The following is a 144,179-nucleotide window of genomic DNA, read 5'->3' on the forward strand; positions in this document are numbered from 1 at the left end:
GCCCTCCAGCAACAAGGTCTGATCACAAGATGCTTTGCCGTGGGGCGTGGTCACCAGGTGTTTTGAAGGGTCTACTCTTGGTTGTATGCTGTGCTTTGATCTTGAAAGGGGGAGGTCTTTTGCCTCTCCCCTTGCTGGTATATAAAAGGCCCATTAGACCTAAACTCGAGGCTGCTGGGTCTTGACCCAGGGTCCTCCCAAAGCTATCCTGGGTTTTCGTCTTTTCTCTCTGTCTATGTCTATATTTCTTCCTATTACTTCTCAATTCCCCACTCTCTGCTTCAAGGGACCCTTTGCTAGATTGGGGCTGAACCCCAACACTGGACTCTGACAAAACTCATGGAAAGTCTGAATAATTTCTCAAGGTCACCAGGTGGAGGCAGAACTGTGTCTCGAACCCTTCTCTGTATCCCAGTTTCTTGGCTGTGACTCAGCTGCACGATGTCTCTGCTTTGGCCTGTCACAAACCTCTTTCTCCTAGCCACTAGAATTCTTTCTTCACTAAAGGCAAGGACTTTAACTTGCCTGTTCCTGGTAGAGGAGTCAGCAACGCATCCTCGTAGGCCAGCTCAACACCAAAGAGACAGAAGGAACCCTTGGTACCCCCGAAAGGACTTCTGATCCTCCCATAGAATGATGGCATTCAGAGACACAGGGGCCCAGAGGACCGGAGAGAGGCTTTGTACTGTATTTCATTTCACAAACACAGTGAAAACAAATCCTGCTAATAGGATTGCAGACTCTGCAGGCCTAGGCAAGTCATTCTAAGGAAATAGGAAGCATCTTGACACACCTGGGGATTGATCGCACGTCTGAGACAATGACAGGCACCCAGAAATTAATCAGGAGAGCTGCCTGTCACTAAAGAGAAGGGTGGAGGCAGAGTATGAGGCTTCTGGTTTGGGGACTAATTCTCTTGCTCTCCCATGGCTCCCAAGAATGAAGAAATTTCTAGGATGCTCTTCATAGTTTTTCAACCACACCAGACCTTCCCCAAGGACAGGGAATTCAGCTGACAGCAAAGGAGGACTTCCCCTGGTCCACATGTGACACACCTGTGGCCCTATGGCTTTCCCTGTGCGACTCCCTGAGGAGGCGCTGTGTCTTCCGGACCCGAAGAGCTCATTCTTCCAATCTTGGCCTGGTCTGTCACCTGCAGCTCTAACAGGGCCAGCTTTGGCGTTTCTCTCTGGATGCTCCGGCAGATTTGTCACCCTGGACTTCTTATCTTTCACTTTTGCCACAGCCTACTGTGGTAGGGAAGCTGGGAATGAGCAAGCCGGGGACCCATGGAGCTTGCTAGATGCGCTGAGGAAATTGGGGGGGAGGGTGTAGGCCACCTATGCCAAAGCACTTGTGTGGCTCACAAGCTCTGGATCTTTCAAGTCCCCACATTTCTATGTAAAGAGATCTATTACAAGAAGCCCACCAGAGATGACCACTCAGGCACAGTTTATGCCCAATTGGAAGTCTTTATTCCACCCAGCTGGGACTATACTCAGGTATTTGGGACCAAGTGTTGTGTTTAGCGTAAGGGGTTTTTAAAGACAAAAACCTCATCCTGGTATCTTGCTTGGCAGTTGCAGGGGGAGGTCTTAGGCAAGCAAGCTGTTTAACAGAAGCTAAGTTAGCTGTGGCGTCTTGACCTTGGGTTCCTAGAATAGAGTTGGGTAATTTTTCATGGCATTCTCCATCAAGGAAATTGAATTCTAGTTAAACCTAAAATGGCCTCAGCAAGAATATAAAGATGGAAGACTCTCTTCCATCTTTCCCTGTCCAAGATCCACGAATATGCCGGGCGATGGTGGCGCACGCCTTTAATCCCAGCACTCGGGAGGCAGAGGCAGGCGGATCTCTGTGAGTTCGAGGCCAGCCTGGGCTACCAAGTGAGCTCCAGGAAAGGCGCAAAGCTACACAGAGAAACCCTGTCTCGAAAAAAAAAAAAAAACAAAAACAAAAAAAAAAAAAAAAAAAGATCCACGAATATAAAATCCTCAGGAGACATCTAGAACATCATGAGCTTACCTTTGACTTTCTAGCCTATGTTAAGATCAAGTGTTCCAGAATATTCCATGCTCATACAAAAATTTCCCTTTCCTGTCCTTTCTTTGGGTAATGGCTACAAGTCTTAGCTCTCTCATTCTCTCCCTGCCCTAGCTCTGGGGAGACCTTCTCTGCCTTGTCTGCCCTATGGAATCCAGATAAATGTCGCTCATCTGTTGGCATCTACTTTAAAACTGTTTTATTTATTTTCGTGTGTGTGGATGTTTTGTTTGCATGCATGTTCATACACCACTTGAGTGCCTAGTATCTAAAGAGCCCAGAAGAGGGTGTTGGATCTCCTGGAACTGGAGTTACAGATAGTTGTTAGCTGCCATGTGGGTGCTAGGATTCAAACCTAGGTCCTCCAAAAGAACAGCCCCATCTCTCCAGGCCCGGTCATCTACTTTTTAGCCCATCTCAGTGCTATGAACTAAAAAAAGCAAGGCCCAATGTGAGGTGCTTGGGATGTAGGCAGTTCTTAGGAGTGGTGAGTTCTGGGTCCATTTCTGAGGTCAGCAAGGTCTCCCTGGGCCTCAATACAGTCAAGGATAAGGATTGGTTTCATTTGTTTTCAGTTTAAGACCCAACAGTAACTTCTCTGTGCTGCCCCCTATTGGTGGGAAGCATCTACTGCTTCCTTAGTATCGTCTGTGTCTCTGTTCCCCAGAGCCAAAGGCAGAAATAAAGATGGAGCTCAAACCTTTCACAAGGTCCATCCCAAACCAATGAAAATGCTGTGTGTGGAGGAGAATTGGGTTCCTCCAGGAGAGGTGGATAGTGGTGCCTCTGCAGGAGAGATGGGCTTTGCACATGCAAGTCTCCTTCCAGTACAGAGAGGCCCCAGACTCTGGACTCACCAGGGGACAGCCTGGTGGCATGGGAGTTCAGAGGCTTGAGCTTTGCTCAGGGTGTGTCTGTAGTCCTGATGTTTCCTCCTGCAGACCATTATGCAACCCACCTGCCAAGTTTGTTCTCTGGGCCAACTGTCTGTGTGCAAGGAGAGCAGAGATAAGCTCATCTCTAGGTCAACACTGGGACTGTAGAGAGGCAATCACCTGGAAACAGGAGATAAGTAGGAGTTAGCAGGAACTTGAGAGGTTGGTTGGTCCTTTTCTGCTTTATCACATAATGCTGACAGCTCAGAGTTCTTTGTTTGTTTTCATTTATGAAGAGAACCTCTTAGCATTATGAAAGTAATTGAAGAGGCAACATGGCAATCAAGACGAGCAGACACTGAACTGCAGGGATTCTGATGTCTGGAGGTCTAGATTACAACACCTGCCCTTTTCTTTGGGGGGACTCAGACACCCAGGAGCAGCACCCAGGCTCTGTATGTGACCACATATAGTCATGACACACTAATGTTGCTGACTGGGTCACAGGTGGGCACCTGACCAGAGTGGAACCAGCCAGAGTTCTTCCCTATTGAGTTTTCATGTTGGAACCATCTGGAGGTAAGAGGAGCAGAGATGTGAGTTAGGAGCTGTGACCTGGCATGTTCTCAACCGCGTGGGAGAAAGTGAAATCTTCAGGAAGAGCCGATGGAGTCCTTAGTCTCATTTGCTTCTATGGCCCAGCTCTCATTATCTTTTCGTGTTTGGGTGAGACACCTTTTGTCTGAATTGAACTTCTGCTACTTCAGACCAAAGTATGCTGTGTTAGTCATCTTCCCACCATTGTGACAAAATACTACAGAAAGTCAACCTAAAGGAGAAAATGCCTATTTTGGCTCAGAGTTGTAGAGGTTTTAGTCTATGGTTCCTTAACCCCATTGTTTTGGGTCTGGATGAGGCAGAATCATAGTGAAGAGTGCATAGTAGAGCAAATCTGTTCGTCTTGTTGTAACTGGGAAGAAGGGAGAGGGAGAGAGAGAGAGAGAGAAGAAGGAGGAGGAGGAGAAGGAGGAGGAGGAGGAGGAGAATGATGATGATGAAGACTAGGTTCCCAGTCTCCTGGGGCATACCCCAGTGATTCATCCTACCCCACCTCCAGTTCCCACCACGTCCAGTAGCACCACCAGATGGGAACCAAGCTTTCAATACATGAACTTTTGGGATGGGGATTTAAGATCCAACCACAGGAGCTGGAGACATGACTCAGTGTTTAAGAGCTGTTGGCTGCTCTTCCAGAGGACCCAGGTTATATTCCTGCACCCACATGGTGGCTCACAACCGTCTGTGACTCCAGTTCCAGGGGATCCAATGTCTTCTTCTTGCTTTTTCCAGAGGCACCAGGCATGCATGCAGGCGAAACACCCATGCACATTAAACAGTGATAACCAAACCACACGGTGCTGACTCACAGAAAGAAACCTTCCTAAGCACTCGAGAGATAAGGAGCTATTGTGCTCCAACCTCATTACCTCCACCTGTACCTTAGAAGGACCTTTGCTCCGGGAGGAAATTGCTGCAGCCACTGTGAAGTGTACATATTTAGGTTCCACGGAGCTCACAGGAAGCAAATGAACCAAGTACAACCTGGGGAGTATTCCTGGTGTTCTGAAAACCTCCTTGTTGCAGCCTTTGCTCTGCTGTCCCTCCATCTGACTTGGACATGCCTACTCTGTCTTGGGGAACACTAGGCTGGGGTAGAGGAGTACTAGGCTTAATTGGGGAGCACAGGGTGGGATGGGGAACACTGAGTTGAGATTGAGGAGCACTGGGCTGAGATGTCCCTTCATGGTCACATGATGTTGGGTAAACCTCTGAGCCTCTCTGAGGGTTCATTTTCTCATGTATAAAGTGGGGAGAATGCTAATACATGACTCATGAATTTATTGGGAACAAAGTTCTAAATTTAAGTGCTATGACTACTGCAGAGTGGAAGCAGGCCACGTGGTTTGACAGCTTTTCAATCGCTGGGTCTGTTCAATATCATTTAATGAGTATTGCTGAGTGGTCACCCCATCCAGTTCTGTTTGGGGGTCCTGCAATGAGCAGGGCAGAGAAGAGCTGTCCTAAGCAATCAACGTGTCTACGGGGACAGCAGAGCACCAACAAGTACATCGAGAAGTAAACAATTTAGAAAACCTTGTATGGAGAGAGTCTCAACAACAACAGGCCGAGACAGTGAGTGGTGTGTGTACTCGAAATGGGGACATTCTTACAAAATGTGAGGCTCTTGGTGTCCATAAATATAAGCACAGAAACTGGACTGTTGTTTGTCTTCTTGCTAAACCCCAAGAGTCACAATACTTCTGAGCACCTCTTTCTCAGTTCCATTTTGTCCTGGGCTACCAATCAGCACTCTTACCCCAGCAGGCCCTGCTGTGGAGCACTTCACGGTTTACAATACACTTTTTGTGCATCCTCATTTGGCATTCCCGCAGCCCTGAGACCAGTGGGGCAGGGGTCCTGTCTCAGAAGGAAGAGTGAAGTGATTGGATTGGTGTAGCTCTTGCCCCAGATCCTGATCAAGGTTTCTAACTCAAAGTTGAGTGTGTCTCCTACAACACCACTTGTGTTTTGTTCTTTATGAGCTTGTTAGCACAGACCCGAGTGTCCCTATGAATCTAAGGTCAGCTTCCATAACCATCGATATCTTGCAAACTGTCGGGACAGAAGCCTGAGCTCGTTGGCCTCGGGCCACAGGCATGCAAGATCTCAAAAAGAACAGCACTCTCACCCACCACTCTTTCCTTATCTGAACACCCACACATCCTGGAAGAGAGATGCAATCTGTGACCACTGGATGTCAGCACTGATCTGTGCTGGATAACAGAACCACTTGATGGGGTGGGCAGAGCCCGCTTCACCAGGGTTTCAAGTGGATCCCAGACGAGCCTTGACCAGAGGCAAAGTGCATATGAGCTACATATTCTAAATAAACAGTTGGGTTTCTCTGGCCCCATCTCTGCAGGCTGCTGTTCTTTTCTCTATCTCTCTGGAACTTTAAGAGAATATGTTATGTGTTACCCACAGGCTCGTGTGTCGAATGCTTGGTCCTCAGATTATGGTACTGTTTTAGGAGTTTGTAGAAACTTCAGGAGGTTGAACCTGACTGTCAGAAGTAGGTCACCGGGATTTTGAAAGTTATTCCAGACTTGGCTATTTCCTCTTTCTCTATCTGCTGTCTTCTAGGAGATACACCCATCAACATGGTGTTCTTCCCAAGCACATGGAACTAAGCAACCAGGACCAAACTCTCTGGAACTGTGCATCAAGATGGTTTCCCAGGACCCTCCTGCCTTTCATCATGTAGTCTGAGATTCCACACTTACTCAGATATCCCCAGACTGGCACTTGAGCCTTGCCTCCCCTTGCCTCATCTCCTGGGAGATGTTTTGACTTAGGGCAGACTTCCAGGCCAGCAGTGTGGTGTGCACATCACCAGGGCTCTATCCTCATCGGCTGACTGAGACTAAGCAGTGTGGTGTACACACTGGCCGTGGGCTGTTGCTCACTTGGTGAATTCTGGTTTAGCCATTCCAGGACCTGGAAAGGTCTCCAGAGTGGATCTGGATGGCTTCATCAAACTGCTAGTGGACCACGTGGTGGGCTCCCAGGTAGGAGACAACCCTCCATTCCAGCTTGTCATAGGCAGAAAGAGCCATTTTCTCTGCTGTCAAATGCTAAGATGGGTCCTGGGGGCTTCATGACCACCTTTCTTCAATGCACTTTGTTTCTCTGGTAAGTTGGGCTTAGGGTATGACCTGAGCAGCCCTATTATCGACTTTGCTCATGATGGGAGAGGTGGCAGAGCCTTGGCTTCCCTGGACAGTGAGTCAGAGAGGTTAAGTCTTAGGGTATAGACATGGACAGATTGATAGAGAGGTTAGGCAATCTTCTAAATTCACAGCCATCTTCAGGTAAATCCTTGGGTCCTGGCAGAAGGATTTCATAGGAACAGAAATATGGTGACAATTATGTGGATGACTGGTAGATCAGAGGGAGACCTAGGAATGAGGCCAACAAGTCGAGAAAGACAAGTAACACCATAATTCCTCCCTCCCTCCCTCCCTCCGTGTGTGTGTGTGTGTGTGTGTGTGTGTGTGTGTGTGTGTGTGTGTGTGTGTGTGGTGTATTACATGGTTACTGCTGTAATAAGAACATCATCTTAGCCTTCTGGCTTCTTTCTGTTCCCTAACTGTCCTTGCCATCCTTTCCACTCAGACCTATCAGCTTAAAGTCCCATTTTCATCTCTTCCACACCTTCTAAGTCAGTCTCCCTCGCCTAGCTGCAGCCTTCTGGCCCCAGCCCTCTTATTGCTTTGTTTCTCACACAGACTCACACTTATTTAGAACTCACACTGACACATTTTTACCCACCTGCAACTCTGCTCATATCCTCTCCTATCACAGAAGTATTATTTGCTACAACTTTGACAAAATGGCTTTGTTGAGATAGAGGTCACATATGGTACAATGTATCTATTCAAAGTGTAGTATTTGATAGATTTTAGTGTAGCCACAGGGTCAACCTTTCCTATAGTCTATTTAATTTAATTATTTTTAAGACAAGATTTTTTATGTAGTCTGTGCTGGCCTCTAATCTGTGGTCCTCCTGACACAGCTTCCCAAGTGCTGGAATTACAGGTGTGTACCACCACACCCTGATAAGAGGAATGGAAGCAATATAAACTAGGGGACAAATGAACCTGATGTCAACATTGGGATGTTAATATTAGAAAATTATTTTCTAAATTAGTACTTCCAGTCATACAGAAAGGCCTAAAGAGACTCCTACCATTCAAGTTGACCTAAAAGTACAGGGATCTTTGAAGCCTGTTGGAAATGTCCCCATAGCTGTTATTTTTCTTATTGCTGTGACTGTTATTTTGTCACTGGTTCAGCATTTGAGAAGGTACGGTCCATAGAGGTTGGGAAGGCAGACTCATGGTGGTGAAGCATGGGGCTGGAATGCCCCACATCTCCAGGGACCAGGAAGCAGAAAGCAGACAGGAAATAGAGCCCAGTGAACCCTAAGACCTGCCTACCCGCCTCTCCAAGGCCCCACCTCCTCAAGTTCCATATCATTTTAAGCAGCACCATGAGGAGGGGACCAAGTGAACAAGCACAGGAGCCCGCAGGGGACAGTTCACGTTCAGATCACAGCACATTCACCTACTTGCAAGGGGAATCATGGCGGTGTTGCTCCTCCTTTCCAGGGTGTCTTGGTGCTGTCTCTATCTATACAAGTGAGAGCCTCTTGGTAAAACCACCTGTGTGTAAAAGTTCACGTAATGAGTCTGTAATCCCAGCACAGGGGAGGTGGGGGCATGAGGGTTGCCTCAAGTCTGAGGCCAATCTAGGCTATATAGTGATGAGTTCTAGGCCAGTTTGGGCTACCGAGTGAGACAATCTTAAAAAGCAAAAGGAAAGGAAGGAAGGAACATTCCGTAGTGACATCATAATGGCTCTTTTCCCCTTCATTCAGCACAGTGCTGTTAGAGTCGAGCTTCACAGCTATGCTTCATTATTTCAGTGCAGCATGAGGCTGCAAACCGTGCTTGCAACGTTTAAGAAGCACAGGGAGAAAGACCCCTTTTTAGCTGTCTGCATTTTTAGAGGTGTAGGATAGCCTGGTAGTTGAGGCAATGGGAGCCAGGTTCTGTGGCTTTGGGTCTTGGGTTTGCTTCTATTAGCCGAGAAGCTTTAGATCTCTTACTTCATCTCATACCTGTGTTCCCTTGTAGGCAACACAAAATGGTACGGCCTCATGCTTCCTTTGTAGAACTGTTGCAAAACCCTCAGTGTGGGGACTGAAGAGGTGGCTCAGTGTTTCAGAGTGCTTGTGGCACAGTGGGGAAGATCCCAGCACTCAGGTAACAGGCAGGGCATCCCACAGATACATGTGGGAACTGCATCCCTAGCTCCTAGGACTCTCATTCCCTTTTTTGGACTCTGTGTACCCCTCCAACACACACATGCATATACTCACACAGACACGGACAGACTGACTGCATATACACATACACAAATAAATAAAATCTTTTTTTAAAAAAAATACTCTGAGTGTGGTGGATTACAGTGCAGTCTTACTGAGGTTTGCCAAGCCAATGGCACGGACTCCAGTTATGGCCACCAGGACCTGGGCACTGCCATACAGAGAAGACAGCTGCTGTATAGTTCACTCACACTGGAGCAAGCTGGGAGGCTGACATTTGGAAAGCTAATTGTCCTCTTCTTCTGTATCACATTCTGCTGCTATCTCATGGCATACAGTGACGAGGGATCCCCCAGTTTCTCAGGCATCACTGCATTTGACCTGATTATGTCCTCAATATCACCCTTGCTATTGCTTCCACGACATACACCAACACGCTCAGAGATGTGCAGTGACCTCCGAGAGACTGCAGGTAGCACCCCTAAGATGGCTGTAACCCTGCACATTCCAAATCCCGAGGCTGTTAGCCATCTCTAGCCTCCTCAACTCCTTCTAGTCTTTTCCAGTCTAATTTTTTTTTCTTTCTTGAAGGCAGGGATGGAGTTTGGGGCCTGGAAAGGACTAGAAGCAGTACCTGGGATCACTCACCTGTTCAGCATGGTTGGTGCTGGCCCAGAGTCAGATGCAGAAAGTCACAGTGTGTGTTTCTATCTTCCCTCCTCCCCTGTCCTCCTCCCCCTCCTCCTCCCCCTCCTCCTCCTCCTCCTCTTCCTCCTCCTCCTTCTGACTTCTGTTAAGCTGTATTTACCAGGGGTGAGGAGATGGCTTAGTGAGTAAAGTCCCTTCAATTTGAGCATGAAGATTTGAGTTCGAATCCCTCAGCACTGATGTAAAAGCTGGGTGTGGTTTGTAACTCTAGTGCTGAGGAACCAGATAAGCCTCATTCAGTGGCCATCAAGTGTAGCCAATCTGTGAGCTCTGGGTTCAGTGAGAGACTCTTCCTCCAAAAAGAATAAGATGAAGAACAATAGCAGGAAGCATCCAGTATCAACCTCTGCCTACCTCTGCATGTGCACACACGTGAATGGTATCCGTATACATACATGCACATTTATGCACTATAACACACAGACATACATAGACACACAGCTACACACACACACACATACACACACACACACACACACACACACACACACGCACGCACGCATGCATGGGCACATGCACAGATCCATTCCCCAGATTCTCTTAACAGTCGGATGGCAAGCAAACTGGGTGGTAGGGAGGCTTGGGAGCGGGTGACAGGCGTCACGGCAGCCCACTCGCAGCTGCACAAGTTTCAGCTCGTCTCACCATGAAATTGGGGTTTTCATGAGGAAACCACCTCAAGGTAGGCAGGGTCTCTATTTGTGAGACGCTGCACGACTGCTTTTGCATGCAGCTGCTTTCTTTTCAGATAATCCGCAACAGCAGAACTCCCCGACACAGTCAGTTTCTGTTTAAGTTATAAATCTGATTTTGAAGGATAGTATCTGACACTTCATCTTTTTTAGAGCCTCAACTTTATTTTCCCTAATAGATAAGAAAGAAAGAAAGAAAGAAAGAAAGAAAGAAAGAAAGAAAGAAAGAAGGAAAGAAAAAGAGAAGGAAGGAAGAAAAGGAAGGAAGGAAGGAAGGAAGGGAGGAAAGAAGGAAGGAAGGAAAGGAGGAAGGAAGGAAGGAAAGAAGGAAGGAAGGAAGGAAGGAAGGAAGGAAGGAAGGAAGGAAAAACAAGCAGCCTGTGTACATGTTAAAGAAACCAAACCTGGGTTAGGAGGATGATTTAACAGTAGGAATGTAGGCAAATATTAGATACTTTCCTCACAGCTGTGACGAAATGCCTGACAGAACAATGTAGAGAGAGGAAGGTTTGTTTTAGCTCACAGTTTCAGAACTTCTGGTCAGGGAAGGCATGGCAACCGTCACGACATTGGGAGCAGTGGCTGGGCCTCCGCACGTCTTGGTGGCCGGCAAGGAGCAGAGAGAGGTGTAACCCTCAATGCTCTGCCAACTAGTGAGCTATTTCTGCCAGCACATCCCGCGTCCCAAAGGTCCTACAACCTCCCCAAACAGCGATACCATCTGAGGATGGAGTATTCAAACAGCCTGTGCAGCCATCTCAAACACCCAGTGGGTGTCTCAAGTCTCTTGCCAGCTTTCATCAGTTAGTAGTAGAAGACTAGACTGTTGTGTTGAGAAGGATTCTGAGAGCAAGTACAGCATCAGAGGGAAAGGACTGCGATTGATTAGTGATGTCTATCAGAGCCCTCGGTGTGGAAGAGTGTCAAAGGAACCATTCCTGTATGAATCAGAGTAAGTTTCCTCCTAACAGAGACCCCATTTCTTCACAGGATCTGCTAATTGTGGAAGCTGTTTTAATGAGACTATTTTGATTTAACTATTCTGTCAACTGGGTGAAAACAGTAGGGCTAATCTATTTTCCTGTTAACGAGTTTGTCTGTTTTGTGTTTACTGAACAGTTACCATGCCAGGCTGTGAGGCTTCCTAAGGATATGACTGCCAGTTTCCTTCTTTTCTGTTTTACATGCTGCCCCTCGTGTGGGAAGTGTGGTCTAGTTCCTATTTCCTTCAGTGTGGTCATTCTTAGCGACTTGCTTGGCCCACAGGATGCAGCTCATGTGATACCCAGTGACTTCCGAAAGTCTTAAGCAGGCTCTCACTTTCTGCCTGTCCCCTTGAAACCTTTGCCTTCTGAGCTCTGCTCTGCCACTGAGGAGTCAACTGCTCAGGAGAGACCATTTGGAGAAGAGTTGAAGCTGGAGAAAGGGTAAAGCTGGTTCCAGTCTTGTAGTTATTCCACTGAGGGGCCAGCTATGTGAGACACCACCCTGGACCCTCCAGCTCAGCTTCTTCGCCAGTTGAATACCACCAAGCCACTGATACAAGATGGTGTAGGACATTCTGACTCCTCATACAGTCATCAAGGGTAAAGCCTGGTGTTGGAAATGACTAAGTTTTGGGGGTGTTTGTCATGTAGCAATATTCTGTTGTGGAACCAGAACATTGACCTGGGTTTTTGTAGGGCTACGTAAGACCCACTTTTGATCCACATAGGGTATAGTCTTTGGGGAGAGATAGACATCTGAACCAATAAGCAAAAATGTGGTGAAACCAAACATGCCAGATTTAATGGTGACCCAAAGGACAGGAGATGTCTCTACCTAACAGGGTAGGGAAGCAGACTAGCAGGGACTAGTCTCTTTGTTCTTTGACCCCAGTGATTTGGGGCCCATTGCATGGAACACAAGAAGTCATTTTTTAAAGGAACATTCAAAATAGGAGAGAAGGGACCCCCATCTCAAGTCTACATTAGATGACTGGTCCCTTCTGGCTATACCCGATAGGTCTGGCTGTGGCTAAGTACTCAAGTTGAGTCAATCAAGTTTTCCTCCTATTGAACCAAGTTTCAGAGACTGGGTGTCATTGGAACCAAGTCATGATGACAGGAGCCCTTCCAATGCTGGGCTTCTCAACTTCGGACTTCGGCACTTGGGCTGGGCCATTCCTTGCTGGGATGGAAGAAGTGATCCTGGGTGCTTTGCAGAATGTTCATAGTATCTGTAGGGCTCCACCCAGTGAACATTGCAGCATCCAACCACTAATCATGACAGAGTGACAGTGTTCCCTGCATGGGGGTGGGGAAATCACCTCTCATTGAGAACTGTTCTTCTAGAGTGACAACCCCCAAATTCATGAGTGATCCTCTCTTGTCCTTATTGAAAGGAAGTAACCTTTGCTATCTAAGCTGTCCCAGAACCTCCAGGAATCTGAGCCAGTGTCCATATCCTAGACCATATGGTACTGCAGGTGGGGATGGAGCTGATTACTCAGCTAGGGATAGGAAGGGTTTGAGGAGCAAGAACCATTGGCGCAGGAAACAGCACCTCAGAAGCAACCCTGCCGCTGCAGCTTCCTGCAGAAGTCAGGAGTGGGCTTCAGGCTGCAGGGACCAGCCATACCCTCTTTTATCTTCTAAGGATGGAAGAAACATGTCTTTCTGGCTACCCTTAGGAACTCTAAAGAATGAAATTCTAGAGAAGACTGATCCCTCTTGAGGAAGTGTTGTTTCTAGAGTTTAACCCTTTTGTTTCATAGACAAAAGAAAACAAAGGCTTGAAGATGCATTTTGAATTATGTTGGATCTCACATGACGACGAAGGGGAGCTCTCTGTCTGGAATGAGCTAGATGGCAACTCACTGTCACCCACTGTGCAGATGTGAAGATGTGTGTGGGTTCCTTCAGGTCAGACTGTTTCAAGTCACAGGAATGTGGTGAGGGGGCTTTGTATGTTTGCAAGTGGCCGAGTGCAGACCTTTTTCTCTTTCTTTCAGAGTTGGTGTCTCTCAGCTCCTGGCTCCACATTTCTTGCTACTTCCCGGGAACAGATTTTTCTCTTTGTCTCAAATTGAAGTTCTGCAAGAGATGGTCAGGTTGGCTCAGATTCTGGTATAGGGCAGTTTTGGGTTGTGGGCGGTTATAAACACTACCTTGAGGACTGTATTCATTCTCAGGTGAGTGGGGGACAAAGCATGGTAAATCTTTGAGGAGAGAGGATCTCAGAAAAGGCTTCCTAGCTCCCTCAGAAAGGGATGCCTGTTCCCAATAGAAATGTTGGAGATAGAACTGTATACAATTACAAGCTGGTGTTGGACCTAGAAGTCTAGCTTCCAAACAGCTGGCCAAATCCAGTAGCTTTGGACTAGGTGCACCCAGCGGAGGCCACTTCTGAGGAACTGGCTTCCAGGAACAAGTTCCCTTGGGAAACTCTGCAGGCAGCTTAAACCTCAAGAAAACTACTCATTAGGATCTCGGGGAGCTGTTAATTGCCCTGTCCAGTCGAGACACAGTGTGGCCGCGCCAGCCTGCTGCACAATAATGAAGTCTCTGGAAGCTCCAGACCCGGACTGGCTGCCTGGGCTCCCTCCTGCCTTCTCTTCATTCTCTCACCAAAGACACTGTGCTCCCCCCCCCCCCCCGCCCCGACTGTCGCTGCCCAGAGACCCTCACTGCAAATTTCAAACAGAAGTCCCTTGGGACGTGTCTCTGTGGCAATCATATTCTCCAAAAGAACACGCAGGGAGGTCAAGCCCAGCAAAGGCTTGTTTAGCTGTGTTATCCGTGTTTTCATCTCGAAGTTATGTTTACAAAGGGATAAAGATTAACTGAGAGTGATTACACACCCCTCCTCAGAGAAGTATCAAAATCCAAGGAGTTCATCCTGTCTTGGATAAAGCTGTGCTTCTTGGTTGTCACGGCAACAGTCCGGTCTCTTGGCCTCCTAGTCCTACACTGGAACAGGGCAGCTGCAATCTTCGAGACAGTGCAGAGTGGGTAGAATGACCGTGTGAGGGGGAATTGGGAGGTCTATGTTCTAGTCTTGGTTCCAGGGCTTACTAACCAGCCCTTTGGGTATGGAAGTGACAAACTAAGAGATCCAAACATCTAGTAAAAAACTAGTAGAACTTTGCAAGTAAGAACATCCCAGGGAAAAGTGAAAGGAACCTTCAACCTTTTAAAGAGGATTTGGCATGTGAAACCCCTTGGCACTTGCCACATCCTGTGGGTGAAAGTGTGGGGGGAACCTCCTCCCCAGATCACTGAGGAAGCTGGATCAGAAGAAAGGCTGCCTGCTTACATTCAGCCAGCAGGGGGCAGCACGTAACCTGGGATTTCCAGTCTGGTAGAGGTTATTCAGGGTGGCAGCGGCTGAGTTATCAGAGCAATTGCCAGGTTGGGGAGTGCCTGCATTTCCAACAGCGATGTCTTAACTGAGATTTACTGTGGTATAAACATGACTGTGTTACCGCTTTTAACTTCAGCGGCCTTGCCTTGTCTCTCTAGCTGTTGAATTCCATGAGCATTCCAGTATTTTCTTTATGGTTTTGATGTTTTTTTTTTTTTTTTTTTTTATTCAGTTGGCCAGACCTGGTTTCTAGCAACTGAAATCAGGACCCTTGACCAGAACCTTGATGAACTAGTTAACCCACAGTCTGCTGTTTGTAACTAACACCATTTTGAGGTCTCACCTTTTGCAAAGGTCTTTAAGGAGTGCAGTATTAGTTTGGTCAGCCCTAGAGTTGCCATAGAGTTTCTCCTTCACCTTGAATTCTGCTCCATAGGTCAATGCTGAGGAGGACTGAAATCAAACTTGTTAGGAATGTCTCAGCCACTAAAAGCTTCCATGGCTGAGGACATGAGTTTGGTCCCTAGGACACACATGGTAGGAGAGAAGTGACTTCCTCAAGGTGTCTTCTGACCTCCAGTTACATAATGAGGGATGTGCACGTCTACACACACCTAAACAGTCGGACTCTGTTGATTTTTTTCATTTTATTTTTATGAGTATGAGTTTTGTCTGTGCCCCCTGTGCATGCAGTACTCATGGAGGCCAGAAGAGGGTCTCCAATCCCCTGGGACTGGAGTTACACCTGTGGTTTTGACACAGTTGCTGGGAATACTGACTCAGTGCCTCACACTTAGGTAGCAAGCACCTGGCTTCAGAGTGAGACTGTTTAAACATGTCCTGTGGTCATGGCAAGATCGGTGCATCTCGCATCCCCTCGAGGCTCCACCTCTGCAGAAGGCAGCTGGCTTCCCTTGGTTATCATCTCCCCACAGCATGGCCTCTCTGACAAACCAGATAAAACCCAGCGCTTGTAGGATTTGCCTGACACTGTCTAATAGCCCAAGTTCAAAAGCCAGAGAGTTGGACCTGTGGTCAGTGGCAGAGCTGGCAGGCCGCCAGAGGTCACCCACACCAACACTTCCTCTCCACAGTGAATCCATGGCTGGAAGGGGGGTTAAGGGACTTCCTGCAGCCTCAAAGTGACTTAGCAGCAGTGTGGAGATTCACCAAACACGATGGCTGCTGTGCCACTGTCCTCCCAGGTCATCTTCTCATCCCTGTACTTGGAATATCTCACTCATTAGACTTCCCAGGGCTGTTGCAGCAAATGATCAAACATTTGGTGTCTTGTAGTAATGCAAATTTGTCTTCCTGCTCTGGGGGTCTACAGCTTGACATGAATTCCACAGGGCTAAACTCAGGAGTGGAGAACTGTGGTCCTCTCTGAGGCTCTGGGACTCCCCTGAGATGATAGAATTAGGCACGTGAGTCTATTAGTATTATTTACATTATTCCCTGTATAGGGTAGCCATAATTAAACTTGTTCACATGCATATAAGTATATGTGAAGCTTGCGGAATGGTAGATTTCCGTATGGGTTTTCCAAACATTCTTGCTGTTGCTTATTCCTCCCCTCATGGCTTCCCCTGCCTTTGTCCCAATCATCCCACTTTTCTCCCTCACATCACCTATGTTCTGCTATTTCCTCGTCCTTCGGGAGTTTTTTTGGCCTTCCCCACCAATGGGCCCTTTCAGGTTTCCCGAAAGGCAAGCCAGTCAGTGTTCAGCATGGAGGAGAAGGGACTTATGAGCTTCCCACTCCTAACTGAGGACCTGTTAATTGCTGATGGCTTCTGAGGGAAGGAGAGTTAAGGTTTTATAAGGGTGTGTCTGGCCCTCCACTGATGAGTATATGGGTAGCACAAATTTGACTCAGTGGATTATTTAAAAAAACAAAAAGGATACAAAGTTGGGAGCAAGATAGAAGGATGGGAAGAAAGCCTGTTTCCAGAAGGAGTTAAGTAGAAGAATCCATAGAAAGCACTTGACTCATGTCCTGAACCTGATTTAAGTTAGCACTCTAAATCAGACTACAGGTCTTGGCTATCCCTGGAAGCTGGTGGGTGGGTGTGCAGCCTCCTCCTGGGCTGCCCCCTGGGCTGCTGGCAGCAGTCCTGTCACATGCTCAGTTGTGTGTACTTGCTCCTCCTACTCCCCCAAGTGCAGAGACCTTGCCTAGCAGCTGAATAGGTGCTTAGTTGGTATTGCTGGGTGCAAGGATGAATAGACTGGATAGATAGATGGGCTGGAATAGACTAGATAGACAGATGCAATGGATGAACAAAATGGAGGAATGGATGGGTGGATGGGATGGAGTGGGTTGAATGGATAGAAATGATAGAGAAACTGATATGATAGACGGGTAGGACAGAATAGACGGGTGAAATGTATCGGTAGGTCAATGCAATTGATGGGACAATAGAATGGGTAGATTATGAAACAGATGGAGAAAAGCCAGTCATAGTGGTGGACGACTTTAAGCCCAGCACTCAGGAGGCAGAGGCAGGTGGATCTCTGAATTCGAGGCCAGCCTGGTCTACAGAGTGAGCTTCCAGACAGTCAGAGCTGCATAGAGAGACCCTGTCTCTAAAAACCAAAACAACAACAATAATGGATAGCGAACCAGACAGATGGACAGATAGGCTGGACAGATGGAATGGCATGGAAGGATGATGAAGAGTGTCTAGCTGAAGTCCTGGAATTAGATATTCTCAGTGCCCATAGCACCTGGTGATTACACTCACAGCCATTTATTTTTTACCCATTTGACCAACTGTGCCCTAGCAGGGCAGATCTACAGGACAGGGCCTCTTGACAGTTACTGAAGACTGTATGATAAAAGCCCCCAGCATTTCCCCTCCCCTTCATAAACCACTCTGTTGCTCTCTAATTGACCTTGAATGAGGTGGTGTTTACAGCTGTGACTTAGCCGCCATTGATCTTGCATTGATGAAGCGACCAGCTGAGCCAGCCCCTGCAAAGGAGAAAGACAAGCTCTGGGACAAAGAACCCCATGTCTCCAGGCACTCGCCTCCCCACCCCCTTTGCTCCACACATCCACAGTGTGTGCTTTTAAATAAACAAACAAGCAATTAATGAATTGCTGCAGGGCCAGAAGAGGAAGTGGGTCCAACTCTGGCCCAGCAGTAGGGCAGGCTGGCACAGAAGGCCCTGAAGGGGCATGCCTAGCCTCATTAATCTCACTGGAGAGGCCTGCCCTCCCGCAGCCAGCATCTCAGAGCTGCCGGCTTGGGAAGTTGGGCAGCAATGGGGAGCTCTTTGCATCTGCTTTTTTTGTGGTTGTTCCAGTACTTTACCATGGCCAGGGGAAGATCAGCAGCCCTGGCTCCGGTTGGCTGGGCCTGGCTGAGTGGACTAGGCAAGCTACTTTTGGGGCTTCAGATCACTCATCTGGAAAATGAGGAGGCTGGACGAGAATGGCTCTTTTCCTAAACTTGTATTTATTTATTTGCTTAGAATCTGTTCTTGAAACAAAACCTAACTAGGTCACCTCTCTTCCCTACAGCACATTAAAGCAAACTGAGTGGAAAGGTGGGGGTAGGAGAGACAGCAAGCTTTTTACCCCTGCCCCATTGATCCCCAGTCTGAGTGTGGCTCCCTGGAACCTCTCTGCTCTTCAAAGCGCTTCCCTATCATGTTACTCATCCAGAAGACGCTAGCAATAGGAACCTGAGAAAAGAAGAGTTAAGGGGTTTAGTTATTCATTTATTTGCCAACAAGAATTCTAGAGGCAGGTGGTCCAGGTTTGGTAGGGCAGCCCCACAGTGCAGCCTGGGAGAAGAGATCCAGGCTCCCTCACTGTCCCTCCTGTCCCTGAGCCCATGGCTGACGCTCGATCTCAAATTGGACTTGTGGTGTGGTATGGCTGCTGAAGCTCCAGACATCACATACCCATTCTAGACCAGGAAAGGGAGGAAAAGAGATGTGGATTGGCTACAGCAATCTAATCTGTGCCCTTTTGAAAGCTTTTCAGTCTCCAGCTGACATCTCCTTGGCAAGAACCATGTTGCATGATGACTTCTGGCTAGAAGAGAAGACAGAAAAAGTTTTCATTATTATTTTTTCAACCGGGTGTATTGGCATCCAGAATAAAAAATCAAAACAAAACAAAGAACAAGAACCCAGGTTTTGCAAATAAGGATAATGAAAAGAGTGGATGAAGTGGATGAACCATAGGAAAAGCCAATCAAACAAGCTAATAACTGTTGAACATTTGCAAAGTACTAGTCACTGTGCTGAGAGTTATATTAATGTACAAACAAATTATCTCATCTAATGCTCAAAGAAACAAGCATCCACTCCCATCTTTTAGATGTTGAAGCACAGAGAATTTAAGGAACTTGGCCAAAATCCTCAGCAAGTACAAGATGCGGGTTTTAGCTCAGAGGCTGATGCTGGAGCCAGAGCCATCAGGTGACACTTTTATAGGAGAGCTGTGACGTCAATAACCTCCAAGATCATCCAGTGCAGTTTCAACAGCTCTCAAAGAGAGGAGCTGGAAGTGCTGTAGCCTGTGCCAGAGCCTGCTCTGGCCGTCTCCTTATCGACGGTCCTGGTAAGAGGCAGCTCCGGCAGGCCGGGCAGGCCTTGATGCACTGGCCAGAAGGGAAGTATTTTAGATATGCTTTGGCAGCACTGCAGGGACTTGACATGCAGCAATGATTTATGAAACAAGATTAAAAGAGCTAAATATATATGGGGCTGGCACAGTACGAAGAGGGCACTGAAGGGAGAGGAGGAGGTAGCGTGAAAGTAAAACAGAGAGCCTGGACTCTTCCAGAAGTCTTAGAGAGGGCTGCAGCCTGGAATGTTCCAGAAGTCTTAGCGAGGGCTGCCACAGCAGGATCACTGCCCAGATCCAAGGGAAAAAGAAGTCGGAGTCAGCGTTGGGCTCTGTGGATCCAGTGTTTAGAGCTTGACGGGCAATCAGCTCTGATATAGTAGGGGATGCTTCTGTCCCAAAGAATAGAAGTCAGGCCTGTCACAGTGGCACACTCCTCTGATCTCTTCATTCTGGAGGTGGAGGCAGGAGCATTTTGGAAAGTTCAAGGCCAGTCTCGGTAGCATAGCAAGACCCTATTGAAAGCTCAGTGGTGCACATCTGTGATTCCAGATCTCTGGAGGCAGAGGCAGGAGGGTGGCAAGCTGGATACTAACCTGGTATACACATGGGGATGGCTGGTGCCTAACAGTGTAGAGATCTGTCTCCAAGGGGAGAAAGTGGCGTCTGTAAGTGGAGCTTCACAGTTGTAGGTTGCAACTTTTCTTGGAGTCATCTCAATGCTATTCCATTTTTCAGATGAGAAACCTAAGGCAGGACAGCTGAAAGTGAGACAGAATAAGAAAAGCCCAATTTCCACCGGTGTTTGCATTGTTAACAGGCAGCAGGGTCTTGTGGAACAAGCATCGTTTATATCTTGCTCCCACCAGCAGCTTCCTTCAAAGCAAGAGAAATGGGAGAGTACAGAACGCCAGGCCCCAGTGGCTTCTGGAGGTGGTGGCAGCAAACACCTTGGACTACCTAAGCTCTCCTCTTTATTTCCCCAGAGGGCTCCCAGCAAACTCTGTCCTCTTAGCTCAAGCTTCAGGGCAATGGCATTTCTTGCCTCTTCATGATTTCTTTCTTGAACTGAGCAAAATATTTATCTTTCTTCTCCCTCCTCTTCCTTCTGCATCCCTGCCCTCCCCCACACCTTTCCCCCTCCCTTCTCCCCCACCACCCATCTCTTTCTTTCCCTCTTGTACTGGGGATTCTGTCCAGGGCCTCATACAGATGCCGCAAGAACCGTATCACCAAGCTAGTCCAGCTATTACCTGTGCAAAAGTTTAAGCACACAGCTAAAGGAGAGCTGGTCTGATTGGTAGTAAAATGACCTCAAATTCAAGAGACTTACACAGTCCCAGCCAGAATCAGATCCAGAAACACAGGGACACCAGGTCACAGGGATATAGCAGAGAAATCATGCCTCCTGTTTAAAAAGCCAACATCCTTCTCTTGGGACTGTCTCCTCATAGATGTCCAGGAAGTGACATCCATGTCACATAGTCACAACTAATTCCATGGAGATGGCCTCCTGGGTCAGGTGTTCTCCAAGGGTGTTTGATGTTATGGTCAGTTTATTCACTGGGAGACAAGGTCCCCAGAGAGAACCTGGGCTGCAGCACCCAGTGTCTCTAGGGCCAAAGACTGATGCTTCTCAGTTCTCATTTATCAACCGGAGATAGGAAGGTTAGAGACCTGGCATTTCATTTTGTAACTAAGCTTCTTGTTTGGGCATGAGGGAGGCTTTCTGGGGTCTTGGTAAAATACTGCGTCTTGATCACTTTTGAGAATTAATTATTGTGTACTTCTTATTGAAGTCTATTCCGTATATGGAAAAATACTCTTTTAAAAGGAGCATCCCAAAACATTTAGTCTTCAGTTTTGGTTGTGGCAGACTACAATATCTCCAATGACATTCTTTCCTTTTCCTTAGATGGTAACTTGTGATGTTTTTTGAGACAAAATTTCTCTGTGTAGCCCTTAGTTATTCTGGAACTCACTCTGTAAACCAGGCTGGCCTGGAATTCACAGAGATCCACCTGCCTCTGACCCCTGAGTGCTGAGATTAAAGACTTGTGCCACCACCACCTGGCCTGTTTGGTTTTTTTTGTTTTTTTACAGTTGCAGTCCCTTTTAATTTTGCAATCTTTTATTCTCTCTCTGTCTCTGTCTCTGTCTCTGTCTCTCTGTCTCTGTCTCTCTCTGTGATAGGACTTTTAGTGTGTGTGTGTGTGTGTGTGTGTGTGTGTGTGTGATAGGACTTTTATTCTCTCTCTCTCTCTCTCTCTCTCTCTCTCTCTCTCTCTCTCTGTGTGATAGGACTTTTATTCTCTCTCTCTCTCTCTCTCTCTCTCTCTCTCTCTGTGTGATAGGACTTTTATTCTCTCTCTCTCTCTCTCTCTCTCTCTCTCTCTCTCTCTCTCTCTCTCCAAATAAGTCTCTTTACACCTGCTTTTCACTATTACTCATCTATTTAGTGGGCTTACTCTGAATGGATGGCTGAGCCCTGTTTGGGCTGTCCAGGCTCTGACTCTAGCCATTCTAGGAGCAATAGCTCAAACAAGAATAATAGAACAGCTATTGAACCATGCTTAATGCCAAAATACATATCTTAAACCCTTCAGTTCTAATCTTGCCAGCTTTCCTTTCTCAATCATAAGCCTGAAAAATGCATCTGAAAAGTGATTTTATAGTTTCATTTGCAAAAGAAAATTCTTTAAGAGAAACAAGCAAACTAGTTTGTTTCTACTTAAATTTAAAGCGTTTTTTTTTTTTTTTATTTAAACTTTAAACCTTTGAACAGTGTAGCTAAAACCAATGAATTACAGAGACACTTTGGTGTACTGAGACATTTAAGTGCATCTATTAATGCCCACACTGGAATCTGTCCAGTGTGTACTCTCCTTTACCTAATAAATTCCAACTTTGCTTCACACTGACTGGTCCTGAATTTCTTATCCGTGCATAAGTCCAGATCCCAGCTGCACCTGAGTAGCTATATCTAAGGGGAGCTTCTCAGGTTCCACAATCCACAAGGTTGAATTGTGTTTCCTGTGGCCAAGGACATTTCCACACTCACTTCACCCATAAGCTTCTAACTCTAGCAGGTAGTAAGTACCGTGCCATTCTCTGCCTAAGAATCAGGAGCAGTCTCCAGAGCAACAGCATGCTGTAGGTAGGGCTGAAGGTCCCATCTTCCTTGAAGGTTTGGAAGCTACTATTTAAGGAAGGGAGGGGGAATGCAGGGAATGGAATGGGAGGGGCAGGGGCAGAGCAGCTGGTAAGGGCTTCCTCATGCAGCTGAAAGACAGTTTCTGGGAGAGCTCTGGGTTCCCAGAGTAGGTTTTGCCTGCATGTATGTCTGTGTGAGGTGTCCTGTCTCCCGGAACTGAGTTACAGACAGTTGTGAGCTGCCATGTGTGTGCTGGGAATTGAATCCAGGTCCTCTGCAAGAGCAGCCAGTGCTCTTAACCATTGAGCCACCTCTTCAGCCCGTTACTTCATTTTCTAAACCAGTGGAAGACTATGCTGAGGATACCTTGCCTGCTACACTTGTGGGTGCCAGATGGAAGCTAAAGCTGTCTCTCTGTGCCCTTGGATACAGGTCTCCCTTAGCAGTATAGGTGGCAGCTCCAGGGCCACAGTCACTCAGGCAGGTCAGGTACCCAATTCTCCTCCCCCCCCCCCATCCTTGCTTGAAGCTCAGACCAGCCTCCAGCCTCTGCAGTAATGGGTGGACCAGGGCAGGATAAAATTTGGTGGTGACTGATTTATGTACTCATTGTATGCAGATGATCTGGCAAGAACCATGGACCTCTCCTGGAGCCCTGATCCTGAGCTGGGTGGGAAAGTGCCACAGATGTCTCTACCTTTCATCCATCTCTGGCTTTGAATGCTTTTGTTTCAGGCTCACCCATGAGAAGGAAGGAGAAGTGAGAGGTTATGGGTGAAGAAACATGAAATGCAATCTATTCTTCTAGTCTAGGATTGGTATGATTTTGTTAAGCAAACTATGCCCCAGCTTCCTTCTTGAAGCTTTGTGGTTAAGGCCAAGCAGGTCACATGGAGATTGCCAAATGCATACCCCTAGAGCCTGCCTCAGGTTTCCCGACAGTTCCCTTGCCTGGCCTGGGAATGTGGATTTTGACCAAACACTTTGGGCACTCCTGAACCAAACGTCGCTCTGGCAGGTTGAGGATTCCAGGCCAGTTCCTCCTTCCTGGCCTCCCTCTTCTACCAGAGGGTCTTATGCCTGGGTCCTGGCTGGAACTCAAGGCAGCTTTAGCCTCAGAGGGAAGGGTCACAGGAGCAGGGCCACTAGAGCGAGGACAGTGCTTGTATACAGGGGAGCTGTGCCTGTTTTTGTCACCAGTAGCTAGACCAGAGCGAGCCCTCTCAGCCACCTGGGTCACCACTCTTTCTCCTGGGGACAGGATGGTCCGGCTCGACACAGCAGAGGCAGGCTTGGACCTCTCTCCGGACCCAAGTGTTTGCAAAGAAGAGAGCAGGGGTGAGAGGGTGGAGGAAGAAAGGGGAGGTTTGAAACAGAGAGGGTGGATTGAGGGAGGGGGGACAGTGGAAGAGGGAAGGAAAGGGGAGGAGGAGGGAGGAGAGGGAGAAGGGCAACAAGCTGAGAAAAGAATCTGCCCACAGAGAAAGACCTCTCCCATTCCCAGCTCTTGCTTGTGCTCTGCTCATCCAACAGACCTCCACCTGGATCCACCCTCATCCTCAGGACCTCAGGAAATGCTCACACTGTCCTTTTGTCCTAAAGTACCACTGTCCTTACCTTTCGGGCTGGTAAGCTGAGGTGTAGTCGAGGCGCCCAAGGCCATGTTGACTAGTAGCAGTGGAGACTGGCTTGGAACCCTGCCTGGCTCATGTTCATACATTGATCCCTGCCGTCAGCTCTCTCTGCCCACTGTGACTAAAGGACAGATTCGATGAACAGAATGGCTCTCCTTCGACCTGAAGCAGCTGCAGCTGCATGGGAAGACCCTGGGATGTACCTGGCTCCCAGTGCATGGCGGGGGGGCTGCTTGGGTATTGGGAAGAGTGGGACCTGGGGGTTCTGCCCTGCTGAGGAAGACACCCAGGGTCAGTATCCTGGCTCAGCCCACAGCCTCACTGACAGGTTTATGACCAAGCTTTACAGCTTCCAGGCTTAGTCACTGGCTGAAGTCAGGCTGCTCAGAAACAAACACATAGCAAAGCTGTGACCCAGCCACCCAATCTGGGAGAGGCGACCCACCCTGGGCAGAACTGGCACTGGGGAGGCAGCAGGCTGAGGTCTGGTGCATTTGTGGTGAGCCACACACTTGTCCTTAATTTTCCTTGTCTTTCCTTTGAAGCACTGAGGGGGTAAGCAGCAGATGCTACCTGAGACAACCTGACACTTACTAAGAGTGTGGGATGTTCTGTCCCCTAGGCCTCCCTTGGGAGCTCAGCCTGAAGCAGGGAGGGGAGAAAGAAAGAAAGAAAGAAAAAGGAAGAATTTAAGGTCCTTCTGGCTTTCAATTCATGAGCAGAGAAGAGGCCAGGCCAGGATCCAAAACAGTTCAACCCAAATTCCTCTTCCCCTGACTGCTCTTTCCCCATACATGGCCTCTATGAAAACCCAGCCTTCCCAAATCTCCCTATTTGTGACCCATTGCTAAATGTGACCCAGCACTGCAGCCCTCCATCTATCTGGGTTTGCAGCAAGCAGAGATAAAGGAGCCATCAGTGGCTTCTCTGCCCAACTGAGCACAATCGGGATAAATAATACCACTTGGGAGCAGCCCTTCCTGCTGTCCGGGGCTTCAAGGACAAAGAACTTCCCTTGCTGCTGGCTGTCCCTGTGGTCAGTCACCTTATATCCCTGTCCCAGGCTGGAGAAAGGATCAGGAGCCCGGGTAGCAGGAAATGTTTGGGGGGAAAAACCTCCAGGGAGCCTTGAACTTGCCTGATTCCTTTGGGTTATGGCTTAGTGCACATGGGTCAGGCCCTGAGCACTCAGTCTCCAGTCCCCTACCTGAGTCATCCAAGATCACATCACTGCTCATTTGCCCAGGGGACTGAGTTGTCCATCCCTGACCCCCCACCCTCCCCAGATCTCTTGCCGGGGTGAGGACACCACACCAGCCCCTTGCAGCAAATAACAATCATATCTTGCTCTCTTTGGGACTTTCGCCTCTAAATTACAGTCCACTTCTTTCACTTCCTTTTTCCCCCTTTCCCAGCATGCACTTGTGTTTTTATGATAAAATTACTCTTGACTTTCATCTCATTGTAATGTAGTAAAAACTGCTGTGATGCTGCTAAATGGGTACTGGATGTTCCCAGACATGAAGCAAAGGGCATCATTGGGAAGTTTGTGACAGGGTTGGTTGAGTCTGTACATCTGGGAAGCTCTGAGATCTAGGGGACAGTTGTCACTGCGTCACATCCAAATTTACATGACACATGTGTGTGCCTAATTGCGGGGTTTTCCTGAAGCAGCAATAAAACCCGTACTTGGGATATTAGTTCCAGAGTGTGCTAGATCTAAATCCCAACTATGCCACTTACTAATTTTATGATGCGGGCCAATATGTAAGCCTCCAAGTCTGCAGCTGTCAGATGTGAGAGAAGAATGCCTGCTTCTCAGAGTGGCAGTGTTTCAAAGTATATTGGTCAGGAATGGCTGTGTAACCACCAACCATCCTATCTCAGGAGCACACAGCAATGAATGAGCATTTGGGAAGTTTCTGAATCTTGGCCAGACTACTCACCACTTCAGGCTGAAGGTCTGGGGGACTCAAGCCCACTTGTTGAGTCTCACATAGCCCAGGACTCTTCTGACAGCAATGACGAGACACGGAAGAGAGTCAATGCCAGCGACGGCTCAAGCACATTTCAAGCCCTTAGGGCACCTTATTTACTTACATTCCATTGGCTAGACCAAGTCCCAAGGCTGAGCCCAGGGGCAGAAGCAGGGACATGTACTCAGTCCACCAGCAAGACGCGGTAAGGGTGAGGATGTAGAGTGAAGAATCAGGGATGATGCTCAACTACAGAAGGCTCAGCTGGCTCAGAACCATGGTTCGGTTTCTGGCACGTGTCTGGCACTTAGGAAAGGGGACCCCCACCACTGCTGGGCTCCTTGTAGTTCCTGCAGAGTATTTGCCTCAGGCTCATTCTGGGTGATAGGCTCTAGGTCTCACTCTGCATTGATGAAACGTCACCAACTTACCGCTGCTCTCTTGCTGTTCTCCTTCCTTCTGCTTTCAAGTCACGACTCTCGTTCTCTGCACCCTACCTTTAAACTTCATCCTCCCCTCCCACATAATTTTTTCAATGTTCATGTTTTACATTTGTGTGTGTATATACATACATATATATAAATTTAAATCTATATTCTGCATATGAGAGAAAACTTGATGTCTTTCTGATCTTTTATTTCTCTAGCATAATGATCTCCATTTTCCTACAAATGTTTTGATCTAATTCTTTGTTGCAGATAAGCAAAGTCACATCATGCAAATGTACTGCATTTTCTTTCTCCTTTCATCTGTTAATGGACCTCTGGGCTAGTTCCATACCTCAACTATTATGCATAGTGCAGCAGTAAATATAGAAGACCATCATTAGCTTTTTTTGGGTGACATCACAACTCCGTCTGACAAACCAGCGAGGGAGTTTCAGCAGCAGAACCCTGAATGTTGATGGCTTGAGATAGGAGTAACACATGTGTAGTACTGGACCATGAAGGGGATATTGGTGAGCCTCGTATCCCAGCTTACTTAGTAATGAGATGTTGGTCCCATGTCACAGTCTCCACGGGTTATTTTTTACTGCCCATGTGTTTTAAGGCATAATATGTTGAGAAGATTTCTTTAATGCCAGCCTTGCTGGGTCTCATGAAAGCAAGACCTTTGTCTTTGTGAGTCAGCCAATACCTGTGTTTGGTACAGCCTCTACACTCCATCTGGGGGGTGAATGGGGAGACAAAGACATACCCGTTGAATGCCACTGGTCTCAAGTGAAATGTGAGATAATTAATGCCTTAAATAAGTTTTTGGGAAATATGAAAAATTGGAAGGAAGTATGGAATGCCTTCCAGATGGCCTGGCTTGGGTACATGCAGCTATCTATCTGTCTATCTATCTATCTATCTATCTATCTATCTATCTATCTATCTATCTATCAATAATCTATCTTCAGTGATCTACCCTTAATTTCTGCCAGTGGGTCCTTGAGAATATAGAGTCCAGATGTTTAAAGCACATCTGTACTTCCAGATTCTCTTCTCTTCCCAGTTCATCCTGGAGTTCCTCACTGGGCACTTAAGGTTGTATAAAGAAAGCCTTTACTTTGAATTTCTCTTTCCTGACCCCTTCTGTGCCCCTTGGTCCCTGTGACTCAGGCAGGCTTGTCAGCCACTGGGAACATATTGCCAATGTCTCATTAAAATACTGAAATCTCTCACCAGATGGCAAAAAGTGTGAGTCAACCAGACTACAAACCAGCCAAGAGCGCTGTCCCCAGCAGCTCAGAAGAGTCGGTCATGGCAAAGAAGCCACAGCAGATGAGGGCTTAGAGGGGACAGGCAGTGGGAATGATGACAGACCTGCCAGCCACTCCAGAACAGCCAATGGAAGGAGGCGACAGCACCGTGGAGGGCAGGCAGCCGCTGTGACCACGTTCCCAGGAATGATGTGTGACCAGAGTTCCAAGCAACCAGTGTGATAGGAATGACCCTGTACGTGTTTGTGACAGTCCTCACACAGAGGGCCTCTCAAGCAGTGGAAGCCAGAAAAAAAAATGGAAACTACCTATGAATGAATTGCTAAGACTTCCAAGGATTGCGTGAATGGAGCGTCTGTAATGTTTGTCTCAAAGAAGTACCAGTGTAAGTAATGTATTCATTGCTTTTAATAATTGTTCTGACAAACTACCTGGCAAAGAACTTAAGGCAGGGAAGATTTATTTGGGACAAAGTTTGAGCCCATTATGGAGGGGAAAGTATAGTGGAATTCATGGCAGCAGGAACACATGGCTTCTTACATCACGGTGGTAATGAGCCTGTGGGGAGGTAGTTGTGACAAAACCATGACAAGTAGCTTCACCAGCATAGAAAACAGAAGATTATAGTCTCTACAAAGCCCTGATGGGTGTATTAATCAATGACTCACAGCCTGGGCTGTCTGTCCTTTGTGCATGCCCTCACCCTGGCCTCTGCCCACAGGTCTTCCCAGTGGCTCCTCACTGCTCTACCTGCCCCTGCACCTGCATGAACCTCAGGCTATCATGGGGGGCTCCTGTGATATAGAACTGAAGTGTTTTCATGCTGTATCCCTCTTTTCCCACCTTGGGTCCTGTGATGGCTGACTTGGTGTATCAACTTGGCTGGGCCACTAAATGCCCAGATATGTGATCAAACACCATTCCGGGCTTTTTCTTTGCATATGTTTTGCCTAAAATTAATACTTAAACCAGAGTAAAGCGGATGGCTTCCTTCATGCAGTTTGGCCTCTTCCAGTACCTTCCAGGACCGAGTGGGTCTCAAAGGTTGGCAGTCTTGGAAACAATAGGCAAGCCTACTGTTTGGACTTTACTGTGACTGGATCTGACCCACCTCTTGTTGAGTCTTGGGATTTGGGAACAGTGTTCTGGATTTTGTTCTGTGGCTCTCCTGGTACGCAGTTGTTGCTATGGTTGAGTTTTTTGTTAGCTTAGCACAAGATAGAGTCATGTGAGAAGAAGGAACCTCTGTTGAGAAAATACCCCTATAACATTGGCCTATGGGGACATTTTCGTGATTAATAACTGAGGTGGGAGGGTCCAGGTTACCGTGGGTGGTACCATACCTTGGCAGGTGGTTCTGGTGGTATAAGAAAGCAGGCTGAGCAAGAAAGCAGGCTGAGCAACCCACGGGGAGCAAGCCAAGGGGAGCATGGCTTCTGCTTCAGTTCCTGCCTCCAGGCTCCTGCCAGGTTCCTTGTGTTCCTGGGCTTCCCTCACTGATCTCGTGATCAGGATGTGTAAGCCAAATAAATCCTCTCCTTCCCAAGTTGCTTTTGGTCGTGATCTTTATCACAGCAATTGAAAGCAAACTAAGAGAGTAGGCCTCTAGTATCTGACTGGGGTAGTGTTGATCTCCCTGGGCTCCAGCCAGCTGGCTATGCACTCTATTCAGCTTCCTTAACTGTGTGAGGTAAAGAGATAACTCTCTCTCCTTCCCTCTCTTCCCCTTTCTTCATCTCCTCCCTCCCTCTCCCCCACTTTCCCCCACTCCCATGCACACATTAATCCTGTCCCTCTGGGGTGCTATGGCTCACACAGCTCTGCTTGCACAGTCTGCCCATTGTGCCAGCAGCACTCATTGGTGTTCAGCAAGGGCCCCCAGACCTCCTGTCCCAGGAAGCCATGCTTCAATCCTCATCTTTCTGCTGCGTTCTCCTCTGCTTTTGTTCCCTCCTCATGATGTTGCCAGGCTCAAAGAAGTATCCCTAAATGGAGGGTGAGGTGGTCACTGCCTGCAAGCCCCACCTGAGTCACAGGGAGAAACCCACTGGGGCTGAGTGGCTGGGTTTGGTGGGTAATAATTTATGTTGCTTTTCCCAAAGACTAGAAGCTGAATGTCAGGGCTGCTAATCCATCTCCTTGTGGCTCCCAGATCAACCCACAGAATTAAATTCAGAATTGAAATGCATCAGTCATTCTGGACAGGAGGGCTCAGCAGGCTTAATCTTTCTTCAGGAAAAGGCCTGCTTGAGAAGGCGGTTGGGATGGATACTGTCAGGGTGCTGGTATCTGCGGCAAAGTGAGAGACAGGGTCCCTGTTACTCCAGGGCTTATTAAGGCATGGCAGCCTGTAGCGTGTGGAAGGCCAGAGGACCCTTCAGACAGCGTCTCCTCTGGCCTCCATCATCACAGAAGCCTTCTTTGAAGTCAGGGGCCCTGACTCCTGCCCATACAGCTTCCGCCTCCCTTAAGCCCCACGTTGGTGGCTGTTTTCTGTCCTTTTATCCTAGGAAGTTCTATGTTCCCAATAAATAGAACATGAGATTTCCAGAGGGATCCAGGAGGGAAGGCTGTTATGCAATTTCTCAGGCCAAAGCAGGTGCCCAGTATATAACTCTAAACCCAGGGCACCCCACAGGAAGGATTCCCTCATATTAGGATGTAGTGGTATAGAGTGGTTAATTCCAAAAGGCTGTTTAGGTCCAAATCCTAGTTCTGACTCTTGTGACTGTGGGGCCCAGGCAAGACACTACTTTGGAAAGTCTTGTGGTTGTCTATGAGATGAGAAGGATAGTGGTTCCTGTCTTTGAGGGAGGTTCCAATTAAACCAGTAACACTTCAAGTGATTAAAACCACAAGGCAGAGGGGCAGTTATTTAGACTGTGGTTCCTATTATGAATAATTGTGACCAGTGATAGGCAGGCCCTGGCACTTCTGCTAAATGAGATAATATGTGTGTAGTGTTATCTGGAATGGGATATAGGGAAGTTCTCTGAATTCACCTTCCCCCTTCTTCCCTTACAGTTGACTTATAGATTCCAGACTCAACCTTAAGCAAGAAAGCTGTGAGAGTGAAATCAGCAGGGGAGATGGTCAGAAAAAACATGGCCTCGTCTCAAGGGGCCTCACAGATGGGGGTAGCCCCATTCCATCTCAGTATTGGAAGTGAGACCATTGCCCAATGTCAGGCCTGCTAATGGTTCTGGGCACTGCTGGCCCCACAGAACTGGCTGCCCTTCACATCATGGCTCCTAGGAAGAACTCATACAGTAGAGCTCTCTCGCCCCCCGATACACAAGCCCAAGGTTACCTCTGTTTTCATCTTCTCCAGCTCAGAGTGAGCACCAATCTCCCTCCTGACCTGGAGGCCACCTTTTCTTCCCTTCTTTTTTGAGGCCTGGGGTACTTGATTGGGCCATGGGGTGCCTGGATTATCCTAGGTGTGTTTATGGAGAGATAATTATTTAAATTGGTAGGCAGAGAAGAGCAGATGATCTTCCTTGCCGTGGGTGGACCTCACCCATCAATTGCACAGAACAAAAGGCTGCTATTTTCTGGAGTGAACGAGTGTTTCCTATGCTCATCACTGTCACTTTTCTTTTGCTGTGATTAAACACCGTGGTCAAGGAAATTTATAGGAGGAAGAGTTTATTTGGACTCAGGGTTTCAGAGGGATGAGTCAATCATGGCAGGAAGCATGACAGCAAGAAGCAGGCATGGTAACAGGAACTGGATGCTGAGAGCTCACGTCTTCAAATGCAATTGTGAAGCATACAGAGGGAATGGGAAGTCGTGTCAGGCTTTGAATCTCAAAGCCTGTGTCCAGGGATGCACTTCCTCCAGCAAGGCTGCACCACCGAAACATCCCCAAACAGTGCCACCAACTGGGGACCAAACACACAAATGCCCAAGTCTGCGGAGACATTTCTTATTCAAACTACCACACTGCCTTATGGCCTTTGAACTTGCCGCTCAACCTGAAGACTGTGGGACTTCACCTACACAACCATGTGAACTAATTCCTTATAATCAATCTTGTCTTTCTCTACAGACAGCCTTTTGACTGTTTCTCCCCCCTTCTGGAGAATTCTGCTGATCTAGTTCCTTGCTGAGGGACTCTGGGTTTCTCCTTATAGGCCCATAGCATCCCTATCATTTATCCCCCTGGCAAAAGAGCCCTTACAGAAGAGGTTTCTCCAAGGTGGCTTCAGAGGGGCCCATTTTTAACATCCCTGTGCCAGTGATCTGGATACCCAGGCGTCCCGGGAGATCTGTGGGCATGCGTGGGGCACACTGCGCATCCTTCCCCACTGGCTTCACTTACCAAGAGGACCCACAAACACAGTAAGGAAAATCCAGCAGCATACTTTGACCTGCTACCTTGTACAATCCCCTGCAGGACCAGCAATGGGGCCATTAAAAGAATGATGACCTCAATTCGGAAACTGTTTGTTGAGTTGAATCTTCAGCCAGCTCACTTTCCTCCTACGAGTGGGAATTATATCTGGATTACATTTTCACAGCACTGAATGCGTTAGTGGGTTTTTCTGCTTTTTGTCTCCAGACAGGGGACATAACCTTCACTGAGGCGGTCTGTGGGGACCTGGACAGCGGGTGTAGCGCAGAATGCTGGCTGACCGCAGGGGATTAGGGCCAAACACAACCCATTTCGCACTGAAAATAAGCTGATTTGTTTTTTGTTTTTAAATAAGCCTTATTAAAAACTGGCTGTCACTCATGTAGGATCTGTGGAGAGCGTCACCGGGCGTGGATATGACTTTCCGGGCTTGGCAGCCAGCAAAGCTGCTTTTAATCATCACCCCTTCTTGCTGCAAGCTCAGGAATCTTCCAGAAAGTTTAACTACCCAGGGCCAGGAACTATAATCCTGTTGGTGGTTGGGTATGGGCAGCTGCGGGCCCAGTTGTCAGGTTGCAGGGGCAGTGTGTGCCTGCTGGTCAACGGCCCTTCTCTCTGTAGCCTTCAGCCTTTTTGTGATCTCTTATGGCCATGGCCTTTTCCATCACACACAACTTCCCAGTGCAATGACCTCACCCCATTCCTTCATTCCCATCCTCTCCACCAGAGACTCCACCTGCATTTTAAAACAGACCAGCTGTAACCACAGGGTATTGGTTGTGTCTGAGAGACCCACAAAGTCAGAGCTGTTCCTTCCCTGTCAGTCTCTCAGAGGTGTCAATGGTTCTCCTTGGTGAGTGACACGCGATGATATGTATAATGATGGATGACAGTGTCTTCCCTCTGGGCTGATCGCATGCATGTTTGAGCATTTCTGTACTAGACAGTCCCTAAATTTCAGAAACATTGGGGGCATTCTTTTAATTCTTTGAAAATTTCACACAATGCATTTGAACATATGTGTGCCCCTAATTCCCCTTCTTATAACCCTCTCAATCTTCCTGTTGCTTCCTACCCAACTTTGAGATTATTTGCTGTGGAATATTTGTTTAACTATGCAAAGATATTCTGCATTTGTTTAACTATGTAAAGATGTGTTGCATTTTCTTATGTTGCAGAATATTTGTTTAATTATGTAAAGATGTGTTGCATTTGTTTTTGTTGTAGAATAATTGTTTAACTATGTGTTGCATCTGTTTAGTTACATAAAGATGTGTGTGTTTTTTTGTTTTTTTAAACCCTTTGCCCTTGGGGGGCCCACCATCCAACTCCAAAATAAATACATGGAGTCTTAAGTCTAACTTATGAATGTCCAGCCTTAGCTTAGCTTGTTTCTAGCCAGCTTTGCTAACTTAATTATCTCATCCACCTTTTGCTTCTAGGCTTTTACCTTTCTTTATTCTACATCTCTTTCTTTCTTACTCCTCTGCTGGTTGTGTGACTGGGTGGCTGGCCCCTAGCATCCTCTTCCTCTTCTCCTTTTTATTCTCTCTGCCTGCCAGCCCTGCCTATCTCTCTCTCCTGCAAAGCTATTGGCTATTCAGCTCTTTATTAGGTCAATCAGGTGTTTAGACAGGCAAAGTAACACAGCTTTACAGAGTTAAACAAATGCAACATAAAAGAATACAACACATCTTTAAACTAATATTCCACAACAAATGTGTTGGTTTTACCTTGCCTACCTAAGGAACCTGGTTGATCTTATAAAAAGCTGAATGGCCAGTGGTGAGGGAGGAGGTATAGGCAGGACTTCGCACAGGGCAAGTTAAGTACAAGGAGTAATTTAGGTTGGGGGGGGGGGAGAAAAAGAGACACCAGGCACACAGACAGACACAGAGGAAGCAGGAAAGTAGAACATACAGAATGAAAGGTAAAAGCCCCAAGGCAAGACATAGATGAATAGAAACAGGTTAAAATAAGTTAAAAGAGCTGGTGGGTCAAGCCTAAGCAAAGGCCAAGCATTTATAATTAATAATAAGTCTCTGTGTCTTTATTTGGGAACTGGTTGGCAGCCCAAAGAAAATTCCAACTACAATTATTTCGTCTCCTCCTCCTCCTCCTCCTCCTCCTCCTCCTCCTCCTCCTCCTTCTTCCTCTGTTGTTCCAGTTTGTGTTGCATATGAGCCAGTGCAGTGGCCAGGATGTATTATCAGATTTTTGAAAAGCGAAGTTTCAGGATATGTACTATTGTTTTATCTGGTAGGGTGGGCTGGGAAGCTGGTAGGTGAATGTCTATTTATAAGCAATCCCAAAAAAACCCCACAAAAAAAACCCAGGAAAATAAAACCCACCAATGATGTGCAGTGAAACAGTAATCCTCAGACGGGAAGGACTAAGAGAGGGAAAGCCACAGACGCATTATGGATATGTTTACCAATATAATACTTCATATGCTATGACTTTTTTGTATCTATGTGTGGAGAAAACTCTAACTTGTTCTGGGGAGAAGCTACTGTTCTAAGCAATGGGGATTATGTTCTGGGGCTCTGTGGATGCGTGTGGATTCCTAGGGGTCAAAACAGGACACTCCACCACCCAACTCTCTGACCCCCTAATGCCCAAGAAGTGCCTGCTGCTCCACACAGGTGTAATGTTGGAGGTGGGGTAAGTGTGAAAGAGGGCACACTCACACAGGTGTATTGTTGGAGGTGGGGTAAGTGTGAAAGAGGGCACACTCACACAGGTGTAATGTTGGAGGTGGGGTAAGTGTGATAGGGGCACACTTGCACAGGTGTAATATTGGAGGCAGGCTAAGTGTGATAGGAGCACACTTGCACAGGTGTAACATGGGAGGTGGGGTAAGTGTGATGGGGGCACAGGTCCAGCCAGTCCCTAAAATCCTTGTATCTCACGCCCCCATCCACATTAGATGCATGATGTACATGAATAAACAGGTTTGCAGAAGACTCGGCTGCTACAATCCAGGCACTGCGGACTGCAGCCCTTTCCCCACTGGCGAGACATAATCTCTCAGATCACGTGAAGCTGATCTTTAGGAATTTTCCCTGGTCCACAGTCCCTATTCTCTCAGAGTGCTCCCTGCCTGAGCTTTCCAGACTGAGCTCAAAAATGCAAAGTGACTTAGGAGCCCTAAAGGGCTCTGGCTAACCCTTTCTCTGAACCTAAACAGCTTTCCAGGCTCCTTAAGATGGGCCTCCCTCTCTCCAAGACACAAAAGCTTGCTATGGTGATATTTTAATTGTACTGAAATGTGATTTTATTTGTATGTTAATAAAGTTGCCTGGGGGGTCAGAGTTAATAGCAAGCCATAGCAGAAACTGGGCAGTGGTGGTGCATGCCTTTAATCCCAGCTCTTGGGAGGCAGAGCTAGGCGGATCTCTGTGTGTTCAAGGATACAGCCAGCATGGAGACACACGTCTTTAATCTCAATACAAACCATAGAAGACCTGGAGGTCTGTACAGACAGGAAGTGACGAGGTGGTCATGTGGTTGGGTTTACAACTAATGAGAAGGCAGAACAGAAAGTCTATCAAAAAGACAGACAGGAAGTAGGTCTCTTGCTGAGGAAGATAGCAATGGCAGTGAAGGGTAAGGTTTTTAGCTCTTAGCTATCGCTCTGACCTCTTGGGCTTTCATCTTTGCATTGGCTCTGTGTTTCTTATTTAATAAGATGGTTACATCTACAGCTTGCCTCTCTTTGCTCTGGAGTGGATTCTTCCTCAGGGATCATAGCATCTGGGTCAGAGTCTTCCTGGGGATGAGTCCTGCCTGGTGGGAATGAAGCTAAGCCCTGTCTTGGCAGGTGCCTCCATGGGGCTCCAGACACCATTATCAGAATGGCTTCCATAAATGTGCCCCTTAACATGAAGTGGGCCCACCCTAGGAGCTGGTAGTTAGGTGAGTGCTTGACCTGTGGCCCCTGCTTGGAGCATTGAAGATGGACTAAGTTTACATTCCCTAAATGTTCTAAAATATATACTAGTGTCTGGACAGGAATGGTGTGGGCTGGGGTGAAGGGAAGCCTGACTATCATGGAGTGAGGGAGGCTCCTGAATACGTTAGGAAATTTCCATGCTCACAGAAGAGCATAGAGCCCTTGGCTTCTTCATTCCAAACAGACAGGAAGCCCATGTGGGGCTCTGTCAGGGGATCAGTGTTAGGGTTCAGCCTTGACATATTGAAGGGTCCCTTGAAGGGGGAAGTGAGAAATTTGGAAATAACAGGAAGAAATATAGATGTAGATGAAGAGAAAGACAGAGACACAGGATAGCTTTGAGAGGGCCCTAGGTCAATACCCTGCAGCCTCAAGTTTATTCATGATGGGCTTTTTATACACTAGGAAGAGGAGAGGCAAAAGACCTCCCCCTTTTAAGATCAAAGCACAGCATACAACCAAGAGTAGACCCTTCAAAACACCTGGTAACCACATCCCACAGCAAAGCATCTTGTGATTAGACCTTGAACTAGAAGACACCTGGTAATCATGCCTCTGTACCCTATTATGCAGCCTTGGAGAGCAACATAAACTCTGAATCTCATCTTACGTCAAACTACAAGTTGGGATCTTTGTGGTCTCCCACAGGGCTCCCTAGTGGGGTGATAGCCTAAGGACTCATGGGGTGGAAGCCTGCTTCCTCAGCGTCATGGACAGGGCTGAGGATCCCACTGTTCTTCCTCTGCAGTAGTGTCCAAGGGTGAGCTACAAAGGGCACTGTCCCAAGACCTCCGTTCTAGAGGAGTGTGAGGTCTATGACCTTATGTAGGTAGAAACAGGGCAGGGTTCAGAACGGGGAGTCCACTCTCTTCATTGCTTGTGAAGGTGAGGGATAATGAAAGGGGTGAGCAAAGAAATCTGGGAACTGGAGATGACTGAAGGCCAAGGCATCTAGCCTAAATGCTGTGTCAAGTCCAGTGAGAGGAATGGCAGACACAGGGTGGCATGTGGGCAAAGCGTGACATGGTGTGCCTGCCGCTTGGTCCAGCTTCTCTCCCCAAACCAATCACAGAGCTGACTTCCTTGGGTGGTTAGGTACAAGATATTTCCCAAAATTCCACCTTCTTCCTCCCTTTCTTGAAACAGGGTCTCTCATAGCCCAGGCTGACCTGGAGCTTATTATATAGCCAAAGATGACCTTGAACTTCTCTAGTCTTCTTACCTCCACCTCCTAGGTGCTGGGATTATAGGTGTGCCACCTGTCTGTGTGGTGCTGGGGCTTGAACCCAGGTCTTCCTATATACCGGGCAAACACTCTACTACATGAGCTACAGCCCAAGCCCATCACATTTTCATATTTTAGACAGATGCATTTTACAGAGAAAAAAAATCAGGGATGTAAGCTCCTTTGTGTATGATAGCATTGTGTCACTTGTGGGTCTACTGGCAGTCAGCACTGGGTAGGCATGGCCCCCGGCCAAGCAAGCAGGCTATACATTGTGACCTCTAGTATTTAAAAAACCAAGGGGCATGAGCTGTCTGGATTCTGGGGAATGAAGGAAGCTAAGGAATGGAATGGGAGGTGTAAGAGTAGTTACAACCAGATAAAACCAGGATTGGAAGACTCCAGTGTGGGCAGGCATAGTTTTCTTGTACATAGTTCTCTTGTACAAGTGTGCAACCTGGCAAGACCCTCTGCCCCAAACATACCGAATTTGTTCTCTGGGTAGAGTTTCTAGCAGTAGTTACAAGACCACACCTCATGCAAAGGGCTACCCAAAAGGCACAGCTTGGTTCATGCTCTTGTCCTGCCCAAGGGCTTTGCTCCTCCTAAGATTTATGTTGTGGATGAAGAGTTTTACAACCTGTCCCTGCTGATGTGGAAAAGGTGCTCATAGCAACCAGGAAGCAAATGGTTCCAACAAAAGCACATGGTTTAAACAATACAAGACAGAATTTAGTTTTCTCTTTTAGATGAAGCAAATCTGGAGACAAATCTAGACTCCAGAGTAACTCAAGGTCATCCCTAAGAGCAATCCTTCTGTGGTCCAATACAGCTGCCTAAAGACCTGTATACAGTTCAAGTCATGTATAAAGTTTGCACAAAATCATGTATACAGTTCAAGCAGAGGCATATATGGGGCAGAGTAGGATATTCCTCTCTGTGATCCTCTCTGGAAGTCATTTGTGATTTGTTTTACTTGCATTTCACTGTTTAGAATTTATCACAAGGCTGCACCTAGCTGCAGGGAAAGCTGGAGAGTGTGTAGTCTTCTGGTTTTTATTTTGTGTATTAGGGACTAGATTCAAGGCTGTGCACATGCCGGTCAAGGGCTCTACCACCGAGCTATACCCCTAGCTCTCTGTTTGCTTTTTATTTTGAGACATGGTCTTACCAAGTTGCCCAGTCTGGCAAAGAAATCACAAGTGCTGAACTGAATCCTGACTAGGAGGATGTGATGCTGCCTACAGAACCCGGTGGTGATGGAGGGAGGGCTCTTGACAAAAAGGGGCAGGAGCATGGGCTAAAGTAATAGCGCTAGGGGACAACGTGCCTTGGGGGGTGAGAAGCAAGCTTAGTACGGGATGAGGGTGGGACCCGAGCGCAGCTGACCTGTAAAACTCCCTGAACGCTGGGGAAAAGAGTGGCTTTTCTACAAGGCATAACAAGGCTAAGGCCCTGGAGCTGACTGAAAGCCTCCCCTGACTACTAGCTTATGGCCCCTTCCTAGAGCACTGTGAGCCGCGGAGTTGAAAATGACAGCATTGTGTTTTCATCCCACTCTGGAGATAGACGCCCGAAAGGTGTTGGCAAGGCCAGGCTCCTGCTGAGGACATGGGGACGGTGTCTTCATCACCTCCACCTTTGATGGTGCTGAGCAAGTTCTGGCACTCCTGGCTTGCAAGAACATCACTCTGGTCCCTGGCCCTCTTGGGCATATGCTTTTTCTTCTCCATTTTGTGCGTTCCTGTACACGCCTCCCTTGTGTCATGAGGACCCTGGATATTGGGTTAAGGCTTCTGAATCTGGAGTGCCTGGTATACTTGATTTTACCTGCCCAAACTTCCCTAGGAATGAGGCCAAGTCCCAGAACTGGGAACTTCAACTCAGAGGGACACAATTCAACCTAGAACTGCACTTTCCCTCATAGGCTTCAGCTAGGACTCCCCTAGGCCATGGAAAAGACCCCAAGCTCACACTAGATTCCATAGCTCTAACCACTGTGAACCAAAAAATCCCATTTCTCCCTAATTTATTAGCTTTTCATTGATCTACTGCCCTTCAGTTCAGGGCCTGACAAACACACACTGTTTTCCTGACTTTCAGCCAGGTATGCAATGGAGAGCTTAGCCAGCTGGCAAGGAGCTCACCTGGGCCATGGAGGTTGGTGGGGATGTAGCCAAGGATTCCCCTTCAATTTCTTCTTTCCCTGGCCATGGGGGCTCATCAGGCAAGAGCTGGATGATGGGCTGATTCTGCAGCTCTGGAGCCCATGGCTACCTACTTCTCTGCCTTGGACTTTGTGTCTAGTTGCCACACCCTTTTCAACACTTGTGTGTGTGTGTGTGTGTGTGTGTGTGTGTGTGTGTGTGTACCCATGTGTGTATGCAAGTGCAAGTATACATATATGGGAGCATTTGAAAGCCGGATGTCAGCCTTGGGTGTTATTCCTTAGGAACCCAGGAGCCATTTACTTTCATTTTGCTGTTGTTTGTTTTGGACACAGTGTCTCTCACTGGGACCTGGGCCTTACTAATTGAGCTAGGCTGGCTGGCCAGTGAGCCCCAAGGATCTGTCTGTCTCTACATTCCCAGTGCTGGGATTACAACTGCTTATCATTACGGCTGGATTGCTATATGGATTCTGGGGACCGAACTCAGGTCCTCATACTTGCTGACTATGGTGGGGGTGGGGAATGTTGATGCCCCAGCCAGCAGCAAGATTTCCTTCTAGGTGCCACATCAGTCCCCTGCTGTGTGTCTAAGCTGTGTCATTTGCTAGGGCTTCTGGGACAGTGTTACAGTCTAGGTATTTAAGCAACAGGCATTTGTTAGCTTGGTTTGGGGGTTTGAAGTGCAAGATCAAGGTCAATAGGACTCCTTCTTTTCAGTCTTCTGTTGGTAAGAGAGTCTAGGTCCCTTGCCCATCCCCAGCATCTGGCATTTCTTAGTTTGCAGAAGCATTGCCCAGCTCTGCCTCACCCTCATGGGATGCTCTCTTCCCGTGTGTGTACCTGTCCAAGTTCCCCTTTAGGGGCCCAATCCTATTGAGTTGGAGTCATTACTACTTCAGTATGACCTTGTCTCACCTAATTATGTCTGTTATGATCTTATTATGACCTTGCTTCTGAATAAGCTTGCTCTGAGGTACTTTGAACTTTGAACCAGCCCATAATAAGCCAACCCTTAAAGGGCTCGGAAGTCTCACCTACTCCAGGAAGCCCTCTGTGCTCTCCACTCTGCAATTCCTCTCTCTAGCACTCCTTCTCACAGAGTGTCCTCGGTTGAGCATGACTCCTCAGCTTGGGTGATGTGCATGCTAGCTCCTCAGGGGGCCTCACTCTGGAGCACAGCACAGGCTCTTGGACCTAAGCACAGCCCAGCAGAAGCTGCCCCATTTGATGTGATTAAGAATGGAGGGAATATGGCAGCGTGAACATGGAAAAGGAATGCTGGCCACCTGCAAGTCCCAGCATACATTGGGCAGCTGAGTTGTGCAGGAGTAGCAAGCCAAGGTCAAGCCTGGTGTGGGTGAGTAAGCTACATAGGGCACTTCCCGCTCATCAAACAGGCAGCCTTGGCCCTTGCATTGAGCGATGCAGACTACCCAACCTCCTGGTGGAGTATATTCTCAACCATCATCTATGCTAGGACCATCTCAAACATTTCTGTGTGTTTCAGGTGTCAAGGGAAGTGGTCCCACAGAGCCATTGACAGGAATCCTGAACCCTAGAGGGGACTCCTTTGGAGCCTGGGTTCAGGGAAATAGGGTCACCTTTAGAATTATGTAAAAGGAACATGGCAGGTCCCAAGCAGAGACTATCAGACATGCCCAGAAAACTGAGACTCTCAGAAATGTGCATGTACACGTGTGCATATGTGAATGTGAGTGTATAGACAGGGAGTCCCAAGAAAGAGGAGACACTGCCTTTTCTTAACAAGACAAAGCCAAGTCAAGCTTGACCTTCCCCAAGGTGAGAGATTAGGCTGGCCTGTGCTGTAGGGGTGTCTGGTCAGGCCATCTTATGTAGGGTGATTGATGCTTACTTTTACTGGGGAGGGCTGAGGTAAGAGGTGGAGATGATGCTCCCTAAGCGGCCACATGGGCACAATGTCAAGGCATGGGTCATTATCACCAAGACACTGAATTAGATCACTCACTTCTGCTGTGGTTTTGTGTTAAGTTGGAGGTATACAGAAGTAGGCCCAAACGGAGCTGGTATCCTCTGATGTCTTGCTACTTATCCAAGTGTGTCCCACGGGTCTGCAATATCAACCCTGACCAGGGGTGGCCTCTTCTAAATGCAGAGTCTCAGGCCAGGCTTAGGGAGTCATTACGTACTGTTCCATAAGACCTGGAACAGGCGTGTATGCTAGCAAGTACACTGAGAAGCTCCAGCTGGGTCTTAGGAGTTGCAGAACTTGTATCCAGTAGCTGACCAATGGGGCAAGGCTTTAAGGCCTGTCCCATTCTGCCTCTTCTTGCCTTCTTATGTTTCTCCTCTGCCACTCATCACCAACCTGTTTTTTCTTATGAGACACCTCTCTGCTATGTGGGGAATGGATAGAAACAATGTTCATTTTCTTGTTTTCATTTTCATGAGAGCTATTGTCAAGGCAAGTTCCACTGCAGGGAGTTTATCAACCCTCCTCTTCTGCCTGGTGAGTACTAGCCCAGGCCCCAGCATGTATCCTCAGCCTTCTAAAGCATCTGGGCCCCTCCTCCGTGCCTTGTCTCATCCTCCAGATGCACAGGGCTGGCACTTGGGCATACCTGGCCTTCCTTTTTCCTGTCTTTCCTACTCTGGAGAGAACTTAGCATGTCACCAGTGGCAGTAAAATCCGATGACAGCCCAGGAACTCCTAAATCTTCCAAATTAACACCTGAGCTTCCTCTAACTCTGCTTCTTGGCATGCCCAAACCCAACCTCCCTGGGATCCAGACCCAGTATGCACCCCATTGTCTGCACCTCCAGATGCTTCTGGGAACTCTAGGTCTCCTGGGTCCACCTCCTCCTGGGGCACCTTCCCAGAGTAGGTGGAACTAAGGAGTGGGCTCAGGGTGGAAAGTGAGCACTGGCCTGGAACTCTCCCAAGCCCAGCTCCTGGCATCTCCACTGTCCACTTTGAAAACGAGCCAATCGATGGAGAATTGCGGTGAATATTCTACAGGACTCCCCAAGGGGACTGCCAGGTGGCATCTAGGTGCTGACTCCTTTTCCAAGCACCTTTGATCTCTGCGTGGAATTGCAAAGGAAAGGCCAGATTGTCCCTGAGCCATAGAAATTAGTCCTCAAGTTCAAGTTGAGCACAAGCAGTTGGAATCCTGTTGTCAACTATGGCAGAGAAGGAAGCATCAGGGGAACTTCTCAGCTTGAGGATGACCTGAAATCCTGACTGGTTTGTGTCTCCAGGATTTATCAAGAGCTGTGTTAGACCCAGGCCCTAATGATGGTCCCTTACTCGTCCTGGGTGGAAAAGCCACCACCTGTTCCCTGTGCTTTTGTATTTTAAGAGAAGAACCTTTCAATTCACGTGGGGAGACACTCAACCCTGTAAGCGCTCATTTCTTGCGTAAGAATCAACCCTTCTTCACATCTCCTCCCCCATTACCAGATGCACATTTAATTACACAGCAAAGCAAAGTCGAGAAAAGTGAATCAGGCAGGGTATAGATGGATGGGAGGCTGCCAGGCTCATCTCAGCCCTTCCCACACTGTCTTTAAAAGGAAAATTATTACATTTAGTGTGTGTGTGCACGGGAGTGTGTGCGAGTGTGTGTGTGTGAGAAGGGAAACAGAAGGCCACTCAAATGAGTACCCTATAGAATGTACTATTATAAGAACCATTTACAAGTGCTCAGATATGGTATGGGGACTCCTAAGGTGTTAGGAGTGTCTAGAGCTGGTAACTCATTATGGGCCTTGTGGGACAAGGGGGGAGAGAATTACCTGAATCTGGAAGGAAAGTGTTATGAGGAGAGGTGATCTTGAGAGAAGCTGCGACCTTCAGTGGGAGTGGTGAGTGCAGTCAATCTGAGACAACTGGAGAAACGAGACAGAGGAAGAATAACCCATTCTCCCCCTTCTGCCCTGTGCCATCTGCCCAGACCTCCACTGGCCAGACTAACCAGGAACCTGTGTGTGGTCCACAGGGAGAAGGAGTCTTTGATATGGTATTCAGGAAGAGGAAGGAGCCTCTAATGTGGTCTACAAGGAGAGGATGGAGCCCACATTGTGGTGTACAGAGGGCAGTTTCACAGGGTAGAGAGCCAATTAAAAGGGTCAAGACTGGATGGGGCTGGTAGGATGGGCCAGTGGGTAAAGGTGTCTGCTGCCAGTACTGAAGACCTGAGTTTGATCCCTGTGTCCCACGTGGTAGAACTGGCTCTGGCAAGTTGTCCTTAGATTTCCATGTATCTGATGTAGCATGTGGGCGTACACACACACACACACACATACACACACACACACACACACACAAAAGCATGCGCACACACATTGTATAATTTTCTTTTAAAGATTGGGTCAGGAGAGCTTGTGAGAAGCTTGGTGGCATCTGAGCTGAACTTCCATCCATCCTGTCTAGTTTCCTTATTCCTTTTTCTTGACACTAGCTGCTGGGGGGTGGGGCCAAGTGGCAGAACTGTAGGCTGTGCTCTAGAGGTGGAGCATGGGGCCTTTCTCTTCTCTTCCCTCCCTCTCCTTTGATTCCATCAGCTGAGCAGGTTTAGTCTGCCACGAGCCCTGACGTAATATGCTGCCTCATCATAGGCTCCCAAAACAATGGGGTCAACATAGACTAGAAACTACAAAGCTGTGAGCCGGAATAAGCCTGTTCTCATTATCAGCTGATTATATTAGTTATTTTGCTACAATAATGACAGGCTGACTAGCACAATCATCGTGTGTTGTGATCATTATTATACAATGCTTAGAAATTCATCTGCCAACTCAGCTGGTAAGATTTTGGGGACAGAGATTGTATTTATCATGAGATTCCCTCCATGGTCCTGGGTCCCTTCTTTGCAAAACATGTTGCGTGTGTGTGTGTGTGTGTGTGTGTGTGTGTGTGTGTGTGTGTGTGTGTGTGTGTGTGTATCTGTACATGTACCCCTGAGGTAATGTTACAGTAGTGGGTATGAACTGTCAGATCTCAGTGATTTTTATGTGATGGATGTTTTTTCTCCTGTTCACATTACCCAGCTATCTTGATCCATTTTCTGCCTGGATCCTGGGGAGGTAGAGGGACAGAGGAGATCATATGGCAGAAAGGGAGAAAGCAAGGCAGTGGAATGCACTTTTAGAACCAGCTAGTTAACTGGCCCCCCTCAGTACGGTCAGCCTGCCCCTGACTAGCAGAATGGCACAAGCCCTTCTGAAGGACTTGATTGCCTCCCAGAATCTCTACAATGGCCACCAAATTTCACATGTGGCTTTGTGGCTGGTTGACTGCAAAGACTTAAAAAGATATCCTGAGTGAACACTAACTCTCAGGATGTCTAGGGACTTTGTAGACATCCTGAGAGTCACAGTGAGAACAGGGAGATGAGATGGCCTGCCAATTAGATGGACATGCATGACCTCTGTGGGGCAGCAACCATGGCAAGAACTGCACATGGCAATAATTTGGGAGGCTAGCAGGCTCCTTACCTGAGCAAGAATGTGGAGTAGTTTAGCTCTAGGATCTCCTTGGGGTCGTTGTATGGCCTCCCTGTTAGCTCTCTCAGCGATTCAAATTCTGATCAGCCTGCCAGGAGAGGGTGAAAGCAGCCATTAGCCTGGCTGTGAAAGCTATGTCTGCTAGGACAGGGAGTGTAGAGCCCAGAAGGAAGAAAGCGCGAAGCAGTTGTATTTCCTTACCCAGGACAGTCACCGTCAGCATCCTGCCATCTTCCTTACCTCTTCAGCCTGCGGCTCTCTCTTCATTGATTTTTAAGTTAACGTGCCAATCATTCATTTATTTTTATTCATCAAACACATATATCTTAGGCTCTGCATTGTGACGTCGCGATTGAATACATGGACCACATGCCATACAATGCCCTAGATTGTTGTTAAAATTCAGCAGGCAGAAATAACAGGAAAACTTCCAAACACTTAGACATCACAGAGCACAACCCTGAATCATTCATGGGGCCAAAAAAGGAATTTCAAAAGAAACGAAAACTGCACAAAACTGTGGGGCAGTGACCACAGTGCCAAAGGGAGTGCTCATAGCAGGGAAGGCCAAGATTAGAAAGGAGGAACACTTGAAGCCGGTGATCAGGGTTTCTCCCCATAGGAAACCAGGAAACAGTGGGCAAAAGCACCCCCGAAGGAAGCATAGTAAAGAAACCAAAACAGGAGCAGAGATCAGGAAAACAGAAAACAGGAAAACCAATGAAACAAAAAGAGTTTTTTTTTTTTTTTTTAAAAGATACATCTCTAGCAAGACTGACACAAAGTGAAAGAAAAGAGAGGGCTGGACATATGCCTGGGGTTTGAGATGCTCACCGCTCTAACAGAGGGCCAGGGTTCAATTCCCAGCACACATGTCAGACAGCTGACAACCATCTGTAACTCCAGGGGACCCCTGCCCTGTTCAGGCCTCACTGGGTACTCATATATGGGGCTCTTTTTTCTTCAATTTCATGCCCCCCTTGGGGCATGTCACAGTTGTATAATTACACACCCTAGGCAAAGCAGATCGAGGATCTTAGGAGTGCCTCTCAACCAACAATACTGGTTCCAAGGTAACTTCAAGTGCCGCAGAACAGGGTGGAGTTCTCAGAACAAAGACACAACCTTTCTCACCTTTCTGCTGAAATGAAAGCTGCCAGAAAAATTTCAAGGTCTACTCTGAACCCCCAGGTCATTATTTAAATATTTAACACAACAGCAAAAGATCACTTAAAAAAATCATCTGTATGTGTAGTGTCTGTGTGTGTGTGTGTGTGTGTGTGTGTGTGTGTGTGTGTGTGTGCTCATTTGTGAATGACTGTGGTCATGTGTGTAGTGGATAGCTATCTTTTTTTTTAATCATTTTCCACCTTATTTTATAGCGTTTAATTCTTTGAGAATATCATACAATGTAATGTGATCATATCTATCCCCTCCCCTCCACCTTATTTTTTAAGACAAGGTCTCCCACTGAACCAGGAGCTCATCAATTGTCAAACCTTCCGACTAGTCTCCACCCTTTTATGCTAGGGTGATAGATGTGTACAACCATGCAGGGCTTTTTTACATGGATGCTGGGGATCTGAACTCAGGTCCCCATGCTTGCATAGCAACAAGTTACTGACTGAGCCGTCTCCCAGGCCCAGAAAATTCACTTCTTATTACAGCGAGTGATTGACCTCTCATGGTGGTTTTATTCTCATATGTTCAGCCCCAGGGCCCCTGGGTCATTTTCCCAATGGCCATGCTCACTTCCAGACTTGGAAACTTCCATGTCCTTCTATATACTTCTTTCACTGGTGGTAGCAAGATACAGAAGCATCTTGGGCCAATGTCAGGAACATACAATCTATTCTCAAAAAGCAAAGTAAATGCAGCCATGATTGCTGTGGGATGTTCTGTATGTCCTGTGGGAGCCCGTTCTCGGGTTCCTTGTGGCTTTACCCAGCAGGTCCGCATAGAGGATGACTAGGACCACGGGCCTGAGTGCAGGTGTCTTGGCTGTGCTGGGGGATGGACTGTATGTCAAGTTGCTCTGATTGGTCAATAAATAAAACCTGATTGGCCGTGGCTAGGCAGGAAGTATAGACGGAACTAACAGAGAGGAGAAATAAAAGAACAGGAAGGCAGAAGGACTCACAGCCAGCCCCCACCCCAACAAGCAGCATGAAAAGATACCGGTAAGCCACGAGCCGCATGGCAAGGTATAGATTTATGGAAATGGATTAATTTAAGATATAAGAACAGTTAGCAAGAAGCCTGCCATGGCCATACAGTTTGTAAGCAATATAAGTCTCTGTGTTTACTTGGTTGGGTCTGAGCGGCTGTGGGACTGGTGGGTGACAAAGATTTGTCCTGACTGTGGGCAAGGCAGGAAAACTGTAGTTACACATGATGGCTTCTGCCACCTGTAACCCAAGACCTAGATGGATACCCCCACCCAAAATCAAACCATATGATATAATCCTTTTGTTGTTGTTTTGCTTTTTGCTTTTTTTGTTTTTGTTTTTGTTTTTGTTTTTTTGAGACAGGGTTTCTCTGAGTAGTTTTTGGTGCCTGTCTTGGATCTCACTCTGTAGACCAGGCTGGCTTCGAACTCACAGAGATTCGTCTGGCTCTGCTTCCCAAGTGCTGGGATTAAAGGCATGCGCCACCACCACCCAACCCCATACTATATAATCTCAAAGAAAAACAGTCAGTGGCATATCCCTCATTTTGCAATGGCACCAATAGACTAGTGGACTGAAAGCTCCTTTGCCTATGTGTGTGTGTGTGTGTGTGTGTGTGTGTGTGTTTATGTGCCTGCAGAGTTCCGAAGAGGTCACTGAATCCCCTGGAGTTACAAGTGATTGTGAGTTACTTGATATGGGTGCTAGGAACTGAACTCTGGTCCTCCGGAAGAGTAGTTAGTACTCTTAACCCCGGAGCAATCTCTCCAGGCCCTCACTTGAAGTTGATTACATCTAGAAAGAGAATTGTACCCGTTCCTTAAATAAATGGATAGATGGATAGATTGTAATAGACAGATAGATAGATGATAGAAGATGATAGATGACAGATGATAGCTAGATAGATGTTAGATAGAAGATAGATGACAGAATATAGATTGATAGATGACAGATGATAGATGACATGATAGATATATAGAAGATAGATAGATGATAGATAGACAGACAGATAGATGATTCTAAGGCTGACTTCCATCCCCAGTCTTGTTCCTGAACTTGGGCCTCTCCCAACTTGGACAATAGCTCAGTTGCTACAAAAGCAGTTTATCTCCATATCTGAGAAAAACCATTGCTCGCTCTATTGTGTGACCTGCGCTTATTCTGTGGTGAAGACAGGCTGACAGGCCAGGCATTAACCTCAAGGAGCTGTTTATCAAATGCCCTGCTAGAGACTTCAGGCTCCTCCCAGCCCCGCATTGTTACAGATGACATTAAGGAAAACAAACAATAGCACAATTGCTCTCCTTTTTAAAACGATGGCCCTGGATCTAAAGAGGCAGAGACTTCAAATCTAGAATAAACTCTCAGATCAGGGACTGGAGGGTCATGCAGGACTGGAAGCAAGGACTTCCTGCGCACAGAGGCATTCATGAGTTTCCCAGGAGGGACTATATGGAATGGGAGACCTGGGGGTTCTAGAAGCACATAGTCCTTCAACCACTGGGGTCTGGAGGGGAGGGGGGAAGAAGGTACCGAGCATCCCGGTGTGCAGGGAAAGGAGGGGAAGAGGAAGGAAGGGACACAGGCATGGATGTCATGGGCCAAGGCAACCCATCCCCAGGAGATCTGAAATTTTGACACTGACACAATGTTTGACATTGAAACAGAATACCTCCAGCACACATGCCAGAGCCTGTCACATAGAACGTGCTCAGTAAATAGCAGAGACCCCCCCCCCACACACACACACAACTCCTCCATGAGATGGAGACACTTTTCCCAATGGAGCAAGAGCTGTGACTTGGACAAAGGGCATTGTCGGCTCCTCCCGTTCCTGAGCTGCTTCCCTGTTGCACTGCAGCCCCCAGCAGCCAGGTCTCTGGGGTGCCAGCAGACGGGACCTTCCCAGCTGTCACATCTGCAGAGCATCGGCAAAGGGCTGGGTATTACAGATAAGTGTGGAGACAACGTCCACATTTCACATAGACACACATCCACAGCCCACTCACACAGACACATTCACACCCTCTATAGGCACACCTATCCACACTTATATTCACACAAATACACTCACACTCCCATACTCGATACACCAAAGAAACATACTCATACCTTCACACACACAGACACACGCTCACACTTCTACACCTACATTCATACCCCCACACTCACTGCCCCCCTCACAGTGAGTCACATCATTTTCCCCTCACATAATGCCTTTTAACATTAGCAATCTTCAATTTGGGGCCCATTTTATTTACATCATCACTGAGTGAATGAAGTGACTCACGAAGAGAGTATCTCTGGGTCTCCATTTTCCTGTTGTCTTGGTGTCATGGTCCTCTGCCCCCCAAAGCACCTCTGAAGCAAAATCCAGTGGGCGGAAGGCTCATGTTCTCCCCTACATTCTTATGTAGAATGCTGCAGGTAGCAATGAAAGACCCCAGTGAGGAAACAGCCAGGGGCAGCAGCCTGAAAGCCAGGAAGGGAGTCCTTGAAGAAACAGAATTGGCTGGCACATTGACTTGGAATTTTCACCCTCTAAAAACGCAAGGGAATATATGTGTGTTGTTTAAGCCACTCAGCGTGTGGTATTTGCCATCAGTCAGAGTACAGTAACAGAGGCGGGTCTCTAAAGCTGGCCCAAGAGGCCCTGACATTTGGCTTTCTTCCTCTCTGCTCACCCATCTGGCTCCCCCCCCCAACTCCCTCCCTCCAGCCACACTGTATCCCACATACACTCCCAAGCCAGGGCCTTTGCATCCACTTCCTCTGCCAATCACACTCTTTCCGTATATGTACATGTGTGTGAGTGTGCATGTGTGGTGTGAACAGTTTGGCCAGAAGATTAACCTTGGGCATTCTTTTTTGGGAACCACTCACCTTGTTTTTTGAGATGGGGTCTCTCATTGGAACCTGAGGTACCTTGATTCAGCTAGGCTGACTGGCCATGGAACCCCAGATATCTGCCTGCCTCTGCCTTCCCTGCCCTGGAATTCTAAGCATGGACCACCCTGCCTGGCTTTTTTAAAATATAAGCTCAGTGTTCTGGGGAATCAAGCCCAGGTCCCCACGCTTACACAGCGAGTTGGGTAGCTTTATGTTAACTCGACACAGGCTAGAGTCGTTTAAGATGAGAAAACCTCAAATGAGAAAATGCCTCCTTAAGATGAGGCTTCAGGCAAGCCTGTAAGGCATTTTCTTATTAGTGATTAATGGAGGAGGGCCCACCCCATTGTGTGTGGTGCCTGCCATCTCTGGGCTTGTGGTTCTGGCTTCTATAAGAAAGCAATCTGAGCCATCAAGAGCCATGATGAGCACACCAGTAAGCAACACCCCTCATGGTCTCTGCATCAGCTTCTGCCTCCAGGTTCCTGACAAATTTGAGTTCCCGCCTCAGCTTCCCTCAGTGGACTGTGATTCAGGATTTGTAAGACAAACAACCCTTTCCTCCCTGACGTGCTTTTGGTCATGATGTTTCATCGCAGCAATAGTAACCTGACTAGACACACAGCAAGCGTTTCGCTGACTGAGCTATCTCCCTGCCACTCTCACTTCCAAAGCAATGCTTCTCGCTTTCTTCAAGTCTCTGGCCAGAAGTCCCCTTCTCCGTGAAGCTGACTCTGGAAACTAAACTGCGACTCGCTTTGTGTGTCAGCCGCTGTTTCCAGCTGCCCTGCCATGTACTACATTTTGTTTATTTTTTTCACTCCCTGGCCATTTCGCACAACCACGATTCAGGGGAGCAGGATATGTGTCTGTTTTGTTCAGTGATAAATCCCAAGTGCCCAGCACTATGACGCATGCGCGTTTTCTTTTCAATAAATATTTTTTGTCTGAGTACCGGGGCCTCATCCCTTGTGAATTAGCTTGACTGCCAGGAGACCACGTCATACCAGGACTTCCCAGAAGAGGGCAGCCGAGGAACGCCAGAGACCGCTGAGCGGCGGCGCTTTGATCTCAAGATTCTTGGAAACAAGATAACAACCCTGGGGAGGAGTGAACTCCAGTCCCACTTACTTCTAAGGCAGGCTTTTCCCCTTAACAAAAGGGTTTGGTGTAGGAGGCCGCTGCGGAGCCGATAAGTCCCCTATCCATGGCACAGGAGGTTGTTTACCAAAATTCAGGTGTAAAAATTTGAAAGAGCGTTGAATAGAAACAAGGTCAGCCAGTCTCCCAGGGCGGGAGGAGGGTGGAGAAGGCCAGCGGAGAGGAACTGTGTCACTCCTCCAAAGGACAGAAGATGTCGTTTACCCTCTACTATCTAGGGAAAGAACTTAGCCCCTAACCCACCCCGAGCTGTAAAGCCTCTAGTCTTATTCTTGACACCCCAGCAGATCCACACCCCACCCCCACCCCAGGCCAGTCAACCCTCTTCCCGGGCGATTCTGTTACCCATTCAATCAGGGAATTGAATTGCCTTGGTAACAAAACCTTCAAAAGCCAAGTTCAAGGTGAAGCTGCCTCAGATCAAATCACCATTTGAGTGTGTCAGGTTGGAAGCTGGGGTGGGGCTTCAAGATCGGCATTGCCAGAGCGTCTGAGTCTGTTGACCCAGAACTGGCCAATCAGCTGGTCAGACTATTACTGTTTGGATGACCACATGAACCAGCGTTTATTGAGCGCTTCTGTATGCCAGACACATGCAAGATATGTCAGTGGCATTTTCCCATGAATTCTCAGAGCAACCAACTCTTAAAGTCTGGGCTCTTTGTTCTCATTTACAGGTGACACCAGAGAGGTTATCCCTCACCAAAAGACCCAGTTAGCCCTGAGGTCACTCTCAATCATGTGGAAGGAGGCATCTCCATGGATCCCTCAGAATTGAGATAGCATGTAATCCAGCTTGGTCTCCGACAGATGAAGAAACTGAGGCCTAGGGAGTGGACAGAAACTTCCCAAATTCACACAGAGAAACTAATCCCTGCAGCTTGCCTGACCAGTGTGTACAAGGATAGATCCTATAACTTCACATCCCTGGCTAGTGTCTGGTCCCCTCAAAGGCTTTTATTTTTCCTTCCTTGATTCCATATTCTGGGTATGATGGTGGATATTTGTAACCCCAACACTCACAGGCAGGGGGATCTGAATTCAAGGTCATCCTCTGCTGCATTACATGAGACCCTGCCTACAAAACCAAACCAAAGCTTGATTCCTAGTCTGCATCTGTTAATGGAGCAACTCTTCCCTACACCATGTCACAAAGGAAACAACTTGTCTCTTGGAGTTTTATTGACTTGTAGGCTGCCTCTGTGGGCAGTGCTGGCCCCTTGTGATGAGACTTCTGCCTTCTCCCATTGTTAGTTGTATCTGTGTTCAGACAGCATTATTCACATAAAGACACAGCCAGGCTATAGAGTGAGGCCCTGTCTCTAGATAAATAAATAATAAACAAACACTTGGGGCAGGTGATCAAAGCATTTGATGTGAATCATTATTGGTTTTTATAAGTTATCTCATGTAACATCTTCAAACTCACATGCTGGTGTCTGGTGAATAACTAGGTCTCCAGGTCACTTACAGTTTGATTTCACACAGTGTCTTCAGAGTCTGGTGCAGTCTACCCTGACTGACCTCAGTTTTCTCAAATGCTCTATAGCCTCGAGTGACCAGTGTTCACTGTCCAGGTGGACAGTCTTGTTCTTGGCTTTTCCTTGCTCTCAGCAGGTCACCAGCAGCCTTTGATAATCTTTCTTTCAAGTACTCCACACTCTCCGTAAATATTCCTGTGCCATCTGTCCTGCAGTGATTTTTCACAAGCACAGTGAACTGAGATGGGATGGGTGGTGATGGAAGAGTTACTGGAACTTTCCCTAGAGGACCCTGGAGCCAGGATCCTGGCCACCTGAGACAATGATGCTGTTTCTGCACCAGACAACTCCATGGCTGGAGTGAACATGCCCTCTGTGGCTATAGCTACTACTTGATCGTTATTAGGGAGACAGACCGTAATTGCGAATGAGCTATGTTTTGGAAACATATAGAGGCTCAAGCCTGGCTTTACCTACCTGGATGGAAGAAGTGGGACCTTGAGTTCTCCCGGCAGCAGCCATCCCTGAGGCTCCAGAGGGGGCCAAGGTCAGGCCCACAGAGCTGAAGCAAAGTGTCATCAGTGAGGACAAGGGAGGGGCCCTAGACGCCCGGGATGAAACCAGGTGAGATTCGTAGGCCGTCTGGCACAGATTCAGGGCTTGTAAGCATGGCAGTGCGTCTGAGGGCATCAGAGACTCATCTGCTTTTTCTTTGTCCCTAGCTTCTTGAAGGTCCTTCCCTTGTTCAGAATCCCACTGTCAGGCTGCCTGGGTTTGTGTTCTGGCTCTGTTGTGAAGCATGTGGATCTAGACAGCATCTCTCTTTGTCTCGGTGTCTTCGTCTGTGAATGGGGACACGATTCCTTAGGTTTTTCTGCACATTGAATGAAGCATGAGGCTCAGCATCATGCCAGGCTACCATGGTTATACTTCACCGGGCAGAACTGGTTCTCCAGCACCCTGCCTGTCCAGAAAAGAGGCACTTTGTTATTTCTCTCTCTCTCTCTCTCTCTCTCTCTCTCTCTCTCTCTCTCTCTCTCTCTCTCTCTCTTCTTTTTTTGGATTTGTTGTTGTTTTGAGACAGGGTTTCTCTGTGTAGCCCTGGCTGTCCTGGAACTCACTCTATAGACCAGGCTGGCCTCGATCTCAGAGATCCACCTGCCTCTGCCTCCTCAGTGGGCCACTAGCCACCACTGCCCTGCTTGTTATTTATCTCAATTAACTCATTTTATATGTTAAAATCGGAGCAAAGCATGAGTGTAGGTCTGTGTTTAGGGAGAACAATCTCTGAGGTGTATGGTAAGTAAAAAACCAAGTTCAGGGTAGTCTGGAATAAACACCAACATGCAGCACCCGCACTTAGAAGATACAGGTAAGAGGCACTAGGAAGGAGACCTGGGGACAGGGAAGATGTCCAGGTGACAAGGAGGGTGTCTTCTGTGATTCAGCCCCTCTTAGCAGTGACATTTTACTGGAAGAGTATTTCTGCCTTTTTTATTTTTTTATTTTGAGCACATATTACCTTTTCAATTAAAAACAAAAACAAAAACAAACAAAAAATTCAAATATCCAACTTTGCCCCAAACAGTGATAATTTGTCGTTTGGGAAGAAGTCTGAATTTTGAAGGGGCAACATGAAAATGTGGTGCTATTCCACTGCTGGGTAGCGAAGGCCAGGGTTCCCACCCGTGAAAAGGATTTGCTCCTTAGCTCAGTGTTCCTGTGTCAACATTTAGGCACCTGTCAGAATATAACTCAAGCAGGGGGAAACAAAAAAGGGGCCACGCATTAGGTCATACACAATACCCTGTGAAGAAAATGTCACACACACACACACACACACACACACACACACACACACACACACCACCCCAATAAAACAAAGGGATCCACACTTATATATCCAATAATCAGAATACTTCTAATGCCCACATCAATAACCAAAGGGTGTCAACACATACACACACACACACACACACACACACACACACACACACACACACACTGCCTAATAATGCAAAGTCTTCATACATACACCCAATAATCAGAGCATTTCATTATACCCACAGCACTAACCAAAGAGCTGCACACACACACACACACACACACACACACACACACACACACACACACACACCATATGAAGGGCTTCTTCTAGATACCCAATTATCAGCACTTTATACTCCCATACCAACAACCAATCATAACACTCCCAACAACCACAGCATTTCATAAATATACATGCATACTTTCCCAACACAAGTGATTCCACAGCCCCCACAAACCAACTGTTTCATTCATGCACCCCAACCACCAACAGCTCTCTGTGAGACATCCCTCACCCCCATCCCCAAGCTCCTGGATTTGCTTGCTGCTGCAGCAGATACTTGAACACTGAGACATTAGCCGTGACTTTCTTTTCAGATTAATGAGCAGAAAAAGATTGGAAGAGGGAGGGGGCGAGAATGGCGAGAGAGAGCAATTACACCCAAATCTTTTCTCTGTTGATTAGGGATTCCTTCTCCAGGCTGCTTTGGCTCTGGCTAAATCTTTTTCTAATGAGATGTGGCTTATCCAGATCAGGGCGCTGAGAAAAAAGTTGCAATTAACTTTAAGAAGAAAAGGAGTGAGTGAGAAAGAGAAGGAAATGTGGAGGGGGAGGCAGGGCCAGGGAGTGGGGGCAGGGACTGGTACAGTGGGCATGGCCAGGCATAGCCACCACAGAGCACCCTCGGGCAGGTGGCGGGCCCTGCCTATCCTCACTGAGAGTCTACAGTTTTCATCTTGGATTCTAGTGCTTAGGAAGGGTCTTATGGAGGCCCTTCAGCCTGGATTGGGTCTCTTGGCTACTTCCAGTTCAAGTCAAGGAGGGGAAGTGGTCACCTCTAGTCTAGGGCTTTTCGCTTCCTTGTGTCACTTTTTCATTTGTTTCTCTCCCTTTTGTGCGCTCAGCCTTGCTTGAAAAGACATAGGTCTTTGACTACTCATGGGTATAACAGGTCGAAGCCAGTTCTTATCTCAGGGGCTTCTGGGAGACAGCTGCCCATTAGCAGCCAGAAGCTACCGTACTTAAGTGTGCTTCAGACAAGAGAACTGTACTTCAGGGTCTCCCTGGACTGCCTCACTCTACCTACATGGGAATAGGGTCCAGAGCCACTTAGAAGGTCAAGGAAGAGGAGCTAGAAAGATGGTTCAGTGGTTAAGATCACATACTGCTCTTGCAGAGGACCTGAGTTCAGTTCCCAGCACCTATACTGGGAGGCTCACTACCCCCTGTAATCCTAGCTCCAGAGAGATCTGAGCCATCCATCCTCACAGGCACCTGCTCTCATATGAACACACCTATACACATATACACATGATTAAAAAATAAATCTTAAAATCTTAAAAGGAAAGCAGAGAAGAGCTAAGATGGAAAAGGACACTTTACACTGATGTGAAGAGAAGCATGTCCTTCACACACACGGCTCTGTGTTGCTAGGTTAAGCTTGGCTAAACCAAAGCTATAGACTAGTAGTTTCTTCTCTCTGGGGCTCAATTTTCTCTGTTAAGGAAAATAAAGGAAGAGATGGTAGACTCCAGGGCTTTTGCCCTCCCTGGGTCCAATGAAAAGCACAGACATCGAGTTACTGTGCCTCTGTCCCCTGAGACTCTCACGCTGTGCCGTGGGCATCCACAGGACATTGTACCTTCCTGTAAGACTTTATCCACAGGAAGATTGTTTTCCCCCTGCCAGAGTGATGACTATCCAGCAGGGCCTGAGGGCATCTGACTTGGCACTTGTGGTGGGGTCTCAGATTAACAACTTGTTATCTATGTGCCAGCCAGGCTGAAAACATCAAGTATGGGTCAGCTGGAATTAGGCTGGGGTTGGGGGGCGTGGATGGGAGGGCACAAAGGGGTGTAGTTCCATTTTCTTTGTCCCAGACAGACACACATACCCACATATGCTAAGGGACCCAGGCAGTTCATGCAAAGCCTTTATTCTATCCATTTCAAACTGCCTCACTAAACCTGAGGGACTCCCTGAGTAACTCAAGGGATTTCAGGCGCAGAGCTGTTGTCTCCAGGGGAAGAGTGACGCTGGACCTCTCTAACTCTTGCCTTATTTGAGTAGCTTGTTTGCTGCCCAAAGAAGAGGGGCTTCTGAATGTGAGAGGCTACCCCTGTGCTTCTTCCTGGAGGGGATTGTTCAGGTGATCCCTCACCAAAGAAGCCAAGGAGATGAGCCCATACTGGGAGACAGATCAACTAATCTTTCCTGTCCCTAAGTTCCAGAGAGGTCACCTTCAGGCCTCAGGAATCTTTTCAGAGCCTGCTATGAGGGTCCCAAGCCACTTCCTCGCTCTGTCCCCTCCCTCTACCATGTTAGCCTCTGGATACAGTCTGGATCTTCTCATGTCTTTCTCTGCCTGTTGCCAACAGAGTAAGCAGATGTGCCAGAAATCCTAGCTACAGTGCTAAGTTAGACATTCTTCTTAAACATATAGTAAGGTCAGATGAAGGGAAAAAATAGAAAACAAAACACAAAACCCCCGAAACCAAAATTGGACACAGAAGGGCAGATGTAGACTGAACAGGAAGTGCTGGCCCTGGGCTAAATGAAACAGCTGTCACCATTGTTCTGGACCGAGAACCGCCTTTGCAAACTCCATGCGAGCTGGGCTCAGAAAGCAGATGTTAGTAATTACAGCACATGAAACCAAGGGCACAGGATTAGGAAAGTGACGAAAAAGAAATGGTACCGGTAGATTTATAGCTGGCCCAGGCAGATCTTCTCAGGTCAGTAGGGAGGGGGTGGGAGGCAAGTCAGCCTGGCTACAGAGGCCCCCACCCACTTCCTATCAAATATAGCCTCTCAGCCTCTCTGATCGTCCTAAACTTGAGAACTTGTTAGATTATTTAATGGTGGTCGGCTAGAGAGGTTGTTTCTAGCTGCCTTTCCAGGAATCCCACACTTATCATATCCAAAAGCCTCTGACCTACAGGATCCTAGCAGATAAAATCCCCAATACTGGAGATATTGTGGTAGGCACTAGGACTTGAGTTCAAATTCCCACCACTCACATTAGAAATGAAGCATAGTGGCATGTGTCCATAACCTAGGTGTTAGGGATGCGACAGGCAGATCCTGGGGCTCATGGGACAGCCAGTTTAGCCCAAACAATGAGTTCTAGGTTCAGTGAAAGATCCTATTTTGAAAATAAGGTAGAGAGTGCCGGGGGGGAAGACATCTGACATTGACCTCTGGCTTACACACACACACACACACACACACACACACACACACACACACACACACAACACACAGAAAACCCCAAGTGCCACACCTGGTCTCTGGACAGACGAATGGCTAGGGGAGTGGTTGATCTGCAGAAACTTTTGAGGACACAAAGCTAAGCAGTCGTTCTCAGAGGTCGTTACTGCCAAGTTCACGTTTAAAATCCAGGAGCTCTGTGCAGCTGAACTGGATTCACACTGTCAAGTTAGCTATGGAGAGGATGGGGAATCTGGGAGAATGTAAGGACCTCTGCGGAAAGCCAGCTAGGCAACTTTCTTGGGCTAACTACGTAAGTAGGAAAAGCAGTTTCCACACGCTTGCTGAATGTCCCTCCGTGCTTTTCCATGTGAGCTTGAGTTGTAAAACCAGACAAAACAACACACTCACATCCAAAACAAAACAAAAAACAAACAAACAAAAACTTCCCATCCCACTACCCATCAGAAAGAACGCCTCTCAGGAAGGTTCGAAGGAAGGTAGAAAGCATGTGTTTGCCATCTTTCTGCCTGATATGGAAACCATATGCTGAAATACACTAGCAAACACACTTAATATAACACTCTCTTTTATTAAATGTGGTTTTATAAACGCTCTCCCCAGCCAGGGCACCTTTGCCGTGCTGGAGGCTGGAACTTGGCAAAATACTCTTCCCACTGTTACATCTATTGATACACATTTTTTGAAAATGAGTCTCGGACCCTTGGAAAATAGGCTGGTTCTGATTATTACTGTGAGAGGGAAGGGGCACGGGAGGGCATCTTTTTTCCTCTGATAAATTAAAAGGACTGTAACGGGTGCTTTCTGTAACCTGTAAAAGGGCAGAGCCATCTGTGATTCATTTAGCAGCTCCTTACAGAAGATTTATTTGATTAATTCAGGCAGAAGAGAGAGAATATGGATTTTCCCCTTCTCAAAAGGCACATACACCCTCGCACATGCACACACGCACCCACCCATGGGCAGATATCTCAGGAATGAAAAATGACTAATTGTGTTATTGGAACTGGTGAGCGTGGGGCCTCTGTGGCGAACAGCAGGCTGCTGCCCTGCTGGAGGGACGGCCCGTTTCAGAACAGTTCACAGGCCCCAGGCCTGGTACCACTGAGGACTGCGTGGAGAACAGCACCAGGATGCTGGGTTGTTTTGATGAAGAAGGATCACTTAGTGCCAGGTACTCCCCCAGTCCCCTAGTGTGGGTTTCTCATTGCAGGGTCTCAGAGACCCCTCAGGGAGGAACTTACCCTCACTTTACAGACAGAGGCACTGCACATGTCCAGTCTGCCTTTGCTTCAAACTCTCTTTGCTTTTTCTATTCTTGCTACCACTGAGCTACATCCCAGGCCTCTCTTGCCATTTTGTTATTTAGCGTGCTCGTGTGTGTTTGTGCGCACAAGTATGTTCACTTGTATGCGTGCTTGTACATGTAGAGGCTGTGTACATCTGGTGTCCTCCTTCAGGTGCTATCCATCTTGTTTTTGAAACAGTCTCTTACCTTGCCTGGAATTCACCAATTTGGCCAGCAAGTCCCAGAGACCCCTTTGTCTTTGTCTCCCCTGCACTGGGATCTAAGTGCATGCCACCACACCTGACAGACATGCCACCACACCTGACAGACATGCCACCACACCTGACAGACATGCCACCACACATGACAGACATGCCACCACACCTGACAGACATGCCACCACACCTGACAGACATGCCACCACACCTGACAGACATGCCACCACACCTGACAGACATGCCACCACACCTGACAGACATGCCACCACACCTGACAGACATGCCACCACACCTGACAGACATGCCACCACACCTGACAGACATGCCACCACACCTGACAGACATGCCACCACACATGACAGACATGCCACCACACCTGACAGACATGCCACCACACCTGACAGACATGCCACCACACCTGACAGACATGCCACCACACCTGACAGACATGCCACCACACCTGACAGACATGCCACCACACCTGACAGACATGCCACCACACCTGACAGACATGCCACCACACATGACAGACATGCCACCACACCTGACAGACATGCCACCACACCTGACAGACATGCCACCACACCTGACAGACATGCCACCACACATGACAGACATGCCACCACACCTGACAGACATGCCACCACACATGACAGACATGCCACCACACCTGACAGACATGCCACCACACATGACAGACATGCCACCACACCTGACAAGCCACCACACCTGACAGACATGCCACCACACATGACAGACATGCCACCACACCTGACAGACATGCCACCACACATGACAGACGTGCCACCACACATGACAGACATGCCACCACACCTGACAGACATGCCACCACACCTGACAGACATGCCACCACACTTGACAGACATGCCACCACACATGACAGACATGCCACCACACATGACAAGCCACCACACATGACAGACATGCCACCACACCTGACAAACATGCCACCACACATGACAGACATGCCACCACACATGACAGACATGCTACCACACCTAACAGACATGCCACCACACCTGACATGCCACCACACCTGACAGACATGCCACCACACATGAAAGACATGCCACCACACATGACAGACATGCCACCACACATGACATGCCACCACACCTGACAGACATGCCACCACACATGACAGACATGCCACCACACCTGACAGACATGCCACCACACCTGACATGCCACCACACCTAACAGACATGCCACCACACCTGACATGCCACCACACCTGACAGACATGCCACCACACCTGACAGACATTGGGTTTTAAGGATCTAATGAGGTCCTCATGATTATGCAAGGACCTTATTGGCTTAAGAAGCTCCCAGCCTTCATTTTTGATTTTTAAAGGTGGAGTTTACTTTCTCAGTCCTCCATGATCTGTCTAGGTGGATGGAGGCAATAGCATGCATTTGTCTCATAGTGAACAACCTGATGACTGGCTCATCCATGTTAGCTGCTTCATGACCTGTGAGATTTAGCTCTGTGTTGACTGGCTTTTCATGCTAATTTCTGATATCTAGGGTACCTCGCCTCCTCTATCCTGGCAGTCTGTGACTTACATGGCACAGTCCTACTCTTAATTATCTGTAGACCACTGTCACTCCAAGAAGGCAAATAAAAGAGCAAAGGCACGAGGAATCATAAAATCACACGAGGGCTAAGACCAAGAGGACTTCGGACAGCAAGGCCAAGAGTGGCAGTATGCGGGAGGTTAGGGTACCTGCCCTTTCGTCTTTGCTAACTGATCCCACATCAGAATCGACTCAACACAGCCCTCTAGACAGCCTCTGCTAAGGGATTGTAGTCCCCATATGAGTCGAAAGGAGTTCACAGTGCCTTCAACTGAATGTTTCACTTTGGAGAGGGACAAACAGGAACCCAGAAGTAAGAAACCAGATATGGACTAGCTAGGAAGCCAGACCCATGCCAAGGCTCTCTGGCTTTTCCACCCAGTGCCTTTTATATTCACATCACCAGGTATGAGGGTCATAAACCCCTGTATTTCAATGATTCTCTGCATCTGCAGTCGAATCTCACTGACTCTGCTTACAGATGGATAGAAGGGGCCTTCTGAGAGACTGCAGAGGATCAAACTGGGGTGGAGTGGGGTGGCCTGAACCTGCAACATTGCAACTCAGAGCCCAAGATACTAGAAAGAAGTGTAAGTTCTCTGTCTGGACACTTAGATCATGAGTAGACTCTTCCCACTCCCACTTGCAGGACCAGAGAAAATTCCTGGGTCAAAGACAACCAGGACTCCATCAGTTTAAGGTATGAGGATTTGTCTCCCCCTGCTCAGCCTTAGACATTTCTGTTTGGTGGGATTTCCCTGGGGAAAGAACAACAGGGTTTTGTGAATGGGGGACATTTTTTCAAGCTTTAAGGTCAAAAATTCCCTTTACAATCCCTTCCTTCCTGCTGGTTCCTAGACTGCTTCTCACCCTAAGGCGGTTCCAGGGGTACAGGGGACCTCATTTGCCAGCTCTGTTTGTTTGACTGACTGGGAACAACCTTTCTGTAAAAGGAAACTGTGGTCCTGGGCTCTGGCCCCAAGAACCAAGGGTGGATCTGCAACATGCATGCTTTGAAGGAAGGTCATTATGGCTTGATACCAAGGGCATTTTCAGTGCTCTGCTTAGCAAGTCTGTTGAGTCTGAGATGGCAGTTTAGAGTTTAGCACTTCCTCTCAGCTCTTGAGTTGCCCCTGCTGCTTCTTGTGTATAGATGTGTGCATATGTGCATGTGTGTGCAGGTACCTCAGACTCCATCTGAATTCCTTCCTTCCTTCCTTCCTTCCTTCCTTCCTTCCTTCCTTCCTTCCTTCCTTCCTTCCTTCCTTCCTTCCTTCCTTCTTTCTTTCTTTCTTTCTTTCTTTCTTTCTTTCTTTCTTTCTTTCTTTCTGACAGGGTCTCTTACTGGCCTGGAACTTAGGAGCTCACCACTGAGTGAGCCCAGGGATCAGCCTACCTCTGCCTCACCAGAGCTGGAATGACAAGTGTGTGTGAGATTGGTTGCAAGGCATATCCTTACTGAGATCTCTCCCCAGCTCTTATTTCTGTGATTTCTAAGGAGGCCTGAGACCATTTTCTTCAGTTCTGTTTATACCCTTGATTTTCACTTCATATCAAGAAAAGATTACTAACAAAATCCTACTGTAGTGTAGCCTAGCTTCTTGGTAAAAGTGAGATGGCTCAGAGGTTAAGAACACTGGCTACTCTTCCAGAGGTCCTGAGTTCAATTCACAGCAAACACATGGTGGCTCACAACCATCTGCAATGAGATCTGGTGCCCTCTTCAGGCCTGCAGGGATACATGCAGAGAGAACACCGTATATATAATCAATCAATCAATCAATCAATCAATCAATAAACAAATAAATAAATAAATCTTTTTTTAAGCATAAAAACAGCTCTGTTGGGACCTAAGGAATGAGGCCTTTATAAGCTTCAAACTATATCCCTTCACCCATTTTATTAATCACACATCCTTTGCTGAATAAAGACATTAATCTGCATTTCAGGAGGATGGTTTTCTGGAATGTCATTCCTGGTGTGCCATATCCATACAGTGACATGCTGTTCACTCAGTGGTGTATGGACACATTTGCAGTGTCTATGAGCTTGGAAGATAGATTAGATTAAAGAAGACAGACACAAAAGGCCACATGTGTGCTTTTGTTTATATGAAATGTATAGAATCAGTAACTCCATAGAGATAAAAAGTAAATTAGTGGTTGCTTCAGGTTGATGGAGGGAGGGCAGGAGAGGGATGGTTGCTGTTGGGCACTGGCCTTCTCTTTCAGGTGATGGGAATGTTCAAGGGCTGGCTGTGGTGAGGGCTTCATACACACGTGTGTGTAAAATCCCCAGCACAGTTTGTGTTTCTTTTTTCATCGCTGTCACAAAATGCTTGACAATAGCAACTTAAGGAAAAAAGAGAGGGAGGGATGGTTTGCTTAGGCTCGTAGTCTGAGAGGGTGGCAGGCGGACATAGTGGAGAAGAGTGAGGCGGTGGGTCGCATCATGGCCACAGTCAGAAAACACAGAGACAAATGACGAGCTTAACTGACTTTTTCCTGTTTCTTTTTCATTCAGTTTAGGACACCAGTCCATGGAATGGTGCCACCCTTGTTCAGAGCATGTCTTCCATTCTCAGTTAAACATCTCTGAAACACCCACACAGATACACCCAGAGGTGTGTTTCCTAGAGGACTCCAAATCCAGTCAAGCTGACAATGATGGTTTTCAAACAAACTTTAAATGAATAACTAATGCAAGATGCGGGTATCTCAATGATGCTATTTTTAGAAGTAATTCCTTACTTTTTGCAATGAGTGTGGCTATAGTGACAAGAGATAATGACACTGTGGCCACTGAAGAGTGCTTGTCCCACCCAGAGGTATTCTGGTGAGAAAAAAACACCTAAGACCAGTGGACCAAACTTAGATTCCTCCTTGGCAGAGGGGAAAGAACGTCCTCTCCTAGAGGGCTGTTGGGAGGAGAAATGAGATAAGGTGTGCCCAGCATTTAGAGCCTCGAATGTCACAGGCTCTCAAGAGGTGGTAGTGGACATTGTCATTATTTTGCTAGAATAATGGAATGGCCCTGGGGCAATCTGCTTGGAAAGGGAAAGAGTCACTGGAGGTTACTCCTGAGGCTGTAACATTTGCAGATCACCTTCATTGCATCACTTAGGTTCTGTGTGACAATGAAATTGTATTTGCACTTCTCCAAAGATGCTTTTATTCACACCTCTCACAAGGCTGTGAACATATTTATGTCAAATAATAACAGCATTATTGTTTTTGAACAATCCGAAGTGTCTTCAACGAGTGGTGGCAGAGGAATTAAAGTTTCCCTGATTCTTGTAAACCACCCATAGGTGCTTTTAGAAATTGGAATGTCCGTGTCTGAGGGAAACTGGGCAGAGTCAAGGGCTGACCCTGGTTTTGACTCTGCCATTTATCAATGGTACAACGTAAGGAAATGATTTCTCAGGACTTCAGTATTTTCTCTTATAAAGCAAGATGGTGATGGCTATGGTGGGAGGTGTCTCTGAACAGCCTCCAAGCAAAGGACTTCAGCCTCTGACAACGATGCAAGCTCACAGCCCAGTGAGCAGGACTGGACATCCTGAAGAGTCTCCTGCACACCGGACCTGCTTCTGTTCCAAGGATGTGGAAGGAAGCTGGCAGCAAACGGGCTGGAGAAACAGCTTGCTATTTGTTCCATCTAATTATTGATTCTCCACGTGGTTCTGGGTCTCCAGCATCTCTCTTACCCCAAATTCACTTGCATGTGCCCTGGCTTGGAATCAGAGTCTATGGAGATGTATTCCAGTTTGCATGAGATCGTTAGTATGGCTCTTCCTAGGATGGGAGAATTTGGAAACAGAGACACAGAGAGGAAAACACCATGTGAAATGGGGGCAGAGGTTGGGTCCATGTTGCTATAAGTCAAGGGACACCAGCAAGTGCCAGAAGCTATGAGAGAGGTTTGCAACAGAGCCCCTTCAGGGGCTTCCAGAAGGAGCCAACCTTGGCCTTCTAGCCAAAGAGGTACCAGTCAGGTCTTCAGGGTTAGTGAAGATAGTCATGTGGCAGAGACTGTCATGTGTGTTGGAATGATGATGAATGTGGACACTCCCAAAGAGGCTGTTTGACACTCGACGCCTCCTTCATCTGCAATGCTTTGAACTGATACCAGCTGAACAGGATGGTGGTTCTCATTCCCTTGTGATGACCAGAGCTGCCCAGATGATGACCCAGCAACTGGGCTTTTGTAATAGGAAAGCAGAACATACTGAGTGTACTGTCATACTAACTGTCAAACAGTTCTTGAAATGCACAAATTGTGTGTGTGTGTGTGTGTGTGTGTGTGTGTGTGTGTGTGTGTACATGTGAGTGTGTGCACACACAAGTGCAAAATAATTGACCACATTCTCTGGGAGAGGAAAACCCTTTATTTTCAAAATACCATTGGATACAACCTCTGCTAAGACTGGTTTTACTAGACAGAGGAGGTCCACACTCACTGCTATAGACTGACAGTACATAGGAACACAATATGCATCTTCTTTCTTTAAAAATAGTAGTTATCAACTGGGAGCAATTTAAGTGTCCTACAACAGGGACTCCTGACTTATACCCAGACTGGCCAGGTAATCCCTCTGCAGGAACATAGACCAGCCAGTCTTTCTTTTGGGCCACAGGAGGATGCACTCTGTCTTGCATTTCTCAGTGTATATCACTATCAGTGTGCTTTGCGTGGAATCTTGGGCCTGAGCTCCCTGGACAGTGCTTTTACTAGGGGTATGTCTTGCTTCTTAGGACATGTCCCTGCTGACTGATTTTATTGATCTAGGGATTTAGGAATGTGTCTCCACTGAGCATGTCTGAAGACTTCTGGAAGACCTGCAGAGTGGGTGGCATTGTGCTCACAGCCACTAAGTGTGACAGGCAGCATCACGAAGGCTCCATGTATCACCCAGGATGGGAGAGCAGCAACACCTGAGCATGTGGCTGTGGACTGAGCCCCAACAAGCTTCAAAGTAGCAATGGCCTGGGTGAAGGAGGGTATGTAGTCATAAAACCCTTCCTGATCTTTATATCCTCAGCCCTGGAGTGGGGAGATCTTGGCAGGCCTGGGGACCCAGGACTCTGTCCTGCAACACAGGTTGGGGTATCCTAGGCCTTTGAAGAGGCCTGTCCATCCCCACAGCCACAGGAATGATATGGAAGCAGTCTCAGAGGACCCTACCCACTTTTGTTCCTTGTTGGAACCACCCGCCTACACCCCCTACTGCCTTTGATCTTCATCCCACTTGGCTTGGCCCAGCTTGGAGGTCTCCTGCTGCGTTGCCCCAGGATGGGTCCCCAGCTCACAAGGTTTCGCTTCCTCCCTCTATCACAGCTCAGATCTGACCTCCTACTTGCTTCACTGTGGCAGCAGGAGCCCTCTGAGCTCCCCCAGGAGGGAACAAAGGAAAAAAGGTAACTGGGCTAAACTGGGGAGGGTTTTGGAGGCTAGGAACAATCTAGGTCGATGTATTTTGATGGTCAGTGAGGACCCCCCCCCCCATCCCGGTCTTCTGAATTGTGCAATGATGGAGTGATTGTAGACAGTGGTCAGGGACTCAGGCTCTGGTCACTTTCCAGCTGAAGCTGTTTCCTGCCAAAGAGGGCAAAGCCAAATTCATTAACCTCTTGGTGCCTCAACTTGCCCATCTTTAAGATGGCAGAGGTAAGAACAGCTTTGCTGTTGGGTTGTTGGGTGGCCCAATGACATCGTGTGTGTAAGGGCTCCTGGCTCTGTGAATCTGCCCTGAGCTGTGGCTCTTTTGGAAGAAGGCCAGCACCCCTCTAGATGCGCAGCTGCAGTGAGTCTTGGAAGCTCTTTCCTGCCTTCTGCGTGACAGGCCTCTACCTCCCTTTTTTGCATTCATCTTTTCCTTCCTCCCCTGGCCCCTGGCCCAGTTCGGCTCTGATGGCCTCAGAGGGAGCACTCTAGCTGCTTCCCTAGGCTTCCTGCCCAAGCCTCTTTCTGCTCCAGCATCTCCTGCGTATGGTTGCCCTGTTCCCTTCCTTTAATTTTGAGACCCTCTGTAATCTGACCCTTGTCTGAAGTTCTCAGCATAATGAGAACTTGGGGAGTCTGAGTCCAGGTTCAAATGTGAGTCACATTACAGCTGAGCTGTGGGATTTTGATTTTCCTACTTATAAAACAACAACAACAAAAAATAAACAACAAAAAGACAGATCATACCTGCCTTGTGGGCCTGACAAGGATGCTTGAGGGAGTGATGGGCAGGTGAGGTGTGTATGGCTGTAACCCAGACAACAGCTTGCTATTCGGGGACAACACTGTGGCCTCCCTTCTTCTGGGATTGGTGCTTGAAAGCACTTCCCTGCAGGGCCTTGTCACCCGGAACCACCATTGTCCCAATCAGTTTTTCATTTAGAGCTGGGCACACACATCCCTGTTTCCTCCACTGGAAGCCATTCTCCTCCTGTATTTACTGTTTCTGATACAACCCTGCTCTCAGATGCTCCTCCCTGAGTCTGCCTTCAAACCCCTCCTCACTGGAGCTGCTCTGCACTTCCCATGTATGACAAACCCACCCAACTGGTTCTGAGGAACCCTTACTCAAAGGGTGGGAAGGTATAGATGGATGCATGGCCTGAGGCAGGATAGGTATAAAGGGATGGACAATGTCTTCTGTAATCTCTCTAAAGACCTGAGATGACAGATATCTAATAGGCAGTCTCTCTCCCTCTTTCCCTCCCTCTCTCTTTCTCAATTGCTTTTTTCTTGCTTTTTGTTGTGACAGAGTCTTTGTAGGGCAGGCTGGCTTCAAACTCAAACTTTCTATGTAACCAAGCATGATCTTGAACTCACGATCCTCTTGTCACTGTCCCAGAGTTCTGGGATTACAGCCATGTGCACCACATCAGGTTTATGCAAACACTGAGTGCTGAGGAGGAAGCCCAAGTCTTTGTGCATGCTGGGCAAAACACTCTACCAACTGAACTATATCACCAGTCCCTGGGTAGCCATTTTCAACATGTGGCCCGAATGTTGCAAACAGGATGAATCCAGAGTGCCTAGAGAAGAGAGGTCTGGTGCAGAAATGGAAAGCGCACTTAGAGAGGAGCCTTGTCTGGACCTTGCCATGTGCAGACCAACCATATGTTTTAAAAATGTATATTGAGTTCACTCCTTCTTAGGACAGGAGATTGACATGCTCCCCACGGCTAGATCAGAGACTGAGGATGTTCATGCAGCAAGGCCCTCCTGCTGGAGAGCCTCAACAGTGCCTTCCAGAGTGAGATATGGAGGTTGGGATCCCATGGGAGCAGGATGTGGAGAAGAGTGACTGACACAGACCAGGTTCCACACACGCGTATACCCAATGGGTTGTTGGCAGCTGAAGCCCAGGATGGAACAAAAGGCCTTGGGGACATTTGTGACTCATTAGTTTCTTCCCTGGACGCAGTAAGGCATTTTCCCCAGCAGTTCTTAGGTCTGTGCATCCTGGCATGAGCCCCCCCCTCACTGCCCCCAACTCCTGTTCCTCGGCCACACGTTCCTCCAGCTGTGCTGTATCTGAAGTATTTTAATGCCTGATGTCTATCTCCATATGGAATTTTGTTTTACCATGAGGCCATTGGAAAGTGGTTTCTATTTATTTATTTATTTATTTATTTATTTATTTATTTATTTATTTATTTATTTATTTATTTATTTATATCTCTTTGAAACAGACGCCAGCTAAAGCTCATGGCCCAAAGGGCAGGTTCAACACTTTGAGATGGGTCTGAATGTCCCTTTAACATCGCTCCATCTAATACCCAAATATACCTCAAGTCATTACCCTGTTTTTATAAGACATTCTGAACCATATGTTCGGGAACTAATTAGGCATACAATTCAAGCCCTGGGATCAGGTGGCACTCTGTTGAAATATCTTAACCTTTCATGATTATCTTAATTTAGAGAAAATTCAAAACACATTCAGAAGTCTTAGAAAATGAAGTAAGTAGGAATTTACTGGCTGGCTGCTTTTCTTGATGTTAGGATCCTTTCTGTACAAGCCCAGGTCTCCTGGGAAGTCCCCAGGACTTGACTCTCTCACAGCTTGCAGGGATGTGATAGGGACCAGGCCTCGGTGGCTTCTCTCAGCTGGTGCCTAGCCATGCCCAGCTCCCAGCTCCCCTGTCATCCATGAATGAACCAGAGGAAGATTAAAAGAGTGGCTGCTGCTCTTGGGAGTTTTACCTCCTTTTCTGATAAGGCATAAAATAAGTAGGTGGCAAATAGCCCTGTAGTCTGTGTTGTTTGGGAAGATTCACAGCCCGGGCACACAGATCTAGCTCCCCATTGGGTGCAGGGAATGACAGACATGAGACCTCTCCGTTTTCTGGTTCCAGGTTTATTCCGGGGCACTGGTGGGGCTGGTATTCTTTTGTCCTTTGCCTCTGAATGGCACGCCTGCAAAGTATGTCACATGGGCTCACCACAAGTTCTTTGAGCTGCTTTCTGGACCTGTCTTTCCAGAGCCTCTACTCAAAGTCAAGTCTGGTCTCTGTGGCCTATGCTTTAAAGTGCTCCTGACAGAGGCCCGGCTAGGCTGTCCGACTGGGTCAGCTCCCAAAGGTCACTCCTTCTTGATATTCTTTTGACAATTAAACTTGTAGAATAAAGTTTCCAGACAAAGTGCCTAGTCAAATTTAATTTTTTGATAAGTATACATATGTACTTTTATAACTCCAAGTGTATTCTAGGTACTGAACATGACACAATTACACTAAATAATTGCTGAGTACAATCCAAAAAAACTCAGGTTAACTGGAAACCTTGTATTTTATCTGTTAGATTTTGTAGACAAACTTCAAGATACACTATAATGGAAACAGTAATTTTGAAAGTTGCCGTCAAGGAGCAAGATTGGATCAGACCCTTCACTGGTGATATTCCCCTTAGACCTCAACACAACTCCATGAAGTAGGGTCTTTGAGTGACCTGAAGCTCAGAAATGTCAAGTGACTCCCTAAGGTTGCCCAGCTGCATGGCTGGCCCAGCTCTGCTGGACTTCAAAGCCTGGACCCCTTCGATGCTACCCCCGTGCCAGGCTGATGGTTATCTTCCCCGAGTTCTCATTTTCCCGGCTTGCTCTGGCTCCTCTCAACTTCTTCCCCATTTTTTCCACAAATGTTCAAGGAGAGATTCACTCCCGTCAGATCAATGTTACTGCTGTAATGAAAACCACCATCCAGACCCATGGAGGACGAGGTTTGTGGGACCCTAATGAGAATGGTTCCGATTATGTAGAAAGCAACCTCGTGGTTATTCTAATGTTACAAGTAAATATAAAACATTTAGAAATACTTGGCCTGGCTTTTTTTTCAAGTACAGATGTCTGACTCTCTGCCAGTTTGTTATTAAAAATGCTATGGTGGTTGGGTACAAAGATTGCTGTAGAAATAAAAGCTGATGCACTCCGAACACTTGTTTTGACTTTGCAGAGAACCTGGGGATGATAAGGTCAGATGGTGGCTAGGAGTGGTTCTCACTCGGAACCCCGATATTCACGACTCAGTCACTGCTCTGCTGAGGACTCACAGTGGCTCTCGTTGTTCTCCGAACCTCAAATTTGGTCCTGCCACCTCCAGCCTCAGCTGCTGCCATTCTTTCCCTCACTCTTCAGGGCATCTTCTGACTCACCCTGCATTTGCACTTGTCAGACCCTTGCGTAGGGGGCTTGTGCCCTGTTCTCAGTCTGGATGGTGCCTCTTCTTCCTCCTCCCTCTTCTCTGGTGCACTCTTCCCTCTCCTGACTCCAGTCACTGTTGTCCCACAGCTCCACTTGATTCTTTGATTTCCTGTGACTCTCTGACACCCTCTTCTTCACTTCATGTCTTCCCACCAGAAGGCAAACTCTATGAAGGTGGGACCCTAAGGTTGTGTCCATCTGCATCGCCTCCCAACACCAGGGCAATTGCTCAATAAACATTTGCCGAACAAACAATCCATCAGAGCACCCGGTGTTCTGCACTCCGCATCCTTTCTGAGGTTGTAAGGGAAAGTAACAACCTCCACAAACTGCACCACGCACTAAGAAACCCCCAAACAGAAGACACCTTATTTCTGGGAGTATGCGCTGAACCACATCAGGGGGCTCCTCATTGCAAAAGCACTTCCCTAGTGTAACAGGATGAGCATAAAACAGAAGTTTCAAGGTTCACATGAATCAGCGTGACCCCAATAATCTTCCCGTTGCAGGTGGGTGTGTTGATAAGCCTTGGAAGGAGACACTGCTGAGTGGCTTTGCACCATAGGACGTCTGAGGCTCTCTCCACACAGACTTTGCTCTTCCCGCACTGATTCCCACTTGTGCCTCTCTGTGCAGCTACTTGCCATTGGTCCTTAATATCTTGTTGCACACAATTTTCCTCCCTGCCTGTTATCTGGCTGCAGAGAGCACCCTGCCCTGTTAGCACGTCCTCAGACACTAGTCATCACGGGGCCTAATGCAGAGGTCACAGTCGTCACTTCCAGTCCAGGTTACTTCCCCACATCCTTTGTTCTTTGTCCTCATTACCATCCTCACAAGCCTGATTTAGAGACGCTTTGAGAGCAAGCACTGGGCTCATTCCTGTGTCCCCAACATATTGTCCTTTTTGTTGATGATGAATGGGACACACAATCTCACAACCTCAGGTCTTTAGCTCTGAGCCTAACAATGCAGTGCCAGGTGCTATGGTTGACAAAGCTTATACCTGCCCCACTCCACGGGAAGAAGCAACATGGTTCCTGGATCAGGCATTCTGTGTGTGTGTGTGTGTGTGTGTGTGTGTGTGTGTGTGTGTGTGTGTGTGAGAGAGAGAGAGAGAGAGAGAGAGAGAGAGAGAGAGAGAGAGAGAGAGAGAGAATGCCACCTTATACTACAAGTGTGGAAGACAGAGGACAACTTGCAGGAGTAAATTCTCTCCTATCACATGGGTTCTGAGGATGAATTCAGAGCACAATGCTTGGTAGCAAGCACCCTTACCATTGAGACATTTCTGTGGCCCCACCTTGTACTTTGAGACACAGTGTCTCTTTGGAACTTGAGAAGTAGGTTAAGCTGGCTGGTTCACAGGCCCCAGGCATCAGACTGTCTGGAAGCTCTGGAACTTTAGCTGTACACCAACTTGTCTACCTTTTTACATGGGTTCTGGAGATGAACCCAGGTCTTCATACTTACAGGGCAAACCCTTTACCAGGGGCTCACCCCAGCCAGTGTCTTCAAGACCCTACTGCTCTAAACTTGTTTCATTCAGATGCTTCCCTGTTGGGCGGCCAACAGCCCAGGACAACTGAATTCCTAGACTTTCTTTGCATGCATCTCCCCTTTGCAACTTGCCCGGATGTTTTATGCCAAAACTCAGTCTCCCCTCCCCCCCGAAAAAAATTCCTTCAGAAATTCAATTGCTAACACTGAACACATGAGTTGGAGAACCAGAGATTGGAGTGGAAACAACACCCCATTTTTGCCAGGTAAATGTCACAAACAGCATTTATCTCAAGTGGGTCATAATCAGAGCATGCCGCTCATACAGGGTCCAAAGCCACTTGGAAAAAATGGCAACAAGTTTTGTAGAATCACACACATCTGAAGCCAAGGATCCTCTCTTTCTGCATAATCTGGAAGACTCAGAATTATTCTTCAGGCAATGTGGCTTGACATGAAGCCTGGGGTGTGCAACATCACTGAAGCCACAGGCTAAATTTAAACACTTCTCTGTGCGCAGAATCTGGACCTGTTATTTGGAGACGCACATATCTTTTGAATTTCTACATCTATGACAGGTAAGGTGGTGAGCTAGAATCTAGATTGTTGACAATTTTTCTAATGCTGCTATCTCAAATGTGGCCTTGATTAGCTCTGGGACCATTGTCATATTTTCAACAACTGATGACTGTCAAGGAGAGCACTCATAAAAAAGTTTCCCCGAACTCCTCATGGAGGACAGCAGCAGGAGGAAACACTCCATCACTGACAAGTGACACTAATGTATTCTATTAGATTTGCTTATCATGTTAAAGAGCATATTAGAAGGAAATGTTTGGAAACGGGCTGCCATGCTGTGGGATGATGGATGGAGAATTCCTAATTTGGAAAAAATGTGCTAAGACGACATGATTGATGTGAGTGACCTACTTTATTTTATAAGAAAGTATGAGTTGCCTCGGGCCCATTGGTACACATATTTGGAAAAAGTTGGTTTTTTTCCACATTAAGTTTTTATTAACATTTTCAAAAGAGCAAAAGCACCATAGAAGGATATAAGTCTCAACTTGTCAATGCAGATGTGTTTGTAGTCACTTGCTTGCTGGAAGCAGTTCTCAAGGAGGCATGTTTCTTGCCAAGAGAACACCTGATGGGAAGAAATATGACACCCCTTCCCTGATAAAAATGACAAGGAAGGGGTATTTATTTATTTATTTATTTATTTATTTATTTATTTATTTATTTATTTATTTATTTATTTATTTTACTTGAAGCTCCAGACGGATCTTCTGGTACTTAGAAGTAGCAATCCTGGAGTGACTTACATCTCCCCGGGGCTCAGACACCTTCTGCTGCAAGCAAAGATCATGGCTGAGTTAACCATTTTAGTTTAACCTTAGATGTCAGAGTCCAGAGCTGAGGATCCATCTCTTCATGAAATAGATCTTCAGTTGGGAAGTTGGTACTCTACGGTTTCTTTCAGGCTGTAGATGGCCAGAACACAGCTGGTGGCAGACAGAAACACTGCCACTGTTGACACCAGCTGGCTTAAGAACCTAAGAGGCACCTTTGGTGTAATGGAGAAGGCAGAGTCTAAAATAAAAAAATCCATATTAAAAAGTGGAGGTGGGAGAATTAATGTTCCTCAGCTTTCTCAAGGGCTACTTGTTACCTTGTCACGAATGCCTGAGATTGTTGGATGCCTTAGGTCCTAGAAATTCCACTTCTAGAAACTTCTTGTAAGGAAATCATTTATGAAGAGACAAAAAGATGGAGCTTCTAAGATGTTCTCCATGTAACTATTTACAACGTTAAAAGATGGACCAATCTATATGTCTGACATCAGGGGATTGATGCTTAATGCGGATTATATGAAAAAAATAATGTTAAGAATAAAGCAAAGAGAGATTTATAACACACCAAATGGGAAGGTAAGCAATAAGATATTATGTGTATTATGTTGCTCTTTGAAAACTATGTATATTGCATATACTATATGTAATATAGAATATACTAAAATTCTCTCTCTCTCTCTCTCTCTCTCTCTCTCTCTCTCTCTCTCTCTTTCTCTCTCTGTTTTTTGAGACATGGTTTCTCTGTGTAGCTCTGGCTGTCCTGTAGGTCAGAACAATAAATATGGAGTCTAGAATGGTTAGATGTTGATTTCCTACACTAGAAAAAGGTTAGACGGTACCAACATGGTGTTGGAATAACTGTTTACTTGTCTGAAGGGGGAAATGTTTGTTTTTTTGCTTTGTGATCCATTCACAGAGATAGAGATCCAAGCGCATTAAAGGTGAGCCCGTTGCTTGAGGACATAAAATGTGCAGATCAGGTTCAAGGACAGAAGAGCCGGAGACTGAGAACTGAAGAAAGACAAACCGCAGGTTCCACAGCAGATTCTTGCTGCCCCGTCTGACCACTTGAGTTCAATCCCTGGGTCCACATGGTGGAGTGAGAGAACTGACTCCCCTTCTATCAATCAATCATCAATCAATCAGTCAATCAATAAGTAAATTAAAAACGCAATCTGAATTTTTTTTAGAATAAAAAAGACCATCAAAACCCAGAGGCCCAGAGTTTATTTCCCACGTCACAAAAACAGAAAGCAAAACAACAAATGAAACCAAGACAAAGGCCATCATCCCAAAAGAAATGTTGGAAAGACTGAAGCAAGCTTTCTACAAAAGAAATACAGAGCAATACTAACCATGACAGTTATCAAAAAAGTTAAGACTGGAAAAAAACATTTTCACTCACTACCATTCTAGTTTCTGCCTAACAATCATGTGTCTGTCTGTCTGTCTAACAAGCATACATAATTGTCAACAGTAGCAGGATGGGAGAGGTTTCTTTTAAATTTGACTTTTGGTTCCTCTTTCACATATTTTCTGATCATATAATATTTTATTGTTGTTGTAGTGACAGGGTCTCATGTAGCCCTGGATGGTTTTAGCCTCAGTATGCAAGTCAAGGATGACCTTGAACTACTGATCCTCCTGTCTCCACCTCCTAAGTGGGTTATAGGTGTGCACCACTGCAACCAGTTTATGTGATGCTGAGTCTAACCCAGGGCTTGTCTTCCTGAATGCTAGACAAGAACTCTACCAGCTATACTGTGTTCCAGCCCCTCATATATTATGTTTATAATAAAAGCACTGTACATACATGGCAAATTTGTCTGGAAATGTAGGGCAACTTTCTCAGAGTGGCTGGCATAGAAGACCCAGAGCTGAGTCTACTGATGCTTAGGCTTCTGGGGTCTCATAAGAGTCTATTCTTTCTACCGAGAAGCCCACAAGACGACAGCATAACCTTTCCAACAAAGGAGGCCCCAGTGTCCTGAAAGCATCATTCCTGGAACACCTCACAGAACTGACCATTGGTCTTTAGGGTTCAGCTGGAACAGGAAAACATTCCTCTCCAAAATTACAACAGCATTCACATAGGATCCAACATGTCTTATACTTGACTTTTATCTTTGGTATTTCCCTCTGAAGGAAGAACACTTGTAATTGTTATTATTCTCATTTTGTAGAAGGAGAAACTGAGTGTCTGGCAGTTGAGCATTTACCTGATCAATCTGGTCACATGGCTTGAAGATAAAGAACAGTTGGACCAGCCTCTACTTCTGCCACATGTCCTTTTTTCCTTCCGGATGAACACACCCGCTTAGTGCACAGATGCAAGTTGTTCCTACTTGAGCTTGAACAAGAGTGTTGTGGAGTCTCCTGCCACAGTCTCCTCACTTGGTGTTTAGTGTTCCTGGGCTTCCTTGCTACTTGGAAACAAGCTTGGCCAGGCCAATTCTCTGGTGGCCCAGGAAGGGCCTAGGTCTGGAGACTCCACCAGAGGGGACCGTCCTCCCTGGGAAGTTGTCTACCCTCCACACACTTGTCAATAAGCTGGAGGTTTCTTGGCCCCCCACCCACATTTCCCCAATCCACTAAGGGTTTTGTATACAGAAGGGTGTGCACAGCATACCACAGTTTGCAGAGTCAGTGGGCTGGTCAGGGAGACCTGGAGTCCTATCTCTAACCCTCTCAAAATTCATGCTGACCTCAGACCATTTCTGTTCCCACTGGAGGCTCTCTTTTCCTTTTGCAATATAGGTGTGATGTAGTCTGTAAGGACATGAAGCCATTTGGCATGGTGAGGAGCACAGCCAGGTTAGAACCAAGAGATGAAGATTAGAGGCCAAATGTGACAGACAAATAATATTTGTCTTCTAGAATCACCTAGAAGACAAACTTCTGGGCATATCTTCAAGGGAGTTTGTATATGGCTAAATCAAGGTGGGAAGACCTACCTTAACTATGGGTTGCAACCAACCATAGAGTTCAAGACTGAATAAAAGGGAGAAAGCTAGCTGAGCACCAGCATCCCTCTCTGTCTGCTTCCTGATTGACCCTGTGCCTTCCCCACAGTGATAGTCTGTACCCTTGACTGTGAGCCAAAATAAAGCTTTTCCTCTTTAAGGAGCTTTTGCCAAACACTTTGTCATAGCCATGAGAAAAGAAACTAATGTGTGGGGAGATCCAGAGGCAGACTGAAGAGGAGGGGGAGCACACCCAGGCCTCTGTTCTGGATTATAGAGGAGGGGGGAGCACACCCAGGCCTCTGTTCTGGATTATAGAGGAGGGGGGGCACACCCAGGCCTCTGTTCTGGATTATAGAGGGGGGCAGCACACCCAGGCCTCTGTTCTGGATTATAGAGGAGGGGGGAGCACACCCAGGCCTCTGTTCTGGATTATAGAGGAGGGGGGGCACACCCAGGCCTCTGTTCTGGATTATAGAGGAGGGGGGAGCACACCCAGGCCTCTGTTCTGGATTATAGAGGAGGGGCAGCACACCCAGGCCTCTGTTCTGGATTATAGAGGAGGGGAGGGAGCACCCAGGCCTCTGTTCTGGATTATAGAGGGGGGGGGAGCACACCCAGACCTCTGTTCTGGATTATAGAGGAGGGGGGGCAGCACACCCAGGCCTCTGTTCTGGATTATAGAGGTGGGGGGAGCACACCCAGGCCTCTGTTCTGGATTATAGAGGGGGGGAGCACACCCAGGCCTCTGTTCTGGATTATAGAGGAGGGGGGGCAGCACACCCAGGCCTCTGTTCTGGATTATAGAGGAGGGGGGGAGCACACCCAGGCCTCTGTTCTGGATTATAGAGGAGGGGGGGCAGCACACCCAGGCCTCTGTTCTGGATTATAGAGGAGTGGGGGAGCACACCCAGGCCTCTGTTCTGGATTATAGAGGAGGGGCAGCACACCCAGGCCTCTGTTCTGGATTATAGAGGAGGGGAGGGAGCACCCAGGCCTCTGTTCTGGATTATAGAGGAGGGGGGAGCACACCCAGGCTTCAGTTCTGGATTATAGAGGAGGGGGGGCACACCCAGGCTTCAGTTCTGGATTGTAGAGGAGGGGGGGAGCACACACAGGCCTCTGTTTTGGATTGTAGAGGAGGGGGGCACACCCAGGCCTCTGTTCTGGATTATAGAGGAGGGGGGGCACACCCAGGCCTCTGTTCTGGATTATAGAGGGGGGAGCACACCCAGGCTTCAGTTCTGGATTATAGAGGAGGGGGGGAGCACACCCAGGCCTCTGTTCTGGATTATAGAGGAGTGGGGGAGCACACCCAGGCCTCTGTTCTGGATTATAGAGGAGGGGGGGAGCACACCCAGGCCTCTGTTCTGGATTATAGAGGAGGGGGGGAGCACACCCAGGCCTCTGTTCTGGATTATAGAGGAGGGGGGCACACCCAGGCCTCTGTTCTGGATTATAGAGGAGGGGGGGACACCCAGGCCTCTGTTCTGGATTATAGAGGAGGGGGGGTCACACCCAGGCCTCTGTTCTGGATTATAGAGGAGGAGGGCACACCCAGGCCTCTGTTCTGGATTATAGAGGAGGGGGGGAGCACACCCAGGCCTCTGTTCTGGATTATAGAGGAGGGGGGGCACACCCAGGCCTCTGTTCTGGATTCATCTTTCAAGCACCTTCATCAGCCTGTGACAGATGCCCAGGAAGGAATATGTGGATGGTGACATCCTTCCATAATTTTCCACAGTTGAAATCAGAAGTGTAGGACTAGAAACGACTTTATAGGCTGCACTCTCCAATGCCTTCTCTCAGAAACCCAGAAACAGCAACAGCTTGCCCAAGGCTGCAGAGACCATGCATTAGGACAGGTTGTATGAGCTTGCTTGAAGACATCAGACAAAGCGAGGGATAGCTGGCTTGGCACTGTTTAAGAGACAGGGGAACCCCTAGGGAGAACTACCCCTCATCCAAAACCCCTACATTGATTTCTCCAGCTCAGTCACTCCTGGGAGAGGCCTGATGCTCTCATAATGAAGTCATATCTATCACAAAGATCCTTGGGGCTACTTAGCTGAGAAATAATTACATGTGTCTCAGAACTGGGAGAGCAAGGGTTTCTATCCAACAATCCATGATGCTCTTTAAAAAAGGGTTTCACTATAAACTGTAGCTGGGGAGGGGAGAGGCAAGATTTTCAAGCCAGGATGCCATGTTCTAATTCTTCCTTTTATGTCTTGGCACCATCTCATCTGTATGTCTACATCACTGTGTAGACACATTAAAGAACATTAAAGGAGATTAAAAGAGGAACAACCGCCATCTATAATCATATTGCTGTAACTAAACTGGTCACATGCCTGTTCCTCCTTGCTTAACTGCACAGGCAGGGCATGAATGCACTCTCATTGTCAGCAATTAAACAATCAAGAAGTACATGGCGTCACCAGGAAAACTGCCCAGTTTACAGCGGACTCTCTAGGTCCCCTTTCCTGTCCTAGAGTCAATCTGCTGCCAGCTTAGTGAAAATCTCTCCAGAAAGTTTCTCCAAGTTTCCATCTAGGTCTGTGCGTGCAGCTAGACACACAGTGGTGTTTGTGTTAAACATTAACAGAATCATATCATGTATTGTTCTAGAATAGTTGTTCTTAACCCTCCTAATGCTGTGGCCCTTTAATACAGTTCCTCATGGTGTGACGACCCCCAACCATAAAATTATTTTCATTGCTACTTCATAACTGTAATGTTGCTACTGTTTTGAATTGTAATATAAATATCTGTGTTTTCTGAGGGTCTTAGGAGACCCCTGTGAAAGGATCATTCAACCCCTAAAGGGGTTGCAGCCCACAAGTTGACAATGCTGTTCTAGAACTTGCTTTTTCCTCCCTTGATGGGTCTTAGAGATCTTCCCATGATACTTCAGAAAACTATTTCCCTTTTCTGTAGTGAGGAAGCATCTTTTTTTCTGAGGCAAATCTCCCATGAATGGATATGTAAGTTCCTTTTGCTTTTTCAATATTTGAAATAGTGACTGCATACTATCCTGCAGCCTTGAGATTTTTGCTTCTCTCTCAGAGCCTGTCCTTTATGGAATTAACCCATTGATCTGTTGCACAATGTCATAAAGAGATTTCTTCTCTTTCATTTCCAGTGCCCAGGACTGTGCCTCATGTGGCATTTTTACACAGGAAGTATTTGCTGAATAATTAATTGACCATTAAGAGGAAGATATAGTTGCATTATTTTACAGTTAATGCCTGTCAAAGGCCCACAGTTTACAAAGGCATTTTGATTTCCTAATCATATTCAATCCTCAGAACTACCTCATGAGGTCATGACTTCCTGATGAACTGTGGCCTGAAGTCAGGGATTGGGAGGCAAGGGTCAAGGTTTGAATCCTTGTCCTGAGACTTTCTGTATTGATCTTCAGAGAATCTACTTATCCTTTATGGGCTCCAATTATTACTATTTTTCAAGTATTTATTACTATTATTATTTTGTGTATATGGTCTTCGATCCTCTGTGTGATTCTCTGTCTCTCTGTGTGTGTCTGTCTATCTGTCTCTCTCACTCTGTGTGTGTGTGTGTGTGTGTGTGTGTGTGTGTGTGTGTGTGTGTGTGTGTGTGTGTGTACACAAACTATAATGCCCGTGTAGAGGTTAGAGGACCAGAGGCTTGGATATTGGTCCTTGCCTTGTTTGAGGCAGGGTTTTTCTAGTTGTTTTCTACTGTGCTGCACATTCCAGGCTAGCTGACCTGTGAGCTTCCTGTGGATTCTCCTGTATCTGCATCCCATGTTGCTGTAGTGCTGGGATTAGAGTTAGTTATTACCACAACCAGTTTTTATATTGGTTGTTCCAAGGATTCAAACTCAGGTCATTAGGTTTGTGCAGCAAGGGCTTTTATGGGACAAGACATCTCCCTGGTCCCAGTCCCAATTTTTAAACATGCAAAATAGGGATAGTGAACACACACACATACACACATATATACACACACACACATACACACACATATACATGTACACACACGTACACATGTACACACACACACACACACACACACACACACACACACACCTTCCTTGAAGGGGCTCATGATATTTAAATGTGACAGCCTATACCAACTACCTCATGCCCAAAAAAACTCAATAAATAATTGATCCCATCTGTCCCTTGCCCCACATGTCCTTTCTACCTGCCTAGAGTCAGTCACCTACATACTCGCCAAGTTTTGCAGCCCCTGAGATACCTCACTGCTTTCCATAAAGAATCTCCTTCATGGCCTTCCTTCACCTCCAGGAGTGTCTTGGAAATGCCACAGGAAGCGTATGCTTGCCTTGAATCATTCAAATGTAATAGCGGTAGCTTTCTTCTGAGCACTTTTCATTTGGACACTGATCCCATTTAATAACAGTTAGCTGTCTAGTACCCCAGCTAGCTCTTGAGGGCCAGCACTATGATTGACTAAATTTGTTAATTGCAGGTCAACTACAAATTTCCTTGTAAATGGTAAATGCTCCATTGGTAGAGTGAAAATTACCTAAAACGTCTACAAATATCTGATTTTTAAGTGATCCCATGCTTCCATGTTTCTAAGGGCCCCTCTTAATCCACTCTGCTCCAAGTCAGTGCCCTAGCCACCCTGCCAGCTTTACCCTTTGGGCTCTCAGGAGGAACGGCCTTTTCTTTCTTCCTCAGAGCCAGGTTTTTTTGCTTTCATCTCTGCCTCTGCTTAACCAGACCCATCTCAGGCAGCTCTTCGGGAAGAATTCACGTCGCCTTTATATTTTCCCCCTTTTGCCTTTTGTAGTGGCAACTTCCCTCACATTACCTTTCAAATAATGCAAGAGTGAAAACGATCATCACACCCAGCAGCCCTGGAAAACGTAAAATACTCCCGGAGAGCAGGGACAATAGGGACATCGCCCACCTGTAAGGTCGCATTGCATTTACTATGCACAAGCTGGGTCTCCTCTGGCAGTGTGCTCCTCAAAGGTTTTTCCGCTCTTGAATTCCAAATGCCAGCCAATGACTGTCACCTGTCACATACAGATAGATTGGGGGAGTGGGGCAGTGGAAGAATGTTGCTTTCATTTTTTTTTTCACGGTTTCTATTAGTATACTAATGCTCCCATCAAGCTTAAAATTTTATATTTTATAAGGAGATGTTTAATGGGCCCGTGGTGGATTCTTAACCACTTCATATAATTTGTTTTTTATGAAGGACGACACTGTGTATGCCAGATACTGACTAGAAAGAAGTTTCTGGATTTCCTGACAGCTGAGCCCTTCTGTCTTCCTTCTCGACCTGACTTGGTCTCTTTATGGAGAAGTGCAGTGTGGGGTGGAAGGTTTGGGAAAGAAACCAAAGCAGAGGTCTGGCAGGAGCAGGGAATCCCCCTTGAAGGATGCGGCACCTGCCCTCTCTGCTACCACAAGGGTGGGGTAGCTTGTCAGAGCCTAGCATCTGATGGGTTAACGGTCTTCTCTTCTGTTTAGTCTTTAATTTTCCAGCATGTTCTTTTGCTATAGTATTTGTCTAAGATTCTTTTCTTTTGCTAAAATATAAAGATCTGCAGTAAAATATTCTAACGTTGTAAATGTGATGAGTTTTGGCATCTGCGTGCATCTGCTACCATCATGGAATGAGTGGAGTGAGGAAGTGTTTCCAGCCCCTGGGAAGTTCCCCTGGGATTCTTCCTAGTCAGTCCTACTCCAGAGTCCATAGCATCAGCGGTGTTGCTGGGTATGAGCTTCATGTAAGCAGAATGACGCGTTCCTTTCCCCTCCTTCCTTTTATCCATTAGAACAATAGCAAAAGTTGTAGACATAATCTAATTTATTTTCCAAAATGTCAAAAGTTAACCACCTCAAATGTAGGGCGGTGGTGGCTTCTGGGTAGGGGGAATTTCAAGGACAGTTAATGATTTCTTTATTCAGTCTTGTTTAATATAAAACTATACATCTAGTTTTATAATAACAAAGGAAAATAGAGCTTTCTCACAGGGTCATGGCTCTTGTGAAAAAGTGAGCACCGAAGAACATCAGCCCACAGTCAGATATCTCTCTGACCTGTTGGGTTTTCCTGTTGGGATTCTTGGTTTTGTCTTTGACCAAAAGATTCCGCCATCTTCAAACTCTTTACTTGTGAAAGAATTATACACATATATGTTTTGAAACCTTGACTGTACATTTGAGTTTTAGCGGTATGTTTGAGTCTAACAGTAGCAGAGAAAAGTATACAATTGTCTGTCACACTGGCAAATTTCCCGGTGGATCAGCTGACAGCAGGCAGGGACAGTTTCCTCTCCTGTGCTCTGTGTCTCTGTAACACAGACGTGTACACACAGGAGAGGCATAAATACTTTGCGAGTTTGGAATCCTGACACAGTGTTTGTAGGAACACTCAAAACATGAAGGAGGAAAAACAGCCTCCTGATTTCTTGGCAGAATGGAAAGCCCAACTCCATTGGCTAAATGATCCCATATGTGGTAACCACCAAAACTGGGGGTGGGGGGTGGGGGTGGGACTTGACATAGGCTGCAGAGAGATGCCAGCACTCTGTATATACCGGCTAGACCGTGGGCAAGTTGAGAACCTCATTGAGCCTGTCTCCACTTCTCTAAAATGGGGTGATGATGGGTAGTGGGAAAGGTGATAAAAATGGTATGCACTATTCATGTACCAACAGCCTACTGACTCTTCTGGACCAGGAGTAAGTGCTCTGGGATCCAGGCTCTATATCTTAGGATCACTGACTTTCAGAGAGGGTCATGAATTTGAGTCAGGGACATTTTGTTAGTGAATTAGAGGTGGGGAGAAAAAGGAAAAGCCAGTGGAGTCATGCCGAGCTGAGTAGGAATTCTAACTCACTGATTTATAACTGTATGTGTGACCTGGGGCCAGTATGAACATCAGAGCCTCAGTTTTTCATGTGGGAAATGGGAGTAGCTTCCAGTGGTTTTAATCATCGCTTCAGCGCATTGCTGTGTGTATTTTGTGGGTAGCACAGCAACTGAGACAAAAGCTATCATTGATAGGAATGGACTGTCTCTCACCTGAGAGGCCCTGGCAAGGACAAGAAAGGAAACTGACCCTACCCTATCTTCCAGCACACCTGAGCAGCTGCTCTGTAAACCAGGGTCATGGGGGCTCAGAACAAGGGGCTTTGATGCTTACACAATTAGAATGGAGTTTTCCACCATGCTGGACATGGACAAGATGGATCACCTGGACTGAGAAAATGGGCCAGATATGCCTGAGGCCATCTGGGGGAGAGCTGCAGCCACATGGTTGGCACTATGCAGCCCTCCTCATCTGGAAGGCATGTTCTGATGCTCCAAAGCAGCTGGGACCAGAGACTGTAGCCCAGGGAAGTAGGGGTTGGTTGGTTGTTTTTAGCAACAAGAAGTCACAATCCTCTCCCTTCCCCCAGCTCATTTCAGTACATACCTAGGGGCCTCTTTAGGATCTCCTTCACATCCACAGAAACCTTTCCCCAAGTCTCAGAGGCAGGCTAAGGGCCTCTCTAATCCCTGGGTTTTGCTAGACATGGGAGCTGAAGCCAACTGGTCTGGGGTTTAGCCAAATTCACTGTTTCCTGGTACAAAATGTTTGCAACAGGTAACCATTTGAGAGAGGGGATACTTTTAAGAAAAAGCAAGTCGGCTAACACAGCCCCTCCCACCCATTTGCTCTTTGGTGAGGGTCCTCAGCTTTCCAACCCCACCCTAATTTCCCTTCACTTAGGCCTCTGAACTACCACTTCGCTGTTCATACTGGAATGTTGGGGCCTTTCTCATGCTTGGCGACTCGACTGCCTCTCCCGCTGCGCAGCTGAATCTTTTTGAAGGGTTCTTTCTCATCTTTTAAAAGGGTTTACCCACACCTGAACTCCTTCCTCTTTTCCCTGGGTCCACCTGTCCCTGCCCTTGCGGAGAGGGCACTGTGGGGGTGGGAGTAGGCGGTAGGGCCACCGTGTGCTCAACCCTGATTTTAGCCTTCAATCTCTCTGAAAGCCAGACTGGAGTTGGAAAGCTTCGTCCTCAACAGGCATTACAGCTTGGGGTCTAGAGGGCTGCCAGACTGCACTGGGGCCCGCAGCAGACTCTTCCACAGCTTGGAGCCCAGCTGTTTGTTGCCTGGAGCCGGGAACCTGAGGTGAGAGACCTCCTTCTCTGTTTCCCCAGATGCCTGAGCTGAGCATATGCTTCACTCTTCTAAGCAATTTTTAATTCATAGCATAACTTTGGAAACCTCTAAATAACCGTCCTCAGAACCAAAACAACTCCTACAGTCTCAGCGAATAGAGGAGGCTACCCCAAGGAGCGGGTATATGGGAGACCAGAGGGGCCCTGCTGTTCCTCACTGCCAAGTCTTCTTCCTGGAAATGCAATTGGACCCCAAGGTATTTTGTAGCTGGTTTCAAAATGGTTTCGGTTAGGACTTTGTAAAGTTAGATTAAAACAAAACAAAACAAAACAAAACAAAAACCAAAACATCAAATACGTGCTTACAGAGATTAAAGGCTGCACGCACACGAACACACACACAGGCAAATACATAGAGCATACAAATATGTACCAGAACAATGTATAATTAATATAATGTATATAATAAACATTAGATAATTAACATGACTATAAAATAATATAGGAGCTAGATGCCATAAATTAAACAACACTCGCTGAAAATCGATACATATTATACCGTAAACAGTATATAATGCAACGAAAATAAGTTGTAGATCCTGTGTATGAAACACAGTGACCTCTTCTGAAATACACAAGGTGTGTTGGAGTTTTATTCTGCAGCATGGGAAAGGAAGCCACCGGTGATCTAGATCTGCTGCGCATGCCGAGCCTCCAAATCTTCACCTATCCTAATTCCCCAGAGCCGTCTTCAAGACGGATTAAAATGTCCCTCCAAAGGTCAGTTTCTTGTTGGGATAACGGAATCGCAGGATTTCTTACAAGGGTCAGAATCTGACTGGGGGGAGGGCGCAAATTTCACAAATGACGCAGGAGGGCACACTCACATGGTCATTGTAAGCCTGTTTGGTCCCTAGAGCGTATGAGTGTTCTGTCTCACGCACGCAAAAACAGTTTAACTCGCCGTTTACCAACTTAGGCATTTACAGTCAATTTTAACCTTGAAATGAATCTTCGTTTGCAAGATCTGAACGCTGGAGAGGCCCTTCAGCACGGTGGTTGGAAAGGCAGTTTCGAGACCCATGGACGAGTTGGAGATTTAAAGCAAAGTAAAACGCACAGTTAGAAAAATTATATTAAGGGCGCTCTCACAAGTAAAGCAGTTTATTAGGTGCTGCATGCGTTTACTCTTCCCAGGAAGGAGAAATTAGAGAAACACTTCCACGGAATGTTACCCGAAAGAAGGACGCAATCTGAAAGGAGGAAACAGAGTCGGTTGGGGATTGCAACCTGAAACACTGGGAATTAATTTTCTCCGAAGTCACCCAGGTCTAGAACCTCGACTTCGGTTGAAAGCTGGGTGTGTGCGTTAAGCAAAAGCGCTCTTCTATTTTGGAAGGGAAAGCCGGCAGGCCTAGATCTGCCGCGGGGCTGGTCCGCTGCTGGGCTGGTCCGCTACCCGGCTCCGGAGTCTGAGACCCCAACGCACGGCTGCGGACAGCGCCCGGGCAGCGAGAGCTAAGAGCGTTTATTTGCAATCACTTTAACTCTTGGTGGCTGGATCTTTCCAGCGCCCTGCGGCGGGCGGAGTGTTAGACAAGCCCTGAAGTCTGTAGCTCTCACCTCAGAGTCAATATTATCTCAGATGGGCACAATAGACTGGAATGAAAAGCTAATATTGAACCAATGCGGTCCCTGCTCGCGCCGCTACGATGCCACCCTTTGTTGCGCAGCCCCGGGCGAGCCTCTGGCAGCCCAGCTAAGTGGAGGGCTGCGGTGGTCGGGGCCCTGGTCGGCCTCAGGCGGACTGCAGCTGTTGCAGCACCCCGGAGGCCCCTCAGCACCCCCACTCCCCGGCGGCCTCTTCTCTAACTGCCAGTGGCTGGTTTGAGTGCAGAGAGAGCCACACCGCGCTTCCCTGCTCTCCAGCAGGGTGATGCAAACAGGAAAGCCAGGCCTAGTGAGTTCGGCTTGTATGTGCCAGGGGCCCCTGACTGCTGCGAGTGTTTCGTGGGGCATGGGCAGCTTGGGCACCGGAGCCCGAGTCATGAGCCCTAGAAGAAGCCATAAGACTACCCGTTTTAAAGTCTAGAGTTGTTGGCAAAGGGTGGATACTCGAAGGGTGTTTTCGGGCATCACAGGAATCTCCACAATGAGTAGGTAGGCAGAGCTAAAGCGCTAAGAAAGCCCCAGACACTCCTTTTTGCCTCGTGCTTAATGCTGACGATGTTCTGTGGCCACTAGAAGAGGTTTCAAGACTTCTTTGAATCTCCAATGTGGAAAGACACGGGGAAGCACACAGGCAACAGGGCTGCCCTCCCACCCACAGAAGCACAGAGGCCCCTACCCACATCCTCCCAACTCCTAGTTAGGCATTGTTAGTTCTGGGAGGGGGATGTGGCTTTCGGGACAGATGGTGGGCCAGCGCAAGCAATCAAGGGCCAGGGTTACAAAGATGCAAGAAAGCATGAACAGGCTTTGTGGCTTGGGTCAGTTTGGGTGACCCATCTGAGGGTGGGGACTCTGCTGACCTTTCAAGTTGGCTGGAGTGTGCGCTTTGGAGACTGGGTGGGAGGGTGACTGGGTTGCTCAGAGTTCCTAGGGGACCAACCAATGCATCTTGTTAGGACATGGCAAGGTGGCACAATGAGTGAGCACAAACCTCTCTGACCCTCAGTTTTCTCACCTGGAAAATGGGCATCTTACCATTCACCACATTTTGAAGTTCACTGACTCGTGGGTGTGAAAGGACATGCTTAAAGCCCAAACTTCACACGGGAGAGGAGCTGTTTCTCGAATTTTTCTGGCATTCTCCCTAGCTTTCAAGGAGAGCTCAAGCAGTTGGGAACAAAGCTGCGTGAGAGCCCAGGAAGGTGCCTGAAGGACTCCATGCACACACCCTGGACCTAGATGTGCCTTGGAGGAGCAGCTTTGGGGTGACTGGGGGTGTGCCACACCCTATCACCCAGGAGTATCTGCAGACAAGGCTGTTTCATGTTCTTCTGGGCAGTCACCTAGGAAAGCCTGTCCGTGTTCCCTGGCTCCTGTGTCCTTGTGTGTGAGAACATCTGTTTTCCTTGCCTTGCTTGGCCTTAATCTCTCATTTGAAGGCAGCTGATGGAGAAGGAAATGGTGACACCCCTTCTCTCTTGATCATTTCTTTGCTTTCAATAATGAGTCATCAGGGCTGTGTGTGCTGAGGATTGACGAGTTTCAGTGACGGCAGTAGGGCCCGAAGGCCCTGGCGTGTCTCCTGGAGTAGTATGGAGTTCTGGACCTGAACGCTGGGTTTAAAAAAGAATGGTTTCCAGAGACCCCGAAACTCGCATCTTTCCCCAGTCACCCAGCACAGCAGAAGCCAGGATCCGGGAGAGACCACCTCCAAATGTGCAGTTTGAGCAGTAGGGCGGAGGGCAATACTCCAAGGCCCTCCATATACCAGCCGAGTTTCCAGTAGGTTCTATACGGATTCTACCGCTTCACCTCAAGAGAGGAGCTCAGTTGCTCCGTGAAAGATGAGGTCCATGCTTGTCTGGTGGCAGGGACAGGAAGGGTCATCAGAGTCCCATCGCTGTAGCCCAGTCACATCTTGTGGGTTTGCAGTTAGTGATACTCTGGCACCTGCGCACTAATCAGACTCCCCCCATCTCGGGCTGTCCTCCACCTGCCGCAAGGGGGCGTACATCTAGGAGAGCGGTACCTGGCAACCCAGTGCTAACTCTGCTCAGGATCACCACAGGACCGTTCTCTAAGCCACAGTGGTTGGGCAATGGCATCCGGGTCCTCAGGCATGGAGTTGTGGTCGCCTTTGCGCAACAACTGACTGTCTCCCTGGCTTAGGTGGTCCCAGTCTCCAAGACCTTGTTAGAGCAGAACCTGTCCTTTCCTCCCTGCTCCCTTTACAGGAGAGGTTGGCTCCTAGAGAAAGGGAAACTACAGAGAGGAACTCTGGAGCTAAGTTGAAGCCAGGAAGCAGGTGAGACGCAAGGTCAAGTCACCCTCCCTTCTCAGTAGCCAAGAGCCTCCTCAGAGGTCCTCCTCTGTTTTGAACCGTGATTGGTGGCGGTGGGCAAACTCCGAGGGTGTCGCGCCCGTGCGCGTCGCTCGCCACTAGGTGCCGCTGCGCACACGTGGATTGCGGCCCTGGGCTGCCTTGCCGGCTCCGCGAGAGAACTCTGGGGAGGATGCCAGAAAGGGATTTACCGTGATAATTTTAAAAAATGTTTTTAAGGTTTTAATTCTCCTTTTTGTTTTCCCACAGCCGCCCTAGCTTTCAGAGACCAGAGGGACTGGGATCACAGTTACAGAGCTAGAGAAACTTTGTAGCCAACCCTAGGTTGGTCCTCAGGACTCCTCACACAAGCCCGGGCCCCACTGGTGAACAGTGGGGCTCACCATGCTAGGGCACTACATGATCCTAACACTAAGGAAAATGTAAAGAATGCTGAAAGTGAGCCAAGCTCATCTATACCCAACGGCCTGTAAGACACTGATTCTGCCTTGTGTGATAACCACTCACTAGTCATCCCAGTCACCCCAGCCCCTAGAGCTGCACGATGTTATCCACCCACCCCAGATACCCCTGGATGCTAGCAGAGACCTGGCAGGAAAATCAACACAGCAGATGGGTATCACAGATTCCCAGAAACCTCTGCCCTTTGATACTTCTAGAGAGTCAAGAATCCAGGCTGCTCTCAGCCCCAGCACCTCCTGAGCGAAGTTCACGGCCTTTGAGGGGAACACGAGGGAGTATGGCAGGAGTAAAGTTAGTGTGAATGCCTTTGTACAGCTTCATTGATCATTCTGTGAAGCCCTGACTGGGGCCAGAAAACGACAGCAATATCCGGGAGAGGAGCTGGCTTTTATTAACGTTCATTATGTGCTAGACACTGTCCTAACAATTTGCTTTGCTTATCTCTTGCAACAATCCCAAATGCGACTGCATTATTATTTATTCCCATTTAGGGCAAGAGAAAAAAGAGGCAAAGAAGGTAGGTGGCTTGCTCAAGGTCACACAGTAAAGCTATGAATGCGATTAGATATGATTACAAATAGAAAAATTCACTTTGTACTGTACAGTTTTGAAAACGGGTTGTGTAATTATCTTCACTCTGATAAAGAACACTTTGATCATGCTGCCATCCAGAAACTTACCGGCCACTGCTACTGTCTGCTTCCTAGACACAAGGGCTGTATTTTACATACAACAAAATGAGGTCAGGGGAGATTGAGATGTTGACCCAGGTCGTTCAGTAAGAGACAAATATATGATCTTGATCACATGTGTCTTCTATTCCTCTGCCGGCAAAATCTATGATGTTCAACCCTCAGTGACTTGGGGCGCCCAACTGTGTGTACAGGTACTTAACCAAACAGCCCCTTCTTGGGTCTTCAAGGAACAAAGGAGGTGCGAATTCTGCTAGGCCCGACGCCAGATGGAGTGTCTCCATCTCGGAGCTCTGGGTCCCAAGCTGGACTTGAAGCCCAGAGTCCTGGTGCGCCTCTGCTGGTCAGTGTGGTTAATGAGTTACTCTCTCGTTAATTCCTCTACACGTCGTCAGGGAGGCCAGATCCTTACCGGGCACCTCGGGCTGAAGGCATGAATTAGCATAGATTACTGGGCTTCCTGGGCTTGTGCTCCCAGCCCGACTCACCGGAAACCGCCTTTCTTCTTCTGCAGAGGTGGTGTGGGAGTGGCGTGGAACCCCCTAAGGTTCCGGTGCTTGAGGCAGAGGTACTGAATACTCCCGGTTTCCTTCAAAATTCAGGGACCCATTGTGTGAGCATGGGCCACCCAGAGCCCACCTCCAGTGTCAATCCTAGTGGTAGATGAGCAGTTTGCAAGAGGTTGGTGGCTAGCTGAGGATACCATGAAATTGGTGAAATGTCACTGCCTCAGGCAAGAGACTGGGGGCCCTTGTCTGAAGCTAGGTGCTCATTCTCTTAGGACATTTCCCTGGTACATCTTGATACAAAGAGGTGAAGCATTAACCAGTACCAACTGCACACGAAGCACCCAAGGACAAACATTTTGAATCCACACTATGGTGGTCCAATCAAATCACCCAGACAGGTCTGGATTCCTTGGCCCTCAAAGTCAGTAACTGTGATACCCTCAGCACGAATGCTAACTGGGTGGAGTTGGGGGTGGAGGCACCCACATTTGGTCCCACAGCCTGAGTGGAGCTTTTAGTGGTCCTGATTTGGAGTCAGAGTTTCAGGCCCCTTCTGGAAGCCCAGGCCCACCTTCTTGCCCTCCTCCAGAGGATTTGTGGTGTGACATATGGAGTATTTGTTTCTAGCTTCAGAAGCTCCCAGTTGCTCCTCTGAAGCTTGCTTGGCTAGGCACAGGCCAAGACTTCTGCCCTTCACTGTGTTTCAGACTTCAGAGACCTGAGCACTGAGAGGCCTCTATTTCCACAGCCCAGATAAGACCAGGGAGAGATTTCTCATTTGGGGAATGGTTCAGGCCTGAAAGAGCGTGGCCTTCAAATGCACACCATTTTCATAGTGCTGGATCTAATGCCTACAACTGTTGGGCTTTCCAAAAATGGGACAAAGGAGCAAGGCCATCTGGAAGAGAAGGTGAAAACGGGCCCCGACCAAAGACTGGCGGTTCAAGGTCTGAAGTCCAAGGCAAGGTCAGATTTATATCTCTGTGAGAGCAAAGCTGGGCTCATGCCTGTCTGCTGGGCTATCTGTGAGAGTGTGTTTGCACACGCTTCAATACTCTTGGGGGATTCAAAGTGAAGGGGCAGCAAAAATAGCTCCTGTGGTCTCCAAGTTAATCTGTCTGGAGCCTCAACAACACCAGAAACTCTTTTCTCAGCTCCCATTCTACCTAGGGGTCCCCGAGCTTCTACCTTCTCAGAGGTAGAACACTATACAAGAGACACACACAACCTAAACAACAGCAGGTGAGTAACAGGGAAAGGAACCCTTTATTGCCGGACTTCCTGGAGCATCCTAAGGCCCAGACCCTTGGTGGAATCAGATGGCTTTCACACTCCCTCTAGAGGACTTCACATCTCTCTTCTGCAGATCTACCTCTCCCGGGTCTCAGGCAACCTAGTCACCAAACACAGACATTTTATCCCTCTTAAGATAAATGGCTTCGACCTGGGAGTAATAGATTTAAAGGACGCCAGGAAAAATTTTTTATCATTAATTGTAAACGTGCAAAATACCTGCTGGTCCTCCACTTTAGAAGAATGTAATTGGCAAAGGGTGGGTGGGTGGGGGAGGCGGCTGATGAATAGATAATAGATCTTTAACCACCAATAAACAGAGAGCAGCGCCAGCAGGCTGGGGGATGTGATCATAATTATGCCACAGCGTGAGCCAATGGGGAATGGAGAAGTCGGCCCTAAAATCATCCCAAAACCGAAGGCGAGCTCGAAAATACGGACAGGGTCTAGGACCGGAGACGCGATCCTAAGTACCTAGTAGAGAAACCCAGGTTTGCAGAGCAACTCAGCCCGGGGACCACAGATGTCAGAATAAAAATAGGTACAGTAATAATAACAATAATGGTAACAATGTCAACGCTACTAACGACAACGGAGCGATAACACAATCACCACTTCAGCTTTTGACCCAAGACTCCTTTCCCAAATATCCTCACACATCCCAGAGAGAACTGTTTTGGGGAAGGAGGTGAGCGCCCTCGGGACAGGAAAAGCGGACACTCTAGGGTGAGCTGGAAGCCCACCGCAACCGAGCAGGCACAGCTGGCTTCTCAGGTTTCCACTTGCAACGAACTAGCCCGGTCAAAGACTGCAAACGCGTGGACCCTGGAACCTCGAAGCTACGCTTGGTTGGAGGGTTGGGAGGACCCCCCTCCTCGCACGCCTAGGAAACCTCGGGAGTTTTGCTGGGGGTGGGGATTGGTATGAGTGAAGCGGGTTAGCCCTCGCCCGGAACCAGTCCCCGCCCGCTTACCCTCTCCGGACTCCCGAAAACGTCTCAGTGACCCGGACTCCGGGCGGCAGAGGACAGCCGCAGCGGAGCTCAGGGCGTGAAGAAATCTGCGCATCCGTCGGTGCTTCAGTCCTAGCAGCTCCCGCCCGGCAGGCTTAGGATCCAGGGGTCTGCAGCAAAGGCAGCGCGGGCCAAAGACTCTGCGGGGACCTGGGTGCCCCGGAGGGAGTGGTGTTAGTACAGTAGGAGGCGGTGGCTGAGGGGGAGGAGGTGGGGAAAGAGGAGGAGGAAGAGGAGGAGGAGAAGAACGAGGAAGAGGAGGAGAAGAGGGAAGCGGAGGAGGCGAAAGAGGAGGAGAGAAGCCGCAGTGGGCGCCGAGGGAGCGAGGGAGCTGGCCCGGAGCGACGGGCGAAGGCACCGAGAGGTCCGCGGCCGAGCGGGCGGCTGGAGGCACGGCCGGGGCAGCGGCGCCGACTCCGTTCCACTCTGGGCCGGGATCCAGGCCTCCGGGTTCCCAGGCGCTCGCCTCCCTCTGACGCACTTTAAAGAGTCTCCCCCCTTCCACCTCAGGGCGAGTAATAGCGACCAATCATCAAGCCATTTACCAGGCTTCGGAGGAAGCTGTTTATGTGATCCCCGCACTAATTAGGCTCATGAACTAACAAATCGTTTGCACTACTAGTGAAGAAGCGAACACTTCCATGGATTGTCCTTGGACTTAGGGCGCCCTGCCCGCCTTTTGCAAAGGAGAGAAAACTTTTTTTGCCTCCCCCGAGAACCCCCCCTTCCCTGCCTCTAACTCCAATCTCCCCGCCACGCCATCTCGCTCAAAAAAATATTACCCCATTCCACGCCTGCAAATTCTTCTGGAAGGATTTTCCCCCCTCTCTCCAGGTTGGGCGCGTTTGGTGCAAGATTCTCGGGATCTTCGGCTTTGCCTCTCCTCCCCCTCCCCCTCCTTTCCTTTTTCCTTTCCTTTCTTTCTTCCTTCCTTCCCTTTCCTTCCCCCCACCCCCACCCCAAACAAACGAGTCCCCAATTCTCGTCGGTCCTCGCCGCGGGCAGCGGGCGGCGGAGGCAGCGCGCTGCGGTCGCCGGGAGCCGGGAGCCCAGGGCGCCCGCTCCTCGGCGCAGCATGTTTCAGCCGGCGCCCAAGCGCTGCTTCACCATCGAGTCGCTGGTGGCCAAGGACAGTCCCCTGCCTGCCTCGCGCTCTGAGGATCCCATCCGTCCCGCGGCGCTCAGCTACGCCAACTCCAGCCCAATAAATCCGTTCCTCAACGGCTTCCATTCGGCCGCCGCCGCCGCCGCCGCTGGCAGGGGCGTCTACTCCAACCCGGACTTGGTGTTCGCCGAGGCGGTCTCGCACCCACCCAACCCCGCCGTGCCGGTGCACCCGGTGCCGCCGCCGCACGCCCTGGCCGCCCACCCCTTGCCCTCCTCGCACTCGCCACACCCCCTCTTCGCCTCGCAGCAGCGGGACCCATCCACCTTCTATCCCTGGCTCATCCACCGCTACCGATATCTGGGTCATCGCTTCCAAGGTACGTGCCACGTCGCGGAACTGAAGCGCGCCGCTCCCGTCGCCTCCTTCACAGTGCCGGGCCTGCTCCGGGTGGGCGCTCCTTGAGGCCTGGGCGGAGGTCAGCCCGTGTGCTGGGTTCCGAAACCAGGCAGCGAGGGGCCCGCGTGGCGTGGGTCCCCAGTTTCTGAAGCCGAGGTTCCTTTGGGTTATTGACTTGTCCACCCCTTGACCTTTTGGAAAGGGGCGCGAACGAGGTGTACGGTGGTATGCGTCGGGCTCGGGCTGGCTGGAACAAGCTACTGCCGTGTCAAGAAGCCCCGAGCCCACCAAGTCCCCAGAACGCTGGTCCCCTGGACCGTGTCCCCAGCCAATCTGCCGTATCTCAGGGATTCAGACCGGGCCACTCGGGCCAGGTTCATCGGACTGTTGAACCCCGCGCTACACCCACTCCACGCCCCTCTAGCCCATATCAGAGACTTTTAGGACTTCAAACCCCTTACGGAGGCAAGGGGACCTTCGCAACCCCAGAGCAAACAGTTTCTTTCCTCCAGCTCTGGAGGCCCAGGGAGGGGCGGAACAGAGCAAGCGGACACCTCCGCAGCTCCACTAGCCCTCCTCTGGACCTGTTTAATCGGGGGACCCGCGGACGCGGCGGGAAGGCGGGTTCTGTTTGGTTGATTTTTTTTTCTTTAAAAAAAAAAAGAAAGAAAGAAAGAAAGAAAGAAAGAAATTAAGAAAAAGGAAAGGGAGCGCCTAATTGAAAGAAGGCCCAACAAGGGAAGATCTGTTTGGGTGTCTTCGTTTTTTCCGATTTATTAATTTTGTTTGCTTCTGGGTAGGGGTTGGTAGGGAAGGTAAAACTTTAGGAAAAGGGTTCGAATATTTAGTTTGTCGACTGGAGTCCGCAAAAGACCCACCTCAGGCGGGGCAGGATCAATACCAAGGGGCTTGTCCGTTCAATAACACTTTGCATTCCTGTCAGAGTCTAGAATCGGGTAAATGCCACCTTGTCATTATATAGAAAAATTTTAAAAAACCCAAAACGACAAACAAACAAACAAACAAAAACCCAAAGCAAAGTAATACACCTTTCTCCCTTAGTTCAGTACTGAATTTACCTCCGTTCCCGCTGGAACTACTGGCTGATTTTTCATTGTTTGGGTTTTTAGTGAATAGATTTACTTTCTTTAATAAGAGAAGCCAAAATAACCCAGCCTTGGTTTCAAAGTTTAGAGCTCAGCTTCCCCATTCTCGACCAGCCAAGTTCTTGGTCGCCCACCACTTCAGGAGCAGCCTGGATCTTCGTGGCCGCAGACTATCGCGGTCACCCTGAGGCTCGGTCCCTCCACTCTGCTTTCCTAGCTTTCTGCAACCTGGGACCCCCAGAACCGAGTACTCTGGAGGCAGATGCCTTAGAAACTGGGCGTGCTTGCCTCAAGATTTCTGTCCCGGCCCGGCTGCAACGACTCGGCCGGCCTCTGCTGTTTCCCAGCGAGATAGACAAAAATTCTTGAATAAATCTGCGAGAAAACTAAGGGTAGAGTCCCGCTGTTCTTTCCACGCTTAAGTCAAAATTTTAAATAGACTAGAAACTAGACAACCTATTCTTATTCTTATTTTTGGATGGTGGGCACCAATCTCCCGGCCCGGTCTCTGTCGTCCTGGCTTCTGCTCCCGACACCCGGCATGGAGGTACCCCGGCCTGCGGTGCCGGGGCAGTTGTGGAGCCTGCGGAGGTCTGGAGCCTGAGGATTGGCCCTTCAGAGACAACTGCTATTTGGGTACCGCCCAAGTTGGAGCCCCGGGGGCCAGGGTCCGGCGGTTCAGCCGGTGTCCTTTTCAAAAGCCTAGGGAGAGCCACCGGCCCGGCGGGTCTGGTGCTGCGGACTGGGCAGAGGCCCAGGGAGCTATGCTGGGCCAGCCCGGCTCCAGAGAAGCTGCGACTGGGGCCTGGGAGGCCCCCTAATGGTGCTTTGCTGTGCCCCCTACAGGGAACGACACAAGTCCCGAGAGTTTCCTTTTGCACAACGCTCTGGCCCGAAAGCCGAAGCGGATCCGAACCGCCTTCTCGCCATCCCAGCTTTTAAGGCTGGAGCACGCTTTCGAGAAGAATCATTACGTGGTGGGAGCCGAAAGGAAGCAGCTGGCGCACAGCCTCAGCCTTACGGAAACTCAGGTGAGTGTGGCCCATCGGTAGGATACCCCCGCCAGACCCAGGCACTCAGCGCCCAGCACACCCACTAGTGCGGACCTCGGTCGGAGAGGGCTCGTGGAGTTTATTTCCACGCCAGAGCTCCCGATGTGTAACTTTCCAGGTGCTCGGCGTTGTCGGGGCAGTGTGAGTTGCAGGGATGAGCTCGTTCTTCTGCTGTGCGGCTCAGGCCCGGGCAACTCCAAGCCAAGCCACCTCTGTACTTTTGCTGAGAGTTTTGGTGAGAATCACGGAGACTCAACCAGGGTCCGAGATGTTGCTAATTGCAGCAGGGTGTTCTGGTGACTGGGGTTCAAGGCCGCAGAGGGTAGGGAATTGTTCAGATACACGTTCTGAAAGACTCCAGGGTCCACTCGATTATTCTTCTTAAGGGAATGCCGGGCGTCAGAAGCCGGAGGCCAGGCAGGCTGGGCGATCTCGAAAACTAGACAGTTCACAGAGAGCTACCCTTAGGGGACCCGGCCTTCCTGCGCTGCAAGTGTTGGCGGCCGGGCTTGGGTTAGTCCCAAGGCGGGGAGGGGGTTTCGGTCTACAGTAGGCGCTACTGTACTCCCAACCGCGAGGCAGGGTCAAAGTTCCCAGTAAACAGTAACGTTTGGGGGCTGAATAAGTTGTACTGCTTTTTCTAAGAAGCTCAAATCGAGGTTTTTGTTTTTAAAAAGTTCTCCTCCACGGGGGCAAAATAATAATAATAATAATAATAATAATAATAATAATAATAATAATAATGCCTTGTGGGTTTGTGCAGGGTGGGCACAAGCCAAGGCCCAGCTGATTCCTCCTGGACAGGCGAGAGGCAGCGGTGGTCTTTGTCCGCCTCGCTGCCCACACTGCCTAGAGCCTTTGTGTGCGTGTCAAGCCGGGAGCACACCGACTTGCGCTTTGGGCAAACGCAGGGGTGTGGGGGGGTGAACTGTCCTCCCCCTTAATTAGCAAACTCAAAGCAAATTAAACTCAGCCTTGTTCCCGCTCTGCTTTTTCATGGGGGCACTTTGGGGACAGGGGCACAGGGGAGAACAACAGGACCCTGTGGCAGTCTTCAAGGTGGAGTGGAGAGGTATCTTAGGAGTCACTACTGCCTTCTTCATCTGTACCACACTGCGGGACACACTTGGGCAGTGCTGCTGAATGGAGAGGACCCACCGCCCAACTTCCCCAGGTGGCAGCTGACTTCAACCTTACTGCTTCCTAGCTCTGGGGAGGCCAGGCTGTCAGACCCTCTCCAGAGGGAAGAGTTGTGGCTGAGGTTGAAGCTGACCCTACCCTGTTTGGGGCCTGGGACGGCAGCGGAGAAAGAGGCTCTGTCCTTCTCCCGCATGAACAATTTCTTTTAGTGCCTTCCTAAGTCACACACAGTCTCCCTGAAGCTTTCACTTCGGCCAGGCCCCGAGTGAGGCCTGTAAAGTCGCTGTCCACTGGGCTTCCTCTGGGCCAGTCTGGTCCCTAGTCCTGCTCACCTGCCACTGTCCCCCAGCAGGGCCTGAGGACAGGCAAAGCCCTATCCTCTCCTCAGGGCCTTGGCCTGGCCGAGGAGGCGCTATATTTAGACAACTTCAGACTGGCAGAAAATAGAAAGCACATTAGGCCCCGCAGAGACTGAGGTCTTTTCTGCACTCACTGGATGGGCAAACAAGAAACATGCTTTATTTTTTCTTTACATTTCTCCTTACTTAATTATTTTAACAAAGTTTTGTATGCTTCTAAAAAAGCCTTTGCTCTCGGTGGGGATGTGCTCTTGGCGGGAGAAACAGCTCCGGCCCTTGGGGGAAAGGGTCCTTGCTACGTTTTGGGAGGAAAGGGGACTAGGCTTCTCACCTGGACTCCTGCTCTCAGGGAGGAGACCATGGAGCGATCAGTGCTTAGAGTATGTGTCTGGGGGTGCTGAGGCCAGGCCTGGGCAAGGGACAGGCCTCTGGCATTTGATAGGAAGGCACTGTGAAGCATCTAACGATGCCCGCTTGCCTCTCCCCACAGGTAAAAGTATGGTTTCAGAACCGGAGGACGAAATTCAAAAGGCAGAAGCTAGAGGAAGAAGGCTCAGATTCTCAACAGAAGAAAAAAGGGACACACCACATTAATCGGTGGAGAATTGCCACCAAGCAGGCGAGTCCGGAGGAAATAGATGTGACCTCAGATGATTAAACGTACAAACCTAATCCCACAGAAATGGACAGCATGGAGCAAAAGAGACAGGGAGAGGAGGGGAAGAAAGAAAAAAACCCTACAAAACCAAACCAAACTGCACACACATTCACCAGGAAAGGGGGAGAGGGCGTCAGAGCAGCCGCTCACAGCAGACTTTGGACAGCGAGGGCACTGGACCGGGCACTGCGCGCGGAGGAGATGGCTGAGGACTGAGGACGGAGGCCCCTTTATCAACATGCAACCCTCGTCTAAAGAGGCAGCTGAGTGAGTGAGAGAGACAGAGACTGGGAGGGAGAGAGAGAGAAGGGAAGGAAGAATGAGAGAGAGAGAGAGAGAGAGAGAGAGAGAGAGAGAGAGAGAGAGAGAGAGAGAGAGAGAGAGAGAACACGATCCGGTCCTTGTGAGGCAAAGGCACATTCTGACAAGAGGAGCTGTCAGTCAAATGCCAAACCAGGGAAACAAGATGATTGGCAGGTATTCCACTTATCAAAGTCCATTTAGAAATGATAATGATTTTTTTTAAAAAAGGCACAGGACTTTTAATTTTGCACTTCACAGTGTTTCCCCCATCTTTATTTAGAAATAACATACAAAATTCCATGTCTAGCCCCATCCTACACCTGTTTCAAAAACTTGAATTGCATGTAGCATTTGTTGGGCGAATGGTGTCTAAAAAATGAATTGTAATTTTATTTTTCTGTTAAAGACAGGTTCTGTGTATTTTTATTTTTTTTTCTGAGAAATGTGCAGTCTGTAAAAACACTTTTTGATACCTTCTGTTGTCAAAGTGATTGTGAAAGCTAAATGAAGTAGGCTCGGAGATAGTGGTCCTCTTACAGAAAAATGAGGGAGCAGCATTGGGATGGAGGGCGGGGGAGGGTGCCCCTGAGAAGAATCAGGACTTGTGCTGGGGGGCTGAACAACAGCAGCAGCAGCAACAACAATAACAACAAAGACCTAAATTAATTCTATTTCTTGGATATTTCCTTTCCTAACATTCTAAGACTTTAAACCACCAAGTCAACGTCTCCTTTCAGTGGCTGGGGAAATCGACTGCATCCAGCCACTCAATGTAATGGCCATCAGAACTTTAAGATTGTCTATGGCAAAGGTGGAAGGAAGGACGATAGTTAACGGGGTGGTAGTGTGGCCAAGGACATGGGAGTTTTCAAGCACTGAGTTTCTCTTCCAAGACCATAGACTTATTAAAGAGGGTGACAAATGCTTCCTTAGTGTCTTCTATACCAGAATGTAAATATTTTTGTGTTTTGTGTTAATTTGTTAGAATTCTAACACACTATATACTTCCAAGAAGTATGTCAATGTCAATATTTTGTCAATAAAGATTTATCAATATGCCCTCAGAGTAGTTGTCTTGGGAAACTGAAGTGGATCTTTACAAAAGTAACTCTCTAATTCCAATGTAGTTTTTCTCCAACCAGGCTTGTGAGAACCTAACTCCCCACCCACAAAAGGGCCACACTGATGGCGTGGGGGGCGATGCATTTTTAAAGAGATATGACTGGAGAAGGGAGATGATTAAGACAACCAAACTCTTTTAGAAGAGGGAAGGAAAGGTGAGAAGTTATTCAAGCAACTTTGTTGAAGGGGTTTAGTTTCAACTCCTGGCTAAAAAACTAAAAGAAAAGTCTTACTTCTCTTTATCTCTCTTTTTTTTTTCTTTTTTTAAGCTTAGAATGTAGTTATGAATTGAAGAACATTCTCCAGGAAAATTCTTAGAACCTGAATTCCGAGGCTTCTAACTTTGTTTCTGACTTCAAACCCTTTAAGGACACACTGTCGACCTCCCTTTCTCTTCTTTTCCTCCTTCCTTTCCTCTCTCTTTTGGCTCTAATCTGCCAAAAGTGATGGAGATGAGCTCAAAGGTCCCAGACGCCTTATAAGGCAAGCATTCTGAGAAATCTTCCACTCTTAATTTTAACATAGAAAAGAAAAAGTTGTAACCATTCTCAAAGAAAACTTCACTCTTTTCCATCCCTCCCCCTCCCCCTTCTGGGGGTATGAGGTTGTTTTTGCATGCTTCATTTGCTTCCTATCCTGATAGGCTGCATTAATCAGTTTTATTTCCATTGATAGAGAAACCTCGTCTGTTCTGTTCGAGCTACAAAGCGTCCTGTGAGCTTTTGTGAAAGTGCAAATCAGTTTAAGCAATTATCATACCAGGAATATGAAGGGAAAAGAGGAGGCCTTGCCCAGTGGTCTCCTTTAATCTCTTAATCCACGGATCCAGGGGGGCTGCCTGGACATAATTTAGGACAATCTCCCCCACCCTTTACACTGTGATAAGGCCAAGTTACAATGTAGGGCAAAAATACAAGCTTTGTTAACATCCTGCCTTGAAAAGTTAAGATTAGACATTCTGTGCACGTGTGGGGACTATAGGGCACTGTGGAATCTTTTCTTTCTGTTTTTCCTCCCCTCCTCTAAAGTAGAATTCATTCTCTACTTCTCTCCCTGTCTTTTCGATCCCTGTATCTCAGTCACCCTTGTATCTTGGTCCCTGGGTAGACCTGGCTGCTCATACTTTGAGCTCAAGAAGACCCTTCCTCAGAACTTCATGTTATGGGGGCCACAGGCAGAGAGAGGCAGTTTCAGGAAGATACAGGTGTAACTCGGGAATTCCGCAGACTCTCGGGGGCTTAGCCTCTTCCACAGTGGGACCGACGGTGATGTTAGTTCTACTCAGCGCTTGGCAGTAGCGGCTCCTGAACGATACATCCTGTTCGCTTGAACAAGGGCAGGCTACCTTTCATTCTGCCCACCTTCCCAAACCTAGAATGGCTTGAGGATAGAGTATAGTCTCGTTAAAATTGAGGCTGACCCTTCCATAAAAAATGTTCCATTTTGATAAAAAGCTTTCTGCAGTAACCATATACTTAAATTTAAGTACAAGAAAGGGAGGTGTGGTGAAGAATTTTTTTTCTAAATGTCCTATACAGTGTGACAGCAATAAAATCATCAGAGAATACTATTAGCTTTGAGGGGGAAAAAAACCTAAAAGCTTTATTACAAACCAAGCTTTGAAAATAGGGGGGATTAGGCGGCTGAAAGGGTCCCACAATGGTAGGAAGAAAAGGTTTCATGCTAATGAGGTTAATGCCCTTTGTATCTCGGGCCTCCACATCTTCATTACGCGCTATCTCCGGCTGCACCGAGCGGCTCAGAGAGCCGCAATCCACTCCAACGCCCCCCTTCCCGGCCCAAAGAAGGATTTGATAGCCGCTCTGTTCAAACTAGATAATTATATCTTTTCAAGTCGGAATTAAGATAAAGAAAGTGAAGCAGAGGCGGCTCGCCTTGATCCACTGCAAACAAATTTGGCGCACTTTCGAGTCCTTCCCCCCGCCTCAAAAAGGCAGGACAGTCAGCTTATTAGCCGCTCGTTTGCTTTATTAATTCATCTATTTAAAGTGGCAGGATTAGGGCGTCTAATGTGGGCGCGGGCTGCCGTGGCGCTGAGGAATATAAATATTTGCGAGATGCCATCCCACGATGCCTATCTGGGCGTAGGGCTGGGGCAGGGTGAGCGGGGGGCGCATATGCTTCGCGGCCCGTCCCCTTTTCTGTGCACTCGAGCTTGGCTGTAGCCCGCGGGAGCTGTGTGCCCACTCGTGCTCCATAGGTGCCAGGCCTGGATGCTCCTGGGCAGGGAGCTCTCTATGTGAATGGTATTCAGGGCTGTGTTGCTGTTCCAGAGCACAGCCAATTGTAAGCTGGTTGCCCTGTGTCTTGCTTGTGACTTGTAGGCTGTAAGTTGATGACATGTTTGCGGGATTTTCTCCCTGTGAGTCCCAACTGTGCCCAAAGGATGTTCAGGAGTCCAGGTTTTCAGTTTCCTTTTTCCTAATAGGGTCAAATGGAAGCGGGCCAGGGCTACATTCTCCTGTGATATACACCTGGGGCTGAATGATGGTTCTTCCTTCGAACCTATGCCTTCTTGAAGCAACTAAAATCACCCGGTGCAGGCCGAAACTTTGGATTTCCGGCAGTCACCGTTCCTAGCTAACGTGCTGGATGGATGGAATTCCAGCTCCCTGGGACTCTGCTCCTGGCAGCAGAACCGAGCCGGAGCGGACGCGTTGGCTGAGACCCGGAACCTGCCGGGCTACTTTTGTAGTAGGGGCGGGTTGTGGGAGCCTGAGAGGGGAGCCAAGCCGGCACCGCAGAAAGGGGGCTCCGGCCTGCGCGCGGCTTGGAAAACCTCGGCTCCTCCCCGTCCCGCCTCGAGTCTCAGGAAACAAAGTCCCAGACACACTGGAGGGTTGGGGAGGATTCTGGAAGTTCGGAGGCCTGGCTCTGGGCCCCGCTCCGTGGTGGTAAGATAGGGGCCAGGCTGGGCTGTCTGCAAGTGGGCAGTTGCAAGTCGGCATATGGGTGAGTTAAGTGGAGGTCCGTGATTGTACCTTTGCAGTAGGTATGTGTCTCAGTCCACCATGGGGCTGTGTTTGTGGATTGTGGAAACTCGATTCAGCGTTCCCACCTAGGGCTCTAGCCCGTGTGTGGCGGTGCCAATCGTTTGCTTTGGTCAGAAACTGAGGAGGTTAGCGTTCCCTGCATAGATTATGCCAAGATGTCCGTCTTCCCTTGTTTTGTGTTAGGACAAGAACTTGTAGTCACAGCGCTGAGGATGAAGTGCCCATTAAGGTGTGAACGCGCAGGTTACTCGGCTTGTGACCAGGTCTGGTTGCACAGGATGTCTGTGACTCCTGTTCGTTTGCATTTTAGAGGATAGTATGGAGTGTGTGACTTGTGGGGACACTTCTTCCTGTTTGAGCAGGGGGGTTCCTTTGATGAGCATCCACGCCCAGCACTTAGAGTAGTATTTTTGTATCTTGAGGTCTAAGCATAAGAGGAGCGGCGGCTTGGGTCGGGGTGGTGTTCTGGAAGTGCACCACCAGCTCCAGGAGTTCAGTAAACAACAGCGCGTTTTCGTAACTGCGCATCTTTTTCTAGGACGGTCTCTATTATTTCCGGAATCAGCGCTTGATTTATTTGGGTGCTGCCTCGGAGCAACTGCGGGCGGGGTGGAGGAGGACGCAGGCCTACAGTGCTGGGCCACCATGCCGAGATACCGAGCCCGGATGCCGAATTTGCAGTTCAACCCCCTGATTTATTTTCCCCAACCAGCCCCGTAGCGAGGGGGAAGTGGGAGTTTTGAGAACCCTCTGACCCCAGCAGTGACCCGGCTCTGGGAGGCAGTTTCTCCAGGCACGACCCTGTGCGCCAGGAAACCCGAAGCGGTGGTGCCACGCTTGAAAGCGAAAGGTCCATTCATCAGCCGCGCCCCAGCGTCTAATTGGTCTTTTGTTCATTAGAGCCTGCTGCCCAGCGGGGGAGCTTGGGAGGGCCCCAGGCTGCAAGTCGGGGTGCTTGGTGCGGGCTGGGGGACGGTGCCTGTGTCCCAGGCTGAGGTCTCTATAAGGGCAAAAGCCGTCGCGCTCCTCCGAGGGGGCGCCAGAGCGCGCCAAAGATCACAACCACGTGCAAAAATGCGTTCCTGGAGGCCAGCCTCCAAGAGTCCCGGCCGGACGATCCTGGGGCTGCGGAAGCTCTGGCTTCCTCTCCACGTCCCCTTCACATTCCCCTGCAAACAGAAATGTCCTCTTGCCCCCTGGAGATTCACACCTGCCTTCCGGCCTCTCCCAAGTTTCCAGCCCAGACGTAGTCGGTGTGGCTGGCTCGAACTCCCACCCCGCCTTTCGCCATGCTTCCAGTTCCTTCGTCCTGGCTCACCACTCACCCCAGAGACTTTGCACTCCTCTCCCTAGTCACCAACCCATACTGTCGTGGAGCCGGCACCCCACTTCATCGAGAAGGACTCTGGAGAGAAATTTTGACACAAGTCAGGGAGGTGGCAACAACCCCAGATGGGGGAGGGAAACTGGGCCTCTATCGTTCCAAATTCTTTGTCCATCTCCAAGTCAGCTCACCTATCTCCCATCCCACGCATAATTTCCAAACCAAACCTGAGTGCCCCACCCCACCCTTACTGTCCCTCTGCGCACTCTCCAGAGGAACTCTGGACAGCACGGGGCTTCTCAGAATACACCCAAGGACCAAGACGCACCTGAGGGGCCCCAGTTGTGCTAGGCTGGGGACTGGGGGTCGCTTTTGGTAAATGAGCCAGAAGGACCAGCTTTGCCAGGCTGTGGACTGGCTGTCTGTAACCTCCCCGATCTCGGTGACTGAACCTATATATAGGACCCGGAACTGCTCCTGTCCCCAGCTACCTCCGGGTCTATATATAGCCCGGGTCTCCACAGCCTCGACTGGATCCTGACGTCAGGAAGAACTTGATCTTGCCTGCTTCACTCCTGCTTCTGAAACTGATCCTTGAAATGAGAGAACAGACTCTACACAATTCCCATGGCCTTGACATAAGGTACAGCGATAAATATACACCACTAATGAGCAATTACCATATAATCACCTTCCAATTAGCTCGCATAATGATGAATTAAACATTCTAGCAGGCGGGATTAGGTTTCTTACTTTGTATATTATTTACGAAGGCTATAGCTTCTGCAGAGAACCAAATATCAGATTAGATGGGGAATTTTCACTTGGGGGTTATTAGGTATTCAGGCCAACGGCTGTGTTCTGGTCACTCATCAAGTGAGGCCTCCTGCAAGGTACTGACCAGTTCCTTTGGCCGTTTATTTGCGGGTTTCCTCTCTTTTTCTTTAAGTTGCAATTTCTTTTCCTTTCTCTCTTTACCACCCTGGTCTTTGGGGTGGGAGACTAAATGGCTAAGGGATGCCAGGGTCAGGCACGGGGAGCGACCTCAGTCTAAATGGAGGATGGTAACGCACAGTCCCCTCCAGAGACTGTCTCCGGGACCCTGCGCCCTTCTAGTCCCTGGTTCCGATTCTCCCCAGCCCAGGATGGACACCCCGGGGGACCCCTTTGCGCTGTGGGAGCTATTTGGGAACTAACTGCAGAGCACAGGCCCTGGTGGCTGCTGCCGCTCCCGAGGAGGGCTCCCCTAGGTGCTCCGGCCTTCCCAGGGTCCCTTAGGGGCCTGCCATCGCTCCTTTTCGCCTTGTGCCCTCCTTTCCCACCCCAGGTACTGGGAGGGGAAGGAGGGTGGGAATAAGGAAAGAGACAACAAACCTCCGCCCCGCCCGCAGCCACCTCTCCTGTTCGGAAATGAATTTGGGCAAGAGATTAGTTCCTAATCTGATCTAGCGCTGCTGACATTTGGGAAGAAGATGAAAATGGCAGCTCAATTTCATTGTGAAACGGGGTCACTTCGCGGGGCTCTACTCTCCAGAGAACATGGACGCCCCTCCTCCTCCCCAAACCGGAGGAGGAGGAAGAGCCAGCAGAGGAGCTGTAGAGGTCAGCGAGCTGCTGGACTGGAGGCCCCGGGTTCAGTAGGAGGCAGCCAGGGCTGGGCCGGCTTCCTGGGTGCATCATCACTTGCCTGTAGGGCACCTGTTTGTGCAGGGTGGAGAGCTGCTGGCTCTCCCTCTGGACTCAACTGGAGTCTTACAGGGGGTGCTCAGGGGAGGTGAGGAGGTTTCAGACTTCCCCAGGAAGCTCATTAAAGTGCAATGTCTTCAAGGTATTTAAGATGCTTCCCCTGTGTTCCTTGGGCAAGTAGGTCCTACCTGGAAGGGATGGATCCTCTTATAGTCCCTCCTAAAATTGGCTCCTGGAGCCGCAGGGTCCTAAGAGGTAGGAGCTAGAACTTCCTCAAGCAGAGCTTCTCTTTTCTCCCAGACAAGCACACTAATTGCAGACCCAAAGCTGCCCCTGCCATGTTCTTGATCATCCTGCAGGCCCCACAGTGTGTAGTCTCTACCCTCAACCCCAACTACCCAGCAATGGTCTCATCCTGGATGAGGCAAGAGGGAGCTGATGGAGTGTGTTGCTTGAGGGCCTCTCTGTTTCCTAAATCCTGTGCTCAAGGAAGGACCCTTGGAGGTCTAGGTACTTCTGAGGAAACACCCATGGGGTGCTGATCCTGGGGTGTTAGCTTCCTCTTCAGTGCAGGTCAAGGAAGAGAAGGGAATCTGTGTCTGGTCTCTGGGAAGTGAGTCTGATGATAAGAGTCTATGCCTGAGTGTGGCAATGTATCTTGCGTGCTGCAGACGGAGCATGCAGATATATCTGTACCTAAACATGCTTCTGCAGCATGGAACACTGAGTATGTGGAACGCATGCCACATGTATAAGCATGTATGTGGTCCCAGAGGACAGTACATGTTACCTGTATGATGTTTGTGTGTGCAGCTTAGAGACAGGTGTCCTTTATTCCCAGTGGGTGGTAGTCTTGTGGCTTACTAAGTGACTGGATTTCAGTGAAGACCCCCTCACACACACATCAGCAGCTTCTTGGTTAGGCTTCTTACACTGTACAGTCTGAGCTGCAAGAGTGTCTGTGTTGGGTGTAATATCCCCAGCAGGTGCCTGGCTTACTGAGATAGAGCTTTCTTCTGAGAAGTCCTATCCCCCACCGGTACACATCTAGCTGAGGATTGTCCCTTGCCCCTTTCACAGTAGGAATATTTTAAATTGCAGCTGCCACCACCATCTGTGACCCTCAGAGTTCCTGAACATCATGTAAGGGCTGAGTCACTGGGCATGCATGTACACATAGGAATAATTAGAAGTGAGTGTTTTGAACATTTTTGGGGGACACAGGTGTGATGATGGGATGGGGCATGACTCAGCATGCTTGTGGGAGCCTCAGTGAGGTTTACGGGGTACACAGTTCCTCATACTACACAGTGCTCCTTTCAGCAAGGACAGTCTGTCTCTGAGGGCTCACCTCAACCCTTCCTTGCTTCCTCCTCCCTCATTCCAATTATGCCCTTCGCGAAACCCAGAAGTGGCGTGTAATACTGTAACTCACTTGAAGTGGCAGGATGCTGCTTTGCTAAGTAAATGATGCCATGATGATTCAGATGGTGAATTCCTACTTGCTGTCAGGGAGCAGCATGGGTGGGGCTTAGGCAGTCCAAGGCGGCAGCAGTGGAGGGTAGTCGGGTACCCAAGTTTAAGGATAACTGGAGCACTTTGAGGCTCCCTCTTCTCTCTCTGACTCTCTGCAGCTCCACAATGTGCTTTCCCCAAAGCTCTATTTTCACAATTGAAAATAAGTTATTTAGAATATGTTATATTTGCATGATGTAGAATATAGAGTGTGGCAGAGGAGGGTATGTATTCTCCTATATGCTCATGTGTGATGTGTGTATATAGGCTGATGCTATAGTTCATTCCATCAGCTCCCTGTGTACAGCCCTGGAAGACAGAGTTCAATTTCTGTCCTCTGAAGGGGATAGGTTGGCCAGGAATCTCTGTGAACATCCAGGCTGATGTTCATCTCACAACCATGTCCCATCTCCTGGACCCTGAACTACAAATAGTCATTGCTTCTGCTCCAAGCACCTACTGGAAACCAGGATTTTATGTTATCAGTTCTCTGGAGTAGAACAATGAGGTGATGAACATATCTGGGGGATATCAAGAGCCTTGGGGCTAGGAAGGCAGCTGTCACCAGGAAGGGTGGAAACCTGCCTTTCCCATCTCTGGACATCCCTCCCTTGCTTCTTTCCTTCCTTCTACAATTCCTAACATTCCTGAAGCTATTTAAATGTCCAATTATAGGGAATTGGTAAAGATTTATATGCCAAGATGGGTGTCACACATCAGTTAAAAGAGTAAGCCGTAATTGGAGTTTAAGCTGTGAAATGGGAGGGTATTCTAGTTGCATTTCTGCTGCTGTGGCAAAAAAATTTAATGAAAAGCAACATATGGGAGGACAGGATTTATTTAGCTTGCCATTCCAGGTCATGGTCCACGATAGTGGGGAAGTTAAGACAGGGACTCAAGCAACTGGACACTTCACATCCATAGTTAAGAGGAAAGAGAGAATAAATGCATGGATTCTTGATTGCATGCTTCCTAGCTTTCTTTACCCTTCTACTGTTTAGGGCCCAGCCTAGGAAATGGCATCACCGACCATGGGCAGGGTCTTCCTACAATGTAGGAATGTGGGACCCACATCAATTAACAACCAAGACAAACACCTATATACAGGTCCACAGGCCAACTTGATCTAGTTAATTCCTCATTAAGATTTTCTTCTAGGTGATTCTATGTTGTGTCAAGCTGACAGTTAAGACAACCAGCACAGAGTGCCTAAGATACATCTATGTTAACTGATAAAAGGAACATACGTGAACCATTGTCCGTGTTGAAGAAACCACACACACGATGTGTATATTTATTGGCACTTGCTTTGAACCTTTCTAGAAGAACACAGAGGGAACTGGTAGAGGCATGCTGACAGTTTGATTTGAATGCAGAAAGGTGGCTTCCCATCTCCTTCAGTCCCTACCTCCCTGAAGATGTAATGTAGCTCAGTACTTCTTGAACATTAATGTCTCCTTTGTCACAGGGGTTTCCACCAGTGGAGCCCCAGGGGTCTGGTGGTCCTTGTCCTGTTAAGTGCTGAGTGAATTCAGTTCTCTTGTCTCTGGAAACTGCCCAAGTGTCATGGGCTTAGTTGGGGGTGTTGCCAACCCAGCTATCTCCCCAAGAAGGATTCTCACAAAAGGTCATCTGGCCTTGGTGCTGAAGAATTAAGAACTCCCAAAGCTCTCTGTCTCTTCCCCAAAACTCCAAGTGTGGTGATTTGAATGAGAATATCTCCCATAGGCTCACATATTTTAATGCTTGGTTCCCAGTTGGTGAAACTACTTGGAAAGGATTAGGACATCAGTTCTTAACCTGTGGGTTGTGACCCTGTGAAAGGGTCACCTAAGACCATTGGAAAACACAGATATTTACATTAAGATTTATAACAGCAGAAAATCATAGTTATAAAGTAGCAACAAAAATAATTTTATAGTTGGGGTCACCACAACATGAGGAACTTTATTAAAGGGTTTGTAGCACTGGGAAGGTTGAGAACTACTGGATTAAGAGATATGGCCTTGTTGGAGGTGTGGCCTTATTGGAGGAAGTGTGTCATTGGTGTGAGCTTTGAGGTTTCAAAAGCACACTCCAAATCCCTGTCCCCCCCCTCCCTTGTAGTTATTGTCTCCACATGTAAGCTCTCAGCTACTGCTCCAGTGCCATGCCTGCCTGCCTACTGCCATGCTCCCTACTGTGATGATCATGGGCACTACTATCCTCTAGAACTATGAGCCCTGTGGTGGTATTGTGTTCCCCAAAATATTGTGTACCCTAATAAACTTATCTGGGGCCAGAGAACAGAAAAGCCACTAGATACTTAGGCTAGAAAATGGTGGCACTCACACCTTTAATCCTAGCATTCCAGAGGCAGAAATCCATGTGTTCAAGGATATAGCCAGGCATGGTGACACACGCCTTTAATCCCAGAAAGCGAGCCTTTAATCCCAGGGAGTGATGGTAGAAAGGAAAGATATATAAGGTGTGAAGACCAGAAACTAGAAGCATTTGGCTGGTTAAGCATTTGGCTGGTTAAGCATTTTGCTGGTTAAGCTTTCAGGCTTCTAGCAGCAGTTCAGCTAAGATTCATTCTGGATGAGGACTTAGAGGCTTCCAGTCTGAGGAAACAGGGCCAGCTGAGGAACTGGCGAGGTGAGGTAGCTGTGGCTTGTTCTGTCTCTCTGATTTTCCAGCATTCATCCCAAAAACTGGCATCAGATTTGATCTTATTAATAAGTACCTTTAAGATTCATGTTACAGCTCCAAATCAAATGCCTTATTATATAAATAACCTTGGTTGTGGTGTCTTATCACAGTAATGGAAAAGTAACTATGACAGAGTTTTAGGATTTTCACTGAAGTTTAAACAGGTGACATGATGGTTGTTGGAAGCATTGTCTGTCTGCTGCTTTCCATTGTTTTGAGAAAAAAAACCATCAAACAGTGCAATACACAGCTATCCACCTTTACTATATTGTGAGTTGAATTGTGTCCTCCAAGTTTATAGACTGAAGCTCTAACTTCTGCTAGCTCATAATGGGACTTTATTTGGAGGCACTGTCATTAAAAAGATAATTGTGTTGAAATGCAGTCATTAGAGTGATCATTTATGGGCTGAGGAGATGGCTCTGTGGGTCAAACATTTAACACACACGTATTTGACATGCAAGCAGGAGGCTGGAGTTCAGATCCCTGGAACTTACAGAAAAGCCAGCTAATCATAGCATCTGGCCTCTAATCCCAGTGCGCGGGCAGCACACTGTACACACATACATATGCAAAGAAAGTGACTGGTGACTTCATAAAAGAGGAAACGTGGCTTGGGGATACAGCTGAGTGGTAGAGCATTGGCCTGGTCTGTACAAAACTCTGGACTCCATTTCAACCCTTGGAGTAAGGGGAGAAAAGGAAAGGGGAAGAAACGCAGGCACACTGAAAAGAGCATGTGAAGACAGGGCTATGCAACTACAAACCAAGACCTGGAAGAAACCCCTCCTTCTGCTGGACCACCCCTACTTGATCTTGGGGTCCAGCCTCCAGAACCATAATAAAATGTATTACTGTTGTGCAAGCTGCCCTGCCAGCCCCTCTACCTCATCTCGTGACCCTGGCCAGCCAACACAGACGGCAAGGTCAAGGTGAGTCTTGTTCTGTCTGCCCTTCCCATGCCTTCCTATCTCAGGCTATTTTGAAGTAAATTCTGGACTTCATGTATTTTCCATGGTAACAATTTTAGGATGCATCTCTTGCAGGATTATTTTCAAATAATGCTGTGGTTCCTTAACAGTTCTGTCCATGCGGTGATGCATTGATCTGTGAACGAGATGTCTGTGTGGCAACTCTTGGTCAACCAGTCTAGGTTCTGGAGTCTTCTCAGACTCTGGAAGGATCAGCCTGGTGACAGAACAAGAACCTCTGTAGCATCTGTGGGTCTTACTTCATAAAATAGTCTCAGAAACTTCCAAAAACATTGCTCAAAGTAGCAAATCCTGTTCAGCACTAACGGCAGAATGCTGGGAAGGACAAGGGCACAAACAGACCTGGAGGGAAGATCTATTGCATGAATCTGGAAAGTCAAGAATATTATCCTTAGCAAAGAGAACAATGCTAGAGTGTAACAATACTTAACTACAAGCTATACTACAGAACCAAAGTGACAAAAATATCATGGTACTAGTACACGGAAAGCATGTAGACCAATGGAGTAAGTGATTCAGAAATAAACTCACACTTTACAGCCACCTAACTTAAAAATACTTTAAAGATTTTTTTTTTAAATGTGTATGAGTATTTTGCCTATATGTATGCCTGTGAGCCACTAGTGTGCCTGGTAACCTCAGAGGCCAGAAGAGGGTACCAATCCCACAGAACTAGAGCTATAATTGGTTGTGATGTAGATGCTGGGAATCAAACCCAAGTCAGTTGGAAGAGCAGACAGTGCCCTTGACCACTGAGCAATCTCTCCAGCCCCAAAAGCCACATTATTTTTTAACACATCTGTCAAAAACATATATTGAACATATATATCTTCAACAAACTTTGTTGGGTAAACTGGCCACATGTAGAATGAAAGTAGACCTGTGTCTGCCACCCTGCACAAATACCAGTCAAAATGGGTCAAAGACTGGAATGTAAAACCCGAAACTTCAAAATCGCTAGAGGACTCATAAAATACTTCAAGATACTGGCACAGGGATGCTGTGGATATCGCTCTCTATAAATAAAACACTGATGGCCAGTGACCAAACAGGAAGTATAGGTGGGACAAGGAGAGAGGAGAATTGGGGAAACAGGAAGAAGGAGGGAGAGACACTGCAGTCACCACCAGGACAAGCAACATGTAAAGAAGCGGCAAGGTATAGATTTATAGAAATGGGTTAATTTAAGATATAAGAACAGTTAGCAAGAAGCCTGCCACAACCATACAGTTTATAAGTAATATAAGCATCTGAGTGATTATTTTATACGTGGATTGTGGGACTGTGGGGCTTGGTGGAACCTGGAGAGAAGCCCTCCAGCAACACAGGGAAGGACTTTCTAACCAGGACTTCAATAGCACAGGAAATAATACCAATAATAGACTGTCAAGTGGCTTTAGATGAAATTAAGAATTCTGTACAGTCAAGGAAACAATCACCTGAATGAGAGATGGTGTCTCTGCCAGCTACATACCAGGCAGGGGATTAGTATCCAGGATATATAAAGAATTACAAAAACTAAACACTAGGCTCCACACAAATCATCCAGTTAATGAATGGGCTTGTGAATGGAATCAACAGTTCTCAAAAGATGAAACAGAAGTGACCAATAAATACCTGAAAGAACATTCTACACCCTTCACCATCTGGGAAATTGGAATAAAAAATGCTCTGTGGTTCTATGTCACCCCAGTCAGAATGGCTATGAACAAGGACAAGATTATGACAGCAAGTGCTGTTGAGGTTGCAGGAAAACAGCGACACTTATTTGTGGTGGGAATACAACTATAAACATGAAAAAAAAAAAGCCAAATACAAATATGTACAGCCGTTGTGGAAAACAGTATGAAACAATATGGAAAACAGAAAAAAAACAAACCCTGAAAATAGAATGACTCAGCATATGATTATGGTGCATATCACAGAGGCACTTGTAAACTCATGTTTATTGATACATTATGAACAATAGCCAGAAGATAGAACCCATCTAGGTGTTCATGAACAGATGATTGGATAAAGAAAATTTGGCACACACACACACACACACACAGTGGGATTTTACGAAGGTATAAAGAAAAATGAAATCTTGGTATTTGCAGGGAGGTGGTAGAGCTGGGAATTATTATGTTAAGTGAAATAAACCAGAATCAGAAAGACAAATACCATGTTTTCTCTCTTATTTGATTTGGAATCTAGATTTAAATGTGTGTGTGTGTGTGTGTGTGTGTGTGTGTGTGTGTGTATCTGTGTGTGTCTGTGTGTATCTGTGTGTGTCTCTCTGTGTCTGTGTGTCTGTGTGTCTGTGTTTTTGTGTGTTTGTGTGTATCTGTGTGTGACTCTCTCTCTCTCTCTCTCTCTCTCTCTCTCTCTCTCTCTCTCTCTGTGTGTGTGTGTGTGTGTGTGTGTGTGTGATAAAAGTGGAAGTGGGGTCATGAGAGGGAGGAAGAGATCTTTAGAGGAAGGAAATAGGATAATGGAGTACTTGTAAAGGTAGGAAGGCAGAAGGTGGGACTGACGGAGGTGGGGGCAGGTAGAAAGGGAAGAGGCTTGGAAGAGAGGACAAAGAGGAGGGCAGTGGGGGCAGGGAGGAGTGGGGACAGAGTCTATTGCACATGCGCATAAAGATGCCATGCAGAGCCCATTCCTTTGTATGCTAACCAAAAACGTTAATTTAAAAAGAAAAAAATAAAAGAGAGAAAAGGATAGGAGAAAAAAAACCCCAAGGTACCAAAACAAGTGATGAAGGTGTGAGAACCCATTTCAGAGCCTCAACTGTCGATGACCCCGTGTGCCAGGGGCACCCTGCATCCTGTAGCCGTGAAGTAAATTCATACGATGATTCCTATCTTGCAGAGACTGGACCAGGAGAGTTTCTGGCCCAAGGTCTCAGAGCTGGAAATGGCTGGATAGCACCTGGTCGGAGGGTGGGAGTGACCTCGCTGTTTATTTGGTTTCTGAACTGTGGTCCTGGGGCCCTGGCTCTGAGCCGATGTCATGACTTTCATTCGCTGTTTCACTCAGTCTTCACAGTAGTTCCTTGTGGGAAGTTCTCTGAGAAAACCCACAGTGGCAGTTCATAATGACTGCCAGCTTGACAGGATCTAAATCACCCATGAGAAAAGCCCCTGAGCACACTTATGAGGAATATTTTGATTAGGGAATCTGAAATGGGAAGATTCACTCACTTTATTCTAGCAGCCTACCTATGAGGAAGTCTGAGGGAAAAGCTCTTGATTTTGGCTTGCCTGCCTACATGTTTCACTGGCAGGTTTATCTACCCTGTGGCTGCCGTTTCTGCTGGTGGTGCCATCCTTTGTGGACATTGGAATCTTTTTCTGTCTTTCGAGACGGACAGAAGAACAGCAGCTCCCTAGGAGTTTCACCGACCTTCAGCACCAGAGTGGGACTGTTGAGGCTTCCAGCCCCACAGACTGAGCAGCTACTCTAGTTGCTGTAGCCACTGTTGGACTACCAAGATAACATTAGGTAAACCAGTCTAATAAATCTTCCTTTAATATACATTCATTCCATCAATTCTGTTCCTCTAAGGAACCCTGCTTAAACACCCATTTTATAGATGAACACACTGAGGTCCGTGAACTAAGCGAGGATCTCAAGATGCCCTTGAATAAAGTGGGAGACCTAGGCTTTGAACCCATGATAATCTGACTCTGATGTCCAGATGTTTTGGTTCCAAATCCTTTATGCTTAACCTTTTATAGTTCAATTCAATCTATTTTCTGTGACTAAGTGACTTTTGGGTGATACCAGGAGACAGTGACATAGTTTAGAGCCTGCATTTACCCTCCCTAGGTTGTTGATTCTGTGAGAGTGTGACTGAAAAAGCCTCCCGTACATAGACTCGGACACAGAAAGCAGGGTATTTGGTTGTTGATCCTTTCAACAACAAGAACAAGAATCTCCTCCCCATAATGACGCATGTGCATGTGTGCATGCATCTGCACACTTGTGTATGTGAAGTGCTTTACTTTTTCTTTGTAGACTGGGATCTCACCATGGCTACGATGCCCTTCTGCAGACATGAACAGGACTTCCTGGGTCTCAGGAGAGCTTTGCTTCCATACCTGAGAACTTGCATGCCAGTGGCTCTGCCTCTGTTCCTTTTCAATGTCACGAGCTTTAGCTACTACTTCCCTGCTCTGCCCCAGCTCAGATCACCCATGGGAGTATGTACCAACAGAAGTATCTAGCCTGGGATATCTGAGAGCCTGGGTAGAGCTGTTTGAACCCCAGATTCACCCCCCAGGGAGGATAACCCCACGAGTGTACTGCTAACACTGAACTCCTTGGAATGGACTTCTCTGAGGTCCTGGCCTGCATGTTGCTTCCTGGGAGCTACTAGGCTCTTCTGGTGCCCTGGACTGCCAGGGTGCACAGCCTTGGGATGTGAAGTCATGACCTCTCAGAACAGAGCCATGTGAGGCTCTCTGTTTCCTCTGCTGTGGCTGCATTGTTAAGTAGTGTCCCTGGCAAGTAATTACATCTGTGGCAGCTCAATTGCACCCTCAGCAAATGAGGTGCTGATCTGAAGTAATTAAGCAATAGTGTGTGCACTTTAGCTGTTGGGGTGCCTCTCCTCCCCGGTGCTGTGCAGCAGCACCCTGAAGAGTCTGTTCCAAGGCCTAGGCTAGGCCTTTGCTGAGACACCTCAAAGCCAACTTCTCCTGGGTTTCTAAATATTGGGGAGAGCTCTTAGATGTGTCAGGGTGCTGAATGTAATTACCATTCTTTAGGAACAAAAATACACAACAAGCTTGCTTATTGTTTCCTTAATTATATGTTTTGGATATAAAACATCTTGGTGGTGATGAAGTGTTGATTAATTACCCCAAACATCGCCTTTGGGTAGTTAGGAAATATGTCTCTGACCCCTTTTTCAAGGAAGCCATCCTATTCCTTTTCCTCTGAACTGCATTGAAAGAGTGTGTCTTCGGGCAATGGGTACCTCCGTTGTGGGGCATGGATTTAGGGGGTCGTGTAGAAGTCAGAGTTGCTACCTGGACTGGATGGGTGAGGGTGTAGATAGGTGGGGTGCCCCAGTGGCTTCAGTAGCCATCTCTTCTTGCCCTTGGAGGGCTGTAGGAAACACCCCAAAGTCAGCAGCAGATACACAAAATAGGGCTGGAGAGTACACCAGCCATAGGTGTGACCTAGGACACTGTGTAGGTGATGTCGATGACACTGGGTGCTGAGGGGAGTGGAGAGGCCCTCTAAAGGGGCTGCGTGTGTATGGATATATAGGTGTGTATGTATATAGATGTGTGTATATGGGTGTGCGCTCAGGTGTGTGTGCATAGGTATGGATATAGTGTGTGTGTAATGTGAGTGTGGATAGTTGTGAGGATGGGTGTGTATGAGTATGTGTGTGTGCATGTGTGTGTAGTGGGTGTGTGCTCAGATGAGTGATGATGGGAACTTTCCAGCCAGGTTTCAAGGTCTCAGCGGTCACTCACAGGGGCCTGAGTGCCACACTTTGCCTGTTTGTGCTGGGACCCTCCACCTCCAGGAATGCAGGAAGCGTCTTCCACACAGCCTACAGCCTTCCCCCCAGCTTCCTGCTCTCTAAACAGGTAGGTCAAGCCCCCTCCTCCTGCTCCCCTGGCTCCAGCCCTCAGTCTGTTTTGTAGCTCTCTTCCCTTGACTTCCATACATCTCTGTGTGTTCCCTGCCTGCCTGCCTTTCCTGCCTCATTACTAAAAATACTCTAGGTGGCCCACAGGGAACACACGTAAACTTAATTAGTGATGCATAAGAGATCTACATACATTACAAAGGGAAATAGAACATGCTTGGGAGAGCATATAGTGAAGCATGTAAGCCAGTGGGGAAGCTGGCAGCCAGTCAGAGGAACCTGTCACAGTCTGTGTAGTGCCCTGACAGTGACAGCCACTGAGGCTGCAGTTATGAGATGCTCCCCGGGATGGACTCTTTACTGCACGTGCATGATCTCATCCGATCCTCTTGTTAATATCCCTGGAGGTCGGGACTCTTATTAACCTCATATTAAGAACGAGAACATCAGGCTCAGAGTGGTTCAGTGTCTTGCCCAAGGTCACACAGGCAGTAAGTGACTGAGCAGGGATTTGAGTGGAGTTGCCACCTGGTCTCAGGACAAGGTTGTCTGTAAGCGGTACCAAGGAGTGACAGGTGATGCCCTTGGGGTAAAGTGGCTCCTAGGACGCACTGTGTGCCATGGGGGGCGGAAGAGCTCAGCGGGAGCACGTTGGAAGCAAAATGTTGTGGTTAGGGGCAAAGGAGAAAGGTGGGTGGTCTTGTCAAGGAACCACGGGGAGCTATGGGAAATAAGGGGGGTGGGTCTCAGAGGTCAGGGTCAGACTTCAGGACTCATAGCTTAGGATCAGGAACAATGAGATCCAGGCCCAGGGTGCTGGGAGGCGAGAGCCCCACAGAGGATCCCTCCCCCAGAGGCCTCTCTGAGAGGAAAACAGTCTTGTCTTGGGCACACCTGGCTGCCCCACCACCTGACTTGGATTTCAGGGGCACCAGATAACACGCTGGGGCGCTCCCTAAGGAGGAGCCAAGTATGTGGCTCTCTGCCCATACCCAGGTCCCCTAACTGGCCACCAACCAAAAATCTACTTTCTTTCCTGAAAACAAGGCTGGGAACAATACACCTGTGTGGTATCGTGGTCAGGAGGAATGGCTGCTGAATTAACAGGGCTGGCATGGTGGGAAGACAGGGTGGAGAGGGTGTATGGGGAAGAACCTTTGAGGAGAAAGAGAAGAAGGTGTCTGGTCTCCAGGGGAGCCATGAGGCAAAGCTTAGGAGGTAGAAACATGATCACTTCCTGCCTGCTGGGCCTAGACAGCAGCAGTCTTGGGAAATTTCTTAGTGAGATGGGTTGACAAATGGCAGCTGAAGTTTGTGACTTGGACAAGAGCATCAAGGAGGAGCCATAACTGCCTTTCATAGGAGGGGCGGGCTGCAGGCTGTGAGCGAGATGAAGTTGTGGTCTTGAGGACCCCTTCACATTGGTCACTGGACCTCTGATGATCAGAAGGGCCTGCAGATCCAGTTATTTATTCACATATTCAGTGTGCACGCGTGTGTATTACTATGTATTTGTGTGTGTGGGTACACCTGTGAGCATATGCGGCATGCACGTAGTGGTTAGTGTGTTGGCCTGGGACTTCTCCATGTAAGCCAGTTAGCTGGCCCACAAGCTCCAGAGGTCCTTCCATCCCAGAATCTCTGGGAATGCAGCACATGCTGCTATGTCCAGGCTTTTATGTGGATTCTGGGGATCTGAAACTCAGGTCCTCATACTTACAAGGCAAGCATTTTATAAACTAAGCCATCTTCGCAGGGCCAGACCCAGGTTAGCTGGTGTGAGGAAGGTGCTTTTCACCCTTGGCTCAACAAACATGGCCAGCAGAGGGGATGGTTCATCTCCCAACTGGGGGGATGTTCTCAGGTTTGATTTCTTTATCTGCAAATGATAATAAAAGTGAATATATTTTAAAAGGGTTTAGTTTTGGTTTTAATTTTGCACCACAGTGCGCATGTAGAGGTCAATGGTCAACTTTTGGGAGTCTTCCACTTCATGGGTTCTTGAGATGGAACTCAGGTTGTTAGGGGCGGCAGCATGTGCTTTTATCTGGTTTGTGGCAAAAGCTCAGTCAGTGGCTGGGCACTGCTGTCTATATTGCTGTGGTTTGGGGCACTGTGGTGCCATTGTTTTCCCATGATGCTCTATGTTGTTGTTTGTTTTTACTTTTTTGGGGGGCCTGCCACCCAGCTTCCAAATAAATCACACATGGAAGCTTATTCTTAATCATGAATGCCCAACCTAAACTTGGCTTATTTCTAGCCAGTTTTCCTTAACTTAAATTATCCTGTCTACCTTTTGCCTCTGGGCTTTTCCCACTCTCTTCCATACATCTTACTCTTGCTCCGTGGCTGGCTGTGTAGCTGGGTGGCTGACCCCTGGGTCCTCCTCCTCCTCTGGCTCCTTCTCTTCCTCACTCCTCCATCTCTTTTCCCTTCTGTTCGTTCTCTCTGGCTGCCAGCCCCGCCTATCCCTTCTCCTGCCTCACTGTTGGCTGTTCAGTGCCTTATTAGACCATGCGGTGTTTTAGACAGGCACAGTAACACAGCTTCACAGAGTTAACCAAATGCAACATAAACAGAAGTAAGGCGCCTTGAAACACTCTTCCACTGCCGCTCCAGGCTATCTGCTATCAAACAATGCCAACTCATACAGGAAGACAAGCCCTGAGCAAGACGTCAGAAGACCTGGATTCTAGATCCTCTTTTTCTCTGCGTGACTCTGAGCCAGTCCCTTTGGCTCTCTGAGCTTCCGTTTTGTCCTCCGTATGCGAGGAGCCTGACCAAGGGAACTTTCCAGCCTGATGGGTCTGTGATTCTCCTTTGCCACATGGCTGGTTGGGGCCCAGGCTAGATGAGAAACCTCACTGGGAAGATGGCTGAATCTTTTCTGTTAGCGCCATCAGCCTGATTCCTGGTCATTGGTCATCACCCTTGTGCTTCCCAAGAGCTGGGTGGAGATGAAGCATTCCTACGTTCTGCGCAGGCCCGCCCCAGCAGACACATAGAACACAGAAACCACACACACAAATGCACAGGCTCATGCAGAGCTACGGCCATTAGATGTTTTGTAGGAATCATGGCTGTCTGTCCCATCCCCATGCATGGTATGGCATGGTTGATTCCAGACCACCTGTTCTCTTGAGTGGCATTGCAACATTTCACAAATCAGAATGTATGATGATGTCCTCTTAAATTAGAAAACAACTTACCAGAAAATTTGTAATTTCTGGATGAAAGCCTTTGTATGGAAATGCATCATGGGCCACCCTGACAGCCCATCCAGGATGGCTGGCAGGCTGTCCCTGCAGGCACAAGTCTGTGACGACACAGACTGGACATTGTGGAAAGCCACCTGACTGAAGCAGCTCACCCAGGAAATCACAGTTTAGGATTAAGGGTGGAAGGGAAAAGGAAAAGTCCAGGGCAGTGCCTAAAGCTGCGCTGGGGGTGGAATCTGATGCATTCTCTTCCTCCCTCATGAGCAGAACCCAGCAGCCCGCTTTGCACTCATTTGTCTGTGATTTTGGGGACAGCTGCTGGGACAAAGCTCTCTCTCGTCCCTGCTCATCACCAGCCTTGCGAATGCGGTCCCTGTAGGCTGAGGAGACTCTGCTTTAGGGGCTATGTGCAACTAGCCCCAGTCGAGCCTGCCCTGGACAGGCTTCTCCTGGGGTGCACTGTGCTTGGGGCCCTGCGAGCTGCAGATCAAGTATAGAATGCTCCTCGTCCCCAGGATTCTCTTAACAGGCTGGGTGAGGTTCTAAGCAAGCCACACATATCATGTTACCAAGTTAGTGATGGTGTGTGGCTTGGCCTTATAAGCAGGGGGTAGCAAAACTATAAGGGCCCTATTTCAGATATCTTGCATATCAGATATTTACATGATTCATAACAGTAGCAAAATTACAGTTATGAAGTAGCAATGAGATAATTTTATGGTTTGGGGTCTCCACAACATGAGGCTGCAGCATTAGGGAGGTTAAGAACCCCTGTTTTATAATATCGGGAGGTTGCAGAGGAGATGCTAGAGAGAGTAGGAAAGGCTTCCTGGAGGAGGTGGGTTTCAGGCTGTGGTCCCAGCCTGGCCTTGGCCCAGCATGTCCTCTCTTGTACCTTGGGCTTTCAGGCATGCTGCACAGGGGTATTCATGAGGAATGACTTGGAGCTGTGCCTGTGGACGGTGGCAGAAGGGAGAGTGTATTCGGGGTCCCCTTCCTGTGACCCAAGGAGAGCAGCATTCTCCTGTGGGGATACTTGCTAGAAGGTTCCTGAGCCCTCCATACCCTTCACGGCACCACCTGAGATCCATCATGTCAATTTCACAGCAGAAGAGTTCTGTGACATCGTGGGCCTTCAAGACCTTAGGAAAGCGTGTTAGAGATGGGCTTACACAGAGATGGCAGCCAGGGAAGCTCCGTGTCCTGGGGGGGGGGGTCACCTGCTCTGTAATGCTTAGGGACCCAGATAAGAAATCTTAGGGATGACCCAGGTATTGGCCACTTTGGAAGTCTTGGTTCCTCCATACCCTAGGTGCCTGCCCACTACAGTGGCTTTTGTCCCTCTGCACAAGTTCGGGGAGACCCTTGCCTTGTCCTGGGGATTCCATTTGGTTTTGATTTTCTTGTGCCACAGTGATCAATGCTACTATCCACACCACCTAGGGTGAGACAGCCTAACCTCTTCTCATGTATCCCCCGGTGTTTCGTTGTGCCGTGTCCATGCCTTCTGTCCATGGTGGAATCTGTCATTCTGAGGCCCTTAGCTCACACAGGGAGGTGGACTGCAGCTTTGCTGCAGTAGGTGAGCCACACAGCTTCCAGGGGCTCATCCTGCTCAGGCTCCACCTGTCTGGGCACTGCATCCCCCTCTCTAGGGAGGGAATCTTCCTGAAGGCTTGCACAGAACCAGCTCCCTTATTCTATCTTCTAGGTCAAGACATTTAATTTTTTAAAATTAGCGTATGCAATAATGGGTTTTGTCATTCTCATACATATAGATCATGTACTGTGGTCATCTTTCCCCTCCATGTTCTCCTCTCCCCGACTGCTCATAGAATAGATTTCTTCTATTTTCGTGTAATACACACACACACATACACACACACACACACACACACACACACACACACACATTTATGCACACACACCAATCTATTTCCTTTGTATGAGAGAAAGCACACAGCATTCTATCTTTCTTTCCCCCCATCACCATCTTGTGTTCACTTTGCCCTCCTTCCAGACCCCTGCCTTCCTCTTACAGTGCCTGGTGTTAATGTCTGAGTAGGAAGCCTCCACTATGGAACTGACCTGATGGCTTTATTGGATGTGGGAACCTACCCCAAACATGGGCGGTACCTGCTAGCAGCCAGATAAAATGGGGCATGGCAGAAGGGAGATGATTTGCCTTTTGCCCACCTGGCCTTCCCTCTTGCTGCTGAATTGGTTCACCCTGCTACTGGTACCTTCCCTGGTACCAGAACCGTCAGTTCCAGGCTTCCACCTTTGACTGTCCAGGACCCCTCCAGGCTGTTGGTTCCACATTGGGACTGCCAGGACAGCGACTTCCCAGTTCCGAGCCTCTCATCTGTGAGACAACTGGTTTAATCAATTCTTTATAACCCACTGATTCTCTTCCTCTAGGGCAGTAGTTCTAACCCTTCCTAAGGCTTTGACCTTTATACACAGTTCCTCACTTTGTGGTGAGCCCCAACCATAACATTATTGTTGCTACTTCACAACTGTAATTTTGCTACTGTTATGAATTGTAATGCAAATACCTGTGTTTTCCAGTGGACTAGGACAACCCTTGTGAAAAGGTCATGACCCACAGGTTGAGAATCATTGCTATAGCAGCTCATGACTAATGTGGTATGAGAAAAAACTTACATATTTTGTTTCTCTGGTCTGGCCTATTTTTCTTAGCATGATAATCCCCAGTTACACCCATTTCCCTAGGTCAAGACACCAGGTAGTTAAGAGTGGAAGAGCAAGTCTAACTCTTAACAACTTGTAGATGGGGAAGCTGAGGCCTAGTGGGTAAGGACTTGCTTGTTACCGACTGTGTTGGAGGCAGAGAGGTAATGGACAAGTGTGTGGGTTCTGATGACAGGAAGATAAGGCTTTGAGGGCTGCCTCTGCTCCTTGAGGGCTGTAGGACCTTGGACGGGGAGGACGGTAAGGACAGGATTAAGATAACAGCTGTAGAACTTGCTACTGTTCCCAACACAATGTAGGCCCAGAACTCAGGCTCAGCTGTTCTCTTTTCCCTTTTAAGATTATTTTATTCATTCATTACTTACTTGTGTGTGTGAGTGTATGTGTGAATACATGCTCCTGTGTGCAGCTGAGTGAATGGAGTCAGAAGAGGACACCGGATCCCTCAGTCCTGGAGTTGTGTTTGTTTGACTCCCAGCTTGCTCTGTAGGTGCAGGACTGGGACGCCTATCTTCACAGCTGCATATGGAGTCATCTCACAGGCCTAGCTACTGCCGTGTCTGTAACTGTCAGTAAACCTGGTCTGTGCTGTGTCTCAGTTTAGAGTGAGTTAGTTTCCCTGCTTCAGCGATGCTGGGGAGGGAGCACTGAGGAGATTCTGTGCTAACCATGGTTGGAGATCAATGGTAGAGGCCTTCCAATCCATTGGAAAGTGGGGCTTCAGTAAGGGGCTGGTGCTTTCTGTCAGTGGCAGTGAGTCACCAGCTAGCACCCAGCAGTTGTCTTCAAGATACCCTGGTTGAATGAATGAATGAATGAATGAATGAATGAATGAATGAATGATAGACTATTTGCCTGTGTTGGTTTCTCTAGATCCAGACCCTAGGTCTTTTCATCTGTACCAAGGGTATCACATGCCCCTTGGGCTCAAGGAGAGGGTATGTTCATTTGACACATAGCAGGTAGTCACAGAAAAGATGTCACCAACCCTCTTCTACCTGCACAAATTTCCTATCTTGGAGAGAACATCTTCTATTGTGATCCTCATGGTACTTTTGGATGTATGCATGCTCGCATGTGTGTAATGAGCTTGTGTGCGTGTGAGCACACTTGTGTGTGTGTGCCTGTGGAGGCCAGAGGTTACAGTCAGGATGTCTTTCTCAGTTAGTTTTGAGACAGGATCTGGGTTTGAACCTGGAACTTGCTACTTTGGCTAGGCTGGCAGGTCATCAAGCTCTGGAGACCCACTTGCTTCTGCTCATTACTGCACTGGGGCAGAAGATGCATGCAGCCATGTCTATCTCTTTACGCAGATGCTGGGAATCTACACTTAGTTCTGCCCGTCTTCCCGGTCCCTCTTGGTGCTTTTGACAGGCAGGAGTAGTGCTCCTCTCGGGGCACAGGCAAAGACACCGAGGCTTGTAGGGTGGTAAGGGACTCTGAGAAGTCATCAACAGAGCCCAGGGCCTGCTCTCTGGCACTAAGGCAGCACTCATACCGCTTCTGCTTCTGGTTTAGCGGGCTGATATGAACGTGGACAAAACTAAACAGCCCAACAGTCTCTCGGCCCACTCTTCACTGGCCCTGGAGAGCAGCTGAACTTGCATATTCTGAGGTGCAAAAAGCCCCCACAGTTGCTGGTGCTTTGGGTCCCCACCTCAGGGATACATGCCAGACAACAAGGAAAAGGATGGGAAAGAGAGCAGGAACCTGCGACCTATGGCTGGGGTCCTTCCCTGGCTAGCATTGCTGCAGATGAGTTGATTTCCTCTGAGCACTTCTGGACAAACAGCCTTCTCCACCTGGCCTCTCCATCAGCCCCCTGGTGATTAGGTCTTAATGAGCTGGCTGCAGAGAGCTGGAGGCTGGGGTGAGCTTTTCTGGCCTGTGGAATGTACCTCTGCTGTGCTGGGGCCCTGCATTTTGTATTTGGGGCCAACACAACCCTTGTATATCTATTTGGAAGCAGCAAGTCCCCCCAGAGCATTTTATCAGGTTATTTTGAATTAGGAATTTAACAGTGCACAGTGCAGAAGGAAAAGTCTGGGAGGAGAGCTGGTAAATGAAGTTGGCAAGGGAGAGCATGCAGGGGAGAAGGGAGGAAATCCCAGGCCAAGGGCTGGAATAGGACTTGACGGTGTTGGTGACAGCAGGCTGCATCTCCAGGACAGGAATCCCTCTGCGATTTACCAAACACTTCCACCACGTTATTCTACTTAAATCACACTGTAACGCTGAGAACTTAGAGAGTTTGCCTGTCTTGTTATTTTACAGATGGTGAGAAAGGCTGGATCTGCTCATAGTCACAACCTAGAGAGCAGGCTGGGATTCCAGTCTCAGGTAGCTGTTCCTTCTTTTCCTGACACCACAGTGTTCCACAAAAGGCCTTTGCACTTTCTTTGAGGTGCTGTTGTAGCTGTTCAAATTGTCTTCCCAGTTCTATGTGAGTTCCTTGCTCTAGCCACATGCCCATCCCTAACTTTTCTGGCTCCTTTTCTGTGGCTGGCACATACAACGTCCCTCGAGGTTGGTACTGAGTTGCAGTCATGTGATTCACACAGGTGGTTAGGGTGCCTGAGAGCTCATGGCCTCAGTCTTTGGTGTTCTGGAGCAGTCAGAAGTCCCTGCTCATGGATCTGAAGAGATAGCTCGGTGTAAGGGCCTACTACGCAAGCGGGAGGACCTGAGTTTGATACACAGACCCACATTAAAAAAAAAGATTCTTCATGATTGTAATCACAGTTCTGGAGAGGTGGAGATGAGAAGATCCCTGGAGATGACTGAGCAGCCAGCATAGCCAAACTGATGATTCCCAGGTCTCACGGAGAGACTCTGTCAAAAGACAAAATGTGGAGGCAGGCAGCAGGGTGGCTCAGTGGGTAGCTCAGTGTGTACAAGAGCCTGCTGCCAGTCCTGACAACCTGAGTTTGGTTATCATGTGAGGCCAAGGAGAGCATTCAGTGGATAAAGCACTTGCCACACAAGTGTAAGGGCTTGTGTTTGGATTCCTAGAACCTGCAGAGAGCTGGGCATAGTAGTGTGTGTCTGTAACCTCACAGGCCCCTGATACGGGATGGGAAAGATGGCTGTCAGGATGTCTGTGATCTGAGGAAGAGAAGCTCAGGGCCTGCTAGGGTGGCATATATAGGTGAACACAAGGCCTCATCTCAAACAAGATGGAAGATGAAGATCCCCACCTGAGGTTGTCCTCTGACAGTCACGTGTGAGTTGAGGCTTCCCCCATTCACATACGTGAACATGCGCGCGCGCACACACACACACACCCCACAGACACAGGCACATGCACACACACACACACACAACACAGACACAGGCACATGCACACGCACATGCACCACAGACACAGGCACATGCACATCACAGACACAGGCACATGCACACGCACATGCACACGCACCATGGTTGTGGTGAGGAGGCCGGGGGGACAGGGTGAGGAAGGGAGAGGAGCCCGGTGTTTCCCCTGGCAGGAAGGACAGACTGAGAGCTGTGACTGGGGCCCAGCTCCCCTAAGACTCCCAGTGAGAGCTGGGAAGCCACTTGGAAGTCTCTTCAGAGTTTCTAGGACTTTCCTGTCTTGTGCTGTACCTCTGGTTTCTCTTGGGAGCTCCTCTCTAAGAAGTTACTAAGAAATAAATCCCGTGTTCAGGTCTGCTTCTGACACCCCCACCAGACAGGGAGGGGCTTGAGGATGAGGAAGGTGACAGGAGCCGGTGGAGAGGTCTCCTGAGACATTGTTAGTTCATGCGAGAACAAATCACACTCACAGATGATGGCGACGTCTTTGGAAGGACTCAGATCTGAGGTGGCAGCGGGCAGGGCTGGGTAGGACCTAAGGCCGAGACAGAGCTTAGCACAGAAGACATGCCTCTGTGTTAGAGGATGTTATTTTGTTTACATTCACATTTTCTGGGACAGATCACTTTACTCAAATTGCTGGAAGCAGTGGAAGTAGAGTTACATGGAGGTCTGTGTTCCTGGTCTGAGGCTGTCTCCACTGTCTACTTACAAGATGCCGATCCATACGTGTGACTCCAGTGACTTCAGTTTCACACATTTAATTGTTGGAGGGTCGTTGGTGACACAGCAAAGTTACGGATCCACTCAGGAAGCATGCTGTCTCTATCCACACTCCAGAATGTGCGTTTATCATTCATTTTGGTGGTCTGTGCGGCCTGTCCACTGCGGTGTGCAGACAACTCAGAGACAGCAACAGGGTCCGTAGTGGTGGCACTTTAGGACCTGCAGTGACTCTGTCCCAGGAGCTGCACTTAGGCACACACAAACGGGGGGGGGGGGTGTGCAGGGCAGGGCAGAGAGGCGATGGGCCTCGGGACAGTCTTAACTGAGGCCACAGATGACTCCAGGGACCTCTGGAGATGAGGAAGCCCTTCAGAGATGCTATGAATGGGGGCTAGAAGTCTGAGTCTTTATACTCCATGCCTAGAACACTGGCTATACAGGGAAGTGTGTGACCTTGGACCAGGCGGTTCTTCTAAGTCAAGGCATTTTGAGACTTTAGATGCTGCCCAGCTGTGTGTTGGCCTGTCCCCTCTGGCATGTTTTTATCTCTGCTTTGCCCAGCCTTATGTATAGAAGTCATAGATAGGAAGGGCATGCTGCTTCCAATTGCATTTTCATCAGCAGATATTTCCTGAGGACTTCCTGAATGCTGGGCCCTTCGGGCACCATGGAGGAGTATCTTTGCAGTCTCTTCCATTCCATGTTTGCAGTGGCTACCACATCTTAGCAGTCACTTGGTGGTATGGCTTGCTTGGCCCTGGCTTGTGTTGGCCAGTTTCTGAGGAGTAAGATTTTCTACCCAGCTGGCTGCACAATGTGTGTGATTGGCCAGTGTGAGTTGGCTCTGGGGACTGCAAGTAACTTCTGTCTATGACAAGGCCACATTTAGATCCTGAGGATGTCAATATACCCAGGGAGACAGACGACTACTTGGGCGCATTTGGCCACTAGGTCCTGGCTTAATGGGTGACATCTCACATCCTTAGACTAACAAGCTGAGGATGAAGGCTCCATTGAAAGCCAACATCACTACCTGGGCCATTGTGCTGTCCACCCTCCTCTTCCCACTGTGTCTGGGGTCTGTACTGGGTCTGTTCCTACTTAGATGCCTCAAAGCCATCATATATGAAAACACTTTTCAGGGCATGACTCACAGCCACTTTATCCTCTGATCCTCCCAATAGCCCTTGAGGTCAGAGGTCAGCTGATTAGATGGTGGGTACTACACAGACAAATAATCCAAACCCAGTGAAATTTAAGACTGTCTTGAGGTTGCACTGGCTGGTACATAGTAGCAGAGCAAGTCCTAAACTCTGCCTTCAGACCCAGTCTAGTGCAGTTTCTTCTGTTCTGCACAGATGGAGAATCATGAATATTCTAGAACACATCGCCAGTTAAGCTGCATGGAAGGCTGCATGTCTGTAGTTATCATTTTAATTTAGAAATATTAACTTTAAAAATTCTGTCAACTAACACATGTTCCCACATTGGTTTTCACACAACATTGGATGGAAAATGACACTGATTAGAGGTGGCCTTTCCCTGACCCACTTGTCCTCCTCGGGCTCAGCATTAGCCCAGGTGAACATGGACAGGAAGGCAGAGGAAATACCTCAGCACAAGGTGTTTGAGATCAACAACTTCTTTAGTCAGGACAACAGAAGTATTTATGACAGGAAATCCTTGGCAAAGGCAGTCTAATGGTTCCCTGAGACAGCAGTAAAGGCACTTTTGCCCGGAGCACTGGACTTCTGAGGTTGAGCTGCCAGTATCTGATTAGGCGTCTTCACATTCCTCGGAGGGGCGGGGTCTGCTCTTCTGATTGGGAAGGTGGGAACAACAGACTCCCACCGCTGTTGGGCTTTGGCAGGAGGGAGATTTATACCTGTGACTTACTAGATGCTGGCCTCTCTGCTCCGGGATGGAACAGCTGTTATGTTTGATCAGCTTTCAAGAAAGACAAGGCTGCCATCCGCCAGACACACCCACCTGCCTGCCTCCCGACTCCAGCACTCTTGGTGAAATGACTTCCCTGCTTGCTTCCAGCCCAGGGTTAGCATGGGAACTTGCTAAAAGTTAAAAATACTGATTCTGAGGTTCTCCATGCCTTTCTCCCAACACAATTCAGTAAGTCTGGAGTGGGGAGTGTTGTTATGATTAGGTAATTTTTGGAAGTAGCAGGTGTGGTCAGAGCATCTAAAACTACATTGGACATGGGAGTCAGGCACAGGTTTGTTTTTTTTTCCCTTGTGATACAGGGGATGGAACCCAGGACCTCACTCGTGTGAAGCAAGCACTCCACTACCACTAGGTTACATCCCTGTCCTCATGAATGCTAAAATGATACTCCATAGGAAGGTATGGAAGGACTGTAGTAAAGTATTCATGACAGAAGATTCGGAGTCCTCTTGGACTTGGTGCATTTCCCCATGCCATGACCCCTTCTGACCCACTCTGTCCCACCTAACAGGTAGCCTTTCCTTCTCAAGCCAAGGGAGACAAGCTCAAGGAAGAATAGCAACCTTGACCCATGTTCCCATGCTTTACATGGTGGAACAATGAACCTTCTCAAGAGTCAAGAGGACCTGTAGGCAGGACATGTTACATCTGGCAACTAGGACAATATGGTCTCACTAAGAATCTTTGAATGGGGAACGTCTGGGGGTGCAGGAGATAGAGTCTCCTAAGATGCAGAAGGAGTGATTCCCAGCAGGGGAGACTCAGAGAAACCCAGATGAAACCTCTCTAAGGGTAGATGGAACTTTGGAAATCCATGATAGCCAAGTCCAACTCTCAATTATGTCTGGATTCACTTTGGGAGAGAAGTCGGGGAGAAGATGGCTTCTCCTAAAGGGTTTGTGGAAGATGGCAGGATCACAAGATTGTGAACCAGAGAGGAAGCTGCCTTGTAGTTCCTATCCCATGCTGGCCTGCCCCTGCCCAAGGCTGGCCCAGCCTGGGGAGAACCCTGGTGTGTGTAAAGGTTGGAACTTACTGTGAAGATACACATTGCTGAGAGCAGATGGTGGGGGACTGACAAGAGACTCCGGGCTGTTGGCTGTTGAAGGGTGATCGGAAAGGTTGTGGGAAACACCTGAGGCTTTTCTTCCCAGGACAGAGAAGGCACAAGCCAAAGATCTGGTGTGCTGGTTGGGGTTAGGAGGAGGGGAGCTGGAAAAAGTTGTCCAGTAGAATACTACACAATCACACTGACATTAATGCATGGAATGCTCTTCTCTTGCTACGCATGTATACCACAGACTTCGATTAGTACAGGGAGGCAAGGATGTGTCCATATGGGTCATGGATGTATCCCAACAGAGTGACTATTTTTCTTGAGAGCCATTACTACACGTACCCTGGGCCACACATTTTTACATATTTGAGTTTAACCCTAAAATAAAATATAGATACCATTCCTATTTTGCATGTTTCTAAGGTCTAGGTGTCTTAATGGTAACAGATGGCCTGCAGATTGATTTATTCTCGTGTCTATAAATAGAAGCTTCATTTTCCAGATGCAGGTTGATGTGACATGCTATTGTAACTGACTGATATGTCCTTGGCCCAGGTGAAGGATCCTGCTCACCTCTTCTGAACTTGGTTGGGTCTTAGGTGATGAACAGAAAATCACATGGCTAATCATAGGAGGAGGAAGGTGTCTGAGCTTTCAGAGACTCGGAGGCCCCAGTGGTGTGCTCATGGGGATGAAGAAAAGGCCTGCAGCCTGGTTTTCAGAGTGTATAACACTTCTTCTTTCCTTCCTCACGTCATGTCTTTCCTGAGTTCTGTTGTGTGGTCAAGAGAACCCCTCTATCCCTGTCACACCCACCTTCTAGGACCATGCACACATGACCATTTATTCCGTGCTACTTAACACATGCTGGGTATCTAAATCCAGCCGATACGCAGCCGTGGGGAGCACTGATTACCCAGAATGCACTTGTGCACTGACAAGGCCTTGTGCCTGATTAAATGCTTTGACTTTTTTGAATAGTGCCTCTATTAGTCAATTTTTTCATCTCCAGGAAAGACTGTTTAGCAGAAGCAACTCAAGGAAGGAAGGAAAGAATTTTGGTTTTGCCTTACTATTTCAGAAGGTCAAGTCTATCATGACAGAGAAGGCGTGGCTGACAGAACAGCTTACATCATGGTGGCCAGGGAGCAGAGAAAGGGGAAAGGGGGCAAATGTAGCCCCCAAGGACACCCCCGAGTGCTACATTTCCCCCAATAGGCTCCACCTCCTACTTTATACCCTCTCCTGATAATGCCATCATATTACAAATCCATCAGAGGATTATTCCATTCATTGGGCCAGAGCCCTCTTGCTCCAGTGTCCTTGGAAATCAGAACCTCCTCCAGAATGTGCTTTACTAGTCTCCTAGCTCTCTCAACCCAGTTAACCTGACAGTTAGATAACCATCACAGGGCAGGGGAGACGACTTAGTGGGTAAAGTACTTGCCATAAAGCACAAGGTCCTGAGTTTGTATCCCCAAAACCCCCATAACCTGGTGCAATAGCACACACCTGTAACCCCAGGGTTCTGTGAGGAGATGAGTGCAAATATATGGAAGCTCTCCACCCGGCCAGTGTCTCAAACACAGAGGCAATCAACAAAAGGGGACCCTGTCTTAAACAGGGAAGGTGAGGACCTGCACCTGAGATTGTGCCCTGATCTCCACACGAGCAACCAGGCGTGTAAACACACACACACACACACACACACACACACACACACACACACACACACACACACAAGAATGCGCCCGCGATTAATCACTACAGTGCTCTGTATTTTCAAGTTATGCTGTCAATTCCAGAAGGGCACATCTGTTGGACAAACTCTTGTCTACTTCCTAGAACCCAGCACCATGTAAATGTAGTGGAAATCATGTTGTGTGTAAAATCAACAGTAGCAGGCCTGAGCTTTGGGGCGTAGAAAGTGTGGGGTAGGAGGGTAGAGAGGTGGTAACTCTGTTATACAGGAAGAAACACGGTGTCCAGAGCTCTGCCCAGAGGTGAGAAGGAACTGCCATAAACAGGGATCTCATTCATGAAAATCGATCTTCTGTATTAAAGGATAATATATTCTCTATCCTCCTGCCTCACCAGCAGAGACAACTCCTAAGCAAATGCCCAGAGCCGGGCATCTGGCCGCAAAGCCTCGGAAGCATCCTCTAGGGTAATAAGTAATTAGCAGCACGCTCTTTCCTAAAAGGACCAGAGGATATTCAGCTTCCTGAGCAAAGTGACTGCTACAGACTGGCACTTACAGTGGGCCCTGTACAAGTGGGGAAGCAATTACAACAAACCGTCTTCAAATCTCAAGGGTCCTCCATACCGGGTGACCGGCCATCTGTGCCGTTAAGCCGACCAGGGAAGCAGCAGCCCCACCAGCTACTCAGAGCGGAGGGGATGTAAGACAGGGACTTGGTTACAGGGATGGTGCGGAGGAGCCCAGCAGGCAAATGGGAACTTCTGTAAGGAGGTTGAGCCAGGACAGGAAGCAGTGCCTACCCATGGGGACTAGTGAAGCGAAGGGGAGAGAGGATGCTGCTGATGTCCAGTGTGCCCTGGATCCCGGCAGGCCTGCTCAGTGGGACTGAGGGTCAGAAGGAGCTGCCGGAGAAGCAAAGCCTCAGGCAGACAGGTGGGAGAACTCTGGCTTCTCCTCTTCCGGGCCCGCCCATCTCTCACTCATGCCTCCCATTGGCTGACACAGCTTGGAGGGTGGTCCCTGATGTGGTAGTGAGCAGGGCAGAATGCAAAAAGATCTGGGAACAGAGAGGCTCACTACTGGCATAAGCACCTGGCACAGAACAGCAAGTTACAGCTCATGAGACTAGTGTAGGTCCACAGACCACAGGAAGCCAGGCAGGTTTATCACTGATAGTCGCTTGAGCCATTTAGGGAGAATGGAGCCACATGTCAAGTGATCCTCGATTCACAGGCTGTTATGACAATTCTGTAAGGTCCCACTTCATGCAGGAGGAGACAGACGCACAGATGTTATGTAACTTGTCTAAGGTCTCAGTCACTCCATGGTGAAGTTTGAGTTGACGGTCAGGCCTTATTTTTATTTATTTATTTATTTATTTATTTATTTATTTATTTATTTATTTATTTATTTATTTATTTATTATTATTACTGTGGGAGCCCACAAAGGCTTCCTAGTGAGAACTTACTCAGGGTCAGAGAATCTAAGCTTGTGTTACCCAGCAGGGCCGCATAATGAGATGATTTGGTCATGGGTGTGTTTACCAGGTGTTTGGAAGGGTCTACACTTGACTGTACAGAGTGCTTTGATATTGCAAGGGGGAGGTCTTTTGCCTCTCCCCTGGGCATGTTATAAAAAGCCCTTTTCAATAAAGGACAAGGCGGTTGGGTTGACCCAGATCCTCCTGAAGCTATCCTGTGTTTCTGTCTTTTTTCTCATCAGCTAGGTCTCTCTTTCTATCTATCATTTCTTAATTCCTCTCTCCTCCACCTAAGAACCCTTCAAAAGGTGGGAGCTGGACTCCCACTTATTATTATTATTATTATTATTAGTGTGTGTGTGTGTGTGTGTGTGTGTGTGTGTGTGTGTGTGTGTGAGAGAGAGAGAGAGAGAGAGAGAGAGAGAGAGAGAGAGAGAGAGAGAGAGAGAGTGAATGTATGCCACGGCATCCATGTACAAGTCCAAGGACAGCTTTCTACCATGGTGGGTCCTGGGTGGTCCTGGATCAAAGGCAAGGAAGTCAAACTCGGTGGCAAGTGTCTTCACCCACTGAGGCTTCTCATTGGCCCAGGAACTTTGCTCAGAAATAGTTCTTAGGCTAAGGGGAGGAAGACCATGGCAATTTCAGAATCCTTTGTAAATTGATAATTTTTTTGTGGGTGCAATTGTAATCATGGGAGCTGAATTGTGAAATGTTTTCACATTGTGAATCGGTGCAGCAAATTCTTCTCATTTTCAGCAAGTTCTCTCACTGGCATCATCCACATCTCAGACTAGTGGTCACATTAGGTGTGTTTTGGCTGTGTACCTAAGTTGGGAAAGATCCCTTTGGCAGATCAACCAAGTTCTAGTCCCCTAAGTGGGAACTCTTCGGGAATGGAATCCCAACTTAAACAAGGCTCACGCCATAGTCTGGTTTGTTCATGTTTAAGATTGAAGTGATTGCAGAGGGGAACATCATTGTCATTGCCATTTGATTTCCCTGATGATGATAATGTTGAACATCTTTTCATAGTCATTATTTATTAGTCCTTGGTGAAACATCTGTTTGAATCTTTTGTCAATTTCCCCATTGAGTTCTCTTCTTATTGGGTCACAAAAATTCTTTATGTATTCTAAAGTACATTTAAAAATGATTTTTAATTCTTTTTATGTGTATGAGTGTTTTGACTGCACGTGTGTATTTGAACCCAGTTCATGCTGGGTGGCCTTCCTCCTTAGAGGTCAGAGGAGGAAGTCTCTGGAACTGGAGTTATGGATGGTTGTAAACCACCATGTAGATGCTGGAAACTGAACCTGGGCCTTCTGCAAGAATAAGTGTTCTTAACTGTTGAGCCATCTCTCAAGGCCCTGAGTGTACATTATATATATATCTATATCTATCTATCTATCTATCTATCTATCTATCTATCTATCTATCTATCTATCTATCTATCTATCTATCTATCATCTATCTATCTATCTATCTATCTATCTATCTATCTATCTATCTATCTATCTATCTATCATCTATATCCTTCCCCTTTACTAGTTCTTTGTCCCTTAGGCAGTTTTGCTTCTACATTCATGTCATATGTAAATGTGTGGTTTTTGAAACAGAGTCTCTGTGTAGCCCAGCTGGACTGCCATTGCAATGCAGAACTGGCTGGCTTGAACTCTCAGAGATCCATCTGACTCTGCTTCCCCAGTGCTAGGATAAAGGCATGGGTCATCATTCTGGAGCTGTTTGGCTTTTGAAACAAGGTTTCCCTGTGTATGCCAATTGGCCTCAAGCTGAAAATCTCCTGCTTCAGCCACCTAAGTCCTGAAATAAAACATATATGCCACCATGTCTGGTCATAAGATTCGTATAAAATAACAGATGGGTGGGGTCTGTGGAGATGGCTCAGTTGGTAAGTGCTTACTAGGCAAGCTTGAGGACCTGAGTCTGATTGTCCAGCACTGGTGTCACAGCTGGGCATGTGTATATATCCCCGAGCTGGGGAGCTAAAATGGGAGAATTGCAGGGCCTTGCTGGCCAGCTATTCTAGCCAAATCAGTGAGCTCTAGGCTCAGTGACAGACTCTGTCTCAAAAAAATAACGTGTTGAAGAAGACATCTGAAGTTGGCTTCTGGCATTCACATAAATGTACACACACACACAAATGCACACACTCACACATGTATGCACACACCTACACACCCCACACACTACACTCATACACACCACACATCACATACACACATGCACACACTCACACATAAACACCACAAGTCACATACACCACACTCACACTCACATAAACACATAAATACACATATGCACACAAACTCACATTTTTGAACTGTCTGTTCTTACTCTAATATCACACAATTTTAATTACTCTAACTTCTATGTAGACCATTTATACGTATATACACTTCTGTAAGTCTTATGTAATTAGTTGCATAATAAGAAATCAAGTAACATGGCTCCTTTATCATATTCTTTATATTCAAAATCATTTTTTTCTGTCCAACATTATCTCTACATCAATTTTAAACATCGACATTTCAGTTTCTAAAAAAAAGGCAGTTGGGAGTTTTATTAGAATTGCATTAAGTCCACAGATTAATTGGGGTGAATCAACACTGTAACCATATTGAGCCTTTCAGCTGTGAACATAGCACATCCTTTCATTTAGTTAATTTCTTTCAGAAGTTCTTTATTTCCTTTGGCAATGCTTTATACATTTCAACACATCTGTCTTATGCATTTGAAAATTTGTATTTTTAAGTAGACTTGTTTTGTGGTGCTATAATAAATAAAATTGATTTTAAACTTAATTTTCAGGTGTTTTCTGCTAATCCACTTGCTTTATTACTTTATTTTAGTGAATGACTATTTTGCCTGCATGTATATCTGTGCACCACTTATATGCCTGATGCTTGAGAATGCCAGGAGAGGGTGTCAGATCCCCTGGAGCTGGAGTTACAGGCAGTGGTGAGTGGCCAGTGCTCTTAACCACTGAGCCATAGCTCCCAGCCCTGTTGGTTTTTATGTGTTGACTTTGTATCTGTGACTGTTACAAGACTTACTTTCATAGCTGTTTTGTGGACTAATTAAGTCTCTCTGGGTAGGCATCAATACTGTCTACAGAGACCATTTTAGCTTTCCTGTATGTGTTTTCCTCTTTTTATTGCTTAATTGTATCAGCTGGGCTCTCTAACACAATATTGAACAGAAATGGTGAAAAAAGTCACCTTTTGCCTTTTCCTCATGTCATGGGAAAAGTATAACCATGTCTGAGTACATGTGATATCCATGTTCACTGTGTCACCTTCCCATACTCTTTCTTAGGTTGGCGATGTTTGCTCATTCCTATTTGCTGACAGATTTTTTTCTTTTCAAAACAATAGCTGTGTGCTGGATTTGGTCAAACACTTTTGTCCTGCATGTATGAATTGCTTATATGATTTCTTTCCTTTATTCTTTTTTTTTTTTTTTTGGTTTTTCGAGACAGGGTTTCTCTGTGTAGCTTTGCGCCTTTCCTGGGACTCACTTGGTAGCCCAGGCTGGCCTCGAACTCACCGAGATCCGCCTGCCTCTGCCTCCCGAGTGCTGGGATTAAAGGCGTGCGCCACCACCGCCCGGCTCCTTTATTCTTTTAATATAGCAAATTCTATGGATTTTCAAAATTTTGTACAAACTTTATAATCCTGCTTAGATTGTATTGTATTTGTAAATATTTATTAAGAGCTGGGTATAGAGCTCAATGGTAGAACTCTTGTCTGGCATGTGTAAGGCCCTGTATTTTATCCTCAGCACCACAGAGAGAAAAAAAAATGTGTATGCATGCATGTGCATATGTGTGTTCCATGTGTGTGGGTACATGTGTGTGAGAGAGGGTGTGTGTAGGCGGGGCAAGGTTGATGCCAGGAATCTTTTTGTGATTGCCTTTCAACCTTATTCTTGGAGGCAGGGTCTCTCAATCATATCAGGATTCACCCACACTGCTGGTCTTGCTGCCATCTTGCTCTGGAGGATTCTGTCTCTGTCTTCTAAGGTGGAGTCACTGGTGGGTCTTGTGCTTTGGCTTGTCTCACAAGTGCTTGAACCTCTTGCCTATCTATCTCCTCAGGCCTAGGATTTGTTTTCTAAATCAGCAGAATTTGCTTTTCAGGCCCTAGTGGTACAGACGCATACTCCAGTTATTCTTGAGCCAAGGAAGGAAGACCATGGTTTGTCTGGGCTTAGAGGTATGTCAAGGCTAACTTAGGCAACTTAAGGAGACTGTTAAATTAAAAGAATATTTAAATTAATGCTTTCCCCTTCCTGGAGCTATCCATGTATGTCCATCTTAGGGTCCTCCTCTTTACCTAGTTTCTGTGGGGTTGTGAATTGTAGCCTGGCTATCCTTGGCTTTGTCTAATGTGTTAGAATGTTAGAATGTTTTTTTCTGGTTCCATCCATTTGCCTTTAAATTTCATGATGGCATTGTTTTTTATGGTTGCATAATATTCCATTGTAGATGTAACCAATCGTATTATTAAAATAAGAAGCACAGAGCCAAGGTACAAATAAAATATCACCACATTCCATTGTGTACCACATTTTTTAAAATCCATTTTTTGGTTGAAGGGCAGCTAGATTGTTTTCAGGTTCTGGCTATTATGAATAATGCTGCTATGAACATAGTTGAGCAAATGTTCCTGTTGTATGGTTGAGTGTCTTTTGTGTATATGCTCAGGAGTGGTATTGCTGGGTCTTGAGGTAGGTTGATTCCCAATATTCTGAGATACCACCATGCTGATTTCCAGAATGGCTGTTCAAGATTGCACTCCCACCAGCAGTGGAGGAGTGTTCCCCTTTCTCCACATCCTATCCAACATAAGCTGTCAAAAATGTTTAAATTAAGTAAATTTAAAATTAAAAAAGATGTTTTTATTATTGCATTTCTTCTTCATATGTGAACAAATGTGCCTAATTTTGATTATGATTATTATGATTATTGCATTGTTATGTTATTGTTGTCACAGTGTACATTTTCCACTGTTTTACTTTTAAAATTTCTTTTTCTTTTTTTTCTTTTCTCTTCTCTTCTCTTCTTTTCTTTTCTTTTCTTTTTTTTCTGGTCCTGGAGTACTCTGTAGAGCAGTTGACCTTAAATTCACAGAGATCCACCTACTTCTGCCTCCCAAGCGCTGGGATTAAAGGCGTGTGCCACCATTGCTCAGCTAAAAACTTCTTTTGGTGCTAGGATTGAATTTAGGGCCATCCATACACTAAGCATTTTATTTTTCTGTCTCTTAGCCACACTCCAAGTCTTCCACATTCCAACTCTAAGTATATCCATGTATTTATACTTAAAGTATGTTCCTAGGACAAAATATAGTTGCTTATGTTTTGTTTGGAAGTACCTTTCCTTATTTGGTGAAATGATTTGATTATTCCATTTATAATTGATATATTATCATTTATAATGGTGATGTAGTTGAGTTTGTATGTGACATCTTGCTATTTATTTTCTTTGTGTTATCTATTTTGTGCTCCTCTACTCATGATTTTTTGATTAGTTGATATTATTTTAGTATTTTATTTTTATCCTTTCTATCATTTTTCTTACTTCTTTCTCTCTCTTCTTTTTTCCTTCATAAGTGACTGCTCAATGCATCTTTAGTTTTGATCACAATCTACCCTCAAACACTGCATCATCTCTATATATCGTACTAATCTTATAACTGAACACTTCATTTCCTTTCCAGTCTTCTGTTGTATATCTTTTTTTTTTTTTTTTTTTTTTTTTTTGGTTTTTCGAGACAGGGTTTCTCTGTGTAGCTTTGCGCCTTTCCTGGAACTCACTTGGTAGCCCAGGCTGGCCTCGAACTCACAGAGATCCGCCTGCCTCTGCCTCCCGAGTGCTGGGATTAAAGGCGTGCGCCACCACCGCCCGGCTTCTGTTGTATATCTTATGTGGACATAGGTTGTAAGCCTTCAAACATGGAGTCATCATTTTTCTTAGTTAATTATATTTTAAAGAAATTAAAAATGAGAAAACATATTTCATATTAATCCACATATTTACCGTGTCTGTTCCTCCTCATTCCTTCATGCAGGTCTGAATTTGTCTGGTGTCCCATTTCTTCAGTTTGAAGGAATTTTAAAATAATTTTTTTGGTAATGCAGATATGTGGACTATAAATTTTCTTTTTTTTTTTTGGTTTTTTGAGACAGGGCTTCTCTGTGTAGCTTTGTACTATAAATTTTCTTAACCCCCTTTTTTGTTTAAGAGCACAAAGATGCTTCATTTGATCTTCCATTTTAAAGATTTTTACTAGATACAGATTTATACTTTGATAGTTTATTTACTATAGATCATCCATCAATCAACCATTCATTTATCTACTTATTTTGCTCAATATACTTATTTATACACATCCATCTGCCAGTCATATGTTTATCCATCCATCCATCCATCCATCCATCCATCCATCCATCCATCCATCCAATCTATCTTTCTATCTTACCTATCAACTATTTATATTACTTTTTGTATGTAAGACATTATCATTTATTACATTATTCTGCATTTTTTCTTGTGAAGAATCAGAGTCCTTTGTTCTTCTGCACATTTTGATTCTTTACTTTCTAAGTTTTTCTCTTTATTTGATTTTTACAGTTTGATTATAAGGTGATGTATTATCATTTTATTTATTATTTCCATTTTTGATTCATTGAGATTTCTTAGCTCTGTAGATTTAATTTTACATCAGATCTATAAAGAGTCCAGGCATTGTTTCTTCATGTATTCCCACTCTCTCAGGTTCTGATGTTCCAATTACATGTATGCTAGATTGCTCTGTAGATATTTGGTGTCAGCTCCTATGTCCAGGTTCCCCTCTTCTACCTCTTTGTGTATCAGATGAACTGATTTCTCATGCTCTGCTTCCTTGATCTTCCTTCTGCTGTGTCTAATATGCTTTTGACATCATCCAGTGCATTTTTCATTCCAAATATTATACTTTTGATTTTAAATGTTTCATTTGGTTCTTTTTCTAGTACCTATGTTTTTTTCTCATTATGCTCATGTTTTCCTTTAGACTTTTGGAGCCATTTGTAATTGCTTTAAAGTTCTCGTCTACTAATACTTTCATCGAGACCTTAGTGGATCTATTTGTATTGGCTTACTTTCCCTAGCTCTTGGTGGTATTTTATTACTTCTTTTTGACTGCAATATTTGATAGACTGCTAGACATATGATTATTATGCTATTTGATTGTGATTATTTTGTTTTCTAGAAAGTGTTGTATTTCATTCCTTGGGTGGTTTATGTACTTGGAGCAATACTAGTATTATGTTGTTTTTAGTTTGTTAAGGTTCATCTAGGTTAGCTTAGATCTAGCCTTGGACTTGTGTAGTTCCCAAGGTGTAATCTTTTTTTGTTTCCCTGGAACATCTTGGATATTGAAGGGCATCTATCCAGCCTGGTTAGCTAGCACTTAAACATCTAGCCCTCTGGAAACACTGGTGGTTTTCTAACCCCATGGGCTATGTGCAGCTCCCTTCCACACATCCACTGCTGAGTGCTCAGACAAAAATTCATAGCATGGCTGTGGTGTCTTCTAGGCCCATTCTCTGTATGGCTTCCTCTTCCCTAGAATTCTGTTTCCTAAGTGTTATCTATCCTAATCTCCAACTTCAGTCTGTTTCCCTAGCTCAGCTACAATGAAAATGTGTTTGCCCCATACTCTAACTTCTGTTCAAAGCATATACATCTTTTGCCTTTAAAAAAGTCTGAAACTTTGGAGCTGGACAGACAGCTCAGGAGTTAAGAGTACTTGCTGCTCTTGCAGAGGCCCATAATTTGTTTCCCAGGCCGAGGTTGGGCTGTTCAAAATTACCTATAACTCTAGATTCAGAGCATCCATGCCTTGTTCTGGCCTCCAAGGGCATCTACACACACACACACACACACACACACACACACACACACACACACACACAAAGTGTCTGAAAGTTAGACATCTCAAGTACACATGATTTTTACTTCTGTCTCTCAAGGGGCCTAGTCTTAAAATGCCTGCCATCTAGTGTGAGAAAATAATTATTTCAATCCAGCTAATTGTCTATGGAGCAAAGATTATTTCATTTTGGCCATAAGGTAGAGGTATATTTTAAAACATTTGCATAGTATTTTATTGTATTTTTTTCTATAGTGTATCTAACCATCTCATTGTTGATAGGCATTTATAGCTTTTCCAATCTTTGTCTTATAGAAACAGATCTGTAGTGTCAGTATTGATTCTTGATTGATTTCATCTTTTTTTTTTGTGCATTTGCAGAAGAAATTCCCAAGAGTGAAAAATGGGACAAATGTCATGTTTACTTTTATTACTCTTTGCATTTGTAAAGCTTATTTATTTGATGTATGTTTATGTGTGTGTGGATGCCCAGGCATGCATGTGGAGGCCAGAGGACAGCTTGGGAGAGTTAGTTTTTCCCTTTTACCATGTGGTTCCAGAGACTGGACTAAGGAGGTCAGACTTAGTGGGAAATGCCTTTATCTGCTGAGTTGTTATGCTAACCCTGCATTTGCAATTTGACAGATATTTGCACATTGCTCTATAGAACATTTAAAAATATTTTTTTCCGACAACTGAGTGTCTTTTACACTTTTAGAAGTTTTTGATCTTCATATATCTGGTGAATAATTATCATTTATCTTATCATACATGAAGGTAAGCAATTGTTCACATGTTTAGGGGCCACTAGTATTTCATTTTCTGTCAAATACCCAGCATAACTTCTTATTTACCTATTATTACTTCTTTTTCTTTTTGAGACAGAGTCTTGTTGTGTATGTAGTGTGGCTAGCCTGGAAACTCACAGTCCTCATGTCTCCACCTCCACAGTACAGTTATTATATGTGTTTTCATACTTGGTTTCTCTACTCTTCACAATGATAAAAGCCAAACATAATTAAAACATAAGCACATATAGAAGCTAGACTTTCTCTTTTTGGTCATTGTATGATGAAATTTTAAAGCAAAACCACTCATTGCAAACGACATCAGCAAGCAAACTAGCAGACACAGACACCCCAGCAGTTCCTCACACACTGGAGTAGAGAGCCCAGAAAGTGAAGTAAGCTATAGGAGGTGTGTGATTCAGCGCCAGGATTAGTCCAGATGCAGCCACCTCATGAACACCCGGGCTGTGGCTTACTCACATGTGTGAAACAGACCTACTTGGCTGGAAAAATGCCCAGCTGAGTCCACAGTGTGCAGGAAGTGCCAATCCAGAGTCAGGCAGAGAGGATAGTACTGAGCTTTCTGGAAAGGGGAGGGTTTCCCTCTAGGCAGCTTGTAAGAACTCACCACTGCCTTCCACTCTTGGCTTTTGGAGAATGAAATGGAAATTTGCCTGGAGAAGAGATATGAAACCAGATCACGTGCCAGGTGATGGAAAGGGTGGGGGATATCTCATAGGCAGAAGAGAAGGTTCAAGGGCCTTGTGAGTTAAATTCTCACACAAAAAAAGACATACCTGTCCCATAGGAGAATTTGTTATGCCCATTTCAAAGGGGAAATCAGTGATCCACAAACAGGATGAGCAGAGAAGCAAATCCCAGATCACTGTAAGAGAGCCAAAGGGAGAACTTTCCAGAAGAGGTATCCAAAGATGACAAATGCTTCTCCATTGGTGATGAGCACTTGATGATAAGTAATTCTCAGCTATAGATATCTATCTCATGCCCCAGGAAAGGCTTGCAATATCTTATGGCTGCTTGGACTAGCTGGGCAGCCAGGCCCCTTGGAATGTGAGTGTTATGTGCTCCTTACATTCTCCATATGGAAATAGAAGATCAGACTTCAGAAGGACTTTCTTCGGATGAAAAAACTGAGAAGTGATACCTGTCATCTCAGAGTTGGTATGTACAGTCAAGGTGGAATTTGTCTGAATGGATCTTTGTCTATGCCATCTTGAAATATGACCAAGTGAGGTCTCTGGAGAGCTGTCTGTGAGGGGAGGTGTGTGAACGTTTTAGATACATCTATAACCCAGATTCTGGAGAACTGAGTTTGAATTTGGGTCCCATCATATTTGGGTCCTCATTGCTGTTTCAATTTTTCTCAGTTTTAACCAAATCATTATCTCAAATTGTCCCATATCTGCCCCACCAGTCTCTGGAACTTCCCCATCCTCGAGACTCTTGTAGAATTTAACACTGGCACCTGTCCTGCCACTTTTCATCAGGCTTAGTTCCCCTAGCACCAGGGCCACACCCAGTGATGGCTCACAATTCTGAAGCCTCTGATGCAGGGCCTGGGTTTCAGCAGGTACACACAGAAAGTGTTTTGTTTCTATCACCCCTGTGCCCAGTTCCTGGGCCCTGGGGAGGCTCCATGAGTTAGCAAACAGAATCTCTCTTTACACATGTTAAGAGAAGGTAATAAATCAATAAAGGTGTTCAATGAGATAAAAAGAAGACCAGGACATCTGCTCTATCCAGGTGGTTGAAATCAGCATGTTTCCTGAGGAAGTCACCTCAAAAAGTCTGCTGCTTTAACCGTTGTATGGGGTTTAATGATAAAAACATGTCTTGCACAGGAGTCTGTGTCTGATGTGGAGCCCAGCCAATGGCTTTGCTTCCAGCCATGGGTGTGAGATGCTGGGGACCCTGGTAACCCACAATGATGAGAAGTGTTAAAAGACAAAATCGGATCTTCCTATTCTGCTACATGTAGCCCCGGCCTTAAGACTTTCCCTTCTTTGAGAGGATAGAATTTTAAGCCTATGGTATCACTTTGGCCATTTCTATTGTGGAACCTATACATTGAGAAACTTCAGAGGATGGGCTGGTCCTGTAGCAGCACAGGGCTGGCTGATCTACTGCTGTGGGATGTCTTTCTATACACTGTGAATATATGCTGTTGCCATTGGTTGATAAATAAGCTGCTTTGGCCTATGGCAAGGCAGCTTAGAGGCAGGTGGGAAATCCAAGGAGAGAGACAGGAAAGAGAAAGGCAGGGTCTAGAGAGATGCCTAACCGCTGCCCAAGGAGAAGCAAGATGCCAGCAGACTGGTAACACCACAGCCATGTGGCAAAACATAGATTAATAGAAATGGGCTAATTTAAGATGAAAGAGCTAGCTAGCAAGAAACCTGCCATATACCATGCAGTTTGTGAATAATATTAAGGCTCTCAGTGATTATTTTATAAGTGGCTGCAGGACCAAAGAAACCTTCTGGCTATAATCTGCTTGTTAACCTCCAGCTTGGAACTGATGTGACTGTGGAGGGAGGAATGGAAAGGTGAGGGACCTACAGTGGCAGATGACAACATTGGGAGGAATTCTTCCCTCCTATCTAGGAGTC

At 47.4% G+C, this 144,179-nt stretch overlaps 1 protein-coding gene and 2 long non-coding RNA genes across 5 annotated transcripts; 2 read left to right on the forward strand and 1 right to left on the reverse strand.

Annotated features, from left to right (window-relative positions):
* The first annotated feature begins 10,787 nt into the window (after positions 1–10,787).
* On the forward strand, positions 10,788–70,258 carry LOC121824731 (uncharacterized). 2 transcript variants are annotated; one of them, XR_013048418.1, is made up of 6 exons: positions 10,789–11,220; positions 13,024–13,171; positions 13,261–13,359; positions 65,736–65,947; positions 66,285–66,364; positions 69,747–70,258. It is a non-coding gene; the product is annotated as an uncharacterized LOC121824731 (long non-coding RNA). The 2 variants fall into 2 exon arrangements; XR_013048417.1 differs by having other exon boundaries at positions 10,788–11,220; positions 13,024–13,359.
* Positions 18,321–92,848, reverse strand: LOC121821209 (uncharacterized). The gene is made up of 9 exons (XR_013048416.1): positions 92,551–92,848; positions 53,037–53,523; positions 49,319–49,500; positions 44,852–44,948; positions 43,151–43,243; positions 25,932–25,997; positions 23,969–24,106; positions 19,794–19,958; positions 18,321–18,660 (listed from the first exon to the last, which is right to left on the reverse strand). It is a non-coding gene; the product is annotated as an uncharacterized LOC121821209 (long non-coding RNA).
* An 816-nt stretch (positions 92,849–93,664) lies between these two features.
* Positions 93,665–99,777, forward strand: Emx2 (empty spiracles homeobox 2). 2 transcript variants are annotated; one of them, XM_006978461.4, is made up of 3 exons: positions 93,665–94,073; positions 96,046–96,230; positions 98,241–99,777. In XM_006978461.4, the coding sequence occupies exons 1-3, from the start codon at positions 93,665–93,667 to the stop codon at positions 98,406–98,408; spliced, it is 762 nt and encodes a 253-aa protein (XP_006978523.1). In that variant the 3' UTR covers positions 98,409–99,777. The 2 variants fall into 2 exon arrangements, with proteins under 2 accessions (XP_006978523.1, XP_006978524.1); XM_006978462.4 differs by lacking the exon at positions 96,046–96,230.
* The last annotated feature ends 44,402 nt before the right edge of the window (positions 99,778–144,179 follow it).

Source organism: Peromyscus maniculatus, chromosome 1, assembly GCF_049852395.1.
Source record: "Peromyscus maniculatus bairdii isolate BWxNUB_F1_BW_parent chromosome 1, HU_Pman_BW_mat_3.1, whole genome shotgun sequence".
Lineage (NCBI taxonomy): Eukaryota > Metazoa > Chordata > Mammalia > Rodentia > Cricetidae > Peromyscus > Peromyscus maniculatus.

Coding starts and splice junctions, on each gene's coding strand:
- Emx2 (XM_006978461.4), top strand. CDS start 93,665: ATGTTTCAGCCGGCGCCCAAGCGCTGCTTCACCATCGAGTCGCTGGTG. Junction 94,074..96,045: donor TCTGGGTCATCGCTTCCAAG/GTACGTGCCACG, acceptor TGCCCCCTACAG/GGAACGACACAAGTCCCGAG. Junction 96,231..98,240: donor TCAGCCTTACGGAAACTCAG/GTGAGTGTGGCC, acceptor CTCTCCCCACAG/GTAAAAGTATGGTTTCAGAA.